The 136,429-nt window shown below is 34.9% G+C and overlaps 12 protein-coding genes and 1 long non-coding RNA gene across 15 annotated transcripts; 8 read left to right on the top strand and 5 right to left on the bottom strand.

The window, feature by feature from the left end:
• Positions 1-26,689: 26,689 nt before the first annotated feature.
• On the bottom strand, positions 26,690-28,453 carry LOC130460880 (uncharacterized). The gene is made up of 2 exons (XR_008921072.1): positions 28,136-28,453; positions 26,690-28,043 (listed from the first exon to the last, which is right to left on the bottom strand). It is a non-coding gene; the product is annotated as an uncharacterized lncRNA (long non-coding RNA).
• A 5,966-nt stretch (positions 28,454-34,419) lies between these two features.
• On the bottom strand, positions 34,420-34,933 carry LOC110786013 (uncharacterized mitochondrial protein AtMg00810-like). Its single transcript, XM_021990520.2, has 2 exons — positions 34,781-34,933; positions 34,420-34,695 (listed from the first exon to the last, which is right to left on the bottom strand). Exons 1-2 carry the CDS (start codon positions 34,931-34,933, stop codon positions 34,420-34,422), a joined length of 429 nt encoding a protein of 142 aa, XP_021846212.2.
• Positions 34,934-40,223: 5,290 nt separating this feature from the next.
• On the top strand, positions 40,224-56,561 carry LOC110786041 (DEK domain-containing chromatin-associated protein 1). The gene is made up of 11 exons (XM_021990550.2): positions 40,224-41,027; positions 41,115-41,148; positions 42,193-42,272; positions 42,425-42,484; positions 45,807-45,917; positions 46,012-46,086; positions 46,185-46,265; positions 51,243-51,741; positions 52,246-52,343; positions 52,417-52,447; positions 56,080-56,561. The coding sequence occupies exons 1-11, from the start codon at positions 40,524-40,526 to the stop codon at positions 56,220-56,222; spliced, it is 1,716 nt and encodes a 571-aa protein (XP_021846242.2). The 5' UTR covers positions 40,224-40,523; the 3' UTR covers positions 56,223-56,561.
• Positions 56,562-62,187: 5,626 nt separating this feature from the next.
• On the top strand, positions 62,188-66,028 carry LOC110785999 (omega-hydroxypalmitate O-feruloyl transferase). Its single transcript, XM_056828482.1, has 3 exons — positions 62,188-62,297; positions 62,431-62,901; positions 64,845-66,028. Exons 2-3 carry the CDS (start codon positions 62,458-62,460, stop codon positions 65,703-65,705), a joined length of 1,305 nt encoding a protein of 434 aa, XP_056684460.1. The 5' UTR covers positions 62,188-62,297; positions 62,431-62,457; the 3' UTR covers positions 65,706-66,028.
• Positions 66,029-69,291: 3,263 nt separating this feature from the next.
• LOC110781495 (protein FAR1-RELATED SEQUENCE 5-like) lies at positions 69,292-72,282 on the top strand. Its single transcript, XM_056829390.1, has 5 exons — positions 69,292-69,770; positions 70,341-70,852; positions 71,138-71,696; positions 72,046-72,166; positions 72,228-72,282. Exons 1-5 carry the CDS (start codon positions 69,341-69,343, stop codon positions 72,280-72,282), a joined length of 1,677 nt encoding a protein of 558 aa, XP_056685368.1. The 5' UTR covers positions 69,292-69,340.
• LOC130461165 (uncharacterized) lies at positions 72,192-73,180 on the top strand. The gene is made up of 2 exons (XM_056829138.1): positions 72,192-72,576; positions 72,862-73,180. Exons 1-2 carry the CDS (start codon positions 72,330-72,332, stop codon positions 73,089-73,091), a joined length of 477 nt encoding a protein of 158 aa, XP_056685116.1. The 5' UTR covers positions 72,192-72,329; the 3' UTR covers positions 73,092-73,180.
• Positions 73,181-74,532: 1,352 nt separating this feature from the next.
• LOC130461331 (uncharacterized) lies at positions 74,533-79,947 on the bottom strand. The gene is made up of 9 exons (XM_056829389.1): positions 79,586-79,947; positions 78,056-79,016; positions 77,168-77,552; positions 76,713-77,058; positions 76,458-76,635; positions 76,242-76,364; positions 75,462-75,599; positions 75,175-75,366; positions 74,533-75,033 (listed from the first exon to the last, which is right to left on the bottom strand). The coding sequence occupies exons 1-9, from the start codon at positions 79,945-79,947 to the stop codon at positions 74,533-74,535; spliced, it is 3,186 nt and encodes a 1,061-aa protein (XP_056685367.1).
• Positions 79,948-91,371: 11,424 nt separating this feature from the next.
• On the top strand, positions 91,372-92,770 carry LOC110785997 (omega-hydroxypalmitate O-feruloyl transferase-like). The gene is made up of 2 exons (XM_021990506.2): positions 91,372-91,815; positions 91,898-92,770. Exons 1-2 carry the CDS (start codon positions 91,372-91,374, stop codon positions 92,768-92,770), a joined length of 1,317 nt encoding a protein of 438 aa, XP_021846198.2.
• Positions 92,771-94,595: 1,825 nt separating this feature from the next.
• Positions 94,596-95,251, bottom strand: LOC110786012 (uncharacterized). The gene is made up of 2 exons (XM_021990519.1): positions 94,968-95,251; positions 94,596-94,923 (listed from the first exon to the last, which is right to left on the bottom strand). Exons 1-2 carry the CDS (start codon positions 95,249-95,251, stop codon positions 94,596-94,598), a joined length of 612 nt encoding a protein of 203 aa, XP_021846211.1.
• Positions 95,252-105,264: 10,013 nt separating this feature from the next.
• On the top strand, positions 105,265-107,643 carry LOC110785996 (omega-hydroxypalmitate O-feruloyl transferase). 3 transcript variants are annotated; one of them, XM_021990504.2, is made up of 3 exons: positions 105,265-105,412; positions 105,519-105,979; positions 106,429-107,643. In XM_021990504.2, exons 2-3 carry the CDS (start codon positions 105,536-105,538, stop codon positions 107,287-107,289), a joined length of 1,305 nt encoding a protein of 434 aa, XP_021846196.2. In that variant the 5' UTR covers positions 105,265-105,412; positions 105,519-105,535; the 3' UTR covers positions 107,290-107,643. The 3 variants fall into 3 exon arrangements, with proteins under 3 accessions (XP_021846196.2, XP_021846197.2, XP_056686132.1); XM_021990505.2 differs by having other exon boundaries at positions 105,300-105,412; positions 105,516-105,979; XM_056830154.1 differs by having other exon boundaries at positions 105,331-105,412; positions 105,495-105,979.
• A 2,238-nt stretch (positions 107,644-109,881) lies between these two features.
• On the top strand, positions 109,882-112,820 carry LOC110785995 (omega-hydroxypalmitate O-feruloyl transferase-like). Its single transcript, XM_021990503.2, has 3 exons — positions 109,882-110,008; positions 111,304-111,769; positions 111,846-112,820. The coding sequence occupies exons 2-3, from the start codon at positions 111,326-111,328 to the stop codon at positions 112,707-112,709; spliced, it is 1,308 nt and encodes a 435-aa protein (XP_021846195.2). The 5' UTR covers positions 109,882-110,008; positions 111,304-111,325; the 3' UTR covers positions 112,710-112,820.
• A 140-nt stretch (positions 112,821-112,960) lies between these two features.
• Positions 112,961-113,961, bottom strand: LOC110785994 (auxin-responsive protein SAUR36-like). Its single transcript, XM_021990502.2, has one exon. The coding sequence runs from the start codon at positions 113,641-113,643 to the stop codon at positions 113,155-113,157; it is 489 nt and encodes a 162-aa protein (XP_021846194.1). The 5' UTR covers positions 113,644-113,961; the 3' UTR covers positions 112,961-113,154.
• Positions 113,962-119,509: 5,548 nt separating this feature from the next.
• LOC110786040 (protein MICRORCHIDIA 7) lies at positions 119,510-134,986 on the top strand. Its single transcript, XM_021990549.2, has 20 exons — positions 119,510-120,065; positions 121,964-122,038; positions 122,241-122,275; positions 122,390-122,468; positions 122,946-123,038; positions 123,974-124,058; positions 125,190-125,265; positions 126,690-126,818; positions 127,149-127,247; positions 127,350-127,451; positions 127,619-127,780; positions 127,865-127,960; positions 129,405-129,456; positions 129,549-129,660; positions 129,740-129,810; positions 131,704-132,137; positions 133,363-133,559; positions 133,787-133,874; positions 134,140-134,262; positions 134,370-134,986. The coding sequence occupies exons 1-20, from the start codon at positions 119,675-119,677 to the stop codon at positions 134,448-134,450; spliced, it is 2,580 nt and encodes an 859-aa protein (XP_021846241.2). The 5' UTR covers positions 119,510-119,674; the 3' UTR covers positions 134,451-134,986.
• The last annotated feature ends 1,443 nt before the right edge of the window (positions 134,987-136,429 follow it).

Below are 136,429 nucleotides of genomic sequence, written 5' to 3'. Positions count from 1 at the left end.
TACTCGAATTTCACCAAAGAAGAAATCGGAACGTGAAAAAGATAGTTTTGCTAGTATAAAGGTTAGGATTTATTATGATTTTTCTAAAACTTGTTTTTGAAAAATTCCAAATGTCGTGGTCTTCTAAACACTTCAAGCTTCTGTAAAAAATTTCTTTTATGAATTTTGAAAAGTGAATATACTTTATATAGTTATCAATAAAATTTGACAAAAAAAAAAAATGAAGAAATTGGCTAGTACTTAAATTCCACCATCTTTCTGTCGAATTTTCTTATGCACCTTCTCACTTTAATTTTGTTTTGATAAAAATATTTTTTGGTGATCAACATACGTAAAAAAAAAAAAAAAAAAAAAAACTTCACATACACTCACCCTCGAGTCTCACCCGTGGTCGGTCAAATTCTAGTTGGTTTCCAAATTAGGTAACCGGCACGTATAGTGCCCTAACAGGTTATAGAGCACACATAAGAAAAAAGGTTAGTAATGTATGAAAAATAATTGGAATTCACAAAAATAAAAGGAACAAGGAATTTTACCTTTGGCTCTGACTAGCAATGTTTGAGAGATTAGTCCAAATGATCAATCGAAATAAAAAAGTGACTGCAAAGTGAATTGCCCAAGAAAATTCAATAACTTCTTTTTTGATTTTCTGAATATTGATACTAATTAAACTAAAAACTTGTTTTTTTGATTTTTTTTTATTTTACTTTAACTAAAACTATTTTTTTTGACTTGAATGGAACTTTTTTTTTTCTTACTGATTTTTTAGAGAAACTTAAAAAGCAAGTGAGTGAATGAGAGCTTTTTTTTTTAGAGAGCTTAGAATGATGGGCGTTGGGGCCTTTTAAGTGAGAAAAGATTATGGTATTTATAGGGGTGGAAGGGACTAAGTTGCAAATAAACAATAGTTGAAGGTTATACGAAATAAAAATAGATAAGTAGGAGGATTTTGTGAATAAATAAGCAAATTTGAGTAATCATGACTTGATTGACCCATAACTGCTTTTGTTTTATTTGCCAAACTGATAAGTTATACTGTCCTTGAGCTCAAACGGGCTAAACAAGATACGCGTCTTAGAGAAAAATAAAGACCATTAGCGTCGTCGGCTAAAGAATGTATTTTTGGATCATGATAGATCATAAATAAGATGATCATTTTGGAAAGAGGTTATAGTTCGTTTTTTAAAAAACGTCGGGCGTTAGAAATGTAGGTCCATTATTACGAAGAGGGCGTCATATGAAATTTTTTTTTTACGTCATTTACCCGAGGGCTCGTTTTAATACCGCATATTAACAAGATCGTCGTCACATTGTTAGAACAATGACGTATTATGCCCCCTCTTAATAGTAATAGTGTTTTTGGGATATAGTACTTCTCGGGAAGCACTATTTTAGAAGTATTACTCTCATGGTGTATATTCCGATAGGGATACCACTTTTTTTTAAAAAAAAAACCTAACACATCCCATATTAGTAGTAGGGAAACTAGTGGTTGTAAAATATATCAGTTATGTAATAAGACTAGTAACATTATTTATCATGCTAACCCGAATGGCTTATTATATACCAATGACTGGGTTGTATTCATCCGTAGTTGAAAGGCATGACGTTTACTGAATCAGTTTGTACAGTTGAACGGGTACCAATATTGTTGTATTAGAATTAGTTGGAGATTCCTAGATAGACCTATGCATGAAGGTAGCTTTTTACTTACAAATTACCTCCAAGTTAAAACAAAAAAAAAGATTTGACAAATGCTTCTAATTTCTGAATCCATTCATGTTGTTGGCAGCTTCTTCTTTTAATTTTTGGAAGAGTTCACATGAAATTTGGGTGATTAGATTAGTCTTTTTTTTTAAAAAAAAAAAAATTAATTAAAAGGAGGTTGGGGGCTGTACGTGGGTTTGTGTGGTGGTTTTAGATTATTTTTTATCTTATTTTTTTCTCTTTCTTTGGGCTTCACGTGGGTTGTTTGGGGGGATTAGTTAGATTAGGCTCGTTTTTATTTTTTTTGTCTTTTTGATTTTGTTTTCCCTTTTTTTTCTTTTTTTTCTTTTTTGTTTTATTAGTTTGTTTATTTTAGATAGTTAGTTAATTAGGTAGTTAGTAAATTAGGTAGTTAGTAAATTAGTGACTAATTGTGTATTAGTTAGTAATTTACTTTTTTTTTTGTTAAGTCATTTTTGCATTGTTTTGCTATAATTAGTCGGTCTCGTATGTTGGTAGTGTTACGTTAGTAGTAAGTAATGTTAACCCGGTCATAGTACGTTATTATTCCGGGTCCTATGAATTGGAGTTTTTGTCTTTCCGGGTACAAAATCATAGTAACATATAAATTTGTACAACTCTAGACATAACACAAAACACCTTAAGTAGTGATATTGGATAAGGGATAGACACGAAAATCTTTGCGTGTCGCTACACATACTAAACTCGAATTAAGTTATTGTTAGCGTATTGAGGTATTATACGGTAGAATCGAAGTATATTATACAATACTGAATACGGAGTACTCCTTTATAAAAGGAGATTACCCCATCCAATTCACCACTTACCACTTATTTCTTATCTCCACCTTATCCAAAAACATCAAAATCTTCCATTTTCACGGCACCCATGGCTCCCAACAACCAAGATCAGCCACCTCCTTCTCCTTTCGATGAGCATTTTCGGATGCTAACTTTGTATTTGAACTTGCTCATGGCGTTATTTGTGCTACTAGTGGCGCTCGTGGTTTTCATAATTATGAACAAGTGAAGCTTGGAGGTTTCCGGCACGAAATGCGCACGATTCGGCACGACAAGTTGAAAGAAAACTGGCTTTAATCAAAACAATGAGATCCAATCATTGGTTTGTTGCGGTTGAAAAAGAAACCGGTTTGAGAGATCTCAATTAATGTTTAAATTAATGAGACTTGATCAATGCAGTTGAAAAGAACTGGCTTAGAAAATCTCAATTAGTGAGACTTAATATGGCGGTTGAAAAACCGGCTTGTAAAGGACTGATTAATTACTTAATCATTTCCTTATGTGTGCTTGAAAAACCAAATGATAGGTCCAAGAAGAATAGAGTTATTCATCCCGAAACATTGCAACTGAAAAGTTGGCTTGAAATGTCGCAACTGAAAAGTTGGCTGAGTTCGCTTAATCTCGAGAATTGTTTAGTTGGTCAAAGCTCGACTTTGATGTTCGGATTTAAAATCGAGGGGTTTTTAACTTGATAAATTCAGAATGGATTGAAGGAATTAAGGAAATCCATGACTAAATGACTTGTACAAGGCCAAGTTTTGAGCGAAACACCTTCTAACATGCTGATTTGGGCAAAACGTCAGATATTTGGTCCGACGCTTGCATGAGACTGGATGTGTTAGTGATTACGTTGAGAGTCAAAATGACATCCATATAAAAAGAAAACATGATTGTGTGTTTTTTTTTTTTAAATGGTCGAAAATTTGAAAATTTTGACTTTCAGGCGAAAACGGGCTTAAGATAGCGTTTTCAGCTTGTGAATTTGGTGTTTGTTCTAGAAAATAAAGTTTGTAAAATGTTTCATTTCATTTAATAAATGTATATTAAATGATTAATAAAGGTAAACTCAATGCAAATAACAGTTTGGAAAAAAAGATGACGAAAATATGCAGATTTGACCTGGTATGACCCGGTTTAGGACTTGCAAGCTCTAATGGTGTATTAAAGATGGGATTGAAGACATATCCTCATCATTAATATACTTTTACAACATGGGATCAGAATGGGAAAGGATTTTTGGGTATCATAAAAGAAAATTTTAGGAAAAAGACGAATTTGACGTGGCTTAGCTTGACTGGTTGCATGGCTTTCTTGTAAGATTGTCATGGCTTATGGGGAGGGTCAATATTTCTGATTTAAGAATATTTGAAGACATAAACATTAGTATATAAGTCGTGGCTTGGCTAAGCATGAAAATCAAATCTTTTACCTCCTTGTAATTCAAGCACTTTGAGTGCATTTTGAGAGTTCCTTCTCTTCTTGCCCCCTTTTCAATACATCTTGTAATCATGGCCATGAATGCTACATTTCCCAATAACCTAAGTGATATGAATGAAGTGGATTATAAGAATTTCTTGCATTCCATGGGAAAGGAGGTTGCTGACGGGCAATCTGGCAATACCAAAATATTCTTTGATTCCCTTCTTCCTCTTCTAAAACTCCCTCTTTGCTATGATCTTATTTATGCATCCACCAGGTGTTGGGATGAGAAAAAACACGTTTTTAACTTTAATGGTGAAGAGATGGTTCCCATGGTGGAGGAAATCGAGGGTCTACTATGTTTCAAAAAGGCGGACAAGCCGTTAGTTATCACGACAAAATGTAGCTCCTTAACTGGTTATCTGCGTGAGGTTTTAGGTCTTTCCCACTATGATGGTATGACTTTCCATCATGGATATTCTATTCTTATTAATTGTGTTCTTGAACCTTTTAGAGCCAAGGGTACTAATCTCGAACTTGCTATTTCTTATGGCTCGGCTAGAGTTAAAGCATGCATGATTGCTCTTATGGGTCTTTTGTTGTTCAAAGAGGATCTTGGGCTATGTGACGAAAATGTGGCTGGTTATGTGCCCCAAGTGTCTAATGGGTGTAGGCTAGGACCAATAATATTGGGAGAATTAGTCCTAAGCCTTGATCAACAAAAGGAAAAACCGTTCTCTTTTATGAAAGGGAGTCCGCTAGTGCTTCATTTGTGGCTAATGGAGAAGTTTAAGTTGGTGAATCCTTTGAGAGCACTTACTTATCATCCTAAAATCATCCTTTCCAGAGGATGCTCCAATCTATATCGTGAGGTGAGGGATAATAACAGGTGGAGTTTGGCGCTCTCAGGGGAAAAGGAATGGGTGACTCCACATTTAGTTATCAAGGAAATTGTGTATAGTACCGCCAATAAGAGGGGTGTAGTTCTTCCGAGTGTCAAGAAGATCACTTTCTATTATCCATGGAGGTGTCTTAGGCAAATCGGGCAGCGGCAAACCTTCATTAGGGACCTTCCAACTGACGACTGAACAACTCATTGGATTGATGATAAGTCGCTACTACAATTGCTTATTGCTTGGGAGCGAACAAAGAAAATTCCATTCCTTCCCGTTTTAAGGTACCCAATCGTTGATGCTTGCTATGAAAAGTGGCGTCGTGGAGATGTGGGAATGTATAAGAGGCCTAAAACGGAAGTTGAGTCTTCAAGTAGGGTCATCAAGAAGATAAAGAAGGAGGAGTGATGATAAGAAAAAATGGCTTCCTAATGGTTGTTTGTTTATTTATTTTTCTTATTTTGAAATTGTATTTCCTATGGATGTAATACTTGTTTAGGGACTGCCCTAGCAAGCTTTGTAGTGTGTTTAAGTATTAGGCTTAAGGTAATTTAAAAAAAAAGAATCAATGTAATGCGGGAATTCGATGAAATAAAATGAAGCCATTAAGAATGTTTTTCGTTCTAAAAAAAAATCTGCATTGCACGATTTAATTAAGACCATAGTGACTTGTTAGTTTCCGAAATTGAATCCTCACATGATAAGGCCAAACATGCACTTATGACCATGGATGCAAAACAAAGTATTCACGCAAATGATGACACTAAATTACTCTAGTATTGCAAGGGACTTATAAAGATTTACACATGGTAAGTTTTGAATATCTTGTGATGGTAAAATTTAGAAATATACATATATACGTATATATATATATATATATATATATATATATATATATATATATATATATATATATATATATATATATATATATATATATATGTATATATGCACGTACTGACGTTCATATACAATACATCACGTTCTTTTTCTTTTTTTTTTGGGCTTCTCTCTATTCTTTTCTTACGATCCATTTATTGCTTAGGCCTTTTTCTCTCATTTCTTTTCTATTACTCTCCTTTTATGCCCTTCTTTTTTGGCCTAACGGATCTTGAGAGTTAAGTGGCATACATCAGGTGAGCTAATTGCCCCTTGACTAACGCATTGGCCTTCTCTCCAATGGCTGGGCCAGTGCCTTTTCAGCCTAAAAAAAAGGATAAGTGAATATGTAATGGATTTCACCTTTATTTTTGACCGAATCCATGTGGATTGCCTACGTATCCCATGATAAGGGAATCAGGTCAAAGCGTAGTTCAGGATATTACGAGGCTTGCTTTTCTAACTAATATATCTGAAAGCTATCTTACTCATACTAGGATACATCATGGATCATACGATCATCAAAATACTAGACGTAATATTTCTTAAGCTGGTCAAGGTTGGTAAAATGGAGGAATTCGTCGCCGTTAAGATCGACCAGTTTCACTGCCCCTGCTGAGGTGATGTGTTTGACCAGAAATGGGCTTGACCAGTTAGGATTACATTTCCCACGAGGATCATGTATTGGAGCCCGATTCTCTTTCAAGACCAAATCTCCTTCTCGAATGCCCCTATCTCGCACTCTTTTATTGAAAGCTCGCGTGATACGTCGTTGATAAAGTTGGATGTTGTTTAGGGCCTCCAACCTTCGTTCGTCTGCTAGGGCCAGCTCGTCGTACCGAACCTTGAACCATTGATCTTCGGATACCTCGCTTTCATTCATAACCCGGAGTGATTGAATTTTGGTTTCCACAGGAAGGACAGGTTCCATTCCATATACTAGAGAATACGGAGTAGTTCCTGTTGGAGTTCGAATAGAAATTCTATACCCCCAAAGGGCATATGGTAATTTGTCAGGCCATTCCCGGGTTTTTTCTGTCATTTTTGCAATTATCGTTCGAATGGTTTTGTTGGCGGCTTCAACTGCTCCATTGGTCTGAGGACGATAAGGGGAAGACTGATGATGTCTAACCTTATATTTCTCAAGAGTTTCTTTTAAGTGCCCTTCAAAGTGAGAGCCGTTGTCAGAAATGATTTCAAAAGGCACTCCGTAGCGACATATGATGTTGTTGATCACAAATTTGGAGACTTGCTTTGCCCCTAGATTTGCATATGACGCTGCTTCAATCCATTTCGAGAAATAGTCAACAGCAACTAAAATGTATTGGTGTCCGTTCGAGGCTTTTGGGTGAATTTGTCCGATGATATCTATACCCCAACTAGAAAACGGCCATGGAGAAGTGAGATTATGTAAGGAGGTAGGTGGCATGTGATTGAGATTTGCGAAAAATTGACATTTCTTGCAAGTCCTCACAAAATGGACACAGTCGCTTTCTAAAGTGGTCCAATAATAACCTGCTCGCAAAATTTTTCGAGCTAGCATCCTGCCATTCATGTGCGGACCGCATTCACCACCATGGATTTCTCCCATGATCTTTTGTATTTTTTTTTTGTCAACACACAATTGTAGAGTTCCATCAAAACCCTTGCGGTACAATCTATCTTTTAGTATTACAAAGTGAGCTGCCAATCGCCGGATAGCCAATTGGTCTTTTTTATGACTCTCTTCAGGATATCGACCGGTGATTAGAAATTTTTTAATATCAGCATACCAAGCATCTTTATCATCTTGCAAAGTCAATGCAGCAATCATATGTTCAAGGTTGACTACCGGTGAATCACTTTCCTCAATAGTCACAGCTCGAATTTTTACGTTGTTTTCCCATGTTAAATTTACCGCTAAGTTTGCTAATGCATCCGTGAAACTGTTTTGCTCCCGGGGAAGATGCTTGAAGTCAATATCTTCAAAGTACGGAATGAACTGTTGGAGATACTCGGTATACATTTGTAATCTCTCATCTCGGACTCTCCATACTCCAATTGTTTGAGAGATAATGAGGTTAGAATCTCCATATACTGTGAGGTACTTCGCCCCTGCCGCTAAGGCTGCCTTAACGCCATAAATGCAAGCTTCGTACTCTGCCGTGTTATTAGTCGTTGGAAAACTCAATTTCACAGCAAAAGGGACATGAATTCCATAAGGATCAATGAGCAAAACACCCGCGCCATTGCCCCTTTTATTAGATGCTCCGTCAAAGTACATTTTCCACCTAGATATCCCAGTGTTGAGTAAATGTTCATCTGGAAACTCGTCATCAAATTCATCTCCTGATATTGGTCCATCAGCCAATGCTTCAGATATCTCCCTTCCTTTAACAGATTTCTGGTTTACACATTGAATATCAAATTCTGAAAGCATTGCATGCCATCTCGCGAATCTCTCAGTGAGAATTGGTTTCTCAAAGATGTACTTGATAGGATCTAGTCTTGAGATAAGGAAAGTTGTATGAGCCTGTAGATAATGTCGTAGCTTCTTAGTGGCGTATATGAGGGCGATGCAAGCTTTTTCTAAAGGATTGTATCTGGTTTCATAATCCAAAAACTTTTTGCTGAGGTAGTAGATGGCAATTTCTCTTTTGGTGCCTTCTTGGTATTGAGCCAATAACGCTCCCATGGCAGTTTCTGTGACTGTGAGATATAAAATCAAAGGCTCTCCCGGCTTGGGTGGCATTAATACTGGAGGGTTGGAGAGATATTCCTTCATCGAGTCAAATGAGGCTTGGCATTCTTCATTCCATTTTTTCGGAACATTTTTCCTCAACAGCTTGAAAATCGGTTCGCATCGAGTGCTCAGTTGCAATATGAACCTGCTAATGTATTGAATTCTTCCTAGGAATCCCCGAATTTCTTTTTCCGTTCTTGGTGGAGGAAGTTCTTAAATGGCTTTCACTTTATCGGAATCGACTTTGATCCCATCTTTGCTGACAATAAAGCCCAACAGTTTTCCAGAAGTAACTCCGAATACGCATTTTTGAGGATTCAATCTCAAATTATATTTTCTAATCCTGTCAAAAAATGACTTTAATGCACTTATGTGCTCCCCTCGATCGTGGCTTTTGACAATCATATCATCCACGTATACTTCAACCGTATCATGAATAAGGTCATGTAGAATTGTTGTTGCAGCTCTTTGATAAGTGGCCCCTGCGTTTTTTAAACCGAATGGCATTGCTTGGTAACAAAATGTTCCCCATGGGGTGATGAATGACGTCTTTGGCATATCGTCTTCTGCCATGAGTATTTGATTATAGCCGGAGAATCCGTCCATAAATGAGAACATGGCGTGCCCCGCGGTACTATCCACCAGTACGTCAATGTGAGGCAAAGGGAAGTAATCTTTTGGTGATGCAGCGTTTAGATCCCTGAAGTCGATACATACTCTGACCCTTCCGTCTTTTTTGGGAACTACCACTATGTTAGCCAACCATTCAGGGTGTTTGATTGGTTTAATAAAATTGGCGTCGAGTTGTTTCTGGATTTCTTCTTTGACTTTTAGACTAACTTCCGGTTTCATCCTTCGGAGCTTTTGTTGCTTCGGCTTGCTGTTGGGATAAAGAGGAATGCGATGTTCGGCAATGTTACGTTCAACACCTGGCATATCTGCATATGACCATGCAAATACATCTACGTACTCCCTAAGCAATGCAATGAATGCAGTTTGTTCCTCAGGGGAAAGTGAGGATCCTATTTTTACTTCTTTTACACTACTATCAGTGCCAATATTTACAACTATTGACTCTTCTATGGGCATCATGCATGACTTAGGCTCATCGAAAGATTCATTATCAGATAATTCATTATGATCAAAATTAACTTCTTGCATGCAAATATATTTAGGTTTATTAACACACTCAAGGTCTTCATTTTCAGAATAATAAGACTGGGTATGAAGGGATGATTGGCTAGACGATGAACTATCGGTTTCGTAACCTTCCGAGGCGGAGGAGTGGGTAAGGTGTGGATTTGAAAGATGCTTGGGGATTGGATCACCTAAAACGGGTGGAATGTAAGCTTCTTTGTTCTTGAGGTGGACATTGCCTTCACGCTCAATCCTTGTATTAACCGGTAGAGTAAGCGCCATTGGATCAAGATTTCCTTCATTTCCAAAGTTCGTAAATAATTGCCTCAAAACTCCTTCCTTCAAATATTCGATCCAATCAATGTCCTCTTTAGGCTTAGGTTCCTTGTATAACCATTTTTTGATTAATTCCTCATCTCTAGCTTCAGCAAAGAAGATTTCTAGTCCTGGAAGTCTCTGCTTCTTAACTGGGTCATACCATGGTTCAGGAAATTCGTAGTAGGGCTCGGTATCGTGTTGTAATACAAATTGCCCATTCAATGTGAGGGATGGTTTCTTAATGACGTGGAGGTCCTTGCTTGGATCATACCCCAAACCATAGCGATTTTGCTTCTCCATAATGGGGATTGGATGTTTCATGCCTTTGCCGTCATGACCTAAACCTTCGCCTGGGATATATCCCATCTTCATCATCAATTGAAGGCCTTTGGTGAGGGGTTGAAAGGTATTTGTTTTTGGGTCTTGGCTTGAAATATTTGGGTGTAGAGGGTGGTATGTCATTTAGCGGGGGATTGAGGCTTCAATTCAAGGTGATATGCACTTCAAGGTTTTCACCTAAACACAGGATACCCAAGGTCAAAATCATGAGAGAAAGAAGATAGGAAAAAGAAAAATAGAGATAATAATAAAAGAATGTGAATGCAGGAAGCGAAAGTACACGACTTATTGATTTGAAAATTTGACTTTTTTAAAATAACGTCATACTTTTGAAAAGAAAAAAAAATACTTCTACGGAACCAGAAAGATTGTTGGAATTTGACTCTGTTAGATTAGATAGGTGATTGTTAGAGGATCACAGTTGTTTCTTTTATTTGTTGGATAGTAACACGTCGTTTTGCTTTTTTTTTGCGTTCATCTCCATTCCACTTATGGTATCCGAATGATTACTTCTTACTCCTAACATCAATAATAAGGAAAATAAAATAAAATAAAAGAGTAGGGCCTGTATCCCTTTTACACATTTCTTCCGTATTGAACGTGTGTTTCGTGATAGGATTATGCACTCATGTTGTTTGTGCTAACATGCCCTTGTGAGTCAAGTAGAGTTCTCCCGTATCTTAAGAGCTTTGGTAGGGGCTCTTTTCCTGTTGAAAGAAAAAAATTGTTAGTTGTTTAGGGTCGCACCCGAAGGTTGCCTACGTATCTCCGCGTGTGTAGTCATTTTGAATAAAGTCTTATGAGTATTTGTGCATGTGATAAGCAGAGAATCAGACCCGTCGTAGTTCTGTACTAAATAAAAGTATTGTTTTGGTTTATTTAAGCAGCTGAACTCATAATTTGAGTTGCCTACGTACCCCCAACGATATAGGTGGGAAGTGTTAAAGGAAGAAAAAAAGAAATATGAAGGGTGTTTGAAATGAGGGATTTTAGGGGATCAAGCTGCACGTAGTTCTCAAATGGGGGGTAACGATTTTTGTGTTTTTTGGTTTTTTGTCTTTTTTTTTTCTTGACTTTCTTTTGTTTTTTGGTTTTTTTTTTGTTTTTTATTTTTGTTTCATTACAACGCCTTAGCTTCTTTCAGACAGGAAACGCATGACAATATTCCTTCCTTGCTTTCCCTGGTGTCTTAGACCTTAGATGAACCTTTGCCGGCCTTCTCTTTATGTCCATCAAATTCAAGAGCGTATAACCATCTCGCCCATGTCTTGCAGACCTGAGCAAATGCCTTCTTAGTGTCTTTGTCAATTCTATTCAGGAAGATATGTGGTTCCATAATCGATTGGATGGAGGTCACAATAGTCGCGGGCGTTTCCTCATTGTTACTATTCACGGCTAAGTTCTCGTCATCCATCCAAATGGGCTTACACTGGTTGATCGATCTGCAATATCGGGGTGGAGGATCCCTTGATTCTGCCAAAGTTAGTCGTCCCATCTTTTCACTGATTGGTTCACGTGTCACAAGCTCAATGGGATCGTCTTCATTTGAACAAATTGACAAAACATTTATGGATACTGATTCTTTATGACTCAGGTGTGATATTTTAGTAATCCGGTTAATGCGCAGACGAAGAGCGTGGCATTTGTCAGTTTCATGCCCATGGAGTTGATGATAGTGGCAATATTTATGGAGATCAGGTCCAATGGGGTCAGCTCCTGGGCGACGAGGAAGTGGTTTGATAATTCCCTTGTCAAGGAGTCCTCGAAAAATTTCTGACGGAGACGACCAACGTCGTGATGAAAGAGGTTGGAAGTGGGTTTCTCTTCGTCTAGGTCTTGTAAGTTGAGAGTTAATCTCCCTTTGTCTGGGTCTTGCATGAACAGAATCAATAATGCCGCGATCAATGAGGTCTTGAATTTCACACCGGAGATCATAACATAAGTCAGTTATGTGACCATATTGATTGCAATAATCACAATATTTCTCCATATTCGTTTCAAGTGGAGGTAAGGCATGTACATATCCTTTTATTCGGAGAACTCCTTGTTTGCGTAACCGGCTATACACCACACTTAAAGGTTCGTCAATTTGAGCAAACACTCTTTTGCTTGACGACTCGGTATACGGGTTCACCTTTGGTCTTTCGTCAAGTAGCTTGTAACTGTCAATATCAAAGCCATGTTGTTCCATATGACTGAGATCACCATATCTTATCGTGACCATGCGACGATAATAGTAATCATTAAGGTTCCTTAAGATTATCAGCATGAACTCTCTATCGGTAATGGAGTGTCGGAGCTTAGATCTTTTCTAGGAACATCTAGAGCAGAAATGAGAAAACGTCTCATTATTTGTCTGTCTCGTTGCAATCAACGCGTGTTTCTCGGTATCTGTCTGCCTGAACTCGCGAGACCAATCAACGAAAGCTTGTGCCACCTTTTCCCATTCTTGTCTAATAAGTGGGTTCAGAGTGCAGTACCATGACAACGCTGGTCCTTTTAAACTACGATCAAACAACTTAGGGAGATGTTCTTCCGGAATGCCCAAGGGAATTAAAACATTGGCAAACTTGTATAAATGTATTACTGGATCATCAGTTCCATCTGTTTTTTCCAATACCGGAAGTTCTTGATACCGGGCATCATACCTGTACTCTGGGAAGGAGACTAATGATTTTGTGCGGATTTTAAAACAGGAACTCGTAACATTGAGATCTAGATCATAGTCGTCATCTTTTGATCCGTCATGACAGCCTTCAATGCTATCTTCGTGAGAATTGCTACTATTCCAAGATTCACCTGGTTGTTCTGGTTGCTCGTTGTTTATCCCAACATCTGGAGTTCTTAATTCATCTTCATCCGTTTCATTATGTGTTGGTCCTTCCTCGTCTTCTCCTAGGTCTTCATCTGGGTCTTCTGATTCGTTGTGCATATTCTCATCGCCAGAGATATCTATCCTCCCATGATCAGAGTCGGTGCGAATGCAATATATATTGAATCCATCCAAACGAGTCCCTTCTTCCTCATCTAGCTGGAGCACGGAATTTTCGACAGAGAAAACATTCGCATCTGCCAAATCGCCCTGGATAGTGACTACTCCATGATCTGTAAGTAATTTCACCTTTTGATGTAACGTTGAAGCCACCGCCTTATTGTCATGTAACCAAGGTCGTCCTAACAGCAGATTGAAACATGCTTGAATGTTAATAACCGTGAAGTTCATTTCCCTGACCACAGGACCACACTCAATGAATAAATCTATGCAACCCAACACTTCTCGTTTTGCATTGTCGTACGCACGGACTATCTGGCTTGACAGTGATAAATCGGTTTTAGAGTGCCCGAGTTTAGCTAGGAGTCGATAAGGGCACACATTGATAGCAGACCCATTGTCGACCAATACTTTCTATATATTCCATCCATTACATCTTACCGTGATATGCAAAGAGTTGTTATGATTAGGATTCTCGGGCAGATCATCATCTGTGAACATAAGAGTGCGGTCCACACAATGGATGAGTCCCACAATTTGATCTGGGGTAATGGAAGGATTGATCGAAGCTTCCTCTAGATGTTTAATCACGGCGGTTCTGTGGGGTCCCGAATGCCAGAGTAAATTCCATATAGAAATATTTGCGTTGACCTCTTTCATGCGCTTGATAGCATCATCCACTGCACCGTCTTCCTCGGTCATTAACTCTTTTCCCTTATCCTTCTTCCGTAAAGCTTCTAACGGGTTGTCATCTTCTAGATAAGAAGGTTTGAAGTGACGTCCTGCTCGGGTCAAATGACTTACTTCTACTACCTCATTATCGCTGAGACCATCAAGGCATATAGGACGCCCGTAGTCATTCTTTGTGGTGGGATGGACCACGTTTTTATTTTCAACAATAGTCATAGCAGAAGTGGAATCTTCATCTTCATCTTCATCACAGTCTAGAATGAAAAATGCTCCATCATACCCCAGCGTTCCACACATGTCACTAAAGGGATCTTTGGTGAGGGTGAAGATGAGGTCTTTGCAAGGTGTTATTTTAACCTTTTCCTTGGTCGAGAAATCATACATTATACATTTATAATTTTCTGACAAAAGTGTCTCATACACACAGGGACTATCTCTAGTGATCAGCGTGGTTGGGTCGAAATCGTCGATAGTGGTGGAAATCATGTTTATGGAAACAGATGACTTGTGATTTGGGAGGGGATTATCTGTGATGTTTGGTTGAGAATTTTTGACTTTATTGGATGAGGCTCCAACAGAAAGCTTTCCCTCATCTATCAAGTCCTGTACACGATGCTTGAAAGCCGCACAACTTTCAATGTCATGTCCCTGCCCCTGGTGATATTCACAGTGCTTGTTTGGGTTATAGTTGGGGGGTGGATTCCTTGGTGGTCCCCTCGGGTTCAAGGGTTGGACGAGGTTGGCCTTTTTAAGCTTTGAGAAGGCTTGGGCGTAACTCATGTTCAAAGGGGTGAAATTCCGTTGAGGTCGAAGTTGAAACGCAGATGTTGTACCCATGTTATGGATCATATTCGTTGGTTTTGAAGGAGATGCATCGTTATTAACAACCTTCTTATTGCCTCCGTATCTTGGGTTGTACGAAGTATTACTGTTAAACTCTTCTCTTTTAATATCTCCCTTTTTTATGGCATCTTCAATCAAAGATCCAGTTGAAATCAAGGCCTTGAACGATGGGAAATATTGATAAGCCATTTGTTTCTGGTATACCGGGAGGAGGTTCTTGACAATCATTTGCAACTGCTCCTCTTCATTCGGCCTATTTATCATTTTTGCCGCTTTATTTCTCCACCTTGTGATGAAAGATGAGAATGTCTCATTTGCATTTTGAGCCGTGGTCTCCCAATCCCTTCTTGTGACATCAATCTCCTCATTGTACTTATACTGGTTCGAAAATTCTCTCACAATATCAGCCCAGGTTGATTTCTTCGAGTTCTCTAAGTTCAGAAACCAATGCGAGGCAGCTCCATCCAAATATTGCTGAAATAATTGAGCCATCAATGGCTCTTCCACTCCCCATGGACTCATAGCACCAACATAAAGTTTCAAGAAATTTGTGGGACTTCCTGTTCCATCGAACCGCGCGAGGACAGGCATTTTGAACCCAATGGGAAGGCGCGCCTTGGGAAAAAGAGTCAACCCATGGATATCCATCCACGGCTCAGCTTGGGTCATGCCTTTCAATACTTCTTTCAACTTAAAAATCTCCTCTTCGAGTTTGGTCGGGAGTTCATTGTCATGATTACCTTGCTCAAGATGAAATGGTGATGCGACCTCTGAGTCAGGAGCTGGTGGGTGAGCTTGCACGTTCTGTCTTATGAAATTAACCACAGTCTGCTCAACGGTGTTTTGGCGATCTATTATGGACTGCATCATCCCTTTAAGCTCAGATAAAGGATCCGGATGGGGGCTTGAATTCTGATGATCATTGTCGGGAGTCTGAGCCATATTGCTACAACTAGGGGACGAGAATATTGCCGATGTAGGGCAAGGAGAGAATTCTGCGGATAGAGATTTCTTGCTATGGAATGAAGTGCGGCGAATGAGCCTAGATCCAGCACGGGTCCAGGTGCAACTCCTGACAGAAAAACAAAAATAGCCATTGTAAGTACTCACTTGAATATGATGTTTAAAGTGGAAAGTAAAAACAGATAAAAATAACATAAAATAAAAAATAATCATCGGATATACATAATGATATTGATTTTATTTTTATTCTTAAGGAGATGAGCGCCGATTTTTGAACAGATTTCGAAAGATTTGGAACTTTGTGTTTTACTGAAGTGACTTATTTCAAAAAAACTTTTATTGCACCCTTAAGATTTTACGGGTATTTAGGCTTCTTTGGGAAGTTTAAAGGATTGTGTATGTCGCAAGTTTCAGATTCTTTATGATCCTATGCGTCTCGAGTTTTGTGACACGCCATAGGTGGAACCCTCATGGTTGTTTGCCTATAAAAACTTAGACTCGATTTGAATTTTCTTCAAGCTTACGAATAACCGAATTCCTTTCTTCTAAAGCTATTTTCCCTCAAAGAATCATATGGATCTTAATACTCCATTTGAAGCTTCTTCGTCCTCCAACGTGCGAGAGTTGATCCAATTCTTCTCTGAGAATCCTGCTTCTTACCTTCAGGAAATACGAGATAGAGGACGTGAGGCGATTCTTGCTTCCATGTCTCTAGAGGACCGACTTGTCGTTGATTCCTCTACAGGGTTTTCAAACCAAATTCTTCCTATTACTACTTCTCCTACTCCCTTGGTAAAGCCTGTTTTAGTGGGTAATTTTTCTCAATTCTTCCGCATATGCGACCCTTCGAATTCCCTATTTTTGTTTGTGGCTGATTCTATGGTATTCGCCATGTCTCTTTGTCTATACTTTCCCTTGAGTTTGTCTTACTTTATTTTGGCCGCTATAAACCAGCAAAGGTTTCCTTTTTCGTATGATCGCACAGAAAGTTCTAGCTCATCAACCAATTTGTCCTTTAATCTTCCAAACCGTAGTACACTTAGGTTGTTAATGTGGGATGTCAGGGATCAGTCAACATCACGTCTCCTTGGTCATCTCGTCATGTTATCTAAAATATACCAACCTGCTTGCTTCGTATTACTTCTTTCTGACTCGAAGACCGGTGAAGAAGTGGCTAGGGGCTTGGGTATCAAGACCTTTGGTATCCTCCCTGGGTCTGGTTCATTTCCACCCATGTTATTTTTTTGGAACGATACTTGTTTCTTTTCTGTGACACAATTGGCTGCAGAGTCAATCACTTTATCGGTCTATGTTTCACCACAGGCTATCCCCACAAGAATTCTAGTACATGAGAGGCAGGGTCCGCGCCAAAGCACGGCTAATCGTCCATGGTTGAGTCTATTTGAATTTTCATCACTTGATCGTTTACAAATGGCAATGGGTGGTCCTTCTAGCTACCAAAGTTCTAAAGAAGACTTCCTTCGGAAGATTCCTCCTTCTAGGCTTTCCTCATTTGCCATTCCTGAGACTTTATGGTCAATAAGTCAAAAGGGTCTTTTTTATATTGGTAGATAGGTTTACTAAAGCTTCGTCTTCTGGCCCTTGGAAACGTTCTAAACCGCATACCCTTTCGTTTGTTGTCATGTCTGATGGGTCACATAAGTGTAGGGGTGGGTTTATAGTGCGGGACCCAAGACAGAACTGGGTGGCCGGTTTTGCTTCTAAGGTTCAAGGGCAAAGCCTCTCCTCTTTTGTATTATCTATTTTGCAAAGAGGCTTGCAGAAAGCTAGAATGCTGCAAGTGAAACAGTTGGAAGTATTGGTGGACGTCGAACTCCATACTCTAGCCTTTGCTAAGCTAGACATCTCCACAACTGCTCCCGAGCGCGAATTATGCGGTATAATGCAATTAATGCGATTCCCTGGGTGGGAAGTCAGTATCCGCCATCTTCCACAGGAAAGCCTCAAAGGGGCTATGCTTATCGTAGACTTTTGCCAAAGGTTTCCATGGGGTCATTCAGAGGAGTTCGAAGTTCCACCAATTCCTGAGATATTACTCGCCCAGTATTGAAAATTGTACATTTTATACTTGTTGTGATCGTACTTTGGAAGTAAATAAATAAATAAATAAAAGGAGTTTGTGTATGTTGGTCGAAAGGGTATTTTACTTATCGTGGTTGGTTTGTTCAAGCACGAATTAGAACTTTTTGCATGATTTTGGCATAATTCAGGGGTTAAATTTGAAAATTCAGGATTTTCAACAAAATTGAAAACTATTTTCGCGAAATGGAGAGGGAATGTAGAAAAACAAGTTATTTGAAGATAAGTTATTTATTATTTTGCAAGACCAAATTCTCAAAGATAAATATCACTTTTACTTTTCCATTTCCCGCCTTACAAAAGTATAGAATGATAAAGTGAAGAAAGAAAATAGAGAAATAGGGCATGTGTCTCTGCTAAAATAGTGATGACATCGGTTTAGATGCTTGATTACCTGCGTTCCTTGAAGCATCAAAAACAAATTGTTAAATATAGGGGTCGTGCCTGAAGGCTGCCTACGTATCCCTGGGTGCATAGGTGCTTGATGGTGTAAGAGTGTTTACAGGGAATCAGACCCAACGTAGTTCCAAAAATAACAAGAAAGAAAGAAAATTAATATTTATTTTGCGACTGAACTCAAAGTGAGCTGCCTACGTACCCCTTTGCAAAAGTGGTGTGAAATGATGCAAACATACATGATGATGATTATTTTTTTTTTAATTAATTAAAAAAGAAAGGGGGGATCAAGTCGCACGTAGTTCTAAAATTTCTATCTTTTTTTTTTAACATAGGAAAAATAAATAACGCAATGCATAGGCTACAGGTGAGTGGTGATGAGGCATCTTGAACCGGCAGAGACGTGTAATCCTTAATCGTAACGCCAAGTAACGAACTCTCCGGTCTCCAAGCGTTGTTCCCAATCTTCTTTGCGCTTGGCAACATACAAGGGGTTGTCTTCTCGATCTAGGATCCATGATTCCCAGGCCTTGCATACCAATTGACACGAAGCTAAAGTCACGGGATCAATCTTGCGTAGGAAAATATGAGGCTCCATAATTGACACGATGGAAGCCACCTTATTAGCCGATGTCATTATTCCTTCACATTGTACCGCATGTTCCTGATTGTAAAGCCACCCAAGTCGTTCACGCAGCCTTCGTGCCTTGATTTTATCTGGCATCCAAGTTGGATGGTCGCGTTCTGATTCCGAAATGGGCCAGTACATGCGGGTCAGCTTCATTACCGGCGTTGGCCATATTGTGATCTCATTGTTAGGAAAGTAACCTTCCTCGTTTTCGACGAGATTCATCTCCCCAAACTGGCTTGTACTGGCATATTGGGTCGTTCCATCTCTTACATCTCCTGGAATCACGTATCCCCCTAATGGGAAACATAGCATTCCTCTAACTTTCTGGTGCAATGTTGACGCAACCATCTGATTCTCATGTAACCACGGTCGTCCCAACAAGAGATTGTATGAAGTCTCGCAGTCTATCACACGGAAATTCACCTCATACACGACTGGTCCGTACTTCAAAGTCAATAATATGGTTCCCGTTATCTCCCTTGGAGTATTATCAAAACCAAAAGATAAGCCCGAGTAATGAGTTATTTGGTTTGCCTCATAACCTAGTTCGTAAAGGAAGTCTCGTGAAGTTATGTTGGTCGCCGATCCATTATCAACCAGAATATTATCTATGTAGCCGCTGCTATGTAACAAGGTTATGTACAATGCATGATTATGATATGGATGTGGAGGCAAATCATCGTTTGTGAAGTCTAGTCTATTATTCCGATGCGGGTCGTCTCGGGAAATTTTACGGAGATCAATCCATGAGACCGAAGATCCCAATGGTGCTTTGACATAAGAAGGGTATGTGTCAGCCAAGTAAGTCAGTTGATCAAGAGTTACGGGTATCATGGTCTTTTCTTCTATCCCCATGTTCTCATATGACAGTAAAAGGTCCAGATTCACAACTTCCTGTTCTATTGAAGAAACCTCCTGAGTGATGGTGGAGACTTCGAAGACCTTAGCCTTATTTGAAACCTTAGATTGGCTACCGTCTTCTGGGAACAAAGGAGGACACGGTGACCATAATGAACCCTCTGACTGGGTGGCGAGAATGGCATGGATTTTGTACATCCACGGTTGGCCGAGCTTTATGTCATAGAGTGAGGGGATATTGAGGACTATGAATTCTGTGGTAAATGATATACCCTTATAGTCCACAGTAGTGCTCAGTTTACCCCATGCTTTTCCACTTGTATACTCATCGCCGAGATCTTCAAAGGTCACTGGTTCAAGTTCTTCTCATTCACATCCCCACTTAACGAAGGTCTTATAGGGGCATACATTGATGGGACATCCTCCCTCCACCAAAACACCATGGTACCTCTTGTCGTCGCAGATCATTGTATGCTCTAAGGTGTCTTCTAGGAAGTCCCTTTCAATCAAATCTTTCATGACCAGTTGCCAATCGAGTTTGAACATTTTCATCAGGTCCCTAGCTGGGGTCGTGATGTCAATCGCAGTCCTCTTGAGGTGGTCGATGAAGGCTTCGTGATGCATTTGAGACTTTGATATTAAGTCCCATAATGATGCCTTATTATCGTTGTTTCCTGTTCTGGGTGGAGCATGTTCGGAGGTTGAACCTTCTCCAGAACCAATCATGTTGCAAGACATTAGTGATACTTTTGGAACAACTATATCCCCATGGATGGTCATTATTCCCCTTGGTGTTGGGATTTTCACTTTCTGATGAAGGGTAGATGCAATAGCTCGTGTGTCATGAAGCCACGGCCTCCCAAGTAGAAAGGGAAATTGCGTAGGAGCTTCGATCACCTGAAATTCTACATCACATTCCCAACTCTTGTGCCCCAATTTCAAAGTAATGGTCCCAATTGATTTTCTTGGGGTGTCATCATATGCCACTAAAATCTTGTCGGAATGTCCTAAAGGTGTGTCTCCGTGTCCCACTTCATTTAAAATTCCTTTTGAACAAACATTGAATGCTGACCCACCATCAATCCAAATACCTGAGATTAAATAACAAGCGTGCCCTAAGGTGATGCATAAAGGCCGATTGTGATCAATGACCTCCGGCAAATCTGCATCGCTGAATGATATGGTAGGGGGAACCCAAGCCTTTGGAATTGGAATTTTTCCGTCGTCAATAAGTTGTTGTATAGCATGTCTTGTATCCGAACAGGATTCTATATCATGTCCATAGTCATGGCAGTAATTGCAATACCTCGCCATGTCCGCTGCGGGAGAAGGCATGGAATAATTGAGATGTTTTGGGTCAAGGAATCCTTGCAACTTCAGCCGGTGGTATATAACAGCTAAAGGTTCACTCTTTTCGGAGTAAATCTGACTTATTGACCTCCAGCGACCCTTCTCACTTCCAGCTTCGTATCTTGGCTTTGCGGAACTCATATTGTTTTAAGGACTTGATTAAGTATAAGTGAAGTACCTATCATTTCAAACAAGAATGATATTAGTATTGATATCGGGAGTTCAATAAAATGAAGTAAAAAAATGGCGGGAAATAGAAAAGTATCTTGGTGATATTATAAGTCCATTTTAAGAAAAATGGTTTCTCTTTTGAAAATCATCATAAAAAATTGGTCAGCAGTAAAGCGAAGTATAAGTTTTTGGAAAAATCGGGTTTTTTTAAAAAAAGAGTCATTCTGTAAACAAAAATTCTTTAGAAAGATGCGATTTGATTTTGGAGCATTAGAATCATTCGCGTTTTATGGAGATTTTATGTTTATGAAGTCAGCTAAATTTTGGCATTGATTTTTGACCTGGTTCATGAGAAATTTTTGAATAGTGATTAAGAATTAATCGCGACATTGTGAGAAATTCTTTGTTCGCTTTTGTTTTTGAAGGGAAATTTCTTTATGAAAAGTCGAAAATGGATTTGACAATAAAACGCGATCAATTAGACTAGGAAAAAGTTTTTTTTTTTTTTTGAAGATATTACAAACCAAAATTTTAAAGAGCGAAAGAAGAAAAAGGTTAAAAGGAAACGTCATCGCGAATATATAAAGAGAAAAAAAGCACGTGAATTAAATTAGTCAGGACAGACAATTAACAACATAAATAAAAAGCAAGCATGCGTTGGTCCATGTGTCCTAACACGTTAACTACAAGGTTTTGTTCAATTAAGGAAATAATTGTTCGAGTGGCCCCATACGGGGTTGGACGGTGGTAAAAGATTTGGCTCCATAAAATAAAAGGCTTTTTTCCTATGAGATCTGGTCTTTTGAAATCAAAGATTAAGGTCCGGGGTATAAGTTAGGAAGATCGAACGTCTGGAACTCGTCTCTCCCTCTGTTCTAAAACAGGCTCCTACTAATATGTTGTCCCTATTTTTCTTACAATAATTGGTTATGATCATTCACGATGTTATTAACTTAATGCATAATGTCACATAATTTACAAGTAGTCAAACACACTCGGATGCAATATGATATAATATATGATGAGATAAATCTGGTGATGTATGGTGGGTTTGAGCATTAAAGTTGCCCTACGTACCGTTCATTGTGGGATTTGAATCCACTCCCGGATCAAAACCCTACGTAGTTCTGACAGGTGTCCCTTCCTATGTGGTCAATTCCAATGGGTGAAGGGAAATAGAGTGTTGGATAACTCAAGACAAGGTTGGTAATAGGTCTTTAACTGACTTGCTTTTGGGAATCAAATCGCTCCATTAAGGTTGTGGAAATCACCCCGATTAGTGACACCATAAAAGTCTTATGTGAAAGACAACTCAACAATAAAATGCGTCCCGATTGACGACTTTTGGATTGACTTGTTTCTTAAAAGAAAGTTGTTTTGGACTTTGCGACTTGCTTATTTTGGGTTGAACTTCACTCTATTGAGGATGGATAGTAATGTACTATTTGAGTGGGTTTTGAGGTAATGTGTTTGGGGTTTATGAAATTGACCAAATAAGTTGGGACACCTGGTATGGCCTAAAATTGAATAATAGTTTCATAATAGAAATCATGTCATACTAGACTGAGAATGATTCATTATAGGTAACAAGATTTGATGATAATAGGATTTATAGGTGGGTGAATCACTTCACAATCCTATATGACTAAATTTCCAATTTGACCCGTTTATTCAATTCAAGGTCATAAACCATAAGTCACTAGGTTTATCTCATGCAAATGTGAAATGATATATGGATCAAGCATGCAAAGTGATTTAACCAATTTAATAAAAAAAAAAACACTCGAATAATTTATTATTAGGAAGTGTGCATAAGATAATTCTTTTGTTGTTTTATTACTTTGGTGGTGGAACTTTAGTTTACAAGTGCCATAAATACAATAAATATTACAATAATCGGAATTCCTATCTAATGAGCAGCTTCAAGTCTTGATTCCTTCACCTTGAACTGTGTTTCCTTGACTAGTCTTCATATTTCTTTGCCTTGGATGTTTGGAAAGTAGCGACCTAAGTAAACAAAACTTATATTTGAGTTTATTTTAGAATTTTCCACTTTACTTAACTTAACCTAAATTAATTTTAGGTAAGTATAACGAAGTGGTAAATGGTTTGGAGTGTGTATACTTACAAAATATGTTATCTAGGAAAAATAGGAATTTATTTTGGGTAAATCGGATTTTATAAGAGAAAACTAATTTTCTTTTTTAAAAAAAAACTGTTGAGAAAATTACATCTCGTTGAACTTTAAATTTAATACCAAGACCTCCCGAACTCGGATTTGAGCGTTTGATACCTTTTTGGAAAGATCTAAGTGTTTTCTTTAACGTGTTAAAAATGGTTTCAAACTCAGAAATAGATAATTTATAAATAATTTTTCATTAAAGCTGCTCCTTTTTTAGACCTTGAAGTGAAATTAAATTATAAATTAATTATTTGAAAACAAGATCACGTTTTTATTTTTAAAATAGACTTTAGAAACATTTTGGAGTCATGTGTATGAAAAGGTCAGATTTTAAAGTTTATTTAATATTTTTAATAAAATAAAACTTATTTATTTGAAACTGTCATTTTCAAGAAACTGTCTTCCTAGATTTCTGTTTTTGAAAATATTCTATAAAATTGAATAAAAATCGTGTGGAGGTGGGAGAGGTCAATTTAGAAAGCTTAGGATTTTGTACTTCTATGATATTCTTTGAGATTTTAGAAAATAATAAGTTAACCTACTCGAATTTCACCAAAGAAGAAATCGGAACCTGAAAAAGATAGTTTTGCTAGTCTGAAGTTTAGGATTTATTGTGATTTTTCTAAAACTTGTTTTTGAAAAATTCCAAATGTCGTGGTCTTTCTTCAAGCTTCTGTAAAAAAATTCTTTTATGAATTTTGAAAAGTGAATATATTTTATATAGTTATCAATAAAATTGACAAAAAAAGAAAATGAAGAAATTGGCTAGTACTAAAGTTCCACCATCTTTCTGTCGAATTTTCTTATGCACCTTCTCACTTTAATTTTGTTTTGATAAAAACATTTTTTGGTGATCAACATACGTAAAAAAAAACACACTTCACATACACTCACCCTCGAGTCTCACCCGTGGTCGGTCAAATTCTAGTTGGTTTCCAAATTAGGTAACCGGCACGTATAGTGCCCTAACAGGTTATAGAGCACACATAAGAAAAAAGGTTAGTAATGTATGAAAAATAATTGGAATTCACAAAAATAAAAGGAACAAGAATATTACCTTTGGCTCTGACTAGCAATGTTTGAGAGATTAGTCCAAATGATCAATCGAAATAAAAAAGTGACTGCAAAGTGAATTGTCCAAGAAAATTGAATAACTTCTTTTTTGATTTTCTGAATATTGATACTAATTAAACTAAAAACTTGTTTTTTTGATTTTTTTGATTTTACTTTAACTAAAACTATTTTTTGACTTGAATGAAACTATTTTTTTTTCCTTACTGATTTTTTAGAGAAACTTAAAAAGCAAGTGAGTGAATGAGAGCTTTTTTTTTAGAGAGCTTAGAATGATGGGCGTTGGGGCCTTTTAAGTGAGAAAAGATGATGGTATTTATAGGGGCGGAAGGGACTAAGTTGCAAATAAACAATAGTTGAAGGTTATACGAAATAAAAATAGATAAGTAGGAGGATTTTGTGAATAAATAAGCAAATTTGAGTAATCATGACTTGATTAACCCATAACTGCTTTTGTTTTATTTTCCAAACTGATAAGTTATACTGTCCTTGAGCTCAAACGGGCTAAACAAGATACGCGTCTTAGAGAAAAATAAAGACCTAGCGTCGTCGGCTAAAGAATGTATTTTTGGATCATGATAGATCATAAATAAGATGATCATTTTGGAAAGAGGTTATAGTTCGTTTTTTAAAAAACGTCGGGCGTTAGAAATGTAGGTCTATTATTACGAAGAAGGCGTCATATGAAAAATTATTCGTACGTCATTTACCCGAGGGCTCGTTTTAATACCGCATATTAACAAGGTCGTCGTCACGTTGTTAGAACAATGACGTATTATGCCCCCTCTTAATAGTAATAGTGTTTTTGGGATATAGTACTTCTCGGGAAGCACTATTTTAGAAGTATTACTCTCATGGTGTATATTCTGATAGGGATACCTCTCTTTTATGAAAGTACCTAATACATCCCATATTAGTAGTAGAGAGACTAGTTGTTGTAAAATATAACAATTGAGTAATAGGATTAGTATGTGGGACCCGATTCTCGACTGTCCTAGATTACGGTCAGAATCCCACATAAGCCAACTGTTGGGCTTGTAATGTTTAAAAGTTAGGAGTCGCCACCCTATTTTATCCGATAGGGACCGGATTTTTGAAATCATCATTTTCAGGGGAAAAATAATTATTTAATAAAAAATAAATTTCCAAAAACAATGATGGCTCCATAAAATAAAAGGTTTTTTTCCTATGAGATCTGGTCTTTTGAAATCAAAGATTAAGGTCCGGGGTATAAGTTAGGAAGATCGAACGTCTGGAACTCGTCTCTCCCTCTGTTCTAAAACAGGCTCCTACTAATATGTTGTCCCTATTTTTCTTACAATAATTGGTTATGATCATTCACGATGTTATTAACTTAATGCATAATGTCACATAATTTACAAGTAGTCAAACACACTCGGATGCAATATGATATAATATATGATGAGATAAATCTGGTGATGTATGGTGGGTTTGAGCATTAAAGTTGCCCTACGTACCGTTCATTGTGGGATTTGAATCCACTCCCGGATCAAAACCCTACGTAGTTCTGACAGGTGTCCCTTCCTATGTGGTCAATTCCAATGGGTGAAGGGAAATAGAGTTTTGAATAACTCAGAACAAGGTTGGCAATAGGTCTTTAACTGACTTGCTTTTGGGAATCAAATCGCCACATTAAGGTTGTGGAAATCACCCCGATTAGTGACACCATAAAAGTCTTCTGTGAAAGACATCTTAAAGATAAAATGCGTCCCGATTGACGACTTTTGGATTGACTTGTTTCTGAAAAGAAAGTTGTTTTGTACTTTGTGACTTGTTTATTTTGGGCTGAACTTCACTCTTTTGAGGATGGATAGTAATGTGCTATCTGAGTGGATTTTGAGGTAATGTGTTTGGGGTTTATGAAATTGACCATATAAGTTGGGACACCTGATATGGCCTAAAATTGAATAATAGTTTCATAATAGAAATCATGTCATACTAGACTGAGAGTGATTCATTATAGGTAACAAAATTTGATGATAATAGGTTTTATAAGTGGGTGAATCACTTCACAATCCTATATGACTAAATTTCCAATTTGACCCGTTTATTCAATTCAAGGTCATAAACCATAAGTCACTAGGTTTATCTCATGCAAATGTGAAATGATATATGGATCAAGCATGCAAAGTGATTTAACCAATTTAATAAAAAAAAAAACACTCGAATAATTTATTAGTAGGAAGTGTGCATAAGATAATTCTTTTGTTGTTTTATTACTTTGGTGGTGGATCTTTAGTTTACAAGTGCCATGAATACAATAAATATTACAATAATCAGAATTCCTATCTAATGAGCAGCTTCAAGTCTTGATTCCTTCGCCTTGAACTGTGTTTCCTTGACTAGTCTTCATATTTCTTCGCCTTGGATGTTTGGAAAGTAGCGACCTAAGTAAACAAAACTTATATTTGGGGTTTATTTTAGAATTTTCCACTTTACTTAACTTAACCTAAATTAATTTTAGGTAAGTATAACGAAGTGGTAAATGGTTTGGAGTATGTATACTTACAAAATCTGTTATCTAGGGAAAATAGGAATTTATTTATGGTAAATCGGATTTTATAAGAGAAAACTAATTTTCTTTTTTTAAAAAAATGTTGAGAAAATTACATCTCGTTGAACTTTAAATTTAATACCAAGACCTCCCGAACTCGGATTTGAGCGTTTGATACCTTCTTGGAAAGATCTAAGTGTTTTCTTTAACGTGTTAAAAAATGGTTTCAAACTCAGAAGTAGATAATTTATAAATAATTTTTCATTAAAGCTGCTCCTTTTTTAGACCTTGAAGTGAAATTAAATTATAAATTAATTATTTGAAAACAAGATCACGTTTTTATTTTTAAAATAGACTTTAGAAACATTTTGGAGTCATGTGTATAAAAAGGTCAGATTTTAAAGTTTATTTAATATTTTTAATAAAATAAAACTTATTTATTTGAAACTGTCATTTTCAAGAAACTGTCTTCCTAGATTTCTGTTTTTGAAAATATTCTATAAAATTGAATAAAAATCGTGTGGAGGTGGGAGAGGTCAATTTAGAAAGCTTAGGATTTTGTCCTTCTATGATATTCTTTGAGATTTTAGAAAATAATAAGTTAACCTACTCGAATTTCACCAAAGAAGAAATCGGAACCTGAAAAAGATAGTTTTGCTAGTCTGAAGTTTAGGATTTATTGTGATTTTTCTAAAACTTGTTTTTGAAAAATTCCAAATGTCGTGGTCTTCTAAACACTTCAAGCTTCTGTAAAAAAAATTCTTTTATGAATTTTGAAAAGTGAATATATTTTATATAGTTATCAATAAAATTTGACAAAAAAAAATGAAGAAATTGGCTAGTACTAAAGTTCCACCATCTTTCTGTCGAATTTTCTTATGCACCTTCTCACTTTAATTTTGTTTTGATAAAAACATTTTTTGGTGATCAACATACGTAAAAAAAAAAAAAAAAAAAAACTTCACATACACTCACCCTCGAGTCTCACCCGTGGTCGGTCAAATTCTAGTTGGTTTCCAAATTAGGTAACCGACACGTATAGTGCCCTAACAGGTTATAGAGCACACATAAGAAAAAAGGTTAGTAATGTATGAAAAATAATTGGAATTCACAAAAATAAAAGGAACAAGAATATTACCTTTGGCTCTGACTAGCAATGTTTGAGAGATTAGTCCAAATGATCAATCGAAATAAAAAAGTGACTGCAAAGTGAATTGTCCAAGAAAATTGAATAACTTCTTTTTTGATTTTCTGAATATTGATATTTATTAAACTAAAAACTTGTTTTTTTTTATTTTTTTTATTTTACTTTAACTAAAACTATTTTTTGACTTGAATGAAACTATTTTTATTTTTTTTTCTTACTGATTTTTAGAGAAAGTTAAAAAGCAAGTGAGTGAATGAGAGCTTTTTTTTTTTAGAGAGCTTAGAATGATGGGCGTTGGGGCCTCCTTTAAGTGAGAAAAGATGATGGTATTTATAGGGGTGGAAGGGACTAAGTTGCAAATAAACAATAGTTGAAGGTTATACGAAATAAAAATAGATAAGTAGGAAGATTTTGTGAATAAATAAGCAAATTTGAGTAATCATGACTTGATTGACCCATAACTGCTTTTGTTTTATTTGCCAAACTGATAAGTTATACTGTCCTTGAGCTCAAACGGGCTAAACAAGATACGCGTCTTAGAGAAAAATAAAGACCATTAGCGTCGTCGGCTAAAGAATGTATTTTTGGATCATGATAGATCATAAATAAGATGATCATTTTGGAAAGAGGTTATAGTTCGATTTTTAAAAAACGTCGGGCGTTAGAAATGTAGGTCCATTATTACGAAGAGGGCGTCATATGAAAAATTATTCGTACGTCATTTACCCGATGGCTCGTTTTAATACCGCATATTAACAAGGTCGTCGTCACATTGTTAGAACAATGACGTATTATGCCCCCTCTTAATAGTAATAGTGTTTTTGGGATATAGTACTTCTCGGGAAGCACTATTTTAGAAGTATTACTCTCATGGTGTATATTCCGATAGGGATACCACTTTTTTTTAAAAAAAAACCTAACACATCCCATATTAGTAGTAGGGAAACTAGTGGTTGTAAAATATATCAGTTATGTAATAAGACTAGTAACATTATTTATCATGCTAACCCGAATGGCTTATTATGTACCAATGACTGGGTTGTATTCATCCGTAGTTGAAAGGCATGACGTTTACTGAATCAGTTTGTACAGTTGAACGGGTACCAATATTGTTGTATTAGAATTAGTTGGAGATTCCTAGATAGACCTATGCATGAAGGTAGCTTTTTACTTACAAATTACCTCCAAGTTAAAACAAAAAAAAGATTTGACAAATGCTTCTAATTTCTGAATCTATTCATGTTGTTGGCAGCTTCTTCTTTTAATTTTTGGAAGAGTTCACAAGAAATTTGGGTGATTAGATTAGTCTTTTTTTTAAAAAAAAAAAAAATTAATTAAAAGGAGGTTGGGGGCTGTACGTGGGTTTGTGTGGTGGTTTTAGATTATTTTTTCTCTTATTTTTTTCTCTTTCTTTGGGCTTCACGTGGGTTGTTTGGGGGGATTAGTTAGATTAGGCTCGTTTTTATTTTTTTGTCTTTTTGATTTTGTTTTCCCTTTTTTTTTCTTTTTTTTCTTTTTTGTTTTATTAGTTTGTTTATTTTAGATAGTTAGTTAATTAGGTAGTTAGTAAATTAGGTAGTTAGTAAATTAGTGACTAATTGTGTATTAGTTAGTAATTTACTTTTTTTTTTGTTAAGTCATTTTTGAATTGTTTTGCTATAATTAGTCGGTCTCGTATGTTGGTAGTGTTACGTTAGTAGTAAGTAATGTTAACCCGGTCATAGTACGTTATTATTCCGGGTCCTATGAATTGGAGTTTTTGTCTTTCCGGGTGCAAACTCATAGTAACATATAAATTTGTACAACTCTAGACATAACACAAAACACCTTAAGTAGTGATATTGGATAAGGGATAGACACGAAAATCTTTGCGTGTCGCTACACATAATAAACTCGAATTAAGTTATTGTTAGCGTATTGAGGTATTATACGGTAGAATCGAAGTATATTATACAATACTGAATACGGAGTACTCCTTTATAAAAGGAGATTACCCCATCCAATTCACCACTTACCACTTATTTCTTATCTCCACCTTATCCAAAAACATCAAAATCTTCCATTTTCACGGCACCCATGGCTCCCAACAACCAAGATCAGCCACCTCCTTCTCCTTTCGATGAGCATTTTCGGATGCTAACTTTGTATTTGAACTTGCTCATGGCGTTATTTGTGCTACTAGTGGCGCTCGTGGTTTTTATAATTATGAACAAGTGAAGCTTGGAGGTTTCCGGCACGAAATGCGCACGATTCGATTTGTGCTTCGATTTTTTGCTATTTTGGTAGATTAGAAGTACACATTGTAAGGATTTTGGGCATTTAAATAAAACGTCTTTGTTTTATTGTTAATATTTTCGGACTTTTAATTACTACCGTTGTTACTCCTTAAATCGTCTTACCATTACCGCCGAGGTAATGAACAAAGAAACTCGAGCAAAAATTATATTAAAAAAATATTTTCCTTGACAAAGGATCATACAAAATTGGGGATCAAAATTTGATGTCTACATAATGCCCCTCATTGATCGAGTTTGGAACAAACGATGATCAATGTTTGATAAAAAGACGCAAAATTTTGATCTAGAAGGAAAGTTTTGAGGTAACAAGTGCTTGATACTGGTTGAAGAACCAGCTCGAATGGACTCCGAATAGGTGCGAGCCAATTGTCGGCTCTAATTGCAGTTGAAAGAAAACTGGCTTTAATCAAAACAATGAGATCCAATCATTGGTTTGTTGCGGTTGAAAAAGAAACCGGCTTGAGAGATCTCAATTAATGTTTAAATTAATGAGACTTGATCAATGCAGTTGAAAAGAACTGGCTTAGAAAATCTCAATTAGTGAGACTTAATATGGCAGTTGAAAAAACGGCTTGTAAAGGACTGATTAATTACTTAATCATTTCCTTATGTGTGGTTGAAAAATCAAATGATAGGTCCAAGAAGAATAGAGTTATTCATCCCGAAACATTGCAACTGAAAAGTTGGCTTGAAATGTCGCGACTGAAAAGTTGGCTGAGTTCGCTTAATCTCGAGAATTGTATAGTTGGTCAAAGCTCGACTTTGATGTTCGGATTTAAAATCGAGGGGTTTTTAACTTGATAAATTCAGAATGGATTGAAGGAATTAAGGAAATCCATGACTAAATGACTTGTACAAGGCCAAGTTTTGAGCGAAACACCTTCTAACATGCTGATTTGGGCAAAACGTCAGATATTTGGTCCGACGCTTGCATGAGACTGGATGTGTTAGTGATTACGTTGAGAGTCAAAATGACATCCATATAAAAAGAAAACATGATTGTGTGTTTTTTTTTTTTAAATGGTCGAAAATTTGAAAATTTTGACTTTCAGGCGAAAACGGGCTTAAGATAGCGTTTTCAGCTTGTGAATTTTGTGTTTGTTCTAGAAAATAAAGTTTGTAAAATGTTTCATTTCATTTAATAAATGTATATTAAATGATTAATAAAGGTAAACTCAATGCAAATAACAGTTTGGAAAAAAAGATGACGAAAATATGCAGATTTGACCTGGTATGACCCGGTTTAGGACTTGCAAGCTCTAATGGTGTATTAAAGATGGGATTGAAGACATATCCTCATCATTAATATACTTTTACAACATGGGATCAGAATGGGAAAGGATTTTTGGGTATCATAAAAGAAAATTTTAGGAAAAAGACGAATTTGACGTGGCTTAGCTTGACTGGTTGCATGGCTTTCTTGTAAGATTGTCATGGCTTATGGGGAGGGTCAATATTTCTGATTTAAGAATATTTGAAGACATAAACATTAGTATATAAGTCGTGGCTTGGCTAAGCATGAAAATCAAATCTTTTACCTCCTTGTAATTCAAGCACTTTGAGTGCATTTTGAGAGTTCCTTCTCTTCTTGCCCCCTTTTCAATACATCTTGTAATCATGGCCATGAATGCTACATTTCCCAATAACCTAAGTGATATGAATGAAGTGGATTATAAGAATTTCTTGCATTCCATGGGAAAGGAGGTTGCTGACGGGCAATCTGGCGATACCAAGATATTCTTTGATTCCCTTCTTCCTCTTCATTAAATGGGATGAGTTTTTGTAAAAGAAATTGGACATCATTAAAACCTTTATTTCATACCAAAATAATTTATAATAAAGTACCCAAGATTCAAGGTATTACATCTACTCCCCCTAAAAACAAAGTTCGACCTCGAACTTTAAGATTAGCTCTCATGACAACCTGCTTAAAACAACGAAACGTCGAAACTAGTACCTCAAAATTTAAGATTATCTCTCATGACCACGTGCTTAAAACAACGAAACTGGTATGTTAGTATCACATTCTACCCTCCTTAAAAATTATTTTGTCCCAAAACTCTAGCGTACCTTATCATGATGCTTGGCATGTTTTGCTTCAATAGTGTTAAAACCACCTTCGTTTCCTCCGTTATGGACATCTAGTTTTCTTGGACACTCATAAGACTTGTGTCCAGTTTCCCGACATTCGTAACAAATAATTTGGTTACCCGTACATTCGTATCGTATGACAATGGATCGTCAAGTACGAAACGACAAATGAATTATCGAATGATAATTAAATGAAGCAAACACGAAGGAAAGCCCACTAGCAAAGAGCAAGGAGCAAAGGCCCATGACCTTGCTGCCTTGGTTGTGCACGCGCGGGGAAGTCACAACAACAACAACAACAACAACAACAACAGCGAGGCCCCGCCCACTACGTGATGTGATGTGCGCTTGTGCGAGGTTGCAGTAGTGGGCCTTGTTGGGCGGTCGGGCTCTATGCTTGGCTGGTTGGCTTGGCTTACTAGATAGGTTATTATAATAACCTAATCTACATGTTTTCCTAACCTAATGCAAAAATCAGATTCTAACCTAAGGCAAGAGAAACCCTAAACCATCTTTGTGCCTCCATTAGAATTGTTCTTCCCTAAAGCAAACAATCTTGAGTGACTTCTAAGCCATCTATCTCAAGACGGATCTAAATGTGTCGGTGAACCAAGTAGAGGAACGACATCTGGAGTTTTTGTTCGTGTTCGTGATTCGTTGAAACTAGGGAAAACACGCTACAAACGTAAGTATTGCTTGATTTGTACTTTATACATGCTTCCTAGCTTTGGGGTTATCCGCTATCATGTTATGTATTTAACTCTAAACCCCTACAAAAACATTAACGGCAAACGTCAAATAATAGTGTTAGTCAAACAAACCAAATTTGAAAGGTAGTTAAATTTAAATACGGAATAAGAGGTAACATTTCACAAAAAAACCAAAATTAAATGCATCATTTCACAAATCTATTTTATCTATAGTTAAACGAAAGTGTTAGATTTGTGAAAACTCCCCCGATTGGAGTGTATTTCATTGATCTTATTTATAGTGTTACAATAGTCCTAATTATATTAGGAAACCTAATGTGACTAGAATTGTACAATTAATATCCTAGGAGAAATCTATTCTCTATCACACCCCCGCGGTCATAGCGGGAGGAGGTCGTACGCTAAGACTGTTTCAAAAATCTAAAAATAATTGTCGCGGAAGGTCTTTCGTGAATATGTCTGTAAACTGATATATCGAAGGAACATGAAGCATTCGTACTTGGCCCAACGCAACTTTCTCCCGAACAAAATGAATATCTATCTCGACGTGTTTAGTCCGCTGGTGTTGTAATTGCGATTGAGGTAGATTGCACTAACATTATCACAAGGATTTTTTGGTATTTACTACCTTAAAAATACACCACTTTTGTATTTACTACCTTATGAAAATTTTATTTTAAATTACTACCTTTAAGTTCCATTTTTTTTGTATTCACTACCATTTTACAATTTTCTCATTTTAAAATTGAGATATCTCTTTCGTTTCTTAATCATTTTAAGTGATTCAAAGCCCATTCTTCTCATTTATATGTAAGGATTCCATAGGGATCTTACCTTTTAACATTTCGTAAAAGTTTAAACAAATTAAATATTATTTTTAAAATTTTAAAATATTTATGAATTATCAAACGAATTTTTTTGAAATGACATTCTCAATGAAATCCCTATAGAAAAAGGAAAATAATGAACTTCGAATCACTTTAAACGATTAAGAAACGAAAGAGATATCTTAATTTTAAAATGAAAAAACTGTAAAGTGGTAGTAAATAAAAAAAATCTGGAAGTTTAAGGTAGTAATTTAAAATAAAAATTTCATAAGGTAGTAAATACAAAAGTGGTGTATTTTAAAGGTAGTAAATACCAAAATTTCCTTATCACAATAAACAATAGTAGCCTTTCAGAGAGGACAATGTAGCTCCAGTAAGAGATTACGAAGCCAACATGCCTCGACAACAACATTTGCGACGCCTCGATATTCTGCTTCTGCACTAGATCTAGACCATGTATGTTGACGCTTGGAGGACCAAGAAATTAAATTATCTCCTAGGAAACAACAATAACCCGGAGTCGACCGGCGGGTGTCTGGGCACCCACCCCAATCTGCATCATCAGTATAAGTGATCAATTGCAAGGAAGTATTAGGATATAAATGTAACCCATGGTCAATGGTGCCCTGAACATATCACAAAATGCGCTTTAATTAATGCATCAAAGTGGGCCTCTTGGGGATCATGCACAAAAAGACACACTTGTTGTACCGCGTAATCTATATCAGGGCGAGTAAAAGTGAGGTACTGAAGAGAACTTGCCACGCTACCGTACTTAGTAGGATCCTGAACTTTCGGACCTGATTCTGCACTCAATTTGGACTGAGTGTCCACATGAGTAGCTGCAGGCTTACAAGTGCCCATAAATGCGCGTTCTAAGATTTCCTGTGCATACTTCTGTTATGAGAGAAGCATAAAAGAAGGAGTACGAGTGACAACAATACCCACAAAATAATTAAGTGGTCCTAAATCAGACGTAGGAAAATCGGTTTGCAAATGAGTAATCATGCGGTCTCGCAAAATATCTGAAGAAGTGACCAGAATAATGACATCGACATAGAGAAGTAGATAATCCATGTCGTCGTCGTGTTTGAACGTGAACAATGAGGTATCGCTCCTGGCAATTTCAAAACCCATCTGCAATAAAAAAAAATTAGCAAACCTCTTTTCCTCCCCTTTGGGGGTAAATTCCACCTACGTACTACCGGGTATCCTGAGCAATTGTAATAATAGGGTTCATTTATATTCCTGGTTATAGTAGATACTATCAGGTACCAAGCACGAGGTGCTTGTTTGAGACCATATATGCCTTATGAAGTAAGCAAACATGTTTAGTTGATCAACAAACCCTAGGGGTTGATGCATATAAACTGTCTTTTTTAAAATCACCATGAAGGAATGCATTTTTAACATCAAGTTGATGAATGGAAAATTTTCGAGTCATGGCCAAACTCAACAATGTGCGAATAGTAGTCGGTTTAACAATCGGACTAATAATCTCATCACAATCAACACCAACCTCCTGCGACCCTCCATCACAAAAAAGTCGACCTTTGTTCCTTATAAGGTCACCTTTATCATTTTCTTTATGGGTAAAAATCCACATGTAATTAACAATATTCACCCCGGTAGGCCTAGGCACTAAATCCCATGTCCTTGTTTGAATTAAAGCATCAAAAGAATTTAATTCAAATCCTAAGCTAGCCCAATCATTTAATCCCCTAAGCCTAATTCTAATTTCCTAAGCCTAGCCCATTAACAATAAGGAGCCTATAAATAGGACTCCTCATCATTAAATGACCCCCTATTTTGTCATAAACCCTTTTCTCTATTTCTTGCTCAACACTCCTCTTTCTCTCTCCCTTTGTTCGTCCGGCTCACTCGGCCTGCAAGCACGAGCCTCGTGTTGTTGCGTCGCTGATGCTCTCCCTTGTGCCCTCGTGTGCTGTCGCGTCCAGCGCCCAACACTCCCTCACTCGCCCCCTCGCGCGCCAGCGCCCACACTCCCTCTCGTCTCTCGTCTCTCGCCCGCAGCCCGCAGCGAGCCCTCGTGCCTGCGCTGCTGCTGTGCCTTGTTGTTGCTTATGTGCTCAGCGCACACCCCCGCTCTCTCGCCCTTCCTCTCGCGTGCGCGCCCCAACGTGTCGTGTGCCCTGTCCCGCGCGCAAGCGCTGCTGCGTCCCTTCGTCCTTGCGCGCACACACGCGTGTGTGTGTGTGTGTGTTTGTGTTGTTCGTGTTCGTGTTCGCAATTCAATTCCTTTTCTCCCAATCACTCTAATTCATGGGTGTTCCGTGCTATAGGCCGGATTGGTATAATTCTCTTCTTCCTTTCCTATTCTATTTAAATTCCGTATTTTAAATTATAATATTAATATTGTTTTGAGTAATTAAAATGCTGGGAACCGGTTATGAATACCGTGGTTGAGGATTTGCGTGTTGTGATTCATTAGGCTTGTTTTAATTATTAAAGGACGAATTTTCTGATTTGATTATTGAATAAAGAATTGATTTTTATGATGATAAACTAGTTTTATTGGGATTTTCAAGTTAGGGTTTTAACCTAGACCTAATGAGTCAATTGATTAGCATAATTAGGTGATGATTTTAATTATGATAATCAATTATATTTTCATATTTGAATCAAGGTTTAAAGTGTTGATTTTTATTAATTTTAAAGGCGGAAAAAATATGTTTTCGTACTAGGGATTGGTTTTACAAATTGAGACGTTTATATTATCGAAAAATGATTGAATTCTAAAGTTTAAAGGAGGTTTTAAATTTTATAAAGTTGCTGGAAATTTAATGAACATGGAAATAATTTAAGTTTCATTATTTTGATGATAGGAGGTGATTTCTAGTTGAGTGCTCGTTATTGCAAAGTGGCCCCTACGCTTAGGTATTCAAGGTACGTACAAGTCTAGGGCGACCACACTTTTGTCAAGGGACATTACATGATTGTTGTTGATGTGAATTATATTATGTGGAATCATGTTTATTTTGGTGAACGAGCATGTGATTTGTGATGTTGGATTTATTGGATTAATTGTTGAACAAGCATGTTGGAATTATTATGAGTATGGATTTCATTGTCAATCATGTTGCTCAATATTTATGCATGTATAGTTTGTTTCACATGCAAGGGATGGATTATTTATTTGTATGCTATTGTACGGGATGTCTAGCATACTTTGAGCCAATTATTCGTACCTCGTTGTACTATTTATTTTACCATATGTGAAGGGTTAGCTCACGTAAGCCACCGCACATGTAGGGTTCAGTTGGGAATATTATGTATGAAATGAATTAGGTTTGTTGTGCAATGGCACAACCCTCATGTTAATGTGCATGATGTGGAGTCTCACTTTGGTGAGGAGGAACATGGTAGTAATTTCACAAGTGTCTTGCCTTGTTGATCACAAGTCCTAAAACATTTAAAATAAGATTGTTTTGGTTGTGTTTATTAATTGAATGAATGTACGTTGTTGAATCTTGAGTTCACCTTTAATAAAATATTAATAAACGTAAAGTGCAACCAGAACAAGCTTCAAAACTCTTGGAACGTATATACCTTGAGTATGAACAATGGGGGGAGTCTTGCCGGAAAGCTCGTACTCCTACTAATGATACAAGACGTTGTTTCATTTATAATATGCGCAGGAATTCCGTCGGTATGGCCCGACACTCGGTATGGCCCGACACTCGGTATGGCCCGAATTTATTATTTATTATTTGGTGTATGGTTGGCTCCCATCACCTCTTTCCTTTATGGAATATTCTTTTGGCCCGTTCGAAGCTTATTCTAATTAAATTGTGAGTCAAGAGTCGAGTCTTGTATTAATGATTTGTTTGTTAATCATTATATGGCTTTTGCATGTTGATTAGTACTTAGTGAGTGATGCATGTTTTAGTTTCAGTTCACTCTATTCTTGTAAGTACTCAGCTTTTGCTGACTACGTGCTTTGTGTGTTTTGGTCATGGCCTTTGCCTTAATGACCCTATGATGATCTATCATTTGCACTTGCATTGATGGGGAGTAGAATAATATAGCAGGTTGGTAGATCGGAATCATGTGGCTTGGGATGATCGAGAGAGTTGTATGTTTTCGTATTTTAAACTATTTAATAATACTTTAATTATGTTTGAAATGTTTGAACTATTTATGTTTTGGGCCATTATGGTTCCAAATGGTAGGAGGACTCGATACTTCATTAATTATGTTTTTAAAAGTTAGTTGACATTAATTTCCGCTGCGTAATTCTGGTAATAGTCTTAACCGTTATCACGGTGGCGGTAATGCTTTAGTAATTCCTTTATTTTAAGTTGGAAAATGATTTTATAAAAACAAGGAATTATTAGGGTGTTACGGACAATAAGAACATACTTAGAATTTGATTTAAAAATCCCATGACGTGAACGAGTTTGCATTTATGGTGAGGAAGGGGAAGGTCGGGTCAGAGTGATTGGGGTAGCTCCGCGCAAAGGCAGAGGAGTGTAGCGCAAGGGGCTAGACTAGGTGTGGGCCGTGATAGTTGTAGGATATACCAAATGTCTTTGGGTCAAAGGTGACACGTCGCTGGCCCGGTGAGGCGGGGTCTAAAAATGTTGGGTCGATGATTGCTGCAATGTGACAGCTTGAAATAGTAACGTGCGTTTGACATTGGTACCCAGCAAGCTGAACATGGCCCAAAACTTATATATGGCCCAAAAGAACCTTGTGGCCCACCTTGTTGGGAGGCAGGTGGGCCACAAGGTTGGGCCGTATATTGTTGCTGATGTACAACACCGGCCTCTATACTGAGCTTGTGGGTATGGAAAAGGTGTTGTAGCCCATTGAGGAGCTACCCATTATTGTGGGGCCCAAACTGGGGCCTGTTGTTGCACATGTTGCTGAACATGGCTTCCGGATTGGGCTAGGCTTTGTTGGTTTTGATTGTGTTGTTGCCCATTAGTTCCTCCTTTGTTGTTGTTGTTGCTTTTGCCACGTCCTTTGCCACGACCCTGGCCTTGTTCTACCCCTATTACCACGACCTTGCCTCACCCACCCCCACCATTACCACGGCCATGCGACGCCTACGGTGGCTGATGTGGTGGTGGTGGTGGGTTGTCACGAGGGGCCAGAAAAAGTTGGCCTGCCGTTGTTAGATCATTAGCTTTCCTTTCCTCCTCAAGAAAAGGTCGAGATCTCGCCTCTTCAAACGTAGGTAAGGGATTTGATTGTTGTATCATCATGGCAAGTTGATCATAGCATGTACTAACAAGACCTGCAACCATACGTAACACCAACTTTTGTTCGGACACATCTTGATCAACATGCATTAGCAAGTTGATATGCCAAGTTTTTCAACTGTTGACAATACGCAGTAATGTCAGTAAAATGATTTAAGTGTAAAGAATTAAACTGATTTTCAAGATATACCGCCAGTGTATGTTTATTATCCTGAAAAAGGGCCTTAATCCTGTTCCAAGTGACCAACTCTCTTGTGCAGTAGCACCTTGATAAAGAACTGTTTGCAGGAGATCGGTCGAGATAGTCCCATAGATCCACTTTTTCACAATTGAGTCGAGACGCTTCCACAGGGCCTCGAATATGTCAGGTTTTGGAGTTTTGGGATCTATGTGATCAAGGATATTGCAAGCATGACAATAAGTTTCAAAAAGTTCCACCCAATTAGAATATTGTCCTCTTTCTCTATCAAGAATCATAAGAATTTCGTTCTTGATATTACTTACGGCATGAACGGGGTGATAATCATTAGACGGAGGGGGTGTTTGCATTGGGCTTATCATCATCAACCATGATTCCTTGAACAAAGGACAAAACTTTGAGAGTAAAATAAAATAACAAAATTAATTTGTGGAAGCTGGTTGTACCTAAGCTGTGATACCATGTTAGATTTGTGAAAACTCTCCCGATTGGAGTGTATTCCATTGATTATATTTTTAGTGTTACAATAGTCATAATTATATGGCAATCTAATATGACTAGAATTGTACAATTAATATCATAAAAGAGTTCTATTTTGTATCAAGATTGCATTTTTTTTAAATTGCAATTAACCAAATAAAATTTGAAAAATTCCGGCCAAAAGTTTGCAAACCCCGCGGATTGAATTTACAAAATGTTTTGGTCCTGAAAATTTGAACCCCGCCTAATCGGTTACATAGCCCGCCCTCATCCAAAATCAATTAAAATTCACACCCTAAAAAACCCCCAAATTCTCTTCTTTCCCCCCCAATCGATTATTTCTTTCAATCTTTTCCCCCCCGAATTTCCAAAACACTTCTCTTTATCTCTCTCTCTCCAGTCTCCACCCAATTTTCTCTTTCCAGAAATTCTCACCAAATTGAATCTCACTGTCCGATCACTGCTTCCACTGCGTTAGGGTTTCGTTTTCCGCTAGGGTTTTCGCTACATCTCTGTAGATTTCTGCTCCATTTCTGTAAATTCATCCATGGCGACGGAGGTTCAAGATGAGAAGATGCCGGAGAATGAGCCGGAGAGCGGCGGAGGTACGGTAGTTGAAGACGGCGGGAAGGTTGTCGAAGAAGAGATAGTAGAAGAGAAGGAAACTATGGAGGAAGGTAAGGAGAATGAGGAGGGAGAAGATGCGAGGGAAGAAGAAATGGAGGAGGAGAAAGACGAGGGAGAAGAAGAGTTGGAGGCTGAGGAGAAGAACGTAAACAAAGGTAAGAGAGATCGTAAGCAGGGTAAGAAGGTAGCAGAGGAGAAGGAAGAGAAGGCGAAAAGTGAAGAAGAAGGGGAGGAGGATGAAGAAGTAGGGGAGGATGAAGAGTCAGAGAAGAAGAAGAGGAAGAAGAGTCCTCCTTCGAGTCCGAAAGAAGCTGCTACTCCTAAAGTGGAGAGGCCTACTCGAGAGAGGAAAGCTGTTGAGAGGTACTCTATTGCTTCACCGGCAAGTCGGTCCTCCGGTGGGAAATCGTTGTCAATTGCGAAGGTGATTTTAATTGCTTTTGTATTTTCTGTTGAAGATTTGATCTTGTCAAGTTTGTATTTGAATCATCTGTTTTTCAATATTTTGTAGGGTAGTGGAACAGTGCTTAAGGAAATTCCAAATGGTATGTATTAATTTCTTGTCTTTCATAGTTAATTGTTTATCATTTGCATATGTAGTTAGGATGGCTGGTTAATGGATGTATTTTGGGGTGCATCTTTACTCAAACAAGTTGGGTAAAGTGTTGTGGTTGTTGATCTCTTGCTGTAAAGAGAACAATTTTATTTTGTTTTAAGGGTTTAGTTTCATAAGAGGATTGAGATGCTGATATCCTTGATGTATCCTTGGGTTGGGGAAGGGAGATATGGGATTGCCTGATGAGATTGAGAGTCATATCTATAGAAGTCAACAGATTAGAATATTTAACAATTGTGTTTTAAGCTTGTCATATTTAAGAAACTGACTTGGGTTTTTGTTTCCTTTCATTTTTGGAGTCAAAAGTTAAGTTGTGGAACTGGGGTGAATCGGTTGCCCCCTGTAGAGTATTTGCCTGTTATTTGACTCCTTAATGCTTGGCTTGAGCTCACATTTTGTGTCCTCATTAAGATGATTTATTATGGCAACAGAGTGTATGTGCATAGAGGGAATTATCTGATTTAGAATACTTAGTACTGAAGAGGGAGTATCAGGCAGTAAGGCGTTAATGTTTCAACGTTGATACAGGCCTCACTCTATGGTGCGCAGTAGCAAAGAGAACACTGACATTATTATCTTACAATTAGTAAGAGAAAAGGGTACTAAAGTACCATCAGTATGATTAACTGAACGTTATTGTGGTGATTTTAGTTGTTAATTTAAAGGTGTTGTGTCTGTGTGTGTGTGTGTCTGTTATCACTAGCATACAACTAAGGTTGACAAGGAGTGTGATGTATCCTTTTCTAACAGCTGTTGAGCGTTATTTAATTTGATGTATAGTGTTTTCCATCTTAAACTGCTGGCTAAACAAGTATCCTTTTTGTTGTTTATGTTTGAATTCAGTGTACCTGTCTTTTTGAAATCTTGTGTTGTGAGTTCAGTAATTTGATGGATGCATATTGACACTACCAAGCTTATTCACTTGTCACTGCACACTGGCTTGTTTTAATTCTGATTTTTTGTAATTGTTTAGTGGCTTATAAGCTATCAAAGAGAAAACCTGATGATAATTTGCAATTACTGCACACAATTCTTTATGGAAAGAAAGCAAAGGTAAGCTCAATGTTTTCTTTTTTTGTGAGATTCGGTCTAATAAATTTTATACTTATATTTTTTTAAATTTATCTTTCATGTTTAAGGTAGTGTATTTAATGATAATTTGTTGGATAAGTACTCAAACTTGTGCCACTTGCCCTTTTTTTTAGGTACATAATTTGAAGAAAGATATTGGTCAATTTTCAGGCTTTGTCTGGACTGACAATGAGGTAACTTGTCTATTATTTTGCAGAAGCTTTATCGTGATATCATTAGTTTTTTGTATTTGGGAATGGCCTTTATATGGCTTTTGCTGTCATTTAGAAATAACAAGACCTAAGTTTAGGAACCTTTGATGCTCAAATTTTTTGTGGTTGATGTAACACTGTGCAATAAGATTATTTTGGTGTTACTGTTTGCCATTGATTAAAAGAAAATTTCAGCATCTTGATATTTATGCTATTCTATGCTACGTGCCAATGTTCTAAAGCTATGTAATTCATTATATTGAAGAGTAGGCCATTATCCTTAGGGTTTAAATAACATCAATTGATCTCTCCTGCCTTTTCTGTGCGTTCTCCTTTTTTCTCCTCATTCGATACTCATGCGCCCTCTGTTGACTTTACTTGTTACTCTTTCTTTTTTAATCTGTTCCAAATTTTGACTATACTTGTTACTTCCAAATTATGATTTACCACAAAAATTATTATAATGTCTTTCTCTTCCCACTAACAAAATTTTGGTCCCCACACCCTCTTATTCAATTAAAAATACCCCACTAACTTCTATCACATCTAATTTTACAATGAAATAATAATTGATAACTAACCAACCATTTATCACCTAAAACTTTGTATAAAGGTGAGTGTAGCGAGTATTGTGGGACAAGGACTGTTTCCTTTTCCTCCACCAGGAAATTTAAGCGAACAGTGCTTCCTTGGTGTACTTGCATATAGATCTTTATTAGCGAGATGCAAGCTGTTGTAGTCATGACTTACAGATAACTCAGTCTTGTATGGCCATAACCAACTACCTTGTCTTGCAGATAGTTCCTTCTTTGAGAACAAATGCTTTGCCACTTTGATATCCACTTATTTGCATACAACTTATGGGGGGGAGGGAGGCAGGGGGGGAGTAGTGAGTCAGTATGGAAGTTGTTGCCATTATGTGAAATAATAGGATTCCCATGCTGGGTTAAAATTGACAGTGTAGTTTGAATTCTTAGTTCTTACAACTCTTTTGAATCAAGGCTATTATTCATTTATTGTTCAAGTCTGGTAATATGTCCATTATGGCCTTTTTTGGTTCAAGTCTTGAAAGGCTAAAATTGGTTGTGTTATGTTTATAACGAAATCAATATTCTTGCCGAATTACAACTCTGGTGATTGAATAGAGCTATATCACCTAATATATGTGGTTATTAACAGGGTTATCAAAATCTGAATTCTACTTTGAACCGGAAGGGACTGTTAGAATCGAATCATAAAATCGGATCGTTGAATTGTAAGATTTTACGAACAAGTATAATCAAGATTTATTTTCAAATTTCATTTAAAGTGCTTATATAATAGGTGAAAAACTTAATAAATGAAATATATAGTTGTTTAATAGCTAAATAAGTAATAATTAACAATACTTATTTATTACTATATACTAAAAGATACACCAAGAATGCCACGTGTCATTTCCTGGTGCATCTAGTTTTATTTTTTTAATTAAAAATATTTGATATTGATACTTAAATGGAAAGAATTGAAAAAAACAAATAAAAGTATTACACAATAGGAAAAGATCACATAATTTACAAATAAAAGTCAATTGCATTAGAAAATGCATTATAGCAAAAATCTAAAATACTATTCTAATATTGATTTAAATAATATATAGTGAGAGTAAAAATAATCTAAATATTTTTTTGCTATTAAAGATTTTAAAATGTATGAAAATCTGAAACTCGATCAAATATTCGATCTATAAAATAGGGTACCCAGACCGATATGGATAATGAATCAGATACTTGATCCGAAAATCTGAGTATCAGGTATAGTTACAGATACAATTCTAAAAACAAAGTTAATAGATCTTGATAAAAAAACCCAAAAATCTTAAACTTCTAAAATAACACTAATTATTTTATAATTTGAATAAATGGTAGAGGGTATTTTTCTCTTATTCTCTCATCTAACATTGACAAAACTTAATTTTATAAACGTAATGATTTTTTTTTTAAAATAATTTATCATGAAAATTAAACAATTATTTATTAACATCCGTGCATTGCACGGGATCTGACGTAGTTTATTAATAACTTTCTCAACATGATTCAAAATTACGAGGTTTTCTCTAGTCAAGAAAAAGTGTTGAATCGTCTAGAATTGTAAGATCATATTTGAATCATAGAATCGTAAAATTCTACGATTTGAATCGCGATTTTAATAACCATGGTTATTAAGTAATGTGAAGTCCAATACTCCCTTTGTCCCAAATTACTTGTTACACTTACCCCTGCACAAAGTTTTATGTGATAAGGGGTTGTTTGGTTATCAATTGTTATTTTATTGAATGTGATAGGAGTTAGTGGGATACTTTTTTAATTGAATGAGAGAGAGTGTGGGGACACAAAAAAAATTAGTGGGAAGAGAGACAATATAATAATTGTGGGGTCATTCCTAATTTAGAAGTGTAACAACTAATCTGGGACGCACGAAAAAGGAAAGTGTAACAACTAATTTGGGACGGAAAAAGGAAAGTGTAACAAGTAATCTGGGATGGAGAGAGTAATATTTTTTGCGTTATACTCATGAAATTATGTTGGCTATGTGCTTAATAGTAATCCTGCCCTAGTTTGGTACTAGTCTCAGTAGGAATCGAAAGGCTAACATTGGGTTTTGTGTTGGAACTTTGTTAAATTGAATCAACATTCTTGCATAATTGCAACTCAGGTGACTGGATAGAGCTATATCATCTCATATATGTGATGTATTCGGAATGCTGGATAATGTTTTCTTGTATTTTAAGTCTGAAAATATTTCTATATGTAATTAGAGAATAGTATATTACCTGGCTGTTTTGAGTAGCACATGCAGATTAAAAATGTTGGATTTGGCAGGAAAGAGAAGTGTCGGATTCTAGGAATGCTATCTTGATCTCCTTGGTTAATTTTGGAAATCTACTAAGATCATAAAGATAAAAATATGGGAGAAAGAGAAAGTGAGGAGGGTTATACAAGGAAGGTAAATAGTTTTGGGGGTGGGGGCGAGTAGGGGGTAAAACAAATTGTATTTTAAAGCTCAGATCCTTACAGCAGTAGATACTATCTGTAATCTCCGTATGTTACAAGTGCATAGCTCCTGCCTCCAGTTTGTTGGGTACATAAAGGTCTGTAACAAGTATTTAACCCAGTGTTTCATACCTAGACTCTGGTTCTGTTTCTCCATAATCATTTAGAAATAAAAACATATTCTGTAGTAGAACTTCTACTTACTTTTAAGATAAGGACACCAATCCCCCCGTCTGATGGTTTTGTAACTTTCTTCTTCTTCTTGTTTACAGGAAAAACAACGAGGTAAAATAAAGGAGAAGCTTGACAAATGTGTTAAAGAAAAATTGATGGACTTTTGTGATGTGCTCAATATTCCTATTAATAAAGCTTCTGTTAGAAAGGTGAACAGTAGTATGATGAAACACATTCCTTTTTCTTATTGCTGTTACACTGTTTGTGATATATTTATTTATATTGTCTTAATCATGTTTTTAGGAAGATCTCTCAGTGAAGTTATTAGAGTTTTTGGAGTCACCACATGCTACCACCGAGCTTTTGCTTGCTGAGCAGGTCTCTGGTAGCCTCTTTAATATTGGAGTTCCTTAAGTTTATTTTGAATTTGGCTTTAGTGAAAATTACCTGCCCTAATTTTTCCTCATAATTGACAGAAAGGGAAAACACAGAAAAAAAGGGCAACAGCTGTGAAGAGCCGGAGTTTGAAAGCTTCATCTGCTGAAAAGTCTGCTAAGGTTTGTTATGATTTGAGTTCACTTATTCACTATCAACTTTTTTAGAACTTATTTTGAAATAATACTGAATAGATGAGTCATTCTTAATCTCACTAAATAACATCCACACAATACATTCTTTTATTGAGTATCTTTTACTAAACAAGCTTAACTGATTCTTGTTTTTTGCTGATAGGGGCTTTGGCCTCCTTGAACCGTAATAAGGTTCTCTTTGTATGACTAAAATAAGTTATGTATAGGTTCTACTTTTTTTGTTTAGTAGTTCTTTTATCTGTAGGGTTTTCAAATTTTATCTATGCTAATAAAGAGAGAAATTTTAGTTCTATTTAATAATCATCTATACTTGAGTTCATTTCTTATGTTTTAGAATGTAACTAGAATTTAGAGAGGGCTCTTGAGATCCGGTCTTGAATTTATCTTACAAATTTTGCACAAGCAATGTATTTAAATGACTTAAAAGGCTTACTCTTTTTTCAGTTAAATGACACTAAATGTTGATACCATCTTTTTAAATGTTAATTGGTTTATTTTCTAGTATGCTAGTGTTTATCTCCTTCAACTATTTTCTTTCGTCAGTAGTATATGATTGTCGGGGAAGAAGAATAGGAAGGAAATTGAAATATTTGATTTAGGAGTCAAATGGCAACTCTTTAGAGTATTAACAGCCTTGACTTGCTATTGCTGTCAACTCCTAGTTGATCCTTCAAAAGCTCATCAATGTTGACATAGTGCAGTATATAAAAAGGCGAAAGGCGCTACAAGGCGGTAGGGCTCTAGTGCCTAGGTGCAAGGTGCATACATAAGGCGCGCCCATCATCAAAGTGAGGCGCACATATATAAAAGTAAAATAATCAGTACATAAAGATAAATCAATTTATTTTCCTTTAAAAAAAAGATAAATCAATTTATTTTATAAAAAAATAAATAATCAGTACATACAGATAAATTAGTTTATTTTTAGTCCATAAAAAAGATCTTTATGAGTCAAAGATAAATCTGATGAGAGAGAAAGAGAGGTAGAAGATAAAGATAAGGTTTGATGAGAGAGAAAATCTGATAAGAGAGAAAGGGAGGACAATCTTTGCAAAAAAAAGAGAGGAGAGAAAAAGAGCGTACAACTTTCTTCAAGGAGTAAATCTTTTCAAAAAAATAAGAGAAGAGAGAAAGAGAGTGTAGCTTTCTTCAAGGAGTTATGTTGATGATGATGCTAGGGCCGACTGAAGACAATTCTGCTTTCTTCTTCTTCATTTTTCTTTTTGGACTCTCGGCCCACCATTTGATTCAGGCGCACAAAGGCGTCGCCTAAGCGCCTTATGTGTCTTTTTCTCGCCTTATCGCCTAAATCGCACCTTTTTATACACTGACATAGTGATACAATCAAGTTGACTTTACTCGACTTGGTTCACATATGTGACTCAGTGTCAAGCCTTGGGGTAATGTTGATGTAGGGACCTTTGAAGACATCCTGAACGTTGATCAATACACTTGTATCTTTTTCATGTATTTGCAACTTTATAAGTGGACACTTGCGATGCAATTGCAAGTCTACATATATGGTTAAGCATTTTGCCCCCTTTTTAGGTAAACATTCTTAATATTAGTCATATAATAATAATATTTAATTAGTATAATCAATATCAATTGATAATGTATGTTCTGATAAAAAGTTCAACATGCATTAAAATAATACTCTTTACTTCATAATTGTGTAGGATAGATAATTTGAGTTAAGGTAGATAAAAATAAAGTGGTAACCTTTAAGATTGTGGGATAAAATAGGTGGGTCAAGTTAGGAAAATGAGGTGGAAGGAGAAAAAAGATGGGAGAGAAATTATTTAACACTTGACTAAGGAAGGATGCATATGGTCTTAGGGTCCAAACTCCAAATGTTTAAAATTTGCATCATCATACCCAATTTAAGTCACCCTAAGGGATTGTCACATTCTTTGTTAGTAACAAACGATCTCAACCAGTCATACATGCAATTTCAACGAGTATGTGTAATCGATTTTTTGGGTACAATTATGAAAATTGTTCGAATCCATTTGCTAATTGCATATTCTCTATGTTCTTGAATGTTAGTCCCCTTTCTTAATTGAGTTCTTTTTTATTAGTCTCTTTTGGAATATTTCCTTATTTGTCTAACATTTATGTACTTTATACTCTTATAAATATCCCAAATGGCCACTCGTTTACCCTCAAGTAAACTTTTGTCCCCATTAAACCCTCCAATTATTTCTCTCTCCTACCCACATGAGTTATATTCTATTGAAATTCATGTGACAATTGTACTTTTTGATTGTTTAGATTCCAAAAGGGACTAATATTCAAGAACGGAGTGAGTAGCTTTTTTTGAATTATTAGAATATGTAGTCTATTTTAGGACAGAGAAAAACTATTCGAAAAACGATACCCAATCCAAAAAAGTGGGTAGCCGAACTGATATGGTTATTGGTTTAGGTACTTGATTTGAAATCCGGTTATCGTGTATGGTTACGGATATCACTTTACAAATAATGCGTACTCGATAACCACCTGATAAACACCTTTTAAAGCTTTTCCAACTTAAATATTTTTCCAAAAGGCTCAAAATCCTAAATGTTAGTAATCAATTTATAATTTGAGTAAATTGTTATTTATTAGTGATGTAGTTAAAATCATGCGCTAATGTTGGTATTTAGTGTTGAATGATATTATAATAATTTAGTTATATAATTTGAGTAAATTGTTATTTATTAGTGATGTAGTCAAAATCATGTGATAATGTTGGTATTTAGTGTGGAATGAAATTATAGTAATCTAGTTATGAAGTCTAAACTTTCAACAGGATATCATGTACCCGATCTCCGATTCGAAAGTTGTACCCATCGGGTACAAAACTTATCGGTTTGGTTCATGTATACCAATTTTAGTGCTATTGGTTATCAGTTATCCAATCCGATAATGTTATCGCTTCGAGTACCTGAGCCATACTCACCCGACTCCATTTGATAACATAGCTTTTGACTATTGGTGATTGGATGTCTTGTTTTCTCTATGAGGCTGGAAATTCATTGATTTCAACAAGGCATATCCTAGTGTGAAAAACAGGCTAGGCAGACTTTAGAACCTATTTTAAATAGAAAATTAGCTTTTATCTAACTTGTAATTTTCTACATTACCGATCAATCACACATGACTTCAATAAATTTTCTCATGTTTGATCTATTTAGATTTTTTGGTTCCTTCAAATTGCTGAATACTAGTCTACTTTTGAGCCAATTTTTTTTCTTTCTCTTAAGCCTATTTTTGTTTGATTGATCTTTCCACTTAATACTGAGGCCTTGAATGCAAGGCAAAGAAATAAGCTGCTAATTACGGTTCATTAGTAAATTACCTAGTGTGCGGTACATATAGGATTCACAAAGCTATGAAGAAAAAATAAGGAAACATGAGGGAACTTTGGTGACGTGATCGTGAACATGGAACCTGACCATGTCATGGCCGTCTGAATCAGGTACAGTGATCTAGTGTGACCATGTCATGTTTGCTAGATGAGGTTTTTACTGTGAGCTTTTCATCTTTCTGTTTTGTAAGTTTGTGGTAGTCTTGTTCTAAGACTATCTTTCGTGTCCTAATAAAGTGCGGTTTTATTAGGATACAATATTCAGTTTTCTAAAAGCTCTGTGGTTATGGATTATTGAAAGATCTAGAATAATTTATAGGCTGGATTGTAGGTTTCCATTACCTATACAAAGGGGTCATAGGTTATTGACGTATGACTTGTGACATAGACTTGTGAAGGGTTGTGGTGCCTTAAGAGGGAAACCATGGTAGAGGGTTGTTTGATGTATGGTAACTCACTTAAATTTGACTTGGGGTGTGTTGGTATCATGGTATGGGTCTTAAGTTACTAGAGAGGGTTCTTAAAGGGGTCGAATCTTGGGAGATATGTGTTATGATCTTAGGAAGCTTGTGAAGCATTCTTGAGTGAAAATGATGTAATTTTTGGTTTCTAGTAAGTCATCCTAAAATTGTACAAAATATTCTAAGAAGCTAGGGTGTGTTTTTAGATGGTGGATAAAATCAAAGAAAACTGTTAGTCTCTTCGTTAATTTATAATTATAGTGTTGGTTTGCACGTTACCTTCTGCCTTCTGTATCGTGTTTTGCATTCCCAACAATAACTTGCAAGCTCCACATCCCATGGGCCATGACTTTCCGTGACATATTAGTTGATTTTGATGGTGTTTTGGGTGCTAGAGTTCATGCATAGCTGGCTTTGTTAAGGTGGTGTAAGATTCTTTTTTCCCTCAACTTTAAATAGATCGGATTGGTGGGATGTTTTGAGCCTGTTTGCTGGCTCGCCGAAGATAAAAAAGATTTGGTGGGCCTTTCTCCGACTACTCTCTGGTTGCTTGACCTATGTGATGACTTAGATCAGCAATTTGTTTTGTAAAAGTTATTTACATATCTTTGTTAAAATGATATTTTGAAACTCTCTTCGGATTGGTATCAAGTATCAACTAGTAAATTAGCTTTCTCTTCTGGATGGCTTTGTTGATATGTTTTGGTTCTGGGATTGAGTGTAAACTTAATACAACTTTATGGTTATCTGTAATAGTTAGACCATCAATGTCCTTATGGCTTTGACATAATCTGGATTTATCAATTTTATTTGGCTTTAATCTGAGATAATTGTCTACTTGGATAGCAAAGAAAATCCATGTTACTGTAAGAGTGTAACTGTGTAATCATTCACGTGTACATGATTTATTACAGCTTTGATTATAGCTTTGAGACCTAAGTTCCTTTGCTAGTCCTTTTTGAGCTCTTGTTGTTTTGTACAAGTTGTACACGATTTATTACAGCTGGATTGGCTTTCCAGCTATATACTGCTATTTTTTCTAATTTATTTCTCCGTAGATGTTATCGGATGTGAAGTTGCTGTTCCTCCTACACCTGCTTGACAAATGTTTGTCTAAATTTGTATGAGCAGAAAACTCAATCTGGGGAAAAGCAGAAAAAGACAGCAAAAGACGAAGAAGAGAATGAAGCTGATGATAAGGATGCTATTTTGGATACCCAATCTCACTCTTCCGAAGAGGAGGGTTCCATGCAGAAGCAAGAGAGTGATCAGGAGACAGATTCAGAACAAGAAGAAGAGGAAACTAAAGAAAAGATGACAACCCCAAAGAGTTCGGCCAAGGATAATTCTGGGGCTAAGAATGGGAAAAAATCTACCATTGCTAAGAAAAGTAGCTCTGAGAAACCTGCCAAAAGCCCTGCAAAATCTGCCAAGAAAACCGCAGTTGCTCCTAAAAAGTCTCCAGCAGCTGCTGAAGTCTCTGCCTCATCCTCCAAGCCAAAGGGGTCATCAAGTAAGAAGAAAAAGGTTGAAGAGGAAACACAAAAGGAAAAGCCCATTCCCACTGAGGAGAAGCCCTCAAACAAGAAAGGAAGCAAGTCAGCAGCTAAATCTTCTGTCAAAGATCAAGGTAAATTGTAACTCTACTATCTCAAAAATTTCGCACTTTTGGTGTGAGTTGAGGGGTACATAGAATTGGTTACATGTGTCCTGACCTCCATGGCTTACACCTCAAGTACTCTGGAAACATTCTTACATAGTGAACTGATCAACCGGATTTTTACCTCATCCCTGAAAGTAACTAATTCTGTGAACGAGTCAAAATTTTAATTAACAATGATGATAAGAGGAGCAATTTGGAAGAACCTGAGATCAATCAGAGCCAAGATGACAAAGCCTGAACCTCTTGTAGCTAAATTTCTCTTTTATACAAGGTCAACCCCGAACCAAGGAGATACCTCGAATCAAACCTGATCCACCGATTGTTACCCCCATTGTTATATCTTCTGTTTTTGTTGGATTCTTGAGCTATTATTGCCATGCAAAAGCTTTTGCCTGCAGAGGTTGTTCATTTATCTATCCTTGTCACCTTGTGATAACTATTCGATGACTCCGTTTACACTCTGTTATTTAGGTAAAGGTAAAACAAAGAAAGAAGCTAAAGCAGAGCCAACAAATGATGAACTGCGGTCCCAGGCAGTGAATATCTTGAAAGAAGTGGATTTTAATACTGTATGTATATCTGCTCTCTATGTCTAAGTTATGTTTTCCGGTGGCTTTCTAACCTTCTTGTTATATGGTGTAGGCAACTCTATCTGATATCCTCCGACTGCTTGGTACGCTACATCTAACTCTTTTCTGCCTCTCTTATCTCATTAAACTTGGTCCCATTGTATGTGCCTATAGGAGTAAAATGAAATAAGCCCAACCTAGTTAGTTTCTGCAGGAAGTTATGTTGATTTAACTTACTCAAGCTTACCCATAGTTGGAGCTTTATGGTGTGTGCTTTCTAGTATTATTTTGTTGAATCAAATTGAATTGAACTCAATTATTTGTAGTGAACTGAATTAAGCTGAAGTAATTGTTATGATTCTGATTATGCTGAAGCTGAAATTACTGAAATTAAACTGAATTAAAATTTATTAAGGTGAAAACCGTTTTTATTCTTTTTTATTTTTTTATTAAGGTTTTCTTCTGCATATAATAAGGTTTTCTTCTGCTTATAAAATTGTTCAGTTTTTTGCTTCTTAAAAACTAAAAGCTGATTTTAGTTTTAGTTTTTTACTTTTTTAAAACCAATCCAAAACCAAAACATACTGATCAATATTTTGATACGAATGACACTATTAATTTGCATTAAAAATTGGATATTTATGTTTTACCACCTAAAAAATATAATCCGAATTTGTGTTTTACTAACTTAAAAAATAAAAAAAATCGTTTTTACCACCGTTTGACATCAATGTTAACGCCACCGTTAGTGGGACCAACAAACTAAGATTTCCTCTAATTTTTTACCCAATTTCTGCAATTTTCTTCACTACCCTCCTTCTCCTACCTTTCTTTCTCTCAATTCTTCACCACCCATTTTTGCACTCCAAAATCTACAAATTAATCAAACTAAAAACATATTTCCTATGTTTTTTATTAGATGGCACAATTTTTTAGGCACGTTTGCCAATGCACGATATGAAACATTAATATCTTCAATTATGGATAAGAAAAAATTATAAAAAGATGAATCTAATTAAATCCTACATGATTATGTTTTTTTTAAAATATAAACACAAAAGAAGTCAAATGGGCTTGTGTGAATAATGTCAAAAATCACATTATGTCATCTAATAAGAAATGGATCAAGTATATTATACAACGTGCTTAATAATCATTAAGCATAACTGATTCTTTTCTAAATTGTAATTCTTCTGCTTATATATTTATTTAGGTTTTCTTCTACTTATAAAGGTTGGGACAATTGCTGTAAGGAGTTTTGTGGTTTCTTGTCTAGCTTGCACATAACTGATTTTGGCACACTTCCCAGTAGAGCACAAAAAATATGTGCTCTCACAATGGGGTGCCAAAATCATTTCAAAGACATGGGTGTTGGAAGTCGTAATAAAAAAGGCCAGCTACGACGATATATAAAATATACCAAGTATTAAAAACGAGGAATTTGTTCACAACCTTTTCAAAAGTAGTAGAAAGTTACATTCAAAAGTATCAACAAACTCGACAACATAAGATATCTTAGAAGAATGTAAACTATTTCTAGCTAAGGCCAATTTGAAGCCATGTTCACCAATTCTTAATCCTACAATTTAAATTAGGGTTTTTTTTGGTATTTACTACCTTGAAAATACACTACTTTTGTATTTATTACCTTGTAAAATTTTTATTGTTATTTTACTACCTTAAAATGTTTTGTTATGGAATCACTACTACTTTACGGTTTTCTCATTTTAAAATTAAGATATTTTTTTCGTTTTAAATGATTCAAAATCCATTCTCCTCCTTTATGTATAAGAATTCCATAGAGACGGTTCTTTTAAATTTTTTAAAAGATAAAACAAATTAAAAAATATTTGTGAAGTTTTAATATATTCGTGAATTATAATACGAGTTTCTTTGAAATATAGTTCTCTATGAAATCCTTGTAGAAAAAGGAGAAAATTGTGTTTTGAATCACTTAAGACGATTAGTAAATGCAAGAGACATCTTAATTTTAAAATGAGAAAACGGTAAATTGGTAGTGATTCCAAAAAAATAACATTTTAAGGTAGTAAATTACAATAAATTTTTTATAAGGTAGTTAATACAAAAGTGGTGTATTTTTAAGGTAATAAATACTAAAATTTCCTTTAAACTATTAACTACGAAATGAAAAAGTTCCTTCAACTTCCTCAAAAATCATTCATAATCTTTCCTGCCTTGACAAAATGGGTCATCATTACGTTTTGCTCATTTGCATCTCTACAACATCAAATCCCCATAACCCCATACAACAACAACAAAGCTTTAGTCCCAAAATGATTTGGCGTCGGCTAACATGAATCGTCGTAGGAGATCGTCATTGTCACCAATCAGAGCATCAATTGTAGAGCTAGCTCTTACTTCCCCACTCTTAATCTCTCTCTTCATACACCTCATCACCATCTCTTAATAAGAGTTACCTACAAAAAAACTCAAGAAATACACTATCTCTTATTTACTCCCTCTTAAATATCTTTTACATGTTTTTTTATTTAAAAAAAAAACAAAAATGTCAAAAAGCTAGAACAACCACCTATTAATCCTCCACATCACCTCCCCTCTTATTTCTAAGAGCTACCTCTTATTTAGAGGATGTCTAAATCAACCTCTAAATAAGAGGAAGCTAAGAGTTAGCTCTTATTTATTAAGAGCTATCTCTTATATTTTCTCTCTCCTTAAGAGGGGGTTAAGAGCTATCTATAATTGATGCTCTCAAACCAGAAAGAAGCAAAAAGTAAAAAAAGGAAAAAAAACAAGGAAGAGAAAGTGGAATTAATGAAAGTAAGATAAGAGAAAACAATATATATATATATATATATATATATATATATATATATATATTATAGAAAAAAAATTATTGTAAGAGATAATAAAACCTCTTTGAGGCAATGGGGTAATGATTAAGATAATGATGAGATAGTAAAAAATAAGTAAAGTTTAAATAAATGAATAAGTAAAATAAGTATATTTCAAAATCCCCATAACCCCATCCCTTCCTTTATTTAACACATTTTTTCACATCTCCACAAAAAAGATCAGACCTGTATCCATCACAAAAAAAATCATTCTCGCCTGCTCAGTATTTGCTGAGCTCTTGGCTGTAGCCTGTACGCCCTGTAGGGGTGTCTGTCAGGCGTTTGCTGAGTTTCATGGCTGTAGGTATGGTTGTGAGTTGTGAATCAGGCTGATTTTAGGTAAGACTCTCATCTCAAATGTAGAGAATGCAGAGCAAATGGGATTGTGGCCTTTGAATTGCACAATGCCCCCTTTTCCACTGGTGGTGTTTTTCAAATATCTGAAGAACAAATCCGAGTGCATTTTCTGACCTTGTCCACATCAATTTTGAATTGTATCCACCTGTGACCTGTCCATAAATGAAAAATATACACTTTGCACATTGGCATATGTATAGTTGTGTTTTAGGCATATCGAGATTGCTAACCTGCATGTTCGTGCATGGCAGCTTAATGCTGTCACATGTGATTGGTTGGGTTGCAGTTCAAACATATTTATGTATATCTTTTAGGAATATATAGGATGTGCAGTTTTATGCCATAATGTGGACAGAATGCCTAGGGATAAAGATTAGGTTGAATAGCACAAGGGCATCAGTAAATATGATAAATTCATAAATGATCGTAGTTAAGATGTAAAGCAAGAATCTGATGCTTCCTGGAGGGCTTTTTGGTGTATAATGCTGATATGTTATGTTTTTCAGGCTCCCATTTTGGCGTTGACTTGATGCACAGAAAGGCAGAAGTTAAGGCCATTATCACGGAAGTAATTGAAAACATGTCTAATGACGACGATGGGGATGACGAGGATGATGGTGAGGATACAGATGACTCGGGGAAAGCATAAGTGTACTGGTGATGCTTAGCTGATGTGAAGAGATATAATGTTGGCTGTTCCAATGCATTAAACCAGCCTACTCGTGTAATTGATTAAAGCATTTGAATTGTGTTAGAGTTCTTCATACCATAGAGTTGTAGACTTGTAGATTAGAAAAATCCTGCAACACTGGTCTATGTATCATAGACAATTCTTTTCTTTTAACTTAAAAACTGTTAATTAGGTTGTTTTAGATGTCTCCAACAATCTGTATTTTCTTATTGTATTGTGGACCTTTCTTGTTGAAATTTCGTTGAGAATCAATAGAGTTTTGTAGGATACACCAACTTGACGCTGTATCATTGCTCATCTGTCCTCTGGAGTTATGTATGTGAAGTAAATTCACATTCTCTAATTGTTGTAGTTTGTCTTCATTTGAGGATGTTTATGTTGTATTTGTGCTGTATTTTTGCAATTAGAGGAATAAAACCCCAATCAACTCTGAACTCTGTATCTTTGTCACTGCAAATCTGGAGTACATTTAGATAGAGTATATAAGCAGGGGAAACTACCTTCTGCACGCGTTATCCTTTGGCGGCCACAGTAAAGAGCATGTTAAGGATGAGGTATTATGGGTCCTTAGAACAAGGCTTTTAGATGAAGTACGCACTTTGGATAATCTTTGATTGAAATGCATCTTTTATATTTACTAGTTGTTGGACCGCGCGCTAGCGCGCGCGGTCCCCCAAGATATCGAAATCAAATGGCAAAACGAACTAAACAAATAGATAGAACAATTAATATAACAATAAGCTATTAGTTGAGTTTCAAGAGTCCTATTTGCAAAAGGCATTAGTAAAGAACATATATGTAGCATATAGCTACTTATTCTTATAGAAATTCTCAAAACTAAAGAAAGTTTATACACAACAATTAGTTCGTGGTATACTAGACAAATGGAAAGGTTTACTGACGTTCTAAAATGCTCTTCTGCTTCTTCATGAACAAATGTCTTGAGGCGCAATTGCAGAACAATGTTCCTAGAAAGAGTCGTCGCTAGGTTAATTTTGATTAGGAAGTAGAACGTGCCTAGTGTTTCGAGCACATCTTTGAAGTCGTTTTGATCAACCTGACAATAGACATGCTTCACCAGTTGGTAAGTATATCACAAAATTAAATTTTAGAAGTAAATTGAAAGTATAAGTTCGAGAATAGGTTAGAGGGCAGATCTTGTATATTCTAAATATTTTTTTAGAATTTTTAGAGAACGTGTTAAAAAGGCATTGTGTCGGTATGCCAGTTCCATCACAGAATCGAAGTTCAAAGTATCTTCCCTTTCTTATGTCTTGTGTGGGTTGACAAGTTTTAAAGGTTCTTTTTAATTGCTTGAGAAATAATTGTTTTTGGATAAATAATAGCATACTAAAAGCTCTTATCCTAACTTAAACTGGTATCCCTATACCCCCCCTAATTTTTAGATCATATCACAGTGAGATGAGATTATACACTTCCTTAATTTGTTCCCAAAGGAGTTTCAATATATCTGTTTTCAGGGATTCCAACGAATATATACCAAACTATAATTTCATTCCTTTCCATCTCTCCCTCTCCTTCCCAATCCCCTTATCTTCTTCTCTATTTGTGTTTTATGGTTTGTGAATTCTGAAAGGTTTCTTCAGAATTGCCTATGCGTTTTGGTTATGTATGCATTGAGGTTGCGAGGAGTGATTCAGGATTATTTTTGTGTCAACGGAAGTATACTCTTGATATTATTTCGGAACCAGGTTTTGCGGCTTTACCATTGAACAAAATCATCGTCTTGGCCTAGCTGATGGGTCGTTAATTAAGGAGCCTGAGGCTTACCGCCGGCTTGTAGGCCGCCTGGTCTATTTAGTTGTGACTCTTCCGGACCTTGCTTATTCGGTCTATATCTTATCACAATTCATGCAGGAGCCTCGAGTTGACCATTGGGATGCAACATTGAGAGTTGTTCGGTACTTGAAGTGTACACCAGGGCAGGGTATCCTATTACGTGCTGACAGTAATTTAACTTTGCAAGGATGGTGCGACTCAGATTGGGCAGTGTGTCCCATCACTCGTCGTTCTTTAACAGGTTGGTTTGTGTTTTTAGGTCATTCGCCTATTTCATGGAAGACAAAAAAAAAACAACACACTGTTTCTCGCTCTTCCGCAGAGGCAGAATATCGCTCCATGGCCGCGATTACATGTGAATTAAAATGGTTAAAGGGATTGTTGTTGAGTTTAGGAGTTCATCATCCTAAAGTTATTCCATTATTTTGTGACAGTTAGTCCGCTTTGCACATGGCTAAGAATCCGATTTTTCATGAGCGCACAAAGCACATTGAGGTTGATTGTCATTTTGTTCGTGATGCTATAGTAGATGGTGTAATTGAACCATCTTATGTATCCACTTCCTCACAGCTCGCTGACATGTTTACTAAAGCTCTTGGGAAGCAACAATTTGATTTTCTTTTTTCCAAGTTGGGCATTTTTAATCCCCACACATGCTCCAACTTGAGGGAGGGTGTTACGAAAATTAAATGTTATACCTAATTAATTAAGAAAGTAATAATGTTCTAGCTGTTATGTAAGTTACAAAGTATTAAAAGTATTAATGTTGTAGTTGTTACGTAAGTTAGAAAGTATTAGGAAGGTTAGTGGGTTTAGGAAACTCTTTGATTTTCTTATCCTAGTTGTTTCGTACGCCCTGCTTGGAAATTGTGGGTGTATAAATACTCTTGTTCATCAATAATATTGGGGGAAAGCTTTTCCCTTATATAATATTTATCACTTATGAATCAGAAAACAGAAAAGAGAGAAAGTGAAAAAGTGAAAAAAAAATGTGGAAATTTGTTGCTTACAAGGTTTGAACCTTGGTTGATTGAAGAAGTATGATAGAGCTTGCAAAGGGAAGGAATGCAAAACATTTCCTTAGGAATAGTGAATTTCATGAATTTGTGACTCAAAACACTATTGATAAGCATAGTGTTGCAAATGTGAGTATTTTAAAGGTTAGAGATTGTAGATGGGGTTATTCGATGAGGAATCACAAGTTTTGAACTCGTTGCAAGTGTTGTAACATACCACAAGTTTTGAACTAGTTGTATGTGTTGTAACATACCACGTCTGTGCACAGTAGCTTAGATTCTCATGAACTTGAGTTATTACGCTAATGATCATCGCGTTGTGGTACCAGTTGCTCCTGTCTTGAATGCTTTGATTGATACGGAGTACTAACATTTTTTCAAACTCAAGTGTGACTTATATGGGTTATAGACATATAGGCTTATAGCTGATGTTGAACAAAATTCCTAGAAATCAAAGTCCAAATTAATCTTGTTGTTTTCACAAGTGTTATTGCATTAGTCGGTCACTCCAATTGCTAATGTATTCAAGCAGCAGCACCTAAAAAAATAAAATAAAAATTGTATTCCGTAGGATAGGAACTAAGTCAATAATAGGAAATACAACCAATATGTCTTGTCTTAATGGTTAAGATTGGGGTTGTATACAATAGGTTTCAGGTCCGAATCCCCCACCTCCATTTGTATTGATATTGCCGTTGTGACTCATTCGCACAAAACAACATTGACCAACTCATGATTCTTTTATGTATTCCTAATTTAATCCCAATTATCTATAACTTTACACTTCATACTACAACAGATATCAAAAATTACATATGTCACTTCCTTATGCAGAATTTTCTAGCCAAAAACACTTTCCTAAAAAATATATCTGATTTTTTTCTATCAATTTTTCTAAGTTGTTTAGCTAAGGAAATAATATTGGATTAACATAGCAAAATAGATAATACATACTAATAATTTGGCTAAAAATGTAGGATTATTCTTGCGTGATATCTATTTTGTCGAATCTTAACTAAAACTCATAAAAATTAACTTAAACTCGAACATCTTATCTAAAACTTCGAAACACAATTTTGAAACTGATCGATCTATTAATAAATTGAACATTAATTTTCACAAAATAAGAAACAAATAATCATATGTTAAAAACTTGACCAGAACTTTTAGTAGTCGGACCCGATCTTGACTTGTGTCCGTGATTGAACCTGACCTGAATTTTAATCGACTCAAGAATGATCCGATCAAAACTTGACCTGAACTCGAAATTACTTGCTATAAAACTGGCTTTAACCCGACAAGATAAGACCCTTACCCAAATTGAACCCGAACCGAATATGACTCAACCTGTACCCAAAATGAAAAAACAACCCGATATGACCCGACTGAAAACCAACCCGATCTGAATTGAACCTGAGTGATAAAGTAACTTAACCCGATCGAATTATGACCCAAGAAATAAGATGACTTGACCCGAATCTAACCTGAGTAACCATTTTAACAGCTCTAGACACGATTACATAGTGACTTAAGTCATCGGAAAGTTATGTTTGTTGTTGTACCACGTAAACTCCTCGAAGACTTTGGCAGTTCAACTATATTCTGTAGGTATTACATCAATTTACGTGTATGAACTTAACCCATATAGAATATGGCATACGAAGTAGTACATATTCTATCACTCTCCTTTTCTGAAACTAGTTGAGTGCACGTGTTGCACGTGATTTTTTAAAAAACAATAAATATTTTTTGAGTAATATTGATGTTATTTTCACAAAAGTGATGTACTAAAATATTTTAGGAAAAAGAAAGTAATTAAAAGAAAATGAATATCCCTCGTATAAATTATTTATGAGATTAATTAAAACTTGACGATTAAGTATTCGAGCCGTATATGACCTTTACGTAGAATAAAGCTGTAAAACTTCTCGAAATTAAAGCTTGAACTACATTCTACATTGTGTTGCTCAATGCTAAAGCTTCGAGTGAACCCGAAATAGGCATATTCAAAGTGAATCGATTCATTTTACTTTTATTAACCGGTGACTCCATCAGTTTTTACAATGTGGACACGATGAATCCACTCCTTATTTAAATACCCTTTAACTATACAGAGTATTCAATAATTATATTCATTTGAATATTTAAAATTATGCGTATGTATTTGTGTATGATGTAATTCTATGCCAAACAAGCAAAACTAATGCAAAAGAATTATTAAATCTGAAAATATTTTTGACGTATGGGAATAAGATAAATCGATCATATACTCTTGTTTCTTGAAGTCTTGATAATCATACTCTTACATCATAACTAATTTTTTTAATAGGGTTAAAAGTAATATGGATATGGCCATATACTTGTTATAAGGATTTTAGGAAAATGAGTGTCATAGAGAACCTTAGTACGTCAATGCAATATGGATTTGTCCAAAGGCATCCAAACAAAGGTAAGCATGTCATTACATTGGCGAGGAGCACAATTGAAAAAAAAAATAACGCAAACGAGAGGGGAGTGTTTGACTTTTTTAAAGTAATAGAGAAAATATATAAAATACAAGTGTTTATATTAAAAAAAATATATATATTTTTTTAATTTTATCAATGAGTTGTAAGGCCATGGCAATACATAAAATAATAAACAAACTAAGGGGTATAATAGAAAAAAAAAATGATGCAAAACCTAAGAGGAGTTAGGGTTTTTTTAAGTAAGTAGAGGATATTGCCTCAATGCCTCACTATTTTTTTTTTCGGCTATTAAGAGTATAACCGCATGTTATTGTTGAGACAAGTTTCCCACATTGAAAATATAAATTTCACCTATCATCAATTGACCGGTTTTATGATGAAAAATAGGAAAATGTTTGGTTGACCCTAATCTTAGGACAATGATAGAGTGACCCTAAGTGTTGGTAACCTCTAAGATACATATAACATAAAATACTATAAGCATAATTAATTAGAGAGAGAAAGTGTTGTATGTAAAGTTTCAATGCATTTGTAACCAATCAAAATCCAATCTTAAAAGGGTTACCAACCCTTAGGGTCACTCTATCATTGTCCTGAAAAATCACGTGAAACGCTCACACTTATATGTGGCTAATATTTCCGAAGTATTAAACACCACTTTATCATGCAAAACTCAAGCTACTGCTACTACAATTAGTGTTTTCATCTAACACCTTATGCTAGTCTCATAATCACTTTATCAAATTAAGGTACACTTTCCATTCCGTACAATTTCGACGGACTTCCTCTTTATGAAAGAGAGGGAGTATTTTATTTGATACTTGTGTATTATGTTTTTGTGATCCAAACTTACCTATGTAGTAAATATGTGTGAACTATCAGGGAAGCTTTCTTGAGCCATTTCAAAAAATGGGGAGTGCTGTTACTGATGGAAGATTCGAGCTCGAGATTAAGCAAGATGAGCCAACAAGAGTTCCACCAGTGGAGGAAACAGAGAAAGGGCATTACTTCTTGTGTAACTTAGACCAAAATATAGCTGTAATAATGAAGACAATTCACCTGTACAAGTCACCAGAAAAGGGAAATGAAGATGCTGCAAAAGTTGTTAGAGAATCGCTTTCTAAGGCTCTTGTGCATTTCTACCCTCTTGCAGGGAGACTAACCATCAGTCCGGAGGGTAAATTGATTGTTGATTGCACGGGAGAAGGACCGCCTTTTGTCGAGGCAGAGGCAAATTGCTCAGTGTCAGAGCTGCTGAGCATAGCTAGTGTTGATCCCATGGTCCTAAAGAATCTTGTTTATGAAGTTCTTGGTGCTAAAAACATCATTGAGACTCCTGTTTTTACTGTTCAGGTATTCTTTTTCCGAGCTTCAAAAATCTTAACTACAAGTAGTATTATTCAACCCAAATCGCTTTTGTAGAAATTAGCAGTGTGCTCGAAATTTCTGCTGACTAAGGCCCTATTTAGTTCAGATCACCTTATTTCTCCTGATCTGATCTGGTCTGGTCTGGTCTGGTCTGGTCTGATCTGATCTGATCTGATCTGAACTTATTTTTTCTGATCTGGTCTGATCTGATCTGATATGATCTGATCTGATCTGATTCTTCATAATTAAGTTTAAACAAAAATCTACATTTATTAATATTAAACGACTTACGTGTAAAATAAATGTTACACAAATTTATAATATTGATATTATTTATTTGACTTTGCTCATGATTTAACTATTCCTTATATTAGATAGACCTAGATATGATCTAGATAGATCGGTTATGATCTATACATATAAGTTCTGATTTGAATATGATCTGTACAGATCGATTCTAATCTGGACATGATTTGTAAAGGTCGATTCTGATATGGACATGATTTGTACAGATCTGTTCTGTTTGGACATGATCAGTTCTGATCGGAACATGATTTGTACAGTTCAGTTTTGATCTGGACATGATCTGTACAGTTCAGTTCTGATCTGGACATGATCTGTACAGACCAGTTCTGATCTGGACATGATCTGTACAGACCAGTTCTGATCTGGACATGATCTGTACAGATCAGATTTGATCTGAACATGATCTGTACAGTTCAGTTCTGATCAGGACAATATCTGTACAGATCAGTTCTGATCTGAACATGATCTGTACAGTTCAGTTCTGATTTGGACATGATCTGTACAGATCAGTTCTGATCTGGACATAATCTGTACTGATCAGTTGTACAGACCAGTTCTGATCTAGACATGAGCTGTACAGTTCAGTTCTGTTATGGACATGATCTGTACAGATCAGGTCTGATCTAGACATCATCTGGACATGATCTGTACAGATCAGGTCTGATCTATACATCATCTGTACATATCAGTTCTGATCTGGTCATGATCTGTACAGACCAGTTCTGATCTGGTCATGATCACTATTAATCAATTCTGATATGGACATGATTTGTACAGATCAATTCCGATCTGAACATAATCTGTACAGAGTCGATATCTAGACCAGTTATAAATCTGAACATATAGATTCTGATCTGGACATGATCTGTACAAATCGGTTTTGATCTGGACATAATAGTTATGTAAGAATTGGTTCTGATGTAGACAAGATCTTTGCAGATTTGAACATGATCTGGACATGATCTGTACATATCAGTTATGATATGGATATTATCTGATTCTATCAGTTCTGGTCTAGATATATACTCCGTAATAGTTTTGATCTATAAAAATCAGTTTTGATATGGACATGATCTGATCATATTGTTTCTGATCTGCACTTAATGGTTTTAATTTGGAAATGATGAATTTGAATGTTTTGTTAATATTTTTTTATGTCTTAAGTAATAGATTTTAATTGCACCGACAACAAAATTCTTTTTTTATTAAAGCAATAATAGTACTAAATATTAAATATAATAACAATGATATAAATAATAATAATAATAATAATAATCATCATCATAATAATCTGGTCTGATCTGGTCTGATCTGATTTAGTCTGGTCTGATCAGATCTGAACTTATTTTTTCTGATCTGATCTGGTCTGATCTGATCTGATTAAATCTGAAATAAGTAATAAGGTCCTGAAATAAGGTGAACTAAACAGGGCCTAAACTTGGTTAATTTTTCGAACATAACTGAGTACATAAGTATCTCTCTCTGTAGATACTTTTGCAATCATCAGATAGATATAAATAGGTAGTTTGGACTTTGGTATGAAGTATATATGTCAAAAAAAGTTACTTTTATCTTTTGAAATGATAAAATTTTCTCCTGTCATCTGTTGCTTTAAAACTCAGGTGACAAAGTTCAACTGTGGAGCCTTTGCAGTAGGCATAGCCATAAACCACTGCATGGTTGATGGAGTTTCTGCAGTAGAGTTCATCAAATCATGGGGTGAAATAGCACGAGGATTACCCTTAAGCATCCATCCGTATTTAGACAGAACAATCCTCAAGGCAAGGGATCCACCAAAGATCGAATTTCCTCAGAGCGAATTTCTTGATATTGAGGACATATCAAATACACATGAGCTTTACAAAGAAGAAATGATATACAAAGCCTTCCCTTTCAACACTGAGAAGCTAGGGAGACTGAAGAAAAACGCCTTAGAAGGCAGAGTTTTAAGCAAGTGCACCACTTTCGAGGCATTAACAGCTTTGGTGTGGAGAGCTCGATGTAAATCCCTGAAAATGCATCCTGATCAGCAAACAAAGCTCTTGTTTGCAGTTGATGGACGGTCTAAATTTAACCCTGAGCTGCCTAAGGGTTTCTTTGGTAATGGGATTGTTCTGACTAACACGTTGTGCAAAGCAGGGGACCTTCTTAAGAGCCCTTTGTCACACACGGTAGAGTTGGTTCAAGGAGCAGTTAAGTTAGTTACTGACAGTTACATGAGATCTGCCATAGATTACTTTGAGATGACAAGGGCAAGGCCTTCAATGAATGGTACACTATTGGTAACAGCTTGGTCTAGACTTGGTTTTCATTCCCCAAACTTTGGATGGGGAGAGACCATTTACACTGGACCTGTTGGTGTGCCTGGAAAAGAGGTGGTGTTGTTTCTTCCTAATGGAGAAGATAGGAGAAGCTTAAATGTGTATCTTGGGATGCCGACTTCTGCTATGAACATCTTTGAAGAAGAAATAATGAAGATTTAACCAGGACAAAGTTTTTATTGGTCTGATTTCTCTCCTTATTGCAAGATAAACATAATTTGTTAATATTATGGTACATAGTATGTCTATATGTAGACAAATGGATGAAGAGCTCGAGCTCAAATATTGATCATTTACATTCATACTGAAGATGTATATTCTGCTAGCTTTCAAGCTACAACATATTCTGTTGCCACATGCAGTTTTAGTTTGGACCTTAATGTTGAGTGTTTATTCTTACAGAAAAGTTTCTAGTCAATAAGATGTATAACTATGCAGTTTATCAAATGTGAAAAAGTAAGTCATATGATGTATTGACAAAAGTAAGCTTTCAAATTTTGGTTTTATCAATGTAAATATGCGATCCTTCTGTAAAAATTCTTTGTTCTAAACGTGGGGTTATAGGCGAAACGCAAAGCTTTCTCCATTTGAGGATGTTTATTTTGGAAATTAGAGATGATGCTGTATTTATTGTAGTGGGGATTATTCGGATGAAGTATGTCCTGCAGGAGGAATCACAAGTTCTGCATGAGTTGTAAGTTGTAACATACCACGTCTCCAGTCTCCTACATTTTGTCTCAGTGGATCCCAGTGGCTTGCAAAAGTAAATCGGGCCCCTGTGCCTACCTCTAAAATTGGGGCCCTTTTTTTGTGAATAAAAAATTCAAAAGAAATATCTATACTAATATTTTAAAACACAATGATTTTCTTGCAACGTGTCATCTTCTTATTTTTATATATTTTTTTCTTTTTTAATTATTCTATTTATCATTTAATTTAATTTAAATAAATAAAAAGTCTTACGTGACTCTCCATATACTTTTAATTAATTTTATTTCATATAAATATCATCCTAAATTATTAATTCATCAATGGTGAAATAATTAATTAGTTAACTTTCCTTTTAACTTTTATATATCATACACATTATGTAGATTTAACAAAATATATAACCTGTGTATTGCACGGGCTAAAAACTAGTTTGATTTAAAAATCCAACATTTGTCCAATGGCCTACAATAACTTGTAGTTATCAATGGACAATAAATTTATTAGAAATCTTTAGTTGAGGTAAGAGGAAAAGATTGGGATAATTAGGCCCAATATGGGGTTTTATTTTGGTTCTAGAAAGAAGGGGTTGGATGCAAGAAAAAGTCTATAAAAATTGTTATAACAGAAGTAAGGAAGATTATAAATAACGTAAAAAAAGAACACAAAAATTTAACGTGGTACATTGACAATGTGTTAGTTACATCTATAAGCAGACGAGAGAATTTTTTATTAATCTTGAGGAGTACATATTACATAATACAATTAGGTTATGACATAGAGAGTTTATATAGTAATCTCTAGACAAATGAGGAAAAATCCAAAATAGACCCAAAACAGAGGACCCTAATGCAGAGTTGGAGTAACAAATACCATGTTGGGGATTTACAGGTCAGAGGCTTGATTGATTCAAGACGTATTTTAACGGTTAAGGGCTTGAAGTGACAATTGGCTTAGTTACGGATTACTGATGAATCAAGAGGTTAAGAATAAGGTTTTTTTAATTTAAAATAAATATAGTGAATATTTCGAAAGATTTTAGAATTTTAAAAAATACAAATAAATAGGGATATTAAGAGAATGACACGTAACATTCAACATTATTCTGTTTAAAATATTATTATAGACTAGTTGTGAAGCCCGATCGTTATCCGGGTTATACGATAATATTTTATGCATTGAAAACCTGAGAAATATAACCAAACTCTTTGAATCTATGTTTTTTTTTTCTCAAAATAAAAAATCAAATAATTACTAAACTAATCTACTTAATACAACTCAAATTAAAGTCTCAAATTAACACAAAACCAAAATGTTTTGCGTCATGTTTATTGATGATTTTCAAGTCTAACATATTTTGATTGTTCTTCTACTACTTAATATGATTGTTACAAATAAATTCATACAAATCATACTTGAAAAATTCAATTAAAAAATACAAATTACCTATAAAATAAAAAACAAACTGCTTAGGAGTAATCTAATGACGATAAATAAAATTATAAAAACTATAATAAATCTAAAAGAATAGAATTACTAAATCACTAAATTTATAATGAAAATACAATGAAGTGATAGAAGTATGCATATGCCTCAATATTTCTCAAGAAAACATATACTTCCTCGAGCATGGAAATTATTCCCCTTTACGATTTCTGAAGGTCTAGGATTTGAGGAGTTGATAATGAGAAAGAGGAGAATTTCAGCGACCAAAGGTATCATGTTTGTATATATTTTTCAAAAGGTCTTGTGTGCAACAGGTGCACATTAATATTAATGTGCACCAAGTTGTCACACGTGTGAATTAAATGAACATACACATAACGCGCGCACAAAATCTCGGAAAGAAAGAAAGAAAAATCACGCAAAGAAAGAAAGAAAGAGGAGAGAGAAAACGCAGCCAGCAAAATCGCAGAAAAGGAGAGAGAAACGCCCCGTAAAATCGCAAAAAGAGAAGGAAGGAAGAAGGAAGAAGGACGCAGAAATTGAAATCGAAATTGAAGAAGAGGAACGCAATCGAAATCGAGATAAAAAACGATCGACATTGAAATCCAAACTGAAAAGAAGGAAGAAGAACGCAATCGAAATCGAGATCGAAATTGTGAAATCAATCTCTAATGGAAAACCTAATTAGGAGTGTGATTCAATCCACTCAAAGAATTCAAGTTCCTGTTGAACCTGATATTCAAGATGCAACAATGGAGGACGTTCTCAACAATTGCATCGAAAATAATGCTTTGGCACAGGAACGTGAAGAAGAGGAGGCAATGGAAGCTGAAGAACAACATATTAATTCTGATTCTGAAGGTATGAATAATTAATTATATGTTTGAAGTTAAAGTTATGGTTATAAATGTAAAAGTTAGGGATATTCCTGTTAAAGTTAGGTAAATATGTTGGTTTGGCTGAAGTATTGGTGTTTGAAAAAGTTACAGATATCAAAGTTAAAGTTTAGGTATTCAGAGTAAAAGTTAAGTAAGTAAAATTTAAAGTTATAGTTATGCATAAAAGTTATAGTTTATACGTTCAAAGTTAAAGTTATAGTTATGAATGAAAAAGTTAGAGATATTCCTGTAAAAGTTATGTAAATGTGTTGGTTTGGCTGAAAAATAGGTGTTTGAAAAAGTTACAGATATCAAAGTTAAAGTTGAGGTTTTCAGAGTAAAAGTTAAGTATTGAAATGTAAAGTTTAGAATATTTGCTTAGATTTTAAACATGATTTTAATAAAGAATTTACGTGGTTTTATGCATAAAAGTTATAGTTTGATGCATAAAAGTTAGCCTTGTTTAAATAGATATAAGGCTTGTTTTAGTAAAAGTTATAGTGTTATCCATAAAAGTTAGACTTATTGTTGTAAAAGTTACAGTTTTATGCGTAAAAATTAGGCTTGTTTTAGTAAAAGTTAGCCTTGTTTTAGTAAAAGTTAAAGTTCTATGCATAGAAGTAAAACTTGTTTTAGTAAATGTTGGCCTTGTTTTAATAAAAGTTATAGTATTATGCGTAAAAGTTAGGGTTTAATAATAAAAAAATTTGCTGATTTTTGGTAATTGCAATAACAGAACCGGATCAAGATATTGTTGGAACACTGATGGGATACACTGCTGAAACAGTGGAGGAACTTCTAGGTTTCTACGAAAAACATGCTAGTGAGGTTGGGTTTTCCATAAGGAAAGGAAACACGAGATTCAAAGTTGGGACAAGAATCGTGCTTGAAAAGACATATGTTTGTTCAGCAGCAGGAGTAACAAACAATGGAAAGAACAAAAAGAAAAAAGTGCAAACAGTTGTTCCTGTGGTGCCCAAAAAAGAGAGAAAACCAAGGCAAGTTTCGATCACGAGAACTCAATGTAGGGCTTGCTTGAGAGTGAAAATGAATTCTGAAGGCAGATATGAGGTTGTTAATCATGTGATAATGCACAACCATGATTTAACTAGAAGTCAATGGCACTACTTGCATAGATCTGAAAGGCAAATAACGGAAGAGAAGAGGGAGGCAATTGAAACTATGCAAAAATCTGGTAATAGTTACATTTTGATAGTTAAACTTTTATGTTCTGTGTAAAAGTTATTGTTTTGATACTCATCCTTTTGTTACTGCAATCACCTTCTAAGATGAAAAAAGTTGGAAATATAAAAGTCACACTCATCTCAGTTAAAGTTAAGCTTTTTAAAGTAAAAGTTAGGTTAGAATAGAATGAGAACTGTCTTTAACTTTGACAACAATTTCCTTAACTTTAACCTACATAACCACAACTTTAACACAAAAATTAACTATAAGGTGTTAAAGTTAAGTTAATGACAATTAAAGTTTTAGAAGTTAAAGTTAAGCTTTTTAAAGTAAAAGTTAGGTAAGAGTAGAATGAAGACTGTTTTTGACTTTGACAACGATTTCCTTAACTTTAACCTAAATAACAACAACTTTAACAAAGAAAATTAACTATAAGGTGTTAAAGTTAAGTTATTGACAATTAAAGTTTTAAAAGTTAAAGTTAGCCTTTTTGTACTAAAAGTCAGGTCTGAAGAAGTAAAAGTTAAACATTTTGCCGAAACTATTATTTTATTTACATTCTTTTATGCTGAACTGACAGGTCTGTCATCCACGGCTTCCTTTAACTACATGGCAATTGAAGCTGGAGGTGAAGAAAATTTGGGACACTCGAAGAAAGACCATCTAAATTACTGCACGAGGTTAAAAATGAAGCAAATAGAAGGAGGTGATGCACAAGCAGTAACTGACATAATGTATTTAGAGCTTGAAGGTGACCCAAACTTCTTTTTTAGATTTAGATTGGATGAAAAAGGTAAATTGAGGAGTTTGTTTTGGAGGGACTCTATGATGATGGAAGACTATGGAATTTTTGGAGATATAGTGGTTTTTGACACGACGTATAGAACAAACAGGTATAACCTAATTTGTGCTCCAATAGTTGGAATAAACAACCACTGGAACAATTGCATGTTTGGTTGTGCATTCATAGGAGATGAAAAGATTGAGTCGTTTGTGTGGCTTCTACAAACTTTCAAAAAGTCAATGGGGGGAAAAAGTCCAATATCAATCTTTACAGATCAAGATGCAGCAATGAACAATGCCATCAATCAGGTAAAAATCCAAGATTTATCCTTTTCAGAGCCCTTAACTTTAACTTCATATTCCTCAACTTTAAGTTCATAGTCCTTAACTTTAACTTCCAAATCTTTAACTTTAAGTTCAGAATCCTTAACCTTAAATTTAGAAATCTTAACTTTAATTTTAGAATCCTAAAGTTTAAATTTAGAATACTTATCCTTAACTTTAACTTTAACTTTATAATTCTTAACTTTAATTTCAATTTTCTTAACTTTAACTTCAAAAATCTCAACTTTTAACATTGAGTTGTATATGCAGGTCTTTCCAGATTCAAGACACAGATTATGTGTATGGCATTTGCATCAGAATGCTATTACCAGATTTGGGGCATTGAAACGAGATCCAACTTTTAAGAAGACATTCAACTATTGCTTGTATAAGTGTGTCACAGTAGTTGAATTTGAAACCAATTGGAGATCAATGCTGCAACAATATGAGTTGATAGGGGAAGAGTGGTTTACAAATGTATACGATTTGAGAGAAAAATGGTGCCCTGCGCTAAGCAAAGACTTCTTTTCAGCTGGGATTTTGTCTTCACAACGAAGTGAAAGCACTAATCACGCCATCGGATTTAGAGCAAACAGAACAACCAGTTTAACTGATTTCTATAGATTGTTCAAAGGTACAATACAACGTTGGAGAAGTACAGAAAAGCAAGCTGAATTCTCTTGTAGTAAATCGGTTCCATCCTCGGCTTTACCACTATCTGGATTGTTGAAACATGCATCAGAAGTTTACACGTTGTCACTATTCAGAGACTTTGAGGAGGAATTTGGATATTCAATTGCAACAACAGCAAAATTAATTTGGAAACAAGGTAAATATCAGAATTTAAAGTTAGTCTTTTTACTGTAAAAGTTATGCCTTTTTTTAATAAAAGTTGATAAACTGAAATATAAAGTTTATTAACTTTTAATTCACCAGGGCTAACTTTTATACATATTTTCATAACTTTAAGTAAAAATTTTAGGTTTTTTGTTTTAAAAGTTAAGATTTTGAAAAAGTTTAGGCATCTGAAGTTAAAGTTTAGAATTCTGAAGTTAAAGCTAGGTTTTTTATTTTTAAAGTTATGTAACCTGAAAAATTAAGTTTCATAACTTTAAGTACACCAGGGCTAACTTTTATATTGATTTTCCTAACTTTAAAACATGGTACTACTAATGCAGAAAATACTGAGTTCTATGCTGTGTCCATTGATGAAGAACCTTGGTCTGCACAGAGAGTAACATACATCCACGAGAGCCAAACAGTATCATGTACGTGTAAAAACTTTGAAGCTTTAGGATGGTTGTGCTACCACTGCATAAGGATATTGCACCTTCATTCGGTTAACCGGATTCCAGAACAGTACATCAAAAAGAGGTGGACAAAATCTGCCAAGTCATCAGTTTGGAACAAATTAGAAAATGAAAAACCAGAAGAGGTGCAGTACACACCTTGGCGCCAAACCATGGCTAGGAAATACTACAACCTTATCTTGAAAAGCCAATCAAATGAGGAGACAAGAACCCTTATGGAGGATGGTTATGCCGCTAGTGTGTCTCTGGTTGATGAACTTCTAGCGTCATTAAATGTTTCAAACACTGACGACGCTTCAACCACAGAAACAAGTGCAACAGCAGCACCTGAAACAAGTGCAACAGCAGCACCTGAAACAAATGCAACAGCAGCATATGAAACAAACTCAGCACCAGCAGGTAAAAGTTAATTGTTTTTTGGTTAAAGTTAAGATATTCCTTGTTAAAGTTAAGTTAGAGATGATGAAAGTCTGTCTTAACTTTAGAATAAATTTCATAACTTTAACCTACAGAACTACAACTTTAAACCAAAAAAACTATAATGTGTGAAATAAAAACAGATTGGAACTCACATTAGGAAAATATGTAAAAGTTACAATTTTATAAGTAAAAGTTAGGGTTTTATATGTTAAAGTTTGGGTTTTATAAGTAAAAGTTATGATACAGTATGTTAAATGTTTGTAGGTACTCATGCAACAACAACAAGTGATACAAGTGTACAACAAGCAACAAGTTCTGAACCTGCAACAAACACAGCAACTGAACCTCCTATGGTATTGGATCCTGAACGTTGCACAACAAAAGGAAGGAACAAAAGACCACGAGGACCATTTGTCAAAAAGAAGAAGGGAAAAACTGCAGCGCCTCCAACAGCAGACTTTGGAACAATAACTCCAAATTTGAGATTATTTTGATTCTTTTAATGTTTTATATCAAAAATAGAATTTAATTTTTTCTTAAAGTTAAAGTTAAGGTTTATGAAGTTAAAGTTTAACATTCTGAAGTTAAAGTTTAACATTCTGAAGTTAAAGTTTACTAGACTTGAGAACTTAGTAAAAGTTTCTTTACGTTGAAAGTTTGAATATATACATTAAAATTTAGTGAAGTATAATATTTCTCTGAAGTGTATATATCTTTTAATCTGTCTTTTGTTCAAAAATGTAAAAGTTGGATTTATATATTAAAAGTCAGGCTAGATATAGTAAAAGTTGAGGTATATTTGCTTAACTTTTAGCATTAAATTAACAACTTCTAATATGTTACGTAACTTTTTCTAAACATCGCCAAAACCCATGTTACTTGGACTGACTTGGATACGTGTCCAAGTGTCTAAGATAAATTGTGATTTTTTTTTTCGGATTTAAGTTGAAAATAAAGTTTCAAAGTGCATGGATACTTAACGTACAATGAAGAATTGAAGTTATATACCAAAAACCAATATTATACTTAAAGTTGAGAGTTTTGTACTTAAAGTTACCCTTTTTGTAATAAAAGTTAGATAAACTAATATTAAATTTTCTTAACTATTTCAATAACAGGGCTAACTTTAATGGTGATAATCTTAACTTTAAGCATAGAATCAACAACTTTAAATACATGTTTCAGAATCCTAAACTTTAACTTTAGAACCCTCAACTTTAACTCAATTATCCTAAACTTTAAGCCTAAACTTTAACTTTAGATCCCTCAACTTTAACTCTAAAACCCTAACTTTAACTCTATAATCCTCAACTTTAACTTAATTATCCTAAACTTTAACAGCAGAATCCTAAACTTTAATTTTAGAACCTTCAACTTTAACTCTAAAACCCTAACTTTAACTCTATAATCCTCAACTTTAACTCAATTATCCTCAACTTTAACTCAGAATCCTAAATTTAACTTTGGATTCCTTAACTTTAACTTCAAATGCCTAAACTTTAACTTTAAAATCTAAGTCTTTAAGTTCAGAAACCTTAATTATAACTTCAGACTCCAAAACTTCAACTTCAGATGCTTAAACTTTAACAACAGAATCCTAAACTTTAACTTAAGAACCCTCAACTTTAACTAAATTATCCTAAACTTTTACAGAAACTGAACATTACCAAAAACCAATATTATTCTTAAAGTTGATCTTAACTATAACAATAACAGGGCTAACTTTAAAAATAATAATCTTAACTTTAACCATAGAATCAACAACTTTAAAAATACATGTTTCCATGTTCTACTGAACATCACCAAAAACCAAAATTATATGCCATATATACACAAAAATGGCATTATACTCTAGAGAAATATTTTTGTGAAAATGTAAAAGTTAAGATTATTGTACTTAGAGTTTTGATGAACTTTAAAACTAATATTAAAATTTCATGCTGCAGGTTTCTTTGCCGTCCGTTTGGTAGGAGCTTGCTTCTTCTCTGGTGGTCCTACATTTTCGGGGACAGATGCATCTGCTACATTCCTTTTAAGACGTTTTCTTGAAGTAAAAGTCTTCAACGGTTGTTTGTTGCCCTCTGCCGCATTATCATTCACATCTGCCACATTGTTATTCATCTCTGCCATATTACCCTCTGGTTTCTCGTTCTTATTGGCATTCTCCTGTGCAATTTTACCCTCTGGTTTCTTGTTCTCATTGGCATTCTCCTCTGCTTTCTTTTCAACTTCCTTCTCCTTTTTGGCAGCTTCTTTCTTCAACTTCCTATCATTTGCCAATTTTTGCTTCCTCCTGGTTACCACATGTGGATAGACATCTACTCGTTTGGAATTGAAATCAGCAAGTTTATTGAGAACTTCTGCCCGTTTGTCATTCATGTCAGATAACACAAGTGTGGCACATATTTCGGCACGCAGAACAATCCTTTTACGGGGCTGTATTATTTGAAAAAAAAAATAATAACATTATCAACATCATTTTAAATTCCAAAATAAATAAGGCTAATAAAAGTTAAGCAAATTGCTGTAAAAGTTAGGAATTTTGACTTAAAAGTTATGATTCGAAAAAATTCTAACCTCTTTCAAATCAGGACAGCTACATTTGATTCCTTCAAATGTCAACATACTAATCATTGTATAAATTCCACAATCAAGGTCAGAACCTTTTGCAGTCTTCCAATCAAACTCAATCTCCTCCATGGGGTACGTTCCAATATCACCTTCATGATTATTGCCTCTATCATCAAGGAAAGTACCCAGGAGATCACACTGAAAACAATATTAAACACATTTATTGGTTTGTAACAGAAAAAAGAAAGTTGAACCGGTAATTCAACATTCTTAAATTGACTAGAGGTAATTACCAGAGTTGTTGAAAAACTTTCCAAATCAATGATTTGAGCTTCATCATACACAAGATTGTCCACGTGTTGCATCGTTTTGGTTTTCAAATTCAACACAAATAGGAAAAAGTGGCGTTCTCGAAAAAAAGGAACAAAAACCTACAAAAACAAAACATATTGTGATGTTAATAGATACACAAAAACAAAACTTAAACTAGTGAAAGTAAACTTTAACTTCAGAATCCTAAACTTTAACTTTGGATACCTTAACTTTAAGTTCAAATGCCTAAACTTTAACTTTAAAATCTTAAACTTTAAGTTCAGATACCTTAATTACAACTTCAGACTCCAAAACTTTAATTTCAGGTCTAAACTTTAACAACAGAATGCTAAACTTTAACTTTAGAACCCTCAACTTTAACTCTAAAATCCTCAACTTTAACTCTAAAATCCTCTACTTTAACTCAATTATCATAAACTTTAACTTCAGAAACCTTAACTTTAAATTTAGAATCCTTAACTTTAACTTCAGAAAAATTTAATGTTACAAGTTGAATTTTAGGATTCTAAACTTAAAGTTAAGGTTTCTGAAGTTAAAGTTAAGGATAATTCAGTTAAAGTTGAGAATTTTAGAACCCTCAACTTTAACTCTAAAATTCTCAACTTTAACTCAATTATGGTAAACTCTAACTTCAGAAACCTTAACTTTAACATTAGATCCTAAACTTTAACTTCATAAAACTTGACTTTAAATTTAGAATCCTTAATTTAATTTTGAGGTGATGCCAAGTAATAACTGACCAGATCAACACAGGTGATGTCAAAGCCATTGTTGTAAATATCAATCCACTCTTTCCAACAAATTAGAAGCTGATCCATAGCAGCCTCGTTAGTTGAATCTTGCCAAAGAAGTTCCAAAATTTCCTACAAGGGAAAACAAACAAATTAGTACAACACAAACATTTCCTAAAAATATGTTAACTTTTACTAAACTACTACACAATTTAAGAAACTCACACTTTGGCGGACACCAAAACAGAATTTTGAAGGCGGTGAGGCATGCTGCATTTCATTTGCATTTATCATTAATGCCCAACACTCAATAATAGACAAATAGATCTCTTGATCTTCAGCAAGTGACAACATATCCTCTCTTTGAATCATATGTACGGTATCAAACCAGACCAAAGTTTCCCTAAAAAAAAAAAGTTAAGATTTATTAAGTTAAAGTTAAACCTTTTGTACTTAAAGTTAGGACAAAAAAAGACTTACTCTGCCTTCACTACGACAGGATCATCCAGAAGGCAATAATCAGCAACTTCTTGATACAACTCGGGCAAACGTTTCATGTTCCTCTTGTAGAAACGCATGAAATGTCCGACAAGGAATGGTTCAGTGTTAACCTTTCCACATGGAATTCCAATTTTAGCCTTGCCATCAGCGAAAGAAGAGTGTATAATGGAATGATAACCGACAGTAGGCTCGTAAACTTTTAATTCTTTTGGAGCAGTTTCAGCACTTGCAAGAGGTTCAACACTTGGAAGAGGTTCAACAATTGGAAGAGGTACAACCAGCTGCTCAGATAAGCTTGGCTGTACATCAACCTCCAAAGTTGCGCCTGTAGTAGAATAAATGATTCCTTATCATTTAATGTGAAAAGGTTAAAGTTTTTTTAGATATTTCTAAGTTTTGAACATATAGTAAACTGAAATAGAGTAAAGTTGCACCTTGATTGGTCTGCTGAGCTGGATCAGTGGTAGCATCAACAATACGAGGTTCTTCACACTGTACAGCAGTCTTGTTAGCAGTTTCATTGACATTAATTTCATCAAGAACTCCTTGGATCTTTTTATTTGGACTATCATCTTGAGGTATAGCATTAGGTTTTCCATCACAATATATGTTCTCCAAACCTCCTGGCATAGACTGAACTGAAACTACCATCTCAGCCAATTCTTGCATCATGGCATAATACCTTGGATCCAAATCATCATCCGGCAGCGATGGAGATGAACGTCGCCTCAGTGCTGCTACAGCTTCAAGTTGTTTCAAATGAAAATTTGAAACAATTTCCAAGTTCCTCTTCATTCTCAAAAACTCCGCATGCATTTCCTTCAAGATTCGGGAAAAGTTAGACTTTTTGAATTAAAAGTTAGACTTTTGAACTTAAAAGTTAGACTACTGAAACCTAAACTTTAACTTCAGAAACCATAACTTTAAATTTCGAATCCTTAACTTTAACTTTAAAATCCTAAACTTTCAAGTTCAGAATCCTTAACTTTAACTTTAATATCCTAAACTTTAAGTTCAGAATCCTTGAAATAATTTTAGAATTCTAAACTTTAACTTTAGGATCCTTAACATTAACTTCAAAATCCTCAACTTTAACATTAAAGTCCTTAACTTTAAATACATAATCCTTAACTTTAACTTTAGAATCCCTAACTTTAACTTCAAAATCCTCAACTTTAACATCAAAGTCCTTAACTTTAAATACATAATCCATAACTTTAACTTTAGAATCTTTACCTTTAATTGTAGAATCAAATCTCAAAACTAGAATAAAAATTTTAATAAAAGAGAAATAACTATAAAAATGTTGAGAAGAAACTTACATCAGTTGAAATTGATTGAATTGCTGAATTTGACAATTGCCCATCAGGAATGACGAACCGTATATGGCTCTCATCATCGTTCACAGCATCATGCCTACCACAAATCTTGGCAAAACCTTCTTCAAAACCCAACTTTTGACAAACAGGGTAGGTCACTGTATTTAATAAACCACTGCCAAAGCAAGCTGAATCCTTTTCCAAAACAAGCCTTTCATGAATTTTAGTACCAGACCAATGCTTCATCAACGGAAGACTACAACTCTCTGCAATGCCTCTAAATTGAAGGCGATGAAAATAGACAACTTGTAAAACCCATAAACAACCACCAACGTTACCCTGGCAGCCTGAAGTTTTATGCTTCCTAATAGCCCGACAAAGTCTCTCATGGACATATCCACACCAATCAAGATTCTTTATTTCATCTACATCCTCAAGAACTTTAACTAAACCCAAATCAGTAGTCCTATTAGCTATAGGAGCTAAGAAAACAGAGAATGCAAACATCACAAATATTCGCTTGAACATTTCTCCACCTTCCACTAATTCACCCATCTTAATCTCCAACAGACGCAATGGAATGGTTGCATTTTTTTTAACTTTAAAGTAGTCTCTCCACTGATTTTTCAAACCTACATCCTTAGTCCTAGTGCTGCTATCTACAATAGGATTGTCAGAATGTAATGGGAGAAGAAACACATCATGCACATCACATGGACTAAATATGAATTCCTTTCCAGCTTCAATTTTAAACAACCAACTAACAGGATCAAAATGATCAATCAACCAGGGAAATAATGTTGTATCTAACTTTGAAGTTTGCGTAGGTAAAGATAACAACCAACCGAATCCAATTTCTGAAACAGACTTAATTTGATTTGAATTGAATGTTTCTATGACAGCTAACAAAGCAGTTGGTCTACACTGGGTAGTCAAGTTTGAAGTACTGCAACCCCCATCCAAGCTGAAAAAAAGTTAAACAGGTAAAAGTTAGACTTTTAGCAGTTAAAGTTTGGTAATTAACAGTAAAAGTTATGTTTCTGATGATGGAAGAATTTCTTAATATTTACAACAAATACCATAACTTTAACCTACATAAGTACAGCTGTAATATTTAAAAGGAAAAAGTTGACTTTTAGCAGGTAAAGTTAGGAGAAAAAAGTCAAAATCCTTAACTTTATATTTAGAAATCTTGTTTGTAAGATTTGACTTTAACATCAAAATCCTCAACTTTAACTTCAAAATCCTTAACTTTAACTTCAAAATCCTCAACTTTAAGTTCAGAATCCTTAAACTTTAAATTTAGAAATCTTAACTTTAACTTTAGAATCCTAAACTTTTAATTTAGAATCCTTAACTTTAATTTCAAAATCATAAACTTTAACTTTAGGATTCTTAACTTTAACTTTAACTACAAAATTCTTAACTTTAACTACAAAAATCTCAACTTTAACTTCAGAGTCCTTAACTTTATAAAACAACTTTAACACAGAAAAGTTCAAATTGAGAAATAAAACAAATTGTAAAACTCACATCTGGACATCATTTTCAGCATCAACAGGAACATTAGCATCAACCTCAGCCTTAATCCTTGCCTTCTTCCCTTTGGTTTTTATTTCAACCAACTCACTCTTAACCATGACTCCCGGCTTCTTCTTCCCTTTGCCTGTCGGTTTAACCAAGCCAGCATTAACATCCTCGTCCTCGTCCTCGTCCAGGTTCTCATCCTGTTCCCAGTTCTCGTCCTGGTCCTCATCAGTATTAACATACTCATCATCTTCATAAACAACATCGTCATCATCGTCATCATATTCAATATTTTCTGAATCTGGATATTGAATGTCATCATCTTCTTGTAAAATCTCCTTCACATTAACAGTTTTACTTCTCGGCATGATTCAATGATGTCAAAAATCACTGCAAAAGTTAAACTCCCATTAGATGAAAAATTTGTAAATATAAAAGTAATAGATTTAACTGTTAAAGTTAAGATATTAATAGAAAAGTTAAGTCTTAAATGATTGAAAACTGTCTTAACTTTTATGCCAATTTCCATAACTTAATTATATAAAACTATAACTTTAACACAACAAAGTACAACAGTGAAATAAAACAGACTGAAAGACTCAATTTAGTTGTAGAAAGGTAAAAACGTGAAAGTTAGACTATTACCAATTAAAGTTAAGTTATTCACAGTTAAAGTTAACTCAATTATCCTAAACTTTAAGTCAATTATCCTAAACTTTAACTACAGAATCCTCAACTTTAACATTAGAACCCTCAACTTTAACATTAGAACCCTCAACTTTAACTCTAAACCCTCAACTTTAACTCAATTACCCTAAACTTTAACTACAGAATCCTAAACTTTAACTTTAGAACCCTCAACTTTAACTCTAAAATCCTAACTTTAACTCTATAATCCTCAACTTTAACTCAATTATCCTTGCAACTTTGATACAGATTCAATGATTCACGTGCTTGCAACTTTGAATTCAAATGTTCTTCACTATTAGGTGAATAACCTTAACTTATTAACAGATTTATAAACTTTAACATTTATATAACAGAAATTAAAGCACAAAATTGAAATCGCAGCAAAGAAACAAAATCGCAGCAAAGAAGCTATCTGTGCAAAGGAACAAAATCGCAGCAAAAACAAACGATCGTTGAAGAAAAACCTAAATCAATACACACAAATACAAATTCGAAGCAACACAAACAAAACGTGACATAATTGGAAGAATAATTCAAGTAGAACAACTAAAATAATTAAACCTAATTATCAAAATACGAAAAATCAAAGAAAATAGGTAGAAAACTAACCTGGATGAACTGTCGAGGTAAATGTAGCAAAATCGCGAAGAAATTGCAGAAGAAATCGCAAGAAGTTGCGGTTGAGATGCAGAAGAGAGAAATTGCAGTTGAAATCGCGAAGAAATCGCACCTGAAATCGCAACAGAAATCGCAGAAGAGGGAGAGAGGAGAGAGAAAAGAGAGAACAGCGAAGAAGAAAGAAGAACGAATGAAATCTGGTTCAACTTCCCCCAATTAAAAAAAAAAAAATTACACTTCACACGTGCCAAATAATCGGGATTGCCTAATATGGGCTTGGTGTACAATAATTTATTGTACACCCATTTTAAACAAGATTTTGTGTATATTTTTAAGAAGAAAATTGAGTTTATATAAATTGATAAATCATAAGTTTATTTTTCTCAAAACTCTATCTATTTACTTTTTTATCTTAAAATATTATAAAGTGAATTTTATCTTTTTAACATATTTATCTATTTACTATATTTTTGAAATGATTAATATTCGATTTTATGACTGGACTTTCCTACGTGGAGCTCCCAATGCTCTTGAAAAAACTCCCCTTTATATATATACACTAGATTTTAGACCGTGCAATGCACGGATCCTATTAAATTGTTAAGTTAAAATAAAACTGTTATATATATTAACTGTTGCATTTTATATATTATATTAGATAAGTGTTTGATGTTGGATTGAATTTCATTTTAGATTTATTTTTTTAATTGTTAGAGTGGTTGATTTTGGATGGAGTAAAATATGTGTAATATTAATAATTAATTAATAAAAATATCTACGTGACACCTAATTATTTATCTACGTGGTACTCGACTTTTTAATTCATAAATAATTTTGAAATCTTATTTTTCATTGGCCGAAACTAGAGCTGTCAAAAATCGACCCGACCCGAAAACCGACCCGAACCCGACCCGAAAATACTGGGTCCTGAACAAGATTTTGTGACCCGTAACCCGATTTTATCCGAACCCGAACAACCCAAAAAGGAATGGGTCAAAACCCGACCGAACCCGTTTTAGACCCGACCGATTGAAAATCATTGTATTTATAGTAATAAATGAGATTATGAGAAAATTTAAGCATAAAAGACACGTTGTTTTTACTATTGTTCTGTGTAATATGATTTTAATTTGAATTATACGCCATTTTATGATTGAATTTGACAAAATATAAACTTTCGTAGGAAAATTTGTTAACTTGTGCCAATATTTGGTATATTTTTCACCTAAATTAATGAAAATATAATGCGCGTTTTAAAATCTCTCAACCCGTTGGGTCGACCCGAACCCGAAAGTTCTGGGTCTTGAACAAGCATTTGTAAACCCGAACCCGAAAGTGACCGACCCGATTCAACCCGAACCCGAAAGTAAATTTTTACAACCCGACCCGACCGACCCGTTTGACAGGTCTAGCCGAAACCATCAGATTTCCTACGTGGCGCTCTAATATTGGATTAATGTTTAATTTTGGATTGAATTTTATTTTAGATTAGTGTTTGATTTCGGATGATTTTTATTTTAGATTTATTTTTTTAATTATTAGAGTGTTTGATTTTGGATGGAGTTTTATATATTAGTAATTAAATAATTAAAATATCTATGTGGCATATAATTAATTATCTATGTGACACTCGAATTTTTTTAATTCAAAATTAAATTAGAAATCTTATTTTTATTGGCTGAAACCAATAGTAATCCTACGTGGCGCTCTAATAATTCAACAAATATGCCTCCTACTCTGTATATATATATTAGATTAGATTAGATTATAGATCACAAATTCTTATTACGAGCGGTGTATTTCACACCAGAGTAAAATTTAACTCAAAGTGCTTAAAAGTTTCCCGTATATATGTAAAAGCTATCTATTTTTTTAGTAATTTAATTCATTTTAATAAAAACTATTTTTTCAAAATCACTAATAATGTATAATATTAATCATTTAACTCTTTAAAATACTAGATTTTTCTATTAAATTGTTAAGTTAAAATAAAACTCCTATATATATATATATATATATATATATATATATATATATATATATATACCACATGCTATATTTTATATATTAGATTTATTTTGATTTTGGATTGGATTTCACTTTAGATTTATTTTTTAATTATTAGAGTGTTTGATTTTGGAATAAATTGTGCATGCGTAATATTAATAATTAATTAATAAAAATATCTATATTGCACCTAATTATTTATCTACATGGCACCCGACTTTTTTTAATTCAAAAATAATTTCAAAATCTTAATTTCATTGACCGAAACCATTAGATTTCATACGTGGCGCTCTAATATTGGATTGATTTTTTTTTAGATTGGTGTTTGATGTTTATGAATTTTACTTTATATTTAATTTTTAATTATTAGAGTGTTTGGTTTTGGATGGAGTGGTATATATTAGTAATTAATTAATTAAAATATCTACGTGGCACCTAATTAATTATCTATGTGGCACTTGATTTTTTTAATTCAAAAATAAATTAGAAATCTTATTTTTTATTGGCCGAAATCCTAGGTGGCGCTCTAATATTTCAGCAAAAAAATCGAGTAAAAGTTATCATAATATACAATAAATTTATTATACACCTCATGCGCATAAAATATTACTCCGTGTTATAGATTATAGATTATAGATAAGGGGTAGAAAATGGAGGAGGGAGAAACATGAGGCTAATTACTCCGTACTCCGTATAACTTAAGTTTGGACAGATTAATTTGTTGTTGCATGCTTGAAATAGCGGTCATTGAATTGATTTAATTTTACAGTCAAGATTCCATGAGATAAAGTTTGATTTAAATAGTAAAATCAAATGAATACAGAGTAATACAGTTTAATGTAAGCTGGAAAACTAATGAATGTATCATCTATAAATATTTCTTAAATTAACAACATTCGATAATTCTACTCTTCACACCTTGCACTTTTAAGGTATCTAAGTTTCTTCATTCTTATTAATAACTCTTTAGTTTTACATGAATGTATTTAATCTTTCGGTACATGTTTAAATTTTCATATGTATGGCATCAAAATCTTTATTAGTTTTGCTTAAATGCGTATATGTTCAAAAATAAATTTTCTATCATATTTGTTCTTTATAAATGGGGTGGCGGATCTTAGACACTCTTTTGAGAGGGCCAGTAGAAAAATTAAGCAACAAGATATGTAAAATTTATACGTTATACACAGTTTAATGGGTGACGTAACTAAAACACACTACAAAATTTTCGTTGAAGGGGCCGGGTCTACCCGAGTCGTATAAAACATCCGCCAACCCATATGATTTCTTAAACCAACTTAAACATTAGATCTATACACCTTTTGTTTTAATTTGCTCTATAAATTACCTTCGAATTCCATTTTTCAGTTCATAGTGGTTTGTATTTTTATTTTGTTCATTTGTCCATATTTAGTACTACGTAGTTTAGATACAAATAATTTCTTAAGAATATTTATGACTACAAATTTCAATTTAGCAAGTTATATGAACTTATCACAAATTCTTAATTATAATGGGTGTACAATAAATATTGTACACCGGAGTAAAAGTTGACTCAAAATGTTTAAAGGTTACATTTATATATGTAAAAGTTTATAAATGTAAAAGTTATCTATTTTTTAATGATAAATTTTTTCATTTGAATAAAAATTATTTCTTCAAAATCAATAATAATGTAAAAATTAATCATTTAACCCTATAAAATGTTTGTCTATCAACTCTTTAATTTTATAATATAAAAGTTACATAAAAATAGTTCAAAGTTACAAAAAACTGCCTAAAAGTTATCTTGGTATACAATAAATTTATTGTACACCTTGTGCGCGCAAAACCTTTTGTAAACTTATTTTAGTCCGTAATGTTTAATTTATCTGATAATTGTTGTTTTGTTCTTTGATTCACAGGGAGTTGTTTGCAAGTACATTATTTCATTATAATCAAGGTTTGATTTCTTGAGAAATTATAATTTCTTCTTATTTTACTTGCTTTGTTCAACTATTGTTTAGTTGTATAATTAGGCGTATTCCGTGTGTGCTTACTCGAATTTAACATAAGGTACTAATTGATCGCAATTTGGATTATACACCCGTAATATTTCACTGTATCACGTTTTCACATTGCAAATCAAAGAAACATAACGATTATTTAACAGAAGGTTCTACATGTTTGGAGAGAATCACTGCCATCACATTTTGGCTCTACATTTTGGCTAAGATATCCATGATCATCAATACTCCATACAAGAAAATAAAAAACTTGGGATAATAATTAATCTCTTACAAATTACAATTGGAAATTGTAGTGATAAGCTAAATCGTCCACCTAATCAAAGATGAATCTAAAGTTCACCTATTACTACAGTAAAAAAAGTTAAGAAAAAATCGACAACGTATCTAAGATAACGAGAAAAGAAAACGGTAAAAACTAATATGGGACAAAGGGGTAATAAACACCACTTTCTCGAGAACTGATTTTGGCACACCGCTATGTGAGTAGATCATGGTTTCCTGTACTCTCATAGTTGGTGTTCCAAAATAAACAAAATGGCGTGCCAAAATCACTTCTCCACTTTCTCATGCACCACTTAAGCTAGTACAACTATTATTGCGTGATCCAACCTTATATATGTAGTAATTGTGTGCTTGTTCTACCATGACAAGTGTTGGAATTTAAAGATGGAAAAGCGCTCAAAACCTGCCTGCCAGGTTTTGGAAAACCGGCAGGTTTCTCAAAACCTGCCTGCCAGGTTTTCCTAAACCGGCAGGTTTCGAGTGTAAGTTGAAAATCGGACTTAAAAGGCATTTTTTGAAGTGAACCGAAAACCGGCCGGTTTTGGAAAACCGGCAGGTTTCGAGATCGGTTCTTGGTGTTGTCCGTTTTTGATCTTCTCTTTGGATTCCTCCTTTATGATAACCTTTTAAGTATTATTTATGGACAATTATCATTCTGATTATGGTGATTAAGTTGGTCCATTATTTCTCTTGATTATGGGGGTTATCAACTCTTCATTATCATGGGTTTATGGTTGATTAATATCATTGAATTCCTTTGAAATCTTTGATTTCTTTGGATTGTTTTGTCTCCTCCGCACATCCTATAAGTACTCTTCATTTTCTGAGTTGTTGGTATACACATATATTGATCTCTTCCTCTCCTCCTCCTTCCCCTTTTGTTTTGGATGGAAGAATTTTGGTTCATGATTAAGTCATGAATATTTGTATCTCTTCAAACCTTTTCCTTCTTATTCTTTTGGGCATAAGTTTATGTGGCTCCATCTCATCACCCAAAAGTGCCTTTGTGTGTTGAGAGTTGTGTAAACCTTAGGGAACGAATCGGTGGATACAATTGTGCACCCCGGTTGCACCGAATCTCGTTTTCAAGGCAATGGTTTGGTTACCACGGCGCAACGATTTCCTAAACTCGTTCTTATTCTTATTCTAGTATTTGCCTTGAAAACCCAATTATTACAACAATTTGAAAACGAGATATATTTCAATGGCTAAATACTTCTTATGATTTTTGAGGAAATTTATATTTGTGAGTTTGAGTGAAAGATAAAGGGAATTTAGAGGGTTTCCAAAGATGTTTTTCATTCACGTTTTTCTGGGAGAAGTCTCAAAGATTGATCCGGATCGAGGGTCATCCGTGGTCGGATTGTCCTGAAATTTTGACACAATATCCGGGACATCTTGGGATTGATTTTCAACGGTCGGATTGTCATTGGATGATCGCGATCGTCAGTTACAACTTCAACAACGAACCTGATTTTTCTGGATACGGAAAGTCAAAAGCAACGTCTTGGAAGAAGATGATTGATGAATGGTGGTCATGATATCGTGATGGAGGATTGATTGAAGATTTTGGAATGTCTTACAATACACATACTTGATTTAATATCAAGGGAGGTTCATTCTAAACTATTTCTTTTAATAAGATATTATTCTAACATGTTCATTTCTAATAGTCATTTCAACAAATTATATTTTGTGAAGATGACAATATTAAAATTGATTTTTATATTGTCAAATGATGTTTGTTGGAATGATTACTAGAAAGTAGAGTATTTGAATTATTTATGATGTATGAACATGTTATTGCACTCTACAGTTTACTTTGGTTTCATGCATGTTTAATTTCATGAGGAGACCTTAGTTTTATTAAAGTTATGTTTTTAGTCTTTTAAAGACTAATGTGAATTATTTGTGCATTGTCATATTTTCCTTGGTAGAGGAATTTTGGGCTTGTGACTTTGTGTACTTGCTTTACTAAGGGTATTTAGTAAGTAGTTTTATTCTAATAGTGATTAGATTATTAGCCTTGTACGTTGTCATTTCAAGCGCTAACTTGTCATAGTAATATTGGTGTATACGTATGATTCCAAGTTCTTGTTTATCACCATGAATATTGGGTATGTAACTTCATAATCAATGGTTTCTTATGCATTGTTGGAAATATGCATATTTAATTCCTTGGAGTTTTTTGTGTACCCATTGGAGCAAGTTATCATAAGCTTATGATGACCCCCTAGAACATAAGTGTTTGAGTTTGTGGAAGCAAACTATGTTAACCCTTTTCCTTGGAATATGTTGAGTGAGTTTTTACGTATAATATTTTCCTTGGATGTATACCTGATTATTCGAGTCACTACACTTTTGGAAATTTGACCATTAATCTTGTCATGATTGGTATGGTGTTGTTTAATGAATTTTCTATGGTTGAGACTAAATAGCCTTTTTATTTGTGTTGGTGTTGGAATTTCATTAAAGTTGGCCAAAAGTTTTGAGACTTGAGTTTTAAGGGTTTATTGATCTTAAAATGGTTTTATGGGAATTGTTGAGTACATAATTTTATTATGGCATTTCTCATAGTTTAACCTTGTTGAGTGATCATTTTATGATCTTAATTTTTGAGCTTATTATTTCCATGTGGGGGTTGTTTTTGAATGCTCATGTTTTTTTGAGAGTTTCTCTTGGGAAACCTTTAGACCCCGGTGTTTTTTGGAAAGTGGTTGTGAGTCCAAATATTCGAGATTCGAAATTTTTAGGTGTCATGTAAAAGAGACTTTTAAGTCCACTATATGGGAAGTGCCTAATATTTCAATGTTGGACTTGTTTTCTTGGTCCTTGTATTATTTGAGTGTACTCTTTTTATTATGCATGTAATTCCATGACTTCTTGGGATGTTCATCTTATTGATGAGTTTTGGTATGTATTTTTTTGAGTATTCTCATTTTAACGGTAATTCTTCTTTTAGCATGTTTGTGCATGATGCAATTAATTGTTTGGCTATGCATGTTGGGTTTAAAGTGTCTCTTGCTTGATTGTTCTATTTTCTTCTAATTCTTTTGTTAGTAGTGAACAAGTTGAATTTAGAAGAGACTTGAAGTCAGAGTTTTCAAGGCATGAGAATTGCCCGTTATGCTAAAGGATGTTTTTATGTATGCCTTGAATTTGTGTTGTGTTTTCAATTCCTATGAGTAAGAGCTTAATTCCGTGATTTGTCAATGGAGACTTTTTGTCGTTAACCTTTGAGGGGAAGCTTTTGGGAGTAAGTTAAGCTTACTTGTGAGTTTCGCAACCTACCTAAGGAATATGAATATCTAGATGTTTTCTTGAAAGGGTTTGATGACTATTCACCGGATGGTTATTAGGAGTTTCAAGGCTATACTTGAATTGGGAGAACCTTATCAACGTAAGGGAGTGAGATTTTCTTATTCTTATTATTTTGGGAACAAGTTTTATATCACTTAGATTTTTGAGCAGTTTAATTTTCATTTCTATATTGCATGCTCTTTTATCATAGGTATGTAAAGTGATTGTTCTAAGTGGTAAAACCATGAGTGATGAGTTCCCATGCTTGAGGATAAGAATTATGTGTTTATGGAATTCATTATGTCTGTTGGAGTTATCACCATTGTAATGGTACATGTACCTTATCGATATCTTGATGCATATTGATTGTGTAGAATTTGAATTCTCATAGTTGTTTAGATTAATAACTTGGGTGGAGAATTTCAATTCTTATTTTTCCAAGGTGATAATTATGTGTGGTTATTTTACTCGATATGTGGATGATGTGCTCAAGTTATATTTACATCACATGTTGAATATTGAGTTTTAAACCTTCATTGAATTCTATGTCTTCTCCCTTGAAAGTTGAAAGTGTTATTTAAGTAAATAGTTTTGAGTAATATATGAAAACAAATGTTTGGTTTTCATAGTAAGTCATTTTCTTAATTTTTGAGAAGATTTGTGGAAATATAAAATCATATCATTTGTGGGTATGCGTGGAATGTAATTTTTAGCTTCAACATTTAAAAGGACCTAAAACATGATTTAGGTTGTGGACGCCAGTATATTTTCCGCTATGATAATGATATGTATTGTTGGTATTTTGACATAGCTATTATTTGTGAATTTACTGTGAAATAATTGAGTTGTTTTTAATTTCACAAATTTTTAGTGAACGAGGGTTTGCTTCATTTTAAAGGTATCATGGATAAGGTCGAATGGTATTTATTTGCTATGTTTTCAAAGTATGTCGCTTTGAAGTTTTCGATGCAAATTATAGAAGTTTGATATTGATGAAGTACTTTCACTAAAGTGGCTATGTTGATTTGAGGATCATACTTTATGAAGAACTTTTTGTAAAATTGAGTTTTACAAAATTGTCCCATCAAATTTAATTGGTGTTAGTTGAACCAAGAACAAAGCATCTTATAATTTCTTTACCATGTGTGCTTTTGAGTGAGCATATACCATTTAAATGTCCTTGCTTATGGTTATACTTTCTAACGGAAAATATTAATGCAAGGTACGCTATGCAGTATGGTACGAAGATTGAATTGGGACATGTAATGATCCTTGATGGTTGAAATGTCGAGGGGGATAGGCTTCATGCCCATTTGAGTAAAGTAATAAGCATTACTTGCTTATCCCTATGGCATGTGTTGTAATGCTTGAATGAGGTTGAGTCTTTGAACTGTTAATGGTAGAGTGCTAGTTGAGATGCACTTTAAAGAGAACCACCGCTTGTATGAGGGTTGAGTTGTATAAACTCTTAATGAATCTAACATATTGAAATGGACGCATTCAACTTGTGGATTCACCAACCAAATTATTTGAGAGGTTGAACATTATATTATGTTCTTAATGAATCTATGGTCTTGTGGGGGTTAATATAGCTGCGAGGTAGCTCTTGATGGTTCACTAAAAGTGAACATAATTTAACCCTATTGACTAAGTGCTATTTTGAGAAGCACTTGAGGATTCACCTACGTGGTTGTGAAGACTCGCCATCTTCTATGGAAACTTGGGCAGTTTCCTAGAGCTTCCATGAGAACTAAGGTAAACGCATGGCTTAAAACGCGTACACTTTGCGGAGTCCACATAATCTTTGGAGTGAGGTATGTGTTGTGGGGGCGTGACTTAAATCTTATAGTTTCAAGGTTAGTCCACTCTTTGATCAAGGACTTAAGGGTTTCAAGGTACGTCCACCCTTGGGTTTGTAAGTCATAATTCACTTCACTAAGCATTTGGTTTCAATTTACTTTATGTAACACCAGTGTTATGTATTAAGCTCCTCTTATGCCCAATATCTTCCTCTTTCATTTGGTATCTTTTCTCATCTTTAGTGGGGGATTGTTGGAATTTAAAGATGGAAAAGCGCTCAAAACCTGCCTGCCAGGTTTTGGAAAACCGGCAGGTTTCTCAAAACCTGCCTGCCAGGTTTTCCGAAACCGGCAGGTTTCGAGTGTAAGTTGAAAATCGGACTTAAAAGGCATTTTTTGAAGTGAACCGAAAACCGGCCGGTTTTGGAAAACCGGCAGGTTTCGAGATCGGTTCTTGGTGTTGTCCGTTTTTGATCTTCTCTTTGGATTCCTCCTTTATGATAACCTTTTAAGTATTATTTATGGACAATTATCATTCTGATTATGGTGATTAAGTTGGTCCATTATTTCTCTTGATTATGGGGGTTATCAACTCTTCATTATCATGGGTTTATGGTTGATTAATATCATTGAATTCCTTTGAAACCTTTGATTTCTTTGGATTGTTTTGTCTCCTCCACACATCCTATAAGTACTCTTCATTTTCTGAGTTGTTGGTATACACATATATTGATCTCTTCCTCTCCTCCTCCTTCCCCTTTTGTTTTGGATGGAAGAATTTTGGTTCATGATTAAGTCATGAATATTTGTATCTCTTCAAACCTTTTCCTTCTTATTCTTTTGGGCATAAGTTTATGTGGCTCCATCTCATCACCCAAAAGTGCCTTTGTGTGTTTAGAGTTCTGTAAACCTTAGGGAACGAATCGGTGGATACAATTGTGCACCCCGGTTGCACCGAATCTCGTTTTCAAGGCGGTGGTTTGGTTACCACGGCGCAACGATTTCCTAAACTCGTTCTTATTCTTATTCTAGTATTTGCCTTGAAAACCCAATTATTACAACAACAAGTTTCTAGTAATTTCGGAAAATGGGGATTGCTGCTTGTGATGGAAAATTCGAGCTCGAAATTAAGAAAGATGAGCCAACAAGAGTTCAACCAGTGGAGGAAACAGAGAAAGGGACTTACTTCTTGTGCAACACAGATCAAGCAATGGCTTGTATAATGAGGACAATACACTTATACAAGTCACCAGAGAAGGGAAATGCAGATGCTGCAAAAGTCGTCAGAGAATCGTTGTCTAAGGCTCTTGTTCATTTCTACCCTCTTGCAGGGAGGCTGACAATCAGTCCAGAGGGTAAGTTGATTGTTGATTGCACTGGAGAAGGACCCATTTTTGTCGAGGCAGAGGCTAATTGCTCAGTGTTAGAGTTGGTGGGCATAGCTAGTGCTGATCCCATTGTGCTAAAGAACCTTGTTTATGAAGTTCCTGGTGCTACTAATATAATTGAGACTCCTATCTTTACTGTTCAGGTATTTCTATTTCCATTATTATCGGTTTAGTGATTGATGAGACTTCAGAGATAAAATGTTTGAACTGTTTTCAAAAATTCAGGTAACAAATTTCAAATGTGGAGCATTTGCAGTAGGCATGGCCATAAACCATTGCATGGTTGATGGGATATCAGCAATGGAGTTCATCAAATCATGGGGTGAAATAGCACGAGGATTACCCTTAAGCGTCCCTCCATCTTTAGATAGAACTATCCTAAAAACAAGAGATCCACCTAAGAATGAATTCCTTTTACTACAGAAAGCATTTGTTGAGATTGAGGACATATCAAACACACATGAGCTTTACGAAGAAGAAGAAATGATGTATCGAGTCTTTCCTTTCAACATCGAGAAGCTACAAAGACTCAAGGAAAAAGCCTTAGAAGGTGGAGTGTTAACCAAGTGTTGCACCACTTTTGAGGCATTAACAGCTTTGGTGTGGAGAGCTCGATGTAAATCCCTAAGAATGCATCATGATCAGCAAACAAAGCTTCTCTTTGCAGTTGATGTACGGGCTAAACTTAATCCTCAACTGCCTAAGGGGTATTTTGGTAATGGGATTGTTTGGGCTATCGCGCTGTGCAAAGCAGGGGACCTCCTTGAGAGCCCTTTCTCACACACGGTGGAGTTAGTTCAAGGAGCGGTTAAGTTAGTTACTGACAGTTATGTGAGATCTTCCATAGACTACGTTGATATGACAAGTGTTAGGCCTTCTCTGAATGGTACAATACTGATCACAGATTGGTCTAGACTTGCTTTTCATTCTTCTAACTTTGGATGGGGAGCACCAATTTACACTGGGCCTGTGGGTTTTGCTGGAAAAGAAGTGGTGTTGTTTCTTCCTAGTGTGGAAGATCGAAGAAGCATAAATGTGAATCTTAGGATGCCAGCTTCTACTATGAAGGTATTTGAAGAAGAAATCATGCAGATTTAACCAGTACAAGTTTCATAGTTTGGTTTCACTCCTCATTGCAAGATGGGGTATAATATGTCCATGTAGTTTATCCAAATGTAATATATTGATATCATATCAACACAATGCTGAACTTGAACCGGAAAATCATCCTAGATCATCTTACCAAATTCCTATCTACACAAAATCTGAAATTACAGTTGTATATTACGTGTTGTTCTTAAAATTGTTTCATTTAGAGCAACTTAGATGGTTTAAAAAGATCGTATGAACCTTATGCACCGAAAGTATGAGAACAAGAATCTGATTAATTGAAAATAAGTAAAAATTAATAAAAAGATGACGTGGAAGTCTTAGCTTATACTAGCGCTAATCTTGCTCTTAGCGCTAGTACGAGCAATAGTCCGAGCAACAATCTTATTGAGTATTAACCAAATAATTTCCATTTAAGAGGGAGAGTCTGACAAAAGTCTGATCAAGAGTCTGATCAAGAGTCTTGGAATATCAAAACTCTACTTAAGACGTTTAAAGAGTAAATTCTTTGCTAATTGTTTTTTTTTAATTCATTTTTTTTTTTATTATTTTCACAAGTTTGAGAAATCTTGAATGAGTATGAAGGGTAAAGTGAAAAAATTAAGCAAGTATGAAAGGGTCTCGACAACAATCCGAGAAGTTGAAAATAAATAAAAAGCTGATGTGGAAGTCTTAGCTCAAACTAGCGCTAAAGTATTACAACTTCACAAATCTTTCTCAACCAATACTTTATAGAACAAAGACTAAACAACCGTTATACTGTTGTTTCATTTTATTACCTAAGTAATTATCTTAACTAATTGCATTCATTTTACTTCCTAATTCCCTCCATTTGAGAAAGTGTTGTTGTGACTTGTGTAAGAGTGGTAGAAATTGCAATTATTCGAGACATTTTGTGGGAAAAAGTGAATCATAGAATAGGGATGTCAATAACAGGGGCGGAACCAAAAACTATATATAGGGGGGACCGAAACTTAACTTATAATTTTTATAACAATGAAAAACAAAAATAAAATAAAAAAACAAGTAAAAAAGGTGAGGGAGCTAGGATTCGAACCTTGTATCTCCAACTACCTCTATTTTTAAGGTAAACTAACCACTTGAGCTATATGAGACATGTGCTATTACAGTACGTGTTTAATAAGTAAACATATCACGGGGGGGGGGGGGGGGGGGGGGGGGGCTGATGGCCCCCGTCAGCCCCCCTATTCCGCCATTGGTCAATAAACGATACTAGCTCAAACAACTTGTTGTTAGGCTCGTGAACATCTTGTTCACATTCGTTTATATGCTCGTTTTTGTGTTCGTTTAATAAGTCCGTTCAAGATCAAATTTTAAATTTCAAAAATGATTTATAGTAAATATCAAAAAGTTTTACCAAAATAAATAGTATGCATACATTGTGTGATATGTGTTTGAGCTTGAAATAGAGTATGAGGTTAGGATTTGGACCCAAGGTTTTCATCTTTGAATTGGAAGTTCGGAATAGGAATCGGACTTGGGATTTGTATATGGCTTTGAATTATGAATTGGAGTTGGATTTTCGAATTAGAATGTGTTTTGATTAGAATTTTGTTTAATTTGGTTTGGAATTTGTACTTCAGTTTTGAACAAAAGTTCAAAATTGAATTGAATTATGTCCTTTGCAATGGTAGCTTGCACTTAGAAATTAACCATCCAAATATATTGGCGGTATCGTCATTGGACTCTAAGGGAGATACAAATTAGGTGTCTACATGTATCCATATACAAATTTGTGTCGGGTTGGCTCAACGTCATTTTTATGCAGGGCGGATTCAATGTCGGTTGGAGCCTATTGTGTTGGTGGACCTGCTGCTGCATATGCTTGTTGCTGTGGTCTTGAGCCCAAGATTCCTTGTTGGGCCAGCGCCCTTGTTGGGCCAGAAGGTGGGCGTGCCAACTGTTGTGTTGGATACGGACATGGGAGAGCCCAATGAGGCATCCATCCCCATAGCATCCATGGTGAAGTGGGTTGCCACTTTTGCACCGGAACCTGTTGTGTCTCGCTGGAGCTTCGACCACCACCAGCGCGACGGTTGCCACCGCCGCTGCTTGAATTGCGACCTACGCCGTGCTTTTTCCCACCGCCTAAACCAAAGTTTTTGTTGTTATTTTTTCCACTGCCAGAACCACGTTGATGATGATGAGACCCAGAATTTATCACCCGACTTCATCAAAATCACGAGCCACCATGGCTGCTGGCGCTTCCTCATTCATCTCATCCAAGGCCTTTTCTTTAAGGCGCAGATTATAGCAAGCCTCGGAGAAGGATGGTAGTGGTTTGCTTTGACGTATGTGAGTGCAATCATTCTTGTAAGCCTCAGTAAGGCCATCCACCAGTTGAAGAATGAGTCGACTACTAGTTACCGGAGTATCGACGCTCCTGAGTTGATCGACCAATGACTTGAGGCGTTGATAATACGCCGTTACGTTTGGAAATTCCTGCATCTTGACATGAGAGTCGTAATCGAGAGAAACCACACGAGAGTTTTTGTTGTCTTGAAAAAAATTACGGAGGCGATCTCATGTCTCCTTTGCCGTGATATCTTCTTCAATAATGGTATGTAACAAGTCGGTGGAGATGGTTGCATATATCCATTGCAACACCGTGACATCCAAGGTGGACCACAATTCTTTCTCATCGTCCGAGGAAGGAGTCGTCTCCTTTCCAGTCGACATGACGTGGGAAAGGACACGTTGAGAACGTGCATGAAGCTTGAATAATTCGGCACAAGCCGAATAATGATCTGTTTCCTTCTCAAGAATAATAGGGATGTGGTTCTTGATATTGGAGACAACGAAAGAAGGGTATAATTTGGATGAGTCTTCCATGGATGGAAGGGAAGACGACGGAAAAACAGAAAAAAGAAGGAGAACTTGGGCAGCAGAAGATGAGGATGAAGAGAAGGAAGAGAAACCCTAGTATTTGATACCATGCAAGAGATTAATTCCGTGATTATTCTCATCAATTTTCTGGCTTAATATACAAGATTTACAACGTAATATATGGCTTTAAACTAGGAAATAATTATGACTAATTGATATTAATTGATCCTAAATGTATACTAGCCTAATTGGGATAGTACAAAATATTGTTTTGATTTACAGTTTTTTTTTTTTTTTGGAAAATAAAATGGATTTATAACCAAGGAGAAAATAATCATAATACAAAGGCTAGAAGCCTGACCCCCAAAACTTAAGAGCACACCAGCTCAAAACAGAAAGCAAAAACAATACCCCAAAAAGAAACCACCAGCAAAAAAAAAAAATTACATCAGAAGCAAATTCCTTTCACTATCTGAGCATCTAACAGGAAACCTTGAAGATTATTTCCCTGCAAAGTTGCTTTGCATTCTTCTGACCAACACCAAAAACTCTATCATTCCTCTGAATTCAGAGATTATAAACAGTTTCAGTAAACATGATGTTATATAGATTTTACTGCGAGCAGTGTATTTCTTCCTCATCCGCAAAGCTGAGCAACCTCAGTATCAAAGTTACTAGCATTGTTTGAGCATTGCATTAATCCTAAAAGTTGCTTCCAAACAATAACAGAATAAGAGCAAGCAAAAAATAAATGTTGAATGTTTTCCAAGTCAGAACCACACAAAATACACCGCATATCATAATTAATCCCCCATTTTCTAATTCTATCTTTTGTAGGTAATATGTTATGAAGGGCAAGCCAAAGAATGAAGACACTCTTAGGACTTGCTTTGTAGTTGCAAATTAACTTACTCTACTGCACCTTAGCATGAGTTCCACTGAAAACTTTATACATCTTCTTGATAACAAAACCTAGATGGCCAGTCAAAGAAGACCATCCACCTGCTTGATTAAACAGGGCCCTTGTTCCTTAATTTTCTTCAACAACCAAGAAGCAGATTCACAAAATATTCTTCTGACTAAATATTGACATTTTCAATCATTTTCAATTTAAATTTTGAAAAAGAGTTATTTCAATAATGTGTTATAAGAAACAGAAACTTTTGTGTGAGACCGCCTCACAGGAAAGACCGCCTTGTTGGCAGTCTTGCTGGCAGCCCCGTTGGCGCATGTGCTGACGTCATGCTGACGTCAGCATGTAAATTTTTCATAAAAAATTCAAAAAATTTTTGATTTTTTTTTTCGAATTTTTTTTTTTGATTTTTTTTTTCAGGCTTAACTAATTGGACTTCAGACTTAACTAATTGGACTTCAAGCTTAACTAATTGGATTTCAGACTTAACTAATTTGATTTCAGGCTTAAATTATTATTTTTTATTCAAATTTTTTTTTTAAAAAAAATTTTGAATTTTTTTTTTTTTGATTTTTATTTTCCAGGCTTAACTAATTGGATTTCCAGGCTTAACTAATTGGACTTCAGGCTTAACTAATTGGACTTTAAGCTTAACTAATTGTATTTCAGGCTTAACTAATTGTATTTCAGGCTTAATTTTTTTTTTTCGATTCCAATTTTTTTTTTCGAAATTAAAATTTTCAATTTTTTTTGGGGTACTAACTAAACTAGTGTAAAACATAACTATAAGTAATAAAATCATAACTAATTGAATAACAAAATAGTTAAGGTATAAAAACAAATAGTTAAACTTATGAGTCGAATAGTTATTAATTTTAAACAAACTTATTATTAACTAAAACTCATAAAATCTTAACTAATTAGTTGCAATGCTTAACTAATTGATTCCATTGCTTAACTAATTGGTTTCAGTGCTTAACTAATTGGTTTCATTGCTTCACTAATTAGTTTCGTTACTTAACTAATTGAATCTCAAACTTAACTATAATTAGTTCCAGTGGTTAATTAACTTAATTAAATCTATTGCATAACTAATTGCTTCCAGTGCTTCACTAATTGGTTTCAGTACTTCACTAATCAGTTGCATGGTTTAACTAATATGTTACGTTACTTAACTAATTTATTATATTGTTTAACTAATTGGTTCCGAAACTTAACTTATTAGTTTAATGTTTTAACTAATTGATTCAATTGCTTAACTAATTGGTTTCAATGCTTAAAATTTTGTATCTTAACTAAAACTCTGAAATTCGTTATCTGAACCTCAAAAATACATAACTAAAACTCAAAAAATCTTAACTAAAACCAAGAAAATCGTAACTTAAACTGGTAAAATAATAACTAAAACTCAAAAAATCATAACTAAAGCCCTGAATAGAAAGTCAAAAATACGTAACTAAAGCTCAAAAAACCTTAACTAAAACCCAAAAAATCGTGACTAAAACTTAAAAAATCATAACTAAAACATAGAAAATCAATCCAGCAATTCCACTAAGAGACCATTATTTCAGAATTATAACTAAAACTAAAACATAATTATTCTTAACTAAATACAAAAAAAGTGTAACTAAAACATTACGATTCTGAACTAAAACTAAAACGAAACTAAAACAACTAAAATCTGCAGTTTGCAGCGATTCTGTCGCAAGAGTTGACCTAATTTCTCCTCAAATCTTCACCGGCAGCAGCGAAGGCCTCCACTATCACCGCCATCGAATACTCCGCCTCCGCCTCCTCGTCCTTGACCTCCACTAGCTCATCTCCAACGAAGAAGCCTCGCCTACGCATATGTAACCACACAATCAAATTAAATCAAAACACAAAATCGAAACCAAAATCAAACCACAAAACAATTCGATTAACATTTGAATGATCAAACAAAATTGAAATCAAATCAAAGCAAAACAATTTTATTCAAACCTGTATCAACTAGATCTGGCCTTCATCGACGGAATAAACGCCTTCGATTTGTTTCTCAATTAGAGCGGCGACAAAGCCTAAAAAGTCAAAAACCTAAATCGATTGAAAAATCAATCGAACATCGACCATAAATCCAAGTCACACGATCTCCTTCCTTCGCCGCTGCATCTCCTTCGTTCGCCGTTGCAGCCACCGCGATAACGTCGAGGCCGAATCCAAGACCACAACGGATCGCCGCAGCTTTGTGAGGAGGTGAATCGGCGCCTCTGCTCTCCGCCTTCCTCTCTTTCCTTCGCCGTTCTCCTCCTTGTCGAATCTTTACGAGCAGCGCCGACGAGATCAAAAATCAGAATGGCGCGGTGGATCTTGCGGTGGCCTAAAACCTACAACCATTGAAGTGGAGAGAAAGGCGGCGATTTGAGGAGAGTGAGAAGCGGCGAGGATGAACGACGGCGGCGGAGATTTGTGGAGAGTGAGAAGAGGCGAGGATGACCGACGGCGGCGGAGATTTTGAGGAGAGGGAGGGGCGGAGAGGTTGAGGGAGGAGAGAGAGGGAGAGGAGAAATTAGGGTTGAAAATGAAATGAAATGAAAAATAATGAAAAATATGTATTTATATTTATTTATTAAAAGTTCTCAGCTGACATCAGCGCTTAGTTGGCATCTTGGTTGCCAACAATGCGGTCTTTCCTGTGAGACCGCCTTATACAAAAGTTTGTATATAAGAAATTGCATATTACTCATTATTAATTATACTCATAAAAGATGATATTATATTATTATGTGATCTAACTTAGTATAATGTGATCTAAGTTAGACTTTATTCTGTTCACACACGTTATTTCCACTATTTTAGGAAAAGTTAGTCTATACTACTTCCTCCATTTCTTTTTTATCTTCCTGTTTTTATTTTTGGATATGACTTTTTATCATAAATTTCCCCATCATCCCTTATTTAATTCATTCACATTTCCTCATTCACCCACCCAACCCCACTTTTATGATTTTTTATTACTTTAAACAAAATATATTTTCTCTCCTTCATTTCTTTATTACTTTCCTTCATATATTTATTACTTTCTCTTACACCCAATCATTACAAGATTCCATTTTCTTATTTTCCACCCCAAACTCCAAATAGGAAGATCATTTAGGAATGGAGGGAGTACTTCCGTTTCAAAATGATTTTTACACTTTTCGTTTTAGTCCGTTTTATAATGTTCTTTACACTTTGTTTTATTCTATTTTTGGACATGAAAATTTACTATCTTATCCTTCTTACCCCACAATATTTACAATTTTCCACTCACTTTCTCTTACTCCACTTTATTCATTTTTTTCTTACACCCGACTATCCATATTTTCACACACTTTTCTCTTATTTTATCTATATTTTATTATATTCAATCAACTTTTCCAATTTTGTCTCAATGTGCAAATAGTAACCGTAATGATCTTTATGAAACTGAAGAAATATAAGAAAAGTCCGGAAAAAAAACAAGTACAAACTTTTATATAAGATGGTCTTACATAAATGACCACCTTGTTGTCATATAAGTTAAATAATGGATCGAATCAATTAGTTAAGAAATGAAACTAATTAGTTAAGCACTAGAACTAATTTAGTTAAGCAATTGAATCAATTAGTTAAGCAATTGAAACCATTTATTGTCTTGTCCTTTGTGCCTTTCTGTACAAAAAACAAAAATATTTGGACATGTTTATCATCGAATTTAATTATTATTAATTTACATATTTTTCGGAGAGTAGAGACAAAACAACATGTCTTTGTTAAAGTATATGCACTAAATTAGCTTTCTACTAAAATATATGTACGTGTAGATATGATTTTGTTGAGCAATATTAAACAACCATAATATATTTGTCTACCTAATGTTATTACTTGTATTAAGGGTTTTGGGCCGTATGATATTGCTTGTTGTGCAATTAGGGGATTTTGATTGGCTAGTAAAAACACACCCCAATTTTGATGGTGAGATGCCATTGCTCAGTTTTTGACTTTTATTGAAGCATTGTGTGCAAATGTTTGAGGATCAAGAGAGAATTTAAAATTGCGTAGACGTTGCCGCCCCCCTACCTACCCCTAAAGAATGCAAATATGCAATGATATTCTTTTTTGTTCTCAATTTTATCGAACGTACTTTACAAGTTCTTATAAAAGACCACGTATTTTACAGTTGCTTTTTTTTCCTAGCTTAAAGAGTTTTGGGCCTTTTGACTAACTCAAAACTGTACTAAAAGTGTAATTCAATAATTGTGTTTTGGGATTGTTTATAATGATTCAAATAAGGTACTCCCTCCGTTCTTAAATAAGTGTCACTTTTTCATTTTTGGCGTTCCCTTATAAGTATCACATTTCTATTTTTGAACCCATTTGCATCATTATTATATCAAATTCAACTATGTGTCCTTAATACTCCGGTTAATATGTGACTCCTAAAAAAATACGGAGAGTTGTAAAAAATAACTCCAGAGGATAGGTCTTTTACGTGATGTGGTCATATAACGTGTTGTCTAATTTGGTTGTATACAAACATTTATTATGGAGTACTCCCTTCGTTCTATAATGTTCCTCACTTTTCCATTATGCGCATCTCCAATGCATTACTTTGACCTTTAATAGTTTTAATTTTTAGTAAAAATAATTAAAAAAAATGACATTTAGAAAATTTATATTGAAACAAATCTAATGCATGATATCCCACAAGTTAATATTTTTACTCTATTATACAATTTATACTATTAATTACGGTCAAAGTTTTTAAACTTTGACCAAATGAATAGTCAAAATATTATGGAATATAGGGAGTTCAAGTTAACAAGACATACGTACCGGCCTGGTTGTTTGAAAACCAACGAGTCGATTGAACAAGATCAGGGGTGTCAATTTGGACAAACAGATCGGGTTTGGTCGGGTTCATCGGTTTGGGTTGAAACAAGTTTATTTTGCTAACGGATCAAATCGAGCCGGGTTCAAAAATTAACAGGTTAGATCGGTTCGAGTTAATTAAAGCACGTGTTCATATCGGGTTGGGTCAAATTGGGTCGACTTTGAACATGTCGAGTTGTAAACGGGTTTAGTCGGATAGTAACATGTTCGGATCATTCGGGTCGGACTCATATCGTCGAGTTCATTTTGGGATGTAAACGGGTTTAGTCGGATCGTAACAAATTCAGGGATCTTATCAGTCTGATTCATATCGGGTCGGGTTCATCGGATCACTTCTGAAATGAATTGAGTTGAACGAGTTTAGTCGGGTTATATTGGTTTCATGTTGATATCGATATTGATTCGGTTCTTATCATTACAGTTTTTATCGTTTTGGGTTCATACAGTGTGGATAAATCAATAACGGGATGAAATGGGTAGCAAGTTGTACTTTGGGTGAGGTCAATTAGGTTCCAAATTATAAATCACAATATTAGGTTATTACTAATATCTTAATTTTCAATACATGCATTATAAATTATAATATTGAGGTCTTAATTAGGAGGACAAGGGCGATAAGTAAATTTTAAAAGTGTTAGTAATTTAAGATCAATTGTGGGATTAAACGGGTCACGGGTTGTAAACGGTTCGGATTAAATTGGTTACGCGTTGAACAGTTCGAATTGTAAACAGTTCGGATTAAACGGGTTTTCCTCGGGTTGAAACGTTTTGGATTGTAACATTTCAGATCCATTCGGTTTGGGTACATAGTTGAAACAAATCGGATTGATGCAGAGCAGTTTGGTATCGGGATGCAGATCTTAATCGGGTCAATATTTTGGCCCACTTCGAGTTCGGGTTGTATATAATCTGACCGAATCGAGTTTCGGGTTCTACCTCGCAAGTTATTAACATTTAGGTTCTAAACGATCGAATCAACCCAGCGAATTTATCGTTTCGGGTTGAGAATCGACGACTCTATACAAGACTTATATCTATACTAATATATTAAAAGGCGTTTATAAGAACGTATATGTGTTACGTAGGTCTCTCCTTATTACGCCACATCACCATTAACAAGCATCATGACATATCATTGACAACCAAAAAAGCATTTAGCAAGAATCGAACACCGCACCTCATGAATTAAAAGTTACATTTCTTACCATCTTAGCTAAATATAATATATGTTATATATTTCTATGTTATTACAAAATATAATCTTTTTAAATAAATAGTAACAAATTAAATAAAATTGAATAAAAAAAACAAAAGGGAATAAAATACAATTCTTCTCTTTTTATCTTATGCTTAAAAAAATTGTGGGAATGGAGTGTAATTATTAGTACAGAAGAGAGAAACATTGATGTACTTATAATAATAAAAAATCACGAAGAAGAGGAATCAACTTTTATTTATTTATTTTTGGATATTGGGCATATATTGGAAGGTTGTTTATCGGTTGTTGATCTTACGCCACCACGACAATCCGTTAACGATACCACCTATATGGACATATATTTACAAAAAGTAAACCCCACTAAAGGTAATACTCGGAACAACGCTCGGACCACACACTAGTTAATGTTTTAAAACAGTAGGTATCATTGTTTTAACCTAACTTAATTTTGTTGGAGTTTGGATATTTATTAAGCAAGCAAGCATGCATAAACTACGTTACTTTCATAATAGAAAGAATTTGACACCATTACGGACTTTGTTATACTTCGTAACATTCAAGTAGCAGTTATAACAATCTAGCAGAAGTTATAACATGTCAAGTTTAGTTCGAATAACACATCGGATCAGCTACATGATGATGAGTTTGGGTTGTATCGAGTCTTGTTTGGAACATAACTATCGAGTCGGGTCATTATTGTTGGGCTTTTGTCAAGTTTGGGTTGTATCACAATAAGTCAATAAGTTCGATCAATCTCTTTTTATTCAAATTAGAACAAAAACACTATGTCTAAATTCTCAAAGTTTATTTTAGCTAAGCCTATGTGTTGAAGTAGGTTGTTGTTGTGAATGAGCCATAAGGACAATATAAGTTACAAATAGGGGTTCGAATTTGTGGCTTATCGTATACAACCCCTTAAGTTTAACACTTTAACAACTAGGTCAACACATAATCGATAGTAAAAAGAATTGCAATCAATATGAATTAGTTGTAAAATAATCAGTAAAATATCAGGTGAAGTGAACATGACCTCGTTAACTTAAGTCGAGAATTTATAACAAAGTAATGTACTCCGTAATGGTCATAAGGTGGGTCGTAAACTGATATAAATGTTCAAAACTTTAAGAGGTATATGCTTCTGTAATCCAGACTCCGGATTAGCTCATGTACGTAGTTGTCGTAGTATGAATGTATCCTTATTCCTTAAGGTATATGTTTGTTGGGTTACCACATCAAATTATCCGTATATTGGAGTATATGATCAGAAGCAAGACAGCAGCACACAAACACAAGATCAGTCCAATACAAGAGTTGCGTTGATCACTGCATTACTGTCTCAACTACTGACATCTGAAGATCATGATGCACATATTAATGACATGGCACTATAGTACACAGATTGGTGACATGGCACAAGTTGTTACATGATGTAATAATTAGTTATAACTAACTCTTTCAGTTGTGTTTGTTTGCCTAGTAAACTAACACACTAGTATATAAGCTGATGTGCTTCTGCTTGTAATCTGTAACAAGAATCATTCTGATTCTCAATCAATAAAATCTCTTCTCTTCTTCTCTCAATCAGAAGTTCCAATTCAAAAACTTCTTCACCGTACGTATTACCTTTCTTAACTCAACACATAACACCAAAATTTAGGTTTATTCGGGAAAACGTCATTTTACATTGTAAGATAATCACGGCAACGGAGTTTCCCTTAATTCGGGCCTTAAGTAGGTAACCTGTAAAAAGGCTTTAAATGATTATGAGCATGATTTCCTTAAATAAAAATTTTGAAATTTTACTTGGACTCCCCTTAAAAGTACCTTAAGTATTTCAAAATGTTTTGCGCACAAGTTGTACAATAAATTTATTGCACACTAATACAACTTTTATCCAGTTTTCTTTAACTTTTACCCAGTTTTATCTAACTTTTATATTATTAAAAAAAAGTTGATAGATAAACATTTTAAAGGGTTAAATGATTAATTTTATACATTATAAGTAAATTTGAAGATATATTTTTTATTAAATTGAAAATTTTATCAATAAAAATGAAAAACTTTTAAATATATATAGGTAACTTTTAAGCATTTTATGTTAACTTTAACTTCAGTGTAATATCTATCGTACACCCCATATAAATAAGAATTTGTATAAATATTTCCCTCGTCATAAGACCCACTAGCGTTTATGCACGCGTTGTCATAAGTCACGTTAAACTATTAAACCATTCTCGTCAGTTTTATCATCTTATCAGATTTACCACCTTTTCCATTTCAACTAAGTTATCAATTTTACCTCTCTTTAAATTAGTATTGTCGAATATAGCCTAAATCTTAATTATCAAAGACATGAAAGTCGTATCTCATAAGAACTTGACAACTTTTTATAAAGAATTTCCTTAAAAAAATCTTGATTTATTACATTTTTAATTATAAATCATTCTTGATATGTCTTTGAACTACCTAAAACGCCAAGAAAAGAAATAATTTGATAAAACAAATGTGAAGAAGAAGAGAATTTCTTTGACCTTAAGCACTTGTAATTAAGAGGTTTCGTGTAAGTTGAATCCAATTACAGCAATGCGCGTGTCCCAAGTTGAACTACTACCATCATCAACTTATATATTTATATGCCCAACTTATTTCACCTATAAGTCATATTAAACACCACTTTCTCATGCAAAACTCAAGCTATAACAACTATTATTTCATCTAACACCTTATCTTAGTCTCATTATTATCACTTCATCAAATCAAGGTACACTTCCCATTCCCTGCATTGTCGAATTGGGAGTACTTTTACATTTATGTTTATGTGATTGAACTTTTAACCTATGTAGTAATTTTGTGATATGTTCTAGCAGGACAGGTTTTTGAAAAAATGGGGAGTGCTGTTTGTGATGGAAAATTCGAGCTGGAGATTAAGAAAGATGAGCCAACAAGAGTTCCACCATTGGAGGAAACAGAGAAAGGACATTACTTCATGTGTAACTTAGACCAAAACATAGCTGTTATAATGAGGACAATTTACCTGTACAAGTCACCAGAGAAGGGAAATAAAGATGCTGCAAAAGTTGTCAGAGAATCGCTGTCTAAGGCTCTTGTTCATTTCTACCCTCTTGCAGGGAGGCTGACAATCAGTTCGGAGGGTAAGTTGATTGTTGATTGCACTGGAGAAGGGCCGCTTTTTGTCGAGGCAGAGGCGAATTGTTCAGTGTTAAAGCTGGTGGGCATAGCTAGTGGTGATCCTATGGTGCTAAAGAACCTTGTTTATGAAGTTCCTGGTGCTAAAAATATCATTGAGACTCCTATCTTTACTGTTCAGGTATTTCTATTTCTGATCTTCAAGAATCCTTACTATTAATATTATTTATTTGTTTAATGATATGATGAGACTTACCAAAAATGGGTAGGATTTAGCTCAAGGATGAGATGTTTAGTCTTTAACCTTCCTAAATTAGAATCAAATTTTATACTTAGCAGTGTGTTATAACATGTTCAAACTGTTAAAAGAGGTGTTGTCTTCACAGTTTCCATATTTGAATCTGTTGGAAGTTATTCGAAATTATTGCTCTGCTAAACTTGGTTAACATTTCCAAATAAGTCTGTTATTCTCTAATGTGTTCTTTTATCAAAGGTAATTTTGCGATCATCATCAAAATATCCATTGGTATGTTAGTATGAAGCTAGTAGACCCAAAAAGTTACTTTTGTAATTGTGAAAATAAACAGATGATAATATTTTCTTCTGTCATCTGTTGTTTCAAATAATCAGGTGACAAAGTTCAGCTGTGGAGCCTTTGCAGTAGGCATAGCCATGAACCATTGTATGGCTGATGGAATTTCTGCAGTAGAGTTCATTAACTCATGGGGTGAAATAGCGCGAGGATTACCCTTAAGCATCCCTCCATCTTTAGACAGAACGATCCTCAAGGCACGTGATCCACCACAGATCGAATTCCCCCATAACGAATTTCTTGATATTGAAGATATATCAAACACACATGAGCTTTACGAAGAAGAAATGATGTACAAAGCCTTTCCTTTCAACACTGAGAAGCTAGTGAGACTCAAGGAAAAAGCTTTAGAAGGTGGAGTTTTGAGCAAGTGCACTACTTTTGAGGCATTAACAGCCTTAGTCTGGAGAGCTCGATGTAAATCCCTGAAAATGCATCCTGATCAGCAAACAAAGCTCCTGTTTGCAGTTGATGGACGGTCTAGATTTAACCCTGAGCTGCCTAAGGGTTTCTTTGGTAATGGGATTGTTCTGACTAACGCGTTGTGCAAAGCAGGGGACCTCATGGAGAGCCCTTTCTCACACGTGGTGGAGTTAGTTCAAGGAGCAGTTAAGTTAGTTACTGACAGTTACATGAGGTCTGCCATAGACTACTTTGAGATGAAAAGGGCTAGGCCATCTATGAACGGTACACTACTGGTAACAGCTTGGTCTAGACTTGCTTTTCATTCCCCCAACTTTGGATGGGGAGAGACCATTTACACTGGACCTGTTGGCGTGCCTGAAAAAGAAGTGGTGTTGTTTCTTCCTAGTGGAGAAGATCGGAGAAGCTTAAATGTGCATCTTGGGATGCCGGTTTCTGCTATGAACATCTTTGAAGAAGAAATAATGAAGATTTAACCAGGACAAAATTTTATTTGTCTGGTGTTTCTCCTTACTACTGCAAGATAAATATGTTTGTATTATGGTGCATAGTATGTCTATAATATATAGCGAGACGAATGGATGAAAAGCTGAAGCTCAATACCGATCACTTACCCTATACTGAAGATTGATATTCTGTTTTCATGGACTAAATAAAGGTAGGAGAGTTTTCAAGCTACAATATATCCTTAGTCATATGTCTGTTTCTGCCTTAATGTTGAGTGTTTGTTTCTTAGAGAAGACAATAAATTCGCTAAAATGTATAATTACGCAGTGTAAATGTGGAAAAATAAATTAAATCATAATTGTGAAGGAGTTGTCAGATTGGAAGTATTTGCTGCTGATTGTTCTATAAGATCTACTCTTTGTTTACAGAGAGTATTACTCTATTAAGGTGATTTGGAGTTTGTACTTTGGACAAACTTATAGAAGCAAAGAAGAACGTACTCGTAATCTGCCACAGAAACAGAAAATCCGATTCCATAGCAAAATTAAGGACACTCTGACCCATGAAACATCACATGTGACCCATATTGAAAAAGGAAACTCACACGTGATAGAAAATGTTAAGATCTGATTCATGAAATATCACGTGTACCAATTGAGGTTGGCATGAGTGGTTAAGGGCCTCTTGCTCCTTAACCAAGGTCTCGGGTTCGAGCCTTGGGAATGGAAAAAATCTCAACTGGGAGGGATGCTGCCCATCGAGGTACCCATGCAAACTCCCGCGGGAGATTAGTCTACTCACCGAAGGCGGTGGGAACTCCTCGTAGTAGAACCAAAAAAAAAAAATGAAATATCACGTGTGTAAGTCTCACATTGATAAAAGAAGTAAGAGTCCCACGTTGTTTCATATCATCATAAAGATGTGCAGCATTACAACAAATTAATTACATACGAAATAATTAGTTAGTCTTGAGCAAAAACCTCACATCTGCCTCTCTGAGCTTACATAGACTGAGAAGCACTCCCCGGCCCCCGGGTGTACAGGCTGCCTCACCTTGCCATACGACAACAAAGGTGACGACAAAGGACTAGGCCGGGCTACACCCCATGCATCATGGAAATGTTTTTACTTTGCTGTTTCCTGTCCTAATAACTTAATAAGCGTTATTCAATAGTTGATTTTCCCTATGCTCATTTCGAAAATCGAAATTTATTTTGATATTTTCCCATGGCCTTTTCACGTGAACCTAAACATACTATAAGCGGAACATAAACTTATATATATATGAAAAAAATGGTGGGAAAATAGTTAAAAATAATAAAATTGTTTTGGAGGGTAAAAATTGCACCTGAAATGACACATGTCATTCTTGGTATTTGTTTTAGTATAATGTAATAGACGTTGACACTATTCACAATTGAAGAAGGTTTTCTAAGTTCTTTACACTACAACAAACAGGATCAAAGAGGGCGAAAAAAGTCCACCTCTTTGATCAAATTATCGCCCTTTTAAGGGCAACATAAAAATCGCCTTTAACTCGCCCTGTTAGATTCGTCCTATTAGCTTTGCAAGGCAACACTAATTTTTTGACTGAATTTCGCCCTTTTTGATTAAAACCAAAGATGGCAAATAATTTTCGCCTTCTTTGTTTGAAAACAAGGAAGGCAACTTAAATCTCGCACTCTTTGATTATTTTTCACCCTCTAAAATAGTTTAAATAGGGCAATTCTGTTTGCCCTGTTTGTTCAAAAACTCGCCCTCTTTGATTATTTTTCGCCCTCTAAAATAGTTTAAAGTCACCCTCTTTATTCTATTTTTTATTTTTTTTAAAACAAATCTGGTTGAGGCTACACAAAAACTTAGCTTATAAGTAACTATATATATTGCAACAAGCTTTAATCAATACGATTGCTTGAATGAGAATAGGTGATTGGAGATCAACATATATCATAAAAGACAACTGATTGTGAAAGAAATATGCAGAAGATTTTGAAATCATAATCATAATCATATATCATATAATGAGAATAGGTGATTGGAGATCAACATATATCATATAATTTGACCACTAGGCAACCAGAAAAAGGGAATACAGGCTAAAACCTTGGTGAATCTGTCCGTACAATAAAATAAGCATTGTGATCAAGCATCTTCCAAGACGATCAGTTTTACATGTTGTCCTGATTGTGTCATAAAGTTGAGCACAACAGCTTGATTACTGAGTTTGAGCAACCGATAACAACACCCCAGCAGAATTGTGAGTAATATATAGCCTACAAACATTCCTTGATTCAGTACCAGCTAGCATCAAGATCCTGTAAACAGGTATGAGTATGTTAGAATAGATCCTTAGTACATCCACAGTTGAATCTGTCAGCTCAACAATCGATGCATAGGAGTAACTTGTTTTTACTAATATATTGCCAATGAAAAAAGAGATTTTCAATTTGTTTAGAATTAAAAATAAATAAATTACGTGTGTCACATAAGTAAAACTAATGAATTAAATTTGATATATAAAATTAATTAAATAAATATTATAATTATCCTTAGCTTGTGTCTAATTTTAAGTTTGATGTAAATAGTAAATAGAAATTAAAATGGAATAGAGTTTGTTAAGACAGAGTTTAATACTTTAATGTAAGCTGCAAAACCAACGAATACAATCTTGCATCTACATATATATATATTTCTCAACATAACAACCTTCAATAATCCTTCTCTTCGATCACGCCATCCACTTATAAGGTATCTAAGTTGCTTGATCCTTGTTAATTAGCTTAATTTTCATGAATTTATGTTCTCTTCTATACATGTTCATAGAGTAAAACGGGTGTTCAAAGTTTACACGTGTATGTTCATCAAATTCTTTGTGTGCTTAATTGCATTTTTTTATTCAAAAAAACAAATTATACTTTATTTCAGAAAATAAACTTTTGTTTTAGATTGTTCATATAAACACACGAGGTTTCACATAATTTATAAGACTTGTACGATTTTTATTGTTTTATCTTATAAATTATTGCTCAATTGAATTCAATTGTTTAGTTCATATTGTCTTGTATTATTATTTTGTTCATTTGTTCGTACATAACAAATTATGTGCATTGTGCAGATAATTCTTAAGATTAATAAGGTAGGATTTCTAAAAATTTCAAGCTAACAGTTTATCAAAAACCTAACTAATAATTATTATTTTGTTCATTGGTTCACAATAAATTTGGTGTGCAAGTATAATTTTTCTTTGATTTAAGATCTGATTTCTTGAGAAATTATAAAATCCTAGATTTTACTACTCATTTGTCGTATTTTACTTTCTCTGTTGAACTTTTTTTTTTTTTTTGGAGAATGGTTCTTTGTAGTTTATATAAGCTCTTTAGAATTAACATTTTTTTATATAATAAAATCAATTCATAAATGAAAAATCATATGATTCGCATCTCTTTTAAAAAAAAAAAATTGATTCTAGCAAATACATAACAAATCGAACCAAATAACGGGTTCCTTCACTAAAACTGTAATCCTTGATTCCTTGAGTAGATTTTGCATCGTGGAACATTTCTCGCACATATCGCTGGAATATACAACTTTTCCGGAGATGATTTAACGATTTGTTGTAGTAATGAAGGTGGTTTCCAACTAATTCATTTGATTGTGTACAAAACTCTGATCACTTTTAAGATCTTATTCAATTCTCTATCGAGCACGAAATTTCACAATAATGAATCACTTACGCGATCCTTAACATTGGATTAACATTAGAAAAAAACAAGAAAAAACATTGAAGGAAGGAGAAGAAAAATCATATCTCTCATTCAAGGAGGAAGAGTTATTGTAAACCTAAAGCATAAGAAAAAGCTCCAAAAAATAAATATTGGGGAATTAAATCGGTAAAAATCGATGGAAGTCTCTCCAAAAATTCATACTAAACCCGGCTCACTTTCTCATGCAAAACTTAAGCTACTACAACTATTTTTTCATCTAAACTACGTGATCCACTGATCCAGATTCCAGAGTTAAATGTATGGTAATTGTCTGTACAGGTTTGTCGACCCATTTCGATAAATGGAGAGCGTTGTTTGTAATGGAAAATTCGAGCTCAAGATTAAGCAAGATGAGCCTACAAGAGTTCCACCAGTGGAGGAAACAGAGAAAGGGCATCACTTCTTGTGCAACTTAGACCAAAATTTAGCTGCTATAATTAAGACAATTCACCTGTACAAGTCTCCAGATAAGGGAAATGAAGATGCTGCAAAAGTTATCAGAGAATCGCTTTCTAAGGCTCTTGTGCATTTCTACCCTCTTGCAGGGAGACTAACCATCAGTCCGGAGGGTAAATTGATTGTTGATTGCACGGGAGAAGGACCGCCTTTTGTCGAGGCAGAGGCAAATTGCTCAGTGTCAGAGCTGTTGAGCATAGCTAGTGTTGATCCCATGGTCCTAAAGAATCTTGTTTATGAAGTTCCTGGTGCTAAAAACATCATTGAGACTCCTGTTTTTACTGTTCAGGTATTTCTACTTCTGATCTTCAAAGTTCCTTATTATTTAACAGTTTTGTCATGTCATTTGTTACTTTGACATTCAGGTGACAAAGTTCAATTGTGGAGCCTTTGCAGTAGGCATAGGCATGAACCATTGCATGGCTGATGGCATTTCTGGAGTAGAATTTCTCAACTCATGGGGTGAAATAGCACGAGGATTACCCCTAAGCACCCCTCCCTCTTTAGACAGAACGAACCTCAAGGCACGTGATCCACCACAGATCGATTTCCCCCATAACGAATTTGTTGATATTGAGGACATATCAAATACCCATGATCTTTACGAAGAAGAAGAAATGGTGTACAAAGCCTTTCCTTTCAACACTGAGAAGCTAGTGAGACTCAAGGAAAAAGCCTTAGAAGGCGGAGTTTTGAGCAAGTGCACCACTTTTGAGGCATTAACAGCTTTGGTGTGGAGAGCTCGATGTAAATCCCTGAAAATGCATCATGATCAACAAACAAAGCTCCTTTTTGCAGTTGATGTACGGTCTAAATTGAACCCTAATCTGCCAAAGGGGTTCTTTGGTAATGGAATGTTTCTGACTAACGCACTGTGCAAAGCAGGGGACCTTCTGGATAGCCCTTTGTCACACGCGGTGGAGTTAGTTCAAGGAGCAGTTAAGGTAGTTACTGACAGTTACATGAGATCTTCCATAGACTACTTTGAGATGAAAAGAGTTAGGCCATCTATAAACGGTACACTAGTGGTCACAGCTTGGTCTAGACTAGATTTACTTTCCGCCAATTTTGGATGGGGAAAGACGATTTACAGTGGACCTGCGGACGTGCCTGGAAAAGAGGTGGTGTTGTTTCTTCCAAGTGGAGAAGATAAGAGAAGCATAAATGTGCATCTTGAGATGCCGATCTCTGCTATGAAAACCTTTGAATTAGAAATCATGCAGATTTAACAAGTAGAAATTTATTGCAAGGTTTATATGTATGTTTGTATTGAGCTAATATTTACATACACTGAATACGGATTTTCTGTTGTCAATCTACAATATATCCTTTAGCCACTATTACAGTTTGGTTTTATCAATGGGAATGTGCGATCGCCGATCCTTGTCTTCAAGTTCTTGGTTCTAAAGGGCGAAAATGCACAGCTTTCTCCATAAAATTGTTGAGTATCTTTCCACAAGATCATGCATTACATTATATATTACATTAGCACATTACTGTTTACAACAATCAAGTCAACTACACTACATAGAGTTGCAGATACATTCAATCCAAATGTAATCTACTGAAATGCAATTAAGCATAACACAATGCTCAAAGCAGAAAAATGAAGCAATCCTAACCCAAATCATCTTAGAAAATGCCAATCAACACGAAATCAATCTCACATTGGAGTTAAAACTGGTTCATTTTGATCAACTTAGACGGGCTAAGTAGACCATAAGAGCCATACCCACCGCAACCACGAGAATGAACGATATCAATAGTATCAGAATCCATCTCAGCCAAGACTTTATAAAACAAATCAACACCACAAGGAAGCAAAATAGGGCCTTCACTACAATACCCAAATTGTTGTTGAGCATCATCTAACAACATCTTGAACAAAGGATGGTTAGCATACTTAGTCTTGACCACAAACCTCTGCCTCTCCGACCCTACATAAACGGAAAAGCACCCTCGAGGCGTCACAGGCAGCTTCGCGTGGTTGCTATACGACAAAGACGACGGTGTACTAGGACTGCACCATGGTGGAAATGACTTGCATTTAGGCAACGTGATTGGGTTGTTAATAATAAAACTTCTATTTGTTTCTTGTTTTTTCTCCATCGTTGACTTGCATCTTCTTAACATATTCTTTTTCCACTTTTTCAACCTCTCCATTTTCTTGAATCTTGATGGATCTCTAATTTGTGGGATTATTCAATTGATCTAGCTAGCCTCTATCGTAGGATAAATCAATGCAAATTGATTGATCTTGCAATTGGTGCATTTTATTGTGTTCTATCAGAACTAGTTATATCAATGCAAATACCCTTAGGATAAATCAATGCAAATTGATTGATCATGTGTTCTATCAGTACTGCCTTTACAAGGTCAATGCAAAAAGAAAAAAAACAAGTTATGATTTGAGGAAGTTGTTAAGTGGATCAGAATAGATATAACAGGTGCTGCCTGTAGAGGTATAAACTTGATTTTCTGCCATAATGAAGTTATTATATTGTATTTAGAGGGTTGATTGGGTGGATTAAGGGATTTTCATATTCAATTATTGTAGTAGTTGGACGTATGTATATTGTATAATGTATGCCCATTTCCTAACCAATGGCCTAATAGCATTGTTTGGGGTTAGACTTTTTCTTAAGTAAATTCATATTATAGTATACATTAATGCCAATAGTTTAATGACCTTAAATAATAATAAAAGGTTTGAGATATATTACTCCGTAAAATATAATTCGTATTCTTTGTATCGGAAAAGCAATTCATCTGTTGTTGACATCAATTAAACCCATGGATGTCAATTGATCGGGCTTTTTATTGGATCTTGTCCAAGTTCGTTTTTCAAATGGGAGTACGTCCTATCCCGGTTAGTTCCCTGGTTCAAATTTTTCAAATACAGATTCGAATCGACTTGTCGGATCCAACATATCTAATATGAATCTAAGGGCGTGTTCGGCGGTAGCGTTTGAGGTAGCGGGTAGCGTTTTGACCTAGTCAAGACGCTACTTGTAAAATTTGTAAGTGTTTGGTAAAGTAGCGATTTAGGTAGCGGTTAGCGGTTGAAGTAGCGGTTGGATAGTTTTTATCAAACGTTAAAATTAGTAGCGTTTAAGGTAACGGGTAGCGTTTGACAAATTTATAATAAAGCTTTAAATAATATTCTTGCTTTTATTTTTATTTTATAATATCAACCGCTACTTTTACCGAACACTCATATTAGTTACCCGTTACTTTGACAGCTAACCGCTACCCGCTACTATTCACCGCTACTCAACCGCTAAACGCTACTCGCTACCGCTAATTTTGCCGAACATGGAAAACAAACCAATTGGCAAGCTAAATAAGTAGTAATTAATCCCACTTGCATGGACCAGATCCTCGCTATTATATTCTTAGTGTGGATCAGGGTATTTAGGTATTTTACAGCATTAAAGATGACATGAAACAGCAATGCTCACGTGATCCGGAAAAAATGTGCGACCCATGTAATAACTCTTACGTTGATATTTTATACTTATATGTAAATGTAATATAACACTAAATCTTAAATGGACTCGATCTACACTAAATTTATAGTGGATCGTGCCTAAAAAATGTTAACAGCTTGATTCTAATTTATGTTGATGTGTTTATTGGAATTCTTATGAAAAATTTATCAAATTGCTATCTTTAGTATATGTTGTGCTTGAATAATGTGATTTTAAGTCACGATTTTCTTTTAAAAGCATAGGGCTACTTTGATTCAAAAAATAGTTACTATATCTAAGAAAATTGGTGTTTAATTTATTATAGTCACTATGTGAACAATAAAAGTCATTATCTATGTAAAATGTGTGCTAAAGTAAATTGTTTGCTTTGGGTCCACAATAATATTACCGTGGACCAGGTCCACGCAAGAATAATAATTATTCTACTAATCATAAAGTAAATTTTAACAATATAATTATTAATATATATAACATAGTTACTGCAAAAATCTATAGTAATTAATAACTCTTAAGTTGATATAGTTGTACTTATATGTAATATAGTTATTCTACTAGTCATATAGTAAATTTTAACAACATAATTATTAATATCTATGACATAGTTTCTGCGAAGATCTATGGTAATTAGTAACTCTTAATTAAGTTGATATAGTTGTACTCATATGTAATATAATTACTCTAACAGTCATACAATAACTTTAGGCTCACGTGAGAAGCGTGCGAAGTATTTTTAACCGTTAGATCCACTAAATCCAACGGACGACACTACACTCGTTTCATTGATGACAGATTGACAGTATTTGTGAATTTAGGAGCATTAATTCCAGGCACATCAATAGTGATCGAGTCTCAAGTCTCACTCCACGTGCCATGTATCGGAAGTATCAATCAGCAGATAAAGCATCAACTTTCTCTCTCCTCTTCGTTTCTCCTTCCCCCCTCTTCACTTTCGACTTTGTGTTGCTATATATAATGGCAATGCATGTGGAGCACCGAATTGGGCCTAAAACCGCAAAAATACAATCGCTCGGAGAGGTGTAGTAGCAAACTTGGTGGTTTATAATTACTCTATAAATTTAAACTAAAAGTTTTGAGTTGAGGAATAATCTTCCATTGTTGTTAGTTTAAAAATACATTTAAATAACATTTAAATGCGATTTAAATTCTAAAAATCATAAAAATGCTTCTCCTACATAAATACAGAAAAATACGAGGTATTACAGATGTTTCTCCTGCATTATTTAACTCTACTGTTTTTTATTAGTCTAGACTATAACTATTTAGTTAATGATTTTTTATTTAACGTATTTGGTTTTGGGCCGTTATGTTCCCAACTTGTATGGAGGCCATTAACTATTATTTAATGTTTTGAATGTTAGTTATATTTCCTATTCGTAATTCTGGTACTAGTTTTAACCGTTATCACGGTAGCGGTAATACTTTAGTAATTCCTTTATTTTAAGTCGAAAAATGGTTTTATAAAGGCAATGAATCATTAGGTTGTTACAGGGTAGACAAAATTAGGTGACTAAACAAAAGTGTCAAGGGAAGTGTCTAAATAAACGGATTAATTATACTTGGAGTGTTTAAGGGCAAATTCATTAATACACTATTGTTAAGAGAATTTTGTTTTTTTTAAAGAGGGATTTAAGGGGTAAGGTAGTCAATTCATATTCCAAATAGGAACTTCTTGCTTTTAGAAAGGGTTTAGGAAAATACCTTTTATTTGCCAAAAAATAAATAAATATATGCAATTGGTTAAAAAGTACACCGTAAATGAAATTTCTTTAAAAGTAAAAAAAAGTTGGGAACCAATTTGAAAAGTACGAAAATGTCATTAATGACACTGGAATCGTTTGGACCGTCAAATTTTGATGATCTAAGGGCCTAAATTGGTTCTTAGTTCTCGTTTTAGGGTGTGGTTCTCAGGCTCTCAGCGGATCCTAATTCTCTCTCTATATACTGTAAACTCAATTTATTAATAAAAATTATACAATATCGACAATAATGAAGTATTTCCTCCGCTCTTACTTAATTGAGACATTACTTTAGTCATGTTTGCCAATGCACTTTTTTTTTTTATCATTAGCATCTTTAATTATGTAAAAGAATAAATTTAAAAAGTTAATATTTTGAAAATATTAATTCGGCCAAAAGAGGGTTATGAATAGTGCTAAAGTCAAACTGTGTCAACTAAATAAGAACGGGAGAAGTACAATTATCAAATGTGTAACAAGTTGATTCAAACAAACGTATCTTTCAATCAATACTACAAGTGTTGAGAAGATTATGCAATGTGGGATATCTTTCGGACATATAGCAAGAATATACAACATTTCCAGAGAGACATTCTAACGAACTAGCCAAATTTCTTTTCTAATTTTTGTTTACCCTAGAGAAAAAAAATAGAGGTGAGAAGGAGGAGGCGGTTGTGTCTAATCTTATACTCCGTAAGATATAGTGCATTACTTCAACTTGAGCCCAAAAAAATACATTACTTCAATCATAATTTTTTTTCCCAATAAGACACTTCAATCATGAATTTTCCTATAAGATACAATGGCTAAACTTTAAAACATAATAAACAAATTCATCAAACTTTGAAATTCTTGAATCCATAGAACAAATTCCTAGATCTGTCACTATAACATGGTGATTTCCTTTACAATAATACTACATAGTAATAAAAAAAAAAATAACTTATGTAAAATGCAATGTAGTACTCCCTCCATTCCTTTTTGTTGTTCCCATTTCCTTTTTTGGCATTTCTTTTTGTTGTTCCCCTACTGAATCTTTACTATTTTTGGCCATAGATTTTTTACCAATTTACCCTAAGATTCTCCACTATTTACCAAAAAACCCTAAGATTCTACCCTTTTTCCAACCTAAATTTCACCACTTTCATTATTTTATTCATTCCCTCCCCCCCAACTTACCCGTCCCTATCTTCATCTCTCTCTTCTTTTCATTATGTTATTCGGACCTCTCTCCTCCTTCCCCTCTCTCTCCTCCTTCCTCTCTCTGTTTCTCTGAAGAACATCTTCATTTTCCATCTTCCTCCTCTCACTTCTCCCTCTCTCCTCCTTCCTCTCTCACTTTTCTCTCTCTATTTCTCTCAAGAACACTAAAATGTTCTTCATTTTCCATCTTTCTCTCACATTTCTTTCAAGAACACTGAAATTCTAGATCGCCGCCACCACCACCACACCTCCGCTACCGCCACCACCCTCCAGAAAAAGCTGTAGAATACGTATTATGGCTTTAGATGGTGAAATTCGACTATGAAAACTCTAGATCTAGAGTTTTCATGATCGAATTTGACCTCTAAATCCTCAAAATCGTGACATTGAGATAAAGTGAGTATTAATTTATTTTTGTGCATTTTTTTGTCGAACTTTTTGGGTGATTTTTGTCGAAAATTTGGGTTGATTTTGGTTGTTATTTTGGCTGAATTTTTGGGTTAAATTTGGTCAAATTTGGTGGTTGATTTTGGGTATAATTTTATCGAATTTCAAGGTTTAATTTTCTGTTTTTTTGGTCGAATTTCTGGGTTTAATTATCTCGAATTTGGTCGAATTTTTGGGTATAATTTTGCTCGATTTCTGGGTATAATTTTGGTTGAGTTTTGTTGAAATTTTCGGTTGAATTTTGGTCGAATTTTTGGGTTTAATTTTCTCAATTTTCTGGGTTTGATTTTGGGTTAATTATGGGTTGATTTTCTCGATTTTCTGGGTTTAATTTTGGGTTGTTTTTCTCGAATTTTTGGGTTGAATTTTCTCGAATTTCTGGGTTCATTTTGTACGGATCTTGCTTAAGAAATGAAGATTAGTTGTTTTTCTCGAATTTTCTCGATTTTTTGGGTTCATTTTGTCGAATATCCTGGGTTTTTTGGTCGAATTTTCTTGATTGTTTGTTTGTCGATTTCTTGATTGTTGATTTCTTTTTCTTGATTTGGTTGAATTCTTGATTGTTGGTCGAATATTCTGGTTTGATTTTTCTTGATTTTTTGTTCGAATTTTTGTTGTTATTTGGGTTTTTCTTGATTTTTTGCTCGAAATCCTCACCCAGATTTTTTGTTGTTGATTTTTGATTTCAAAACTGGGTGATTTTTTTGATATCAAATATGTTTGTTTTTTGATTTTTTGATTTCCCCAATTTATCTTATTTATTTAATATTTTCTCTCTCCTTACTTTATTTTAAATATATAATCTCTTACACACAATCATTATTCTTACACCCAATCATTACTCATATCCCAATACAAATCAAGATTCCAGTTTTCTTAAAAACCCCCCAACATTACTTATGGGAACAACAAAAAGGAATGGAGGGAGTATAAAACAAGTTAGAAATTATAAACCAGCCTTTTTTTTATATATATATATACAATTAACACAATTGGTTAAACAACGACAGAACTAAATCCAGTGATTAATTCTGAGAATCTAATTGGTATGAATCTATGATGATTCAAAACCTCAATTTTAGCAGCATAAACCCGGCATTCCTGTGACGCATGAATCTAGCTTTACTTATACTCCGCAGTCGCACTGACTGTTTTCCTTTTCTCATTTGATCGGCTTCACACTATAAATAGCATAACATCATTTTCTACAACATAACACTTTCTCGGTAGTTTCTCCTTCTCCTCTTTCCCCTTTGATCTCAATTCACACTTTCTCTCTCCTTTCTTTTCTCTCCCATGCAAGCTTCTTCCGCCATGGATGTACAAGTCAAGCAAGAAATCGACGAGATGGTTCGACGAATGAGGGACAGAGCCTCCAATACTACTCCGCGGTCGCCGGCTGATGTGATTGCTCTCAGCGACGATGATGACGACAATGGTGGTGGTGGTGTTGCCGATACGAGGGCTGTGGGTTCGTCTAGTGGTAGTAGTGTTCCGGTGAAGAGACAAAAGGTTAATGTCTCTCTTCCGCCTGGTTTTCTTGATCCTATTCCGCCGTTGCCGGATTCTTCTATTCTGTTGCCGGCGCCGTTGGCTGCGGTTCCGGTAAGTACTCAGGGTTCGAAGCAGTTTTGGAAGGCGGGTGATTATGAGGGTGCTCCTTGTGGAAAGTGGGATAGTAATACAGGTTTGTTTATGTCCCTTTTTCTGGTTTTATTTTTGCTAAAGAATTTTGTGCTTGTTTTAGGTTTTACTTCCTTGTTTTTCATGGTCTGATACTTTTGTAAATTTAAGCAGAAATGTTAAATTCGTCATATTTATGCGAAATTAGTGTATTTTTTTGTTGAAAGAGAAACTTGGATTGTGATGCATTTTCAAATGGAAGCATTTAGGGGAATTGTTTATGGGAAGTGAAATTGATGTTGATTTGTCCGGCAATTTTACGGTTTGAATAACGAGTTTTCTCATGAAAGTTTAGGGTTTTTGTGGAGGAAGGAGACTGTATGAATTGTAGTAGTAGGGTTTGCTTTGGTCTTTCTGGAAGGAATTTTTTGAAACAGAAATTTGTTGTGTTGGTGCCCGTGTGGTGACATGTTGATATAGAAGATCGAAACTTGGAAATACTCTATTTTTCTCGGAACCAAATGCTCGGTGAATTATATACCTTATTAATGATAAATTAGATACTGAACAGGGAGGTATAGATGTGAACATTCTGAGCAAGGTTACCGGTAAGCCTTTATGAAGACCTTCTAAAGATTCATTTTTTCGATAGAACATTACTTATTTACTAATGTGATACCTGATACGTACACCCAATGTGGTTATGCATGCCTTTTGATGTTCCACAGTGGTAATGGGTCGGAAGAAGAGAGAATTGCTGCAAGAAATTTGTATTTGTATATAGAAATGTACTTAGGGCCTTTCTTTCATTGTAGTTAACAACTCCAGAGAATATAATTATTTCTTCAGTCATAGTTGAAACTTGCAAGATTGTTTATGAAGACTAGAAGACGAGATCTAAAAGGACTTTTAATATTTTAACCTGACCTATTTTAGAGAGAGGGAGAGGGAGAGACTCGAGAGAGAGAAGTTTATGTTATTCAACTTCGTGAGAGAGAGAGGGGGAGGGGGGGGGGGGGGGAGGGAGAAAGGAGAGAGAGTACTTGAGATTATTCAACTTTGTGCTTCTGTCTTGTGGAAGGTGTATTTGGGATTATTCAGTGGGTTGGAGGATGTATTTTTATGATGCCATTTTGAAATAAGTATCGAGAAAACATGGACACCCTTAGTTGAAATTGTATGGAATGTTCTTCTTTAGCTATCTGCATTAAAGGTTCCTGAATATCTCTTTGTCCTTGTTCATTATGTTTGTTTGTTAGTATGCCTAGTAGACTCTTATTCATATGTTAGGGGATTGTCTGTTGAGGTGAACTCAAGAGAGCAGTTGGAATGGTGGTTTAGGACCAAAATAACTTGGTTGAAGTATGTCATATTAAGATTCAAAATTTCTTTATTGCAATATTAGCAAGGAAAAGTATCGTGGGAAGTCTCTTCTATATACAGAGCAGATTGGAAATTGGATTCTGTTGTTTGTAGGTGTTTGATTGATATAGCACCCTTTGTTTTGCGCCTGATTGTTATCAGATCTCATTAGATTTGGTTTCATTGTTCGTATCTGAGCATAATTCTTCAACTGTAGAAGATTTTAGCAAGCTTGTGAGATTAAATATTTGTGGAATGTCTCCACTGACAAGTAGGTCAACTTATCAGATTAAAAGAGTAATGTTGGAGCAAATTCCATATGCTGTAAAATTAATGTGCTATTAGGGTGTGTCTTATTTTTCTTTCGATCAAGTCTAATAGCTTCAATACCGACCTCATAAGAGAGTGATCAACCATTCACTTTTATTCTATGCTTTCTGGTAGAGGTTTCATACTGTTGGACAGGTTAATTAGGGGGGTTACATCATCCCTTACCTCTCGACTCTGCTTTCTGTGATCACTTTTGTCTGGTTCAACGGGTGATAACAACTTGCACAAAAGGGTTCTGTGGGTTTTCAATTTCTTTTCATCTTTCTGCAGGCGGAATGGACCATGTCAGGGTTCACCCCAAGTTCCTGCATTCTAACGCCACCAGTCATAAGTGGGCTCTTGGAGGTAATAACAGCTACATGTTTCATCCAAATGTGTAGTTCTACATGCTTTATCCAAATACGCGAGTCATAATTCTGCATAGAGTTTCCAAATGTTTTCTTTTTCTTTGTTTTATTTTTCTAAATCTTTCTCAAACTGCTTTTCTTTTTACCCTTAATTGTCCTGTCCTGGTTACTGATGCTATCATATGAACTTCTCTATGCAGCTTTTGCAGAGCTGTTGGACAATTCATTGGATGAGGTTTCTTACCTCTCTGTTTATGGCTAACTATTGAATGCTTGTCCTATCTTCCTAGACATTGATTAATAAGTTATATATGCGATGAGATTAAGGGTTGGATATTGTTATTGTTAGGTCTGCAATGGAGCTACATTTGTGAATATAGATATGCTTTTAAATAAGAAGGATGGGGGTAATATGTTGCTGATAGAAGGTACTGCTTTCTTTCTTTATGTCATACTGATTGCATGCTGTTGTGGCCTTGTGCATCTTGTATGGAAGTGTTCTGGTAGAGGTAGAAACAAAGATATCAAGCAATAAAAGACACAGTGATCTTTTTTCCCCCCCAACAATATCACTGTTAAAAGGCAATGCTGTTATCTGCAAATCGTGTGTCTGAAGTGTTAGCATTACCTTTTTAATACTTTTTTAAGGTGGTCAAGCCTTTTCACTTCCTGTCATTATTCGTTATTCACAATGAGGTATAACCATATAACATTGTTTATGAAGGTGTGGTGGACCTTCATCACTTTATTATTGATGAATGATGATTTTTAGTTGATGTAGTGAAGTTTTATGCTGTGATATCAACATTACGATCATTGCGGGGATTGATAATTGGATAGTGTTTTGGATTGTGAAAAACTCTATCTTAAACTTCTGATGAGTTTGTTTCCAACATTTCTTATAGATAATGGTGGCGGGATGGACCCTGATAAGATGCGTCAATGTATGTCCTTGGGGTACTCTGCAAAGAGCAAACTAGCGAATACAATTGGGCAGTGTAAGTGAATTTCCCTTTCTATATTTGTTTTCCTTTTACACCCTATATTTGGTAAGTAATAATGAATTGTGGTAATGTTTGACTCACATAAAAAATTAAAAATAAATAGTAGTAGTGGAAATGGATTGGTAAGTAAATTTGTAAGAAAAATCTAGGCCCATTATCATGGTAATGCGAATTCTCCCAAAAGTATCCCTTTTCTTCATAAAATTTCATTACAACCCACTATTAGGTCTAGGGGTGTTTAAAATCCGGTCTGGACCGGAAAATAGACCAAAACCGGACCGGTTTTGGACCAGACCGGACCGGACCTATTGATTCCGCTCCGGTCTTCGGTCCTTTAAATTTTGGTTTCCGTGTTTCTGGTCCGGTCCAAACCGGAATTTTTCGGTCCGGACCGGTTGACCCGGTTTATATTAAATAAATCATTAATCTTCTTTAGTGCCCTAAAATCATGTGTTATTTTATTTTGTTTTCTTACTCTTTAGTCTTCAATGTCCTATGTCACCTCTACTCCCTTAAAATTGGAGAATTAAAGTTTGAAAGATTTTCTAACTATATATTGTTTGGAAATAAATAACCTCGAAAATTGTATGGAGGCATATTCAATAATTTCGGTCCAAGGTCCGGTCTTCGGTCCACAAATTTTCTTGATTCCAGTTCCGGTCCGGTCCGGTCTAGGACCGGTGTGCAGTCCTGTCTAGGTCTACCATGTGAGGTGAACTATTTGGTGGTAATGGAAATCTAGAAGAACAACACAAGTTTGGGAATGAGTTTGCATTATTAGGATGATACTTTCCGTTCAAAATTACATTTAAATTCACTTTCATTACCAGCATTTAAGACCACCTATCAAACATGCCGTTTAGTGTCTGGTTCTCCTGTTATAATTATTTTGAAGACCTTTCACATATTCTTATCTGTTATCTTTCAAGATGGCAATGGTTTCAAGACAAGTACTATGCGGCTTGGAGCTGATGTTATTGTTTTTTCACGCAGCTGTGGAAAAGATGGTAAAAGGTTTGTTGTCTGAGAATTGTATCTTTCTCGCACTGGTTTCTGTTTTTCTCTGTCACAACTATGATTCACATATCTCTACAGAAGGACATTTACCTAGGGTGTTAGTTGATCTAGTAAGGTTAAGATATGCCCAAGTCAAGAAACCTGTTCTGTTAGACACATATTTATCCTAGATAAGATTTTTGGTGTTTTGTTTAATGTTTACTGCAGATGTTAATATGTTATATTTCTTATAGTACATATGAGGATGATTAATCTCATACTCAATAAGTCAAGGTGCTTTATGCATTTTATAGAACATATATTGTTTCCAAGTGCAAGGTGGTGAGTGCATGAGTTGAATTCCTACTTATTCCCTGGTGAGGTATTTATCGTGAGATATTCTTTGTAATATTTTTCGTTGTAACTGTTCATTTATGACGGTGCGTTGTTATCAGCCAGTCATTCCCTGTGTACCATATGTGGAAAGTTTTGGTTGAGGTTTTAATTAGGAACCTCACAGTGATCTCCCTTAATTCTGCACAGTGAGAAAAACTAAGTAAATTCAATCACATGATCCAGAAAAGGATTTCCTGATTCTGACTCTTGGATCTTTTTGGAAAGACTTAGTTGTAGAGTTTGCTCTTGGACGAATATGCTGGGTGAGTGTATAAACAAAGAAAGAGAAAAAAAAGAAGAAACGGACTTGTCTGAATAACTGATGTTTGGCCGTTTGGGTGGTGCACAGCATCTTGCTTTTGGAAAACTTGACTCTTCGTAACAAACTAACAAATGATAAACCTGTACTCTGCACGTATGTCCAAGTCTAGTGCAAACCTAAAGGGATTAGTTTTTTTTGATAGCTAAGATTTTTTTTATGATACTGTGTGCTTTATTCTTGTCTTGGTTTTGTGCATTATCCTGAAAAGATTATCTTTTTCCAATTCTGGCCAATCAGAGTGGATATTAGGGATCCATCACATCCGTCTAACAACATAACCAACAGCTACAATAGGGGGCATATAAGATTTTCTTGTTGGTTATTGTCTCCTAAAATATATTTTCCCTTTCCTTGTTTTTTGGGCATGACGTTCCTGCATTGGTATGACAATTTTTTTAATAACTTCTAATTTGGATTCTCATGCATTTCAGTGTCACTCAAAGTATTGGGTTGCTGTCTTACACATTTTTGAGGAGCACAGGGAAGGAAGATATTGTAGTTCCCATTGTATGTCAACATTCTCATGCATGTTATTGTTGTCTTCTACAGTTATATCAGCATGCTCATCTAACTCTTCCTTAACAAATGTTTTGTTCTTGTGATGAAATAATCTCAGGCTTATGTTTGAGATCTTTGCCTTCAGATAATCCTAGCTCAATTTTACTTTGCCTCCAATCATATTTTTTTTCCTGTTAATTACTTCCCTGGATGTAAAAAAGAATAATGAAATGTTTCAAGAACGCGTCGCCACCCCATTTTATAAATATAGCATCTTCTATGTTGCTGCCCTAAAAACATATAGAACGAGTAAAAGGAGAACATTTCTACTTTTTATTGCCTCTATCCCGTCTCCCCCGCTAATAAAAAAAGAGTAAACAGTTGACATATGGGTTTAGGGTTGTGGTTGTTAACTTGTTATTAGTAGATCTACACATATGGCCCTGTTTTCTTCACATGATTTATACTGATCCTGTAAAAGTGGTTCTGCATATACTGTCCCTGTTTTCTTCACCTAATTTCTACTGACCTGAAATTATTTTTTTATTGGTTGAGGCCCTGTTCAGGTCACCTGATTTTTACTGAGCTGAAATTACTTCTACTGATTGCAGCTTTACTTCTACTTATTGGAACTTATTTTTACTGATTAACTAGTGTGTTCATTGTATGCGCTTACCGATTATAACTGCGCTCTATTCTATAAGGGAACTTTTGATTTCATTAACAGAAATTACCTTTTGGTGCCCCCCTATAGAATAGTCTAAGATGTCCCTAATAAATAACAAATTATATGGACAAATTAGACATAATTGACAGCGTAAAATTAATTACTACTGACAACAAACACAATAAAAAATGGAAAACCCCTTGATCACTCCGCGATTTACGTTCAAAAACCAATCATCTTCCTCTTTAATTATTTTTTGATTTAATTTCTATTTACTTCTCACGCAATGCGTGCATATAAGACTAGTATATAGTATATACTTATTAGAACTGATGTTTACTAATAAAAACTGACTTTTATTGAATATTTATTTAAGGTGAACTGAACAGGACCGAAGCTGAATTTTACTGTTAAAACTGATTTTACTTTTTTACTGATAAAATCTAATTTTTTATTGATAAAAACTGGATTTTACTGATTATAAACCAGGTCCTTGGGGTTACTTAACCCAACTTCGAACCAAACAGTCATAGTATCAATTTTTTCTTTTCAATTCCTGATTTAGAATTCCTAGATCTGTTTATGTAGTCATTTCTGTTCATGGTTCCATAGTTAGATCTGAAGTCCTTGAAATCTGCTCGTGATGTTTGCCTAGCCATAAGTGATTTAATGCATCATCTGGTATCATTTTGCAGTTTCTATGTTTTCTGTGATCTATATGATTTGTACTTTTCTGGTCCTAACTACCTTTCTGTTGGATTCAAAGCTTGACTATGAAATGAGAGAGAGGGAATGGCATAAGCTGATGCGGTCCTCTGCTGATGATTGGAGAAGAAATGTTGATACAATTACTCACTGGTCACCATATTCAAGTGAAACTGAACTCCTACAACAGGTGAATATTCATTTTCTGATTGTTGCAAGGTGATTTGTTGGTGGCTACTTAGCATTTTGAACGACGTCTTTTGCTTTTCAAGCTCTCTTTCTTCTTATGCATCCTCGTGGTTAAGCATGATGCATTCCAAGTATAAAGCTATAGTTTAGCATCCTGCATTTTTCTACATCCAGAATTTTCCAGACTATTCCCTAATCGGCGATCAATATTTTCTGGTTTACTCTTTCTTTAGGTTCTGTTGTTTTTCTGTGGTTAGACCGTTTTATAGGGCTTAATTTTTCCTTCCTGACCGGCTTATTTGTTAAAACTAATGATGATGCACTGCTGCAGTTTAATCTAATGAAAGACCACGGTACTCGTATAATCATATACAACCTCTGGGAGGATGATCAAGGACTGCTTGAACTTGACTTCAGCTCTGATCGACATGTAAGTTTGGTACTTGATTGAGTCCTTTATTTCCCTAGCATTTTGTTCTATTGACTTTCCTTTCTCCAGTTGTGAACTAATATTAATGATTTGAACTGACAGGATATTCAAATTAGGGGTGTAAACAGAGATGAAAGAAGCATAGAAATGGCAAAGCAGTTTCCTAATTCTAAACATTTCTTGACTTACAGGCATTCGTTAAGGGTAATTAATACTGCTTATAATTTGTGTACTTCAACAATTCAATCACCTGGCAAAGTTGGGTGCCAGTACTTCATATGATGCACAAATTTTAGATGACTATATTGTGGAGGTCTGAGAACTGTAACCAAAGCCCTTACCTAACTGTGCTCTTGCCTTTTTATCTTCAGAGTTATGCATCAATTCTTTATCTGAGACTTCCACCGAGATTCCGCATGATTATGCGAGGAAAGGATGTTGAGCACCACAATGTAGTGAATGATATGATGATGAGCGAGGAGGTTACATACCGTCCCCAACCTGGTGCTGATGGCGTTCCCAAAAATACAGATGTAATAATTGCACGACTTAATGTTCTTCTTTTATTGCTTCTACAACTAGCTAATGTTTAATGCATTTTCTGTGTCTAAGTGTAGATGCTTGCTATTGTCACTGTTGGATTTGTGAAAGATGCGACATTTCATATTGATGTTCAGGGATTTAATGTTTATCACAAGAATCGTCTTATAAAGGTGAGTTACATGCCTTTTGTGTTGCCTTCCAATATATTCTTATAGATGACGTTCTTTATGTCGAGATATTATACATAGAAACAGGGCCTCTCGGTTTCTGTCGTTATCTGCTGCCTCGGTCTCATGATCCAGGTTGTTACAAGTTATGTGGATATTTTCGTTTCTCTTAGTTTAGGCCTTGTTTGGTATGTTTTAGTTTATCAGCCTTTTGTTTTACAAAACTTGAACCTGATTATAGTTTTATTTATTTATTTATTGAAACCAATATAAACCCACAACTCCTATACGGGATTTTATTGGACTATACAAAGTATTCCGTATCTTACCTTCAAAATCAAAACAAAGAAGTATTCCGTATCGATTTAATTTTCTAGTTAATCACCATCTCACATCATCCAATCTTCTCTTTCACCTTTCTCCATCCCTCTATCCCAACTCCATTTTTATTCAGCTATTTTATAACCAGAAAACAATAAATTTTTATAAAATCCATGGAATATCATAATTAATTAACTGTTTCGTTGGAAAGCTTGAACTCTTGAGAAAAAAAATCAATCTGACAGAAAAATTATACTCCCTTCGTTTTTTTGTTGGTTACGATTACTCTAGATCCCATAGTTTTGGAAAGTAGGAGAAAGAAGGAAGTTAGTGGGGTTTGTGTAAGATAAAGTTTTGTGTAATAAATAAATAGGAGAGAGAGTGTTGCAAGTGGGGTTTGTGTGAGATACCGGGCAAAATAGAAATAAAGTAAAATTGTAGCCAACAAAAAAAAGCGGATAAAAATAGAAAGTGTAACCAACGACAAAAACGGAGGGAGTACTTCGTTCGATGGTTATATTAAGAAAGAAAACCACCATTATTGTCTTCTTTTTCTCGTTCTTTTTAAATGAAAAAGAATGTCTACATTTCAAACATTTGGAATTTGGTTACCTTCATAACAGCTTTTGATAAATGTACAAAATCTGTAATTTGTCGGCGATGAAATAGGCTGGTGAGAGGAATTGAAAGGCCGTGGGTTTTCCAGCGGTTTGGGTCGGTGGTGACTAAGAAAGCAGTCGGAGTTATGGAGTTGGGAATTGGGATATAGGGATGATGTATTGAAGGTGTTGTTTTACAAACGCAAAAACGACTAAAAGTGGTTTACGCTTTGTTGAATCATGATGAAAGTTGTTTTATAAAATGAAAATACCAAAAACATTTTGTTTTTTTCAACCTCAATTTTCTTTTTAAAGTTTAATGAGTATGATCAATTTTGGAACAAGTTTGTGCATCTTTCAGCAAGTCTCTGGATATACACCTTATTATATGAAAATATTATGATTTTGTACTTCGTCGATCATGACAAAACTTTGCTTGCAACTAATTCTAGTGTACATCTTTGACAAATGAACACAATTTTTTGCATCTGATGTGAACTTTCCCTTGGTGATTTTTTCTGAATTAGCCTTTCTGGAGGGTCTGGACCGCTGCTGGAAGTGACGGTCGAGGTGTCATAGGTGCTACTTTTTTGTTGCCATAACATCTTCTTTACAGGTGTGCTAGAAGTAAACTTTGTAGAGCCAATGTTAACCCTTGATATGTATTACAGGTGTGCTAGAAGCAAACTTTGTAGAGCCAGCTCATGATAAGCAGGGGTTTGAGCGCACTACTGTTCTTGCCAGACTGGAAAACAAACTGGTGCAGATGCAGAAAAATTACTGGTCTGATACATCAATAAACGGGCATGTCCTTTATTTATACCTACTTCAATAGGTCTGAATATTTTCTTTCTCTTTTCAGGCGCACTCACTGTCATAAGATTGGGTATGCACCTAGAATCAACAAAAAACAAGTAGAACATAGGGACAGAGGTATATAATTTTCTTCTAAGACAACTTGAATGCAAGTTAACTTGTGGTTCATTGTTAGTGAATTATTGTCTTTCTGTTACTTCATGAGCACGTGTTTTGAATAAAATGTGGAAGTTTTAAAACGATCAACCATTCATTTAAATTTGGTGCTCCTGGGGTGTTATTTTCTGCCTTCTGTTTGGATGATTCCTTGCATATTTTTCTGCCTTTTTTTTGGTTGCATCCTTGCATGTTTTTCTGCCATCTCTTAAGTTTTTCAATTTTTTTATTTCCCTCTTGTTCATTTTAAGGCAATTGTTATCCTTGTACTTGTGATATGTTCTAAATTTTCAATGATAATACTTGTTGCAAAAAATTCATAGGTTTAAGTTTAATTTCAGCTTTATCTGATTGACTTATTTCTTAAAACATTCTCAACTTCAAGTTCACTCATAAATTCCCAACTTTGTTGTTATTGAGGGAAGGGGGAGCCTTCTCAGTTCAATCCAGAGCTAACAATAGTTGCTTTTCTGTTTCAAAATTTAAAATACTATATTCAAATTGTTCGTTTAAAATGAAATAATTTAAACTGATTACAGTCGTATTTGACAAAAAAAAAACAAAAAAAAAAGGTAAACCACTCTTAGTAGTTAGTTGATTTAGGAAAATGGTTTTGGGAAACATATTATCTCTCCATTCACACCTTCTCCCTCCTTCTCGATCCTTCTGCTGCCTCTAACTTTCTCTCTTCTCCAAATCTCAAATATTTAGAATCCCCTTTTCATAGATCGTGTCCTCACATATTGGTAACATCTCAATAACCCGTCAAAAAAACCATTTCCTTCAACTCCATAGATATGGTTCCTTCAACTCCTTGTTGAACAGAGCAATCGATTTTGGGGTGCTTTTATGGGAGAAAACAAAAATGTGCTGCTGCTAAAATAACCATCGACCCCGAGAGAAAAATAGTTCCTTACGCTGGAAATTAGCAGATGTTAATGTCAAACTTCATCAAATTTTTGCTTAATTGAATACATAAAGATACGGTGTACACTTGTATAATTGTAACACTTTAAATGGGGATGATGTAAATCATTAATCATGAAAGGTATAATTTTGGGGTTAGAGTAAGTGGAGTCGTAATGGTACTAATTTGGATAAAATGTGTTTTATTTAGTTTGGAAAAAACATAAAACCAAACCTTAAATCAGTTGAGTTTTTAAAAACCAAAAACTCAAAACCGAAAATAGTATCAGACAAGCCCTTGAATTGATACTTAATACTCCTAAGTTATTTTTGAGGATAAATTGACTTTTATCACCTTAAATTTATTTTCTACCAACCTACCACCTACTAATTTCAAATTTTGATTTTACCACCTTTTAACGGACAAGTTGACAGAAGTGTTTGTGGGACCCACTATAAGGGTAGTTTAGGATTTGATTGTAAATTTCCATGATTTCATCCCTACAACACAAATGCATTTCCCCTAACTTCCAATAAATCACTGAATTTGCATCAAAATCGTGAAATTGATAGAGAGCTTTGATTTTTTCCAGATTTGCTGTGTGTGGGGGAAAATAAGGGGAGTCGAGCTAATTAATCCCCAAAATTGCCAAAAAATAAATTAGGGTTCATATAATTTTAAATTGATGTAAAAAAAACTGTCGGTGAGGAGGTTTTGCTAAAATTTATCTTAATTACTTAATATGTAAGTTCTGACGGAAAAGTAACATCCAATTCCCCTCCCCTGTCAAAGAAAGTTCGGCTTTCTATTGAGTAACTGGGATTTTTAAGAAATGGGACTAGCCTAAGATGGGATTATTCTTAGTATTTTTCCGGCCTTTTAAAAGCATTTAGAAATTGTTAGCTTGATTTTTTACTATATTTTATTTTCTGAACCGGCGTTTGCAGAATCTTCACCTGATTATACTCCCTCACCATCACGTTCTAAAGATAAAAGGAGAGGCGTGGATTATGAGAAGGTCTCTTCTCGTTCATCTGACAAGTATGGAGGGAAAACAGTGGGAAAACAAGTGTCAGTGAATGATAAATATGGAAATGGTCGTTCATCTGACAAGAATGGAGAGAAAGCAGCGGGAAAATCCGGAAAACATGTATCAGTGAATGATAAATATGGGAACGACCGCACATACAATGCTAGGGTTAGAGAAACATCTGAAGAGCCATCATCACCATCTATAGAAGACGCTTCTGAATATAATGAGCAACCTAGGGTGCTTAGGAGAAGAGATAATGGAACTGGTCATTCTACTTTGAATACCCCTGGCAAAGACCAGTCAGAAAAAGTTCTTCTGTCCGAAACAATGAGCTGTGCTGCGCAACAGGTATTTTCACATTCCTATCTGTAAATAATTTGTTATTTTTGTATGATTCTCCCTTTGAAAGAACTAGTTATTGCAAGAGCAGATAGTTGTACATGTCAAAGTATGTTGTCGCTGTTGATAATGTAATGAAAATGAATCATAGACAGTGTGGTGTGATGATTTCATCTATTAATTATGCTTTTTTCCATAAATGTTTCTGTTTTACCTAAAAGAGGGCAGGAATACTAATTTCTGTTTTACCAAAAAAGACACATGGAGTTAACTGTCTGATTGCCTATATGGTGTCAGGTAATATATGCTGCTTAACCCGTTAAAAAGGTAGTACCGGTTAGTATAAGTCATAGTTGCATGTACCTGATGTTTCATCCATTTACCAGTTGAAAACAACTAAATAGTCCAGTCTATTTGGTTTTATGGATCATGGACAGATTGGACACAAATCACACAAAAGGAAGTGTAGTACTTCATTAAAGTTTCCTATCATCTTATGGTGCACATATTTAGTTTGACATGGTCTTTTTTTATTGCATATACATTAACATTTGTTTAATGATCTCAACATAAACAATGCAAGTGGAATTCACGTGTTCATAGTTTTTGTTAAAATTTAATACTACCTCCGTATTTTAATAGATCTACCATTTGGTTTTTCATGATTTCCAATATCTCTAGTTATAAGTAAAAATTATAAAAAGTTGATATAATGAAAATATTTATTTGTACGAATCAGTAAAAAATTTAAGAAGTTGATATAATGAAATATTTATTGATACGAATCTAACATGATCTTGAATGACGGTGTTTTCTTACGTAAAAGCTAGCAAAGAAGGTCAAAGGGGATATGTGAATAATTCCAAAAGACAATACGGTACATCGGTTGAAATACAGAGGAAGTATTAGTGTTAGATTACAAACTTCCCATTTTGAAAAGAATGCAAGATTCTTTGATAGTTCAGTTGCCAGGTTCAATCTGAATTGCAAAAGCTGCATCAATGAAACTCACTGTTCTTATTTTCCCTCTGTTAGCTTATCATTATCACTCCATCATAGTCAGACCTAGAATATGTTAAGTTGCTAATGTTCAGGTGGTCGTCTGAGATTGAGGATTGAGTTTCCTTATGTTCTTATTATGCGCTGTAGATAAATTCAAAGAGTTGTCTTGTTTGGCTAAATAAGTGGAGTTTATAACGAGTTTCCTTCTTTCTTTTTAAATTACTTTTGACAGGAAAAAAGTGCTAATGGTGGTATAGATCCCTCATTCCCTTCCAATCTGCATGGTTTGGATCGATTAGGCGAGGAGAATCGTATAACAAAACAAAGGTCACAAGTTTCAGATGCGCTGAAGGAGGAGAATCGTAAATTGAAAGAGAAGTTGCAAGTTTTAGATGAGTTAAAAGAGGAGAATCGTAAATTGAAAGAAAGGTTGGAAAGTCAGACTTAGCTTGGTTATGATTCTGTCTCATTAAATGTCCTGTTAATGTCCTATCTGTTTTCTTACTGGTTTCTGCATCAAAACTATAATGTTAATGACAGTAAAGAAAAGTTTGGGACATCAGTTGAGACACCAATTGGGATGATATGGTATTCAAATACTTCAATATTTTATGTTTACCATGACGGTTTTTTTTAATTCTTTCTTTTCCGGTTAGGTTGGAGGGAAACAATGGGGAGCAGTTGGATGCTTTGAAACGAGACTTGCAATTTGAAAGAGGCAAATGCAAATCGCTTGAGACAAAGGTAGAAACTGTAGTACCAACCACTGCAAACACACTCTGGCTGTCCTTTTAATTCGATAGATCTGTCCTTGTTTTCTACCGTGTTACTTGCAACTCGTTTACTCCTTACAGTATTTAACTTTCTTTTTTGAACTTCCCTTTCTGTACTTTGGATCTTGGGGGATATTATATTTGATGGGTTGTCTTATCTCTGTAATTGTGAAGAGTATTTTTGTGAAATAAGTTTGATTGTTCATTTTAACTTATTGTATGATTTCTGCAAACAGCTCCATGAAGCTGAAAGTAAAATTGAAGAACTCAACAAGGAGCAGGAGAGTCTAATTGACATTTTCTCAGAGGAGAGAGACAGACGAGATATTGAAGAGGAAAATCTGAGAAAGAGACTAAGGGTTTGTTCTTTCACAAATAGATTTGTGTCAGGCTCTGTTTACAGCTTCAATATTATTGTGCATTATCTACAGTTTTGAATGTGTTCATTTTCTTTTTCACCGGGCAGGATGCATCCAATACAATTGAAGAGTTGCGCGAGAAAGTGATGCTACTTGACAACATGAAGTCTTTTAATGGCAGGCGATAGTGTTTTAGGCTGCAAGCATGGAATAGTGTGAGAGGGCTGTAGATATATCCTTGTTGCAGGCTTCATTCAGCAATTGCAGTGTAGATGGTGGAACTTGGCAGGAATTTGTATCTTAATTAACCTGGCATGTAAATTGTAGTATTAGCATTATTCTTTGTAAAATCGTGGTAAATCCGTAAATGTAATCCACAATAATCGGTTAAAAGAATATGGGAGTTGGTGTGGACTGGTGGGTGCCTGAGTGGGGGAGTTTGCCTGCACTTGTATATGAGTCTTCTTTTTTCCTTTTAGGGTATAGCAGGAAGGCTGCGGCAGGAAATAATCTGTTATATAATTACCTAAAGCTACTCCCTTGCTCAACCATGCTGTTGGCCGTAGCAAAAACCAACATATCAAAATTTGTGAACTCTCTCGTTATGATAGTTTGATTGCAGAAACGAATAAAAACGATTGGTATGTGTAGTTATAGTGCTCTGTATTCTGGAAGATTGTGGTAAATTCGTAATAGCCAAGTTAATCTGACTTGGGTTTTGTTCTCTGTTTTTCCCGAAAGGTTTTGATTTGGCGCCACTAAGAGCAACTCCAATGGTTATAAAAGGGACTTGTTGGTGAACATGTGTGCAGTTAGTCCGTCATTGGTACAACAATGACATAATAAGCTATCAAAACTTTGTAATTATTTTGGGTAGGTAGCTTAAAAAAATAGCTCAAATAAATTAAATATTATAGGGAGCTATAAGTTACTAATATGAAAATTTATAGCTTAAATCAATTTTAGCTATAAATTTGATGTGACAAACTTAGCCGCATCACCTTGTAGCTCACCATTGGTTTTACCTCCTTGAGCACTAGTTAAGTTAATTCATACTCCCTCCAACTCTTAATACTGGTCCTTTTTTCTTATAAATTGTCCTTTAATGCGTGCCCCGTTTCTATAAATGATACGTTCTCCATTTTTTTATTGCACCTTCTGATATTTCACGTTTGTCAATGCACTATTTTAACCACTAATATCTCTTATTATACATTTGAAAAAATTATAAAAATTTGATAATTTAAAAACGTAAAGAACAAAAAGAAACGGAGGGAGTAGCACCTAATAAATTAATAAGTCAATTAAATTGCTTAGAACTCCGTATCAGTTAAATCGGGGCGAGTATTAAGGGACAGAGGGATTATTGTAATTTTAAAGACTTTTAATATGGGAAAATATCCCTAAAAGTCGAGCTAATAGACGGGATTTTGTTGGGTGAAATACTTTATGGTTCTATTATTAGAATCAATTTTTGTTTTGTAAGAGCGCTAAAAGCCATCCTAATACACTTAAAATCGCCCTATTATTTTATACAACTACTTTTATTTGATGTTAGACTTCCATTGCATAGTCTACGCCATAATATGAGCCTAGAACGAGGTGTGTCGATCCGTTTAATTAAATGAGGTGTGTCGTATTGGCCAATTTAATTAAATGGGACATGTCGTGTTTAAGTGAACAATAATCCTTGACACTAGCCATTTTTTGCGTGTTCGATTTGCATCGTGTCAGCTTTTGTCAGCTCTGCTCCCTTCTCCTATGAATAAGAATATACAGAGCATTAAATGATGCATTATGTTCACTTATCTGAACCTCTTTGATTTCAAGTAACCTTTCTCCTAAATTTATCCTAACACTCATCCTAACACTTATAAAAGCAAGGAGTTGATATTACTATTCCCATAATAGTGAAATTACCGTAATGCCTCCAGATTTGTGCATAATTATTTTTGTGTCTTGTAGCTTACAAATAGTGTAGTTATGTTTTTTCCCTTCTCCTTTGATTTTTTTGACAACATTGATCCTTTGATGATGCGCAATCTATAACCATGTACGCCCTTCACCCTTAATATACTTCCCATCTCAATCTTCAATTCCATTTTCGAGTTGTAGGTCTTGTCTCTCCTCTTCGAGAATTCCGACATATGGTCTTCTCCAAACCATC

The sequence above is a fragment of the Spinacia oleracea genome, chromosome 5 (assembly GCF_020520425.1).
Source record: "Spinacia oleracea cultivar Varoflay chromosome 5, BTI_SOV_V1, whole genome shotgun sequence".
In the NCBI taxonomy this organism is placed as follows: Eukaryota; Viridiplantae; Streptophyta; class Magnoliopsida; order Caryophyllales; family Amaranthaceae; genus Spinacia; species Spinacia oleracea.
This window is presented reverse-complemented; position numbering and strand designations above follow the sequence as displayed.

Coding starts and splice junctions, on each gene's coding strand:
- LOC110786013 (XM_021990520.2), bottom strand. CDS start 34,933: ATGGGCACTTGTAAGCCTGCAGCTACTCATGTGGACACTCAGTCCAAA. Junction 34,696..34,780: donor GCCCTGATATAGATTACGCG/GTACAACAAGTG, acceptor TGATATGTTCAG/GGCACCATTGACCATGGGTT.
- LOC110786041 (XM_021990550.2), top strand. CDS start 40,524: ATGGCGACGGAGGTTCAAGATGAGAAGATGCCGGAGAATGAGCCGGAG. Junction 41,028..41,114: donor AATCGTTGTCAATTGCGAAG/GTGATTTTAATT, acceptor AATATTTTGTAG/GGTAGTGGAACAGTGCTTAA. Junction 52,344..52,416: donor AAGAAGTGGATTTTAATACT/GTATGTATATCT, acceptor TATATGGTGTAG/GCAACTCTATCTGATATCCT.
- LOC110785999 (XM_056828482.1), top strand. CDS start 62,458: ATGGGGAGTGCTGTTACTGATGGAAGATTCGAGCTCGAGATTAAGCAA. Junction 62,902..64,844: donor CTCCTGTTTTTACTGTTCAG/GTATTCTTTTTC, acceptor TTTAAAACTCAG/GTGACAAAGTTCAACTGTGG.
- LOC110781495 (XM_056829390.1), top strand. CDS start 69,341: ATGGGATACACTGCTGAAACAGTGGAGGAACTTCTAGGTTTCTACGAA. Junction 71,697..72,045: donor AAAATTAATTTGGAAACAAG/GTAAATATCAGA, acceptor CTACTAATGCAG/AAAATACTGAGTTCTATGCT. Junction 72,167..72,227: donor AACTTTGAAGCTTTAGGATG/GTTGTGCTACCA, acceptor ATTCCAGAACAG/TACATCAAAAAGAGGTGGAC.
- LOC130461165 (XM_056829138.1), top strand. CDS start 72,330: ATGGCTAGGAAATACTACAACCTTATCTTGAAAAGCCAATCAAATGAG. Junction 72,577..72,861: donor AACAAACTCAGCACCAGCAG/GTAAAAGTTAAT, acceptor AAATGTTTGTAG/GTACTCATGCAACAACAACA.
- LOC130461331 (XM_056829389.1), bottom strand. CDS start 79,947: ATGCCGAGAAGTAAAACTGTTAATGTGAAGGAGATTTTACAAGAAGAT. Junction 77,059..77,167: donor AGCTCAGCAGACCAATCAAG/GTGCAACTTTAC, acceptor ATTCTACTACAG/GCGCAACTTTGGAGGTTGAT. Junction 75,600..76,241: donor ACATCACCTGTGTTGATCTG/GTCAGTTATTAC, acceptor TTGTTTTTGTAG/GTTTTTGTTCCTTTTTTTCG.
- LOC110785997 (XM_021990506.2), top strand. CDS start 91,372: ATGGGGATTGCTGCTTGTGATGGAAAATTCGAGCTCGAAATTAAGAAA. Junction 91,816..91,897: donor CTCCTATCTTTACTGTTCAG/GTATTTCTATTT, acceptor TCAAAAATTCAG/GTAACAAATTTCAAATGTGG.
- LOC110786012 (XM_021990519.1), bottom strand. CDS start 95,251: ATGCAGGAATTTCCAAACGTAACGGCGTATTATCAACGCCTCAAGTCA. Junction 94,924..94,967: donor CGTGATTTTGATGAAGTCGG/GTGATAAATTCT, acceptor TGGTTCTGGCAG/TGGAAAAAATAACAACAAAA.
- LOC110785996 (XM_021990504.2), top strand. CDS start 105,536: ATGGGGAGTGCTGTTTGTGATGGAAAATTCGAGCTGGAGATTAAGAAA. Junction 105,980..106,428: donor CTCCTATCTTTACTGTTCAG/GTATTTCTATTT, acceptor TCAAATAATCAG/GTGACAAAGTTCAGCTGTGG.
- LOC110785995 (XM_021990503.2), top strand. CDS start 111,326: ATGGAGAGCGTTGTTTGTAATGGAAAATTCGAGCTCAAGATTAAGCAA. Junction 111,770..111,845: donor CTCCTGTTTTTACTGTTCAG/GTATTTCTACTT, acceptor TTTGACATTCAG/GTGACAAAGTTCAATTGTGG.
- LOC110785994 (XM_021990502.2), bottom strand. CDS start 113,643: ATGGAGAGGTTGAAAAAGTGGAAAAAGAATATGTTAAGAAGATGCAAG.
- LOC110786040 (XM_021990549.2), top strand. CDS start 119,675: ATGCAAGCTTCTTCCGCCATGGATGTACAAGTCAAGCAAGAAATCGAC. Junction 120,066..121,963: donor AAAGTGGGATAGTAATACAG/GTTTGTTTATGT, acceptor ATCTTTCTGCAG/GCGGAATGGACCATGTCAGG. Junction 127,452..127,618: donor CTTACAGGCATTCGTTAAGG/GTAATTAATACT, acceptor TTTTATCTTCAG/AGTTATGCATCAATTCTTTA.